Source organism: Miniopterus schreibersii, assembly GCF_964146895.1.
Source record: "Miniopterus schreibersii genome assembly, chromosome: 7".
Classification (NCBI taxonomy): Eukaryota; Metazoa; Chordata; class Mammalia; order Chiroptera; family Miniopteridae; genus Miniopterus; species Miniopterus schreibersii.
Window position 1 is genome coordinate 66,496,490 of NC_138108.1, and position 144,179 is coordinate 66,640,668.

Sequence of the window (144,179 nt, forward strand, 5' to 3'; positions counted from 1 at the left end):
TCTGTGAAGAATTTTTGTGAGTTGATTTGTGCCAAACTGTTGGCAATCGGCCCGAAGCCAGGCCCTCAGCTGGTTGAGATCCTGCTCGGGAGAATGGCAGTCTTGCTCCTTGCTTTACACATTACGATCAAAGGCAGGAGATGTAAGTGGGTTACATGAAATCCAGTGGTCATAGATCAGGGAGGTGGGAGAAAGCAAAGCCGGGAAACCTCAGGGATTGAATAAAAAATAAAAGATAGACACAGACTCCTTTTACATAGGTGGGGCACGGGATAGTTAACAGTCAACAGGTAACAAGATAACAAAAACAATGAGAAGATTCCTGGCCTCTGCCCTGGTGCATTGAGGGCCTGAAAAACGGGAAATTACTTTGTTTTGCAAAGGCATGCGTTAATCTGGTAAATTATCTCAGGCGCAAAAGACAATGGACGGGCTTAGTTAAAGTGAAAAATTAACCTTTGTTAGGGAAAAACACTGCCTCAGGAAATGGCTATCAACCATTAACTACGTATGTTTGAAAAGTTTTAATTTCAGACCATCCTTTGTGGATATTTTAGGTCTCTTGAGTTTGCAAGGCCGCCACACAGGCCTTCCCTGAGCTTTTCAGGTTTAGTATGCGGCCCCTTTTTGTCCACAAAGGCAATGAGTGATCCCTGGCTGTGATGGCATTCAAGAATGCAGGTCCTCAGCCTGGATGGGCTGGAACCTGTGGCATATATTCAGCCCTAAATGAAGTTATCCTTAAAAAAACCCATGGCCATTTCCTGAAGCTCATGCTTCCCGAGGCAACGCCACATTTGGCCAGTAGATAGCACTCAAGATATTTCAATAAATGGAGAGAAGGAATCTCGGAGCGAGATTGTTACTCTGTCAGGGAAGCATTAGGCAAGTTCATTTTAGATCAGTGGAGGGGTGCAATTGATGCCCCCGGATGCTTAGAAATTGGGATTTTTGTACCAAACCCCGGCAGCCTCTTCATGTAAATTTGTAGTTTATCAGGGAAGGAAAATTAGCCCCGCTTGTTTCCTAATACAATTATTATTTGGAGGCAAGAAACGTGTCACTCATTTGACACAGTTGAATTAAAACATAGAAGCAGCACTTAAATGGTAATGTTGCGGTTCAGAGGCCACAAAGTGGGACATGCCAGTTGCATTTTACAAAGAGACTCAAAATGCTACATCTTGTAGTGCTCATCCATGCTACTTAAAAGCACAGTTCAAAAGCCACATTTTTTTTTTTTAGAGAGAGAGGAAGGGAGAGGAAGAGAGAGAGACACATCAATGATGAGAGAGTCATTGATCAGCTGCCTCTTGCACACCCCACACTGGGGATCGAGCCCACAACCCGGGCATGTGCCCTGACCGGGAATCGAACTGTGACGGCTTGGTTCCTGGGTTGACACTCAACCACTGAACAGCACCTGGCAGGGCAAAAAAGCCACATGTTTAATGCAGCGTTTAACTAAGAACCTGGCTGTAAACAAAAATGAGTCATAATTGCTTGAAGCTGGTGGAGCGTGCCTTGGAGAGGTTAAACCTACAATGTGTTTAGCTGCTACTGTGTTGTCATAAGTGATGGCTTTGGTGGTGCCTGAGGAGTAACTCCAGTCCCTTCAGAGGTAGGACGGGGTAAAGCGAGCGGCTCCGGAGATTTCGAACCATGGTCCTATTGTCGCCACCCCAGTTCATCTGACACAGCACATCCTAAGGTGCTATCCATCCAGCAGATACAGAAAGCTGGAGTGTGAGAAGTTAGAAGGTGAGAGTCATTCAAATATCTTTCAAAGAGAAATTGGAGGTAACTGAGCGAGGAGAGACCACGTCAAGGGAAAAAGGCATCTGAAAAAGAATCAGTGAAAAAAATGACAGAAACAACTTCAAATTCCTTCTGGAGAAAATTGGTGGTCAGGCTCTTTAAAAAGCCAGCTCCTAGGAGGATAGGTTTTCATTCCCTGCCCTGGAGGGCCCAACCTCAAGCTTTAGCAGCTGCTGCTCCCAGCCCACTTGAATGGATTTCCATACTCGGGATGGCTGACCCAGGATCCTGCTCAAAAATTTCTTCATTTAGCCTCCAATTGCCTGAAATGACTTTCAACCTTTGGATTTCCTATTCGTGTGAGCCATTAAGTGCCTTTCTGTTGTAGTTGTTTCACTTATTTCAGTTGTGTTTGGACACCTGCAAGAGAAGAGCCCTATTAATATGCAGGAGAGGTGAGGGGGCCATTCCAGTCGCTTTTCATCCCAGATCTGTCTTTTTCATCCCAGATCGCTGTCTTCCCTCTTCCAGGAAGCCTAAGCACTCTCAGATTAGAAAATTTCCATCTGATTAGCGAAGATAAGGTTCTGTAAATGTGTTTTTCCTTCCCTGTCCCTTTAAAAAAAAAAAATCTTTATTGACTTCAGAGAGAGGAAGAAAGAGAGATAGAAACATCAATGATGAGAGAGTCGTCATTGATCAGCTGCCTCCTGCATGCCCCCAACTGGGGATCGAGCCCGCAACCCGGCCATGTGCCCTAGGCTGGGAATCGAACAGCCATCTCCTGGATCCTAGGTCAATGCTCAACTGCAGAGCCACACCCGACTGGCCCCTGTCTCTTTCTTAATCACTGTGGATCAGCCAGTCGGCACCCCCCAGCTCTAACCTACCCCGCAGTAAGCCTAGCAAAGTCAAAAGAGCCACTGACTCTGGGGTCTTGTCTTCTTCTGCCACTGCCTGGCTGCATGACCTTGGGAACATCGCTTTCCCTCTCTGGGCCTCAGCTGTTTCGTCTGCACACTGAGGGGGTAAGAAGATGTCTCAGTTCTACTCATCTGTGACTCTGTTCTCCTGCCTTGTCTCCATGTATGAAGCAACATCCAAAGCTGGTCAAATGATTTCCTAGTGATGACACTCATCAAATGTTATGTACAAGTAGAAAAGGTGATTAGTTAGTCAAATACGGATAATGCATGGATCACATGGAAAGAGAATGGCAGGTTTATGAAATCAGTCTGATGTTCTTGGTAGAGATGTAACATGAGCACGCAGAGAAAAGCTCTCAACTGCCTTGCCAACCTTGAGTCACGCCCTCATCACAGGACTCCCTGGGAACCCCAGGCTCCCTCTCTCTCCCTCCCTCTAGCCCCTCCTCTTGCCTGTTGACAGTGGCATCAACCACTAGCACACTCCCGGTAGCACCTTCTGACATCACGTGAAAAGATGGTGAAGAGACTGTGCTGTGGCCACCAAAGGCAGAGAAGAGATTTCACTACCAAAAAAGTCCTTTGGTTTGTCTTTGAACTTGGAGCAACGGGTGAGTTTATGTGATAAAATTTATAAATCCCCCAATCATATCTACAAAGAAAATGTCCAGTTCTCTCCTGAAAAGTCCTATAGGGTTAAGAATGTAAACAGGTTCTAAGGATATTCTGTTAAAGCCTCAGTGCATTGCAAATGTGGGCCCACAGTTCTGTAGCGGAAGGAAAGAAGGAAGGGGGGAGGGAGGGAGGAGGGAGGGAAGAAGACAATGTTTCCGGGAGAGCAGTGTTTCTCAACCAGAGCTGTACAGTGAAATCTCCTGGGGGGGAAATCCATGCTCAAGGCCCCTTTTAGAGATGATAAAGTCCCCCGTGATTCTACATGCAATCAGGCTGAGAGCCGATGTTATACAGCATCATTTTTATTAAACAGTGACTCAAGAATATTCAATTACTCGACAAGTGTGGCAACTCAAGAGGATTTTAGTAGTTAAGCAATGCTGCCAAAAAGCCCACCAGCTTCTCATTACAGAGGTCTAAGAGGTCCAAAATCCCCCTGAGAATCCCCCTGTCCTTGGGTAAGTACTGCCATGTCCTTGAGTGCCCAACCCCACTTCTCTGAGGCTGCACAGTAGCCCTGTGCCATGTAATTCTTCTCTTTCACCCGTCTAAAATTACGACCGGACCAATGCTTCAGGCTCAGCACCGTCAAACCTCTTTTCCTGATAATAAGATAGACTCTGGGGCTTTTAGCATCCATAGATCATTCCCACAACTCTTATTAGCGAAAGGCTCATTCATTCACTACATCAAACCTTTTATAACTGCTGGCCAGTTGAAAAATACCCAAGGCATAGTGATGAATTGAAAAGAGCACTGCTCTGAGAAACCGAAGGCCTTGAATCAAGTTTCAGATTAGCCCACGCCTCTCCCGTTGACCTGGAGCAAGTCCCATAACCTTTATCGCTCCCTGTCCTTAAATGCAAAGTGAGAAATTGCTTAATGTCTAACATCCACCCTGACTCTGAAATGTTAGGTTCCTATCCACATTCTGGAAATGATGTGGTGAACAGTTCAGGGTGAGGAAGTAATACAGAGAAGCACAGGAAAAAGCTAACAATCCAGATGACCAAAGTTGAAAGATTTGCTCTCAAAACATTGAAGATATTTATATAAGTTGCCTTCTTTATTATTATTTTTTTAATCCTCACTGGAGGATATTTTTTCCATTGCTTTTCAGAAAGCGTGGAAGGCAGAGAGAGAGAAACATCGATTCGAGAGAGATGATTGGTTGCCTCCTGCATGGGGATTGGGCCTACAACCGAGGTAGGTGCCCTTGGCCAGAATCCAACCCTCTGGATCCTTCAGTCTGAGGGCCAATGCTCTAACCACTGAGCAACCCAGCTAGGGCAAATCTGCCTTCTTAAAAGACTACAGTGGAATCATATGGTAGTGAAATTTGGTAGGTTCCCCTTTCTGTTACTCGTCTATATGAAAAGACCATTTTCCACTCACCTCACACTGCAAAAATCACCTTTGCAAAATTAAAAGGCAAAAATCTGATTTTCTAGTTAATTGCCTCTAAGAGAGAAAATGATGTTTTTTATTTTTTTAAAACTTTTTATTTTTTATTGTTGACAGTATTACAGATGTCCCCCTTTGCCCCCTTCCACCCAGCCCCTGCCCCACTCCAGGCCTTCACCACACTATGGTCTATTGTCCATGGGCTATGCATATATGCATATAAGTTCCGATGTTTAAAAAATATTCTAATATGCGAGGAATGATTTAAAACATTCTGATCCAATTCACTGTTCATTTATAATAGCTTTGCACCCATGTCTCTCTCTCCATTTCTTTCTTTCCAGCTACCATGACTCTCTATCCCACCTGATGTATGGCTTTTTTACTCCAAAAAGTTTTAAAACTTTTTATTTCCTGTAGATCAAGCTAAGCTGTTTAGTTGGCATTCCCAGATCCCTAGAATCTAGCCCATAACCTACCTTTCCTCTCACTTTTTCCTTACCACACTTCCTCCAGCCAGTCTGGTCCACTCAGTGTCCACCCCTCAATATGTCATATGACATCCCGCCACTGTGTCTTTGCTTGTTGTTCCTGCCACATGGAGTGGCTTTCTCCATCCTCTCCCACGTTTGCTGCATGTTGCGAGGTTAGACTGCATGTTCTGAAGGACAGAGTTAATGTATGAAATGCTTCTATTTATCCTTCTGCCTATCTTTCCCCCTTCCTCTCTCTTTCCCTTCCTCCCTTCTTTCCACTTTCCCATAGTATGCACACCAAAATTTAAGGAGTACAGGAAATTTTCAGTAGTCACCTAATAAAAAAATAGAGTAATACCAGATTTTAGTCAATGGCATCCTTCGTGCTTCTCACTTACACAGCCTGATCAATGGCAAGTTTTCTTGTGTCCCTTGGTTTTTTAGCTTGGAATTCAACACCCTTCAGTACATTCCTTTGTGAACATACTTAGTATTACTAGGACACACATCCAAGTTTAGGTTCCACTTTAAAATTTATGTGTAAGTTTCCCCTATGTGCAGAAAATGGTCTAAGAAATACAAATTTAAAAAAAACAAAACACAAAACCACAATGAAGCATTCCAGTCATTACATCACTTATTTATTCCAATCGTGTGTTAAGTCATGCACTTCTCATGCGGTGTTAGTGATTACGGAACTGGAAAGTACTGGAAGGACCACACCGTTTGGTTTCATACAGGAGTCGGCTGAGGCTCAGCCATAGAGGACACTGAGTCCAAATGAAGCACTGCACCTTGCAAAGCTGTCCGCCCTCCTTCCTCTCCAAAACGGGGATCCTCTGGGTCTGCCAAACCCTTCCACATGAAGCCCTTCTGTTTCCCAGATTGTCTGTAAATAAAATACACCCCTATCCAGAGACCTAAAATTGGACAAGATGATCAACCTATACTGAGCTCTTCCAATTTTTGAAATTATTTTAGTTATGCTTCTAGGATAGAATAACTTTCTGGAAGTGGGATCTAAACACTGGTAAAGAGAGAATTTTTGTGGAGGTGAGGGGTAGCTATAGGAGGTGTTATAGATTTAGAGATGCAAATAGTGATTTTGTTTGTTTTTAAGAGTCTGCGGCAAGGAATGAGAGTCTGAAGACAAGCAGAGGAGGGGTAACGCTGGTGCATCCTCTGCAATAAGACCCCAGAACCCCTCACTCAGGCTCGGCAAGGGGTTGGGAAGGACACATGGCCCTGGATGGCCGCTCTCCCTCCATGCGGAGAATGAAGTTGTATTAGAGACTCCACCTGCAGCCTCAGAACAAAACCTCTGGAAGTCGCACAGGGATCCCAGAACCCTCTGGAATAACCTCCCTCCCCAAATCCACACTCTTGGGGCGCCCAGCGAAGGGAAGGGCGCCCTGCCCCACCCATCCGTCCTCCTGCCCTGGGACCTAGGACCTGGGGCTGCTCTGCTTCGGACGTGTCCCTGGCTGCGTGCAAAGTCCCCTCTCGTTGCTGTGTTGGGGTGGCTCACAGCAAGAAGGGCAGAAGGAAACTTTTCTTTTTCTCCTGAAATTCCAATCCAAACTTCACAATGTGTTGTGTTTTAGTTTTTAAAGGCCGGAAACCAAGAGGGGCCCCACTCCCTGGCCTCGACACGTCCTCCCTGGGTGGCGGCACATAGCGTCGCCTGGCTCAGGCCGCGGGGCAGCCGCCTGGGGACTCGGCCCGGAGCCCGACCCGACGCCCGGAGCCCGACCCGACGCCCTGGGCCTCAGCGGTCCCATCGGTCCCACAAAGGGGCTGGCGGGCGGCGCCTAACTGCTCGAGGAGCGCAGCGTGTGGGGTCCGCGGACCCGCCGCCCTTTCACTTGCCACTCGCGTCCGGCTCGGGCCGGGGCAGGATTTCTTCGAAGGGGAGTTGTTAGCCCGGGGCCGAGGCCGCCAGCGGCCGCCGCGGGCTCCCGCGCCCCTCCCCGGGGCTCCCCCTCCTTACACTGCCCCCCCTCGAAGGGCACGGGGTCCCCGCAGCGCAGCTCCGGGGGTCTCCGGGACACCCAGCTGTCCCCCAGTTCTCAAACCGGAGTAAGCCAGGACGCTACCCCCAGCTCGCTCCTCGCCGCCCCGCCTCCGCCCCCTCCGCGTCCCTCCGGGTTCCCACCGTTCCCACTTCCACAGCCCCTTCCAGCCGCGCCAAGAACACCTGCGCCCCTGCTCGGGGTTCTCCGGGCTCGGGCCGCCCACGGCCGGCGCTCTCCGGGCGTCCGGGCTCCAGCCCCGCCTCCCCCGGCCCCAGCCCCTCCGGCTCGCAGCCCCCGCGCCCCGCCCCGCCCAGGGCCAGCCGCCGCTCCCTCCCCGCCCCCCAAACTCCCCAGGTGCCCCCCAGGCGCAGTCCTCCCCGCGCCGCGCGAGGAGACCGCCCCGCTCCCGCCTCCCCAGCAACACGAGAGCGAGTCGGCAGGAGGGCGCCCGCCCGGCCCCGCCAGCGACCGGCCCTCCGCGGGCAGGGGCGCAGAGGCACCGAGCCTCGCGGGTCTCTCGGACCCGCAGCCGCGCGGCGAGACCGGATCGCCGAGCAGCCTCACGCGGGAACCGGCACCCACGCGTCCGAGACGCGCCTCCAGCCCGCGGACGCCCCAGGCGCTCGCCGAGACCCCGCGACGCCGGAGTCCTGAGCGCGGCCAAGCCCCGCGCCTCGTGCCTGACCTCGAGCGGCCCCCGCGCTCCTCCCGGACCCCCTCTAACGAGGGCGCACGGGGCCGGCGCCCCCTCCCCGCCCGCGCGGCGCTCGGATTCCGGGAGCGCAGCGCCGCGCCGCGCGGTGTCCCCGGCGCCCTCCGCCCTGCGCCCCGAGGTGGAGATGCGCGAGAGGCCGGCGAGCGCGCGCCGCTCCTGAGACGCGCCGACCGGCACCATGCGCCTGCGGCCGCTGCCCCTCGTCGTGGTCCCGGGCCTGCTGCAGCTGGTGAGTGCGCGGCCCCCGGCGCCCCGCGCGCTCGGGCGGGAAAACGCGGCCGCGGCCGGTTCGGAGGCAGAGCCGCGGGGCGGCGCGGCGGAGGGAGCTGGGTCGCCTGGGGAGTTGGAGGGGAGCTGGGGGCCGCGGAAGGAGGCACCGCGGGCAGCGAGGGGCTCGCGAGGGCCGGGGGGGCCGGGGGGGCCGGGGTGCGGTAGGCAGCAAGTGGCCGGGAAGGTGTGAGGGGCGACGGGGTGCACTGAGACGCGGCCCGGCGGGGGCGAGAGTAGAGGAGCGCGGGGGGCGGGCTGGAAGACCTGCCTCAGCCCAGAGTTTGAGGGGCTTGGTGGGTTTATTTTCCTCGTGGTGTTGTGCCCGGACGCCCGCAGACACTTCTTCCAAACCACTGCGTCGCGCATCCCCCTTTGCAGGGCGCGTTAGTGGTGACTTGCGGGAGGGGGGGGGCTCAGCTAAGAGACCGATTTGGGGGGCAGACCGGGTTTCTCGGCCTTGTCGCCCTGCTGGGGTCGGGGATGGGGCTCTCCGCCCGCGGCGGCGCGGGCTGTAACTTTCCCGCCCGACTCCACGCGGGGCCCCTCTGAGCAGTGCCAGGTCCCGAAGACCCCTCCGCGGGGTCCGCGCGGCTGGGGCGCTGGAGGGAGCGCGTCGGAGGGGTCGGGGTCGCCCGAGGCTCCCGGCGGCTGGTGGCCCTGACCCGTTTCCCCTCGCTTGCCCGCGGGCGCCCTGCTCTCCTTCCGAAGTAGACCTGTGTGCTGCGTGTCTAGCTAGTTGATCTCCTGTAAGGGAGATTCCCGAGTAGGACCTGCGAGAAGACAACTTTGGCTCAGCCGCGTCCGTGATGGGTTCCTCCTGTTTGTTGGCACCGGTCTGGACGGGGTGCGCCAAGGGGGCCTCCTCCAGGCGCCGCGGGGGCTTTGGCCTGGTGGGGAAGCTTCCCAGTTCTCTGGGCTGTGGAAACAAGGTTAAGGAACCCAAGCACCGAGAGAATGATGTTCTCTCCCCCTTCCTTCCTTCCTTCCTTCCTTCCTTCCTTCCTTCCTTCCTTCCTTCCTTCCTTCCTTCCTTCCTTCCTTCCCCCTCCCTCTCTCCCTCCCCCTCTTTCTTTCTGTTAGTTTTGCTCTAGAGGGGAAGATGGACTAACTTCTGAAAGTTTCTTTATGGCATGCATGATACTGTAGAGGCGGAGATACTTTGCAAGTTTCCAGGGTGGAAGGGACTCCAAAAGGCATCAGGGAAGTGGGGAGGTCTCTGCAAGGAAGGGCTGGGCCACTCTTGCTACAACCGAGACTGGTTTCACCTGCTCAGTTTTAACTAAGAAACTCTTCATTGGCATCAAGAAATGGAGCGATGCTCCAGAGTGTCCTTGAGTGAACCAGCACATACAGGCTGTATGCAACACTGCATGTTAAAATAAATTTTACACTCAAGTCAAGCATTATGCAAGCAACATACATGCCACGTGAGTCTTTAGTATCACTCGCTTTTTAACATGTTTACTCTGGATTCCAATAAAAGGCGATATAACAGAGCAGTGTTTGTATGGTGTGTGTAAATAAAACTCTAAAAGCCTGGGGAAATCAGGTACTTAGGTAGGGCCTTCAGAATATCTTCATGACTCCCTTAGTTCATTAACTTAATTTTGCATTTAGTGATCACAAGCTGTGTGCCTGTTCCACTGTGTTAGACAAAGATGAGGAGATATATTTCAGCATGCATTGGGAAAAAGTTCTATCAGATATTGCAAATATTAGATTTTTTTTTCTCACACCACTGTAGTCAATAGGGAATAGGAACTACATCCTGAAGGTATTGCATACCCTCCTTAAGAGCTGGATTCTAATATTACAGCTAGGATTGATTGATTAGTTTTTAAGGAAGCTTAGGTCAAATTCTAATCCGTTTTGGATTGTGCTTGGGTTGTAATGTTTTTTCTCCTGGAGCACTTTATCATGGTAAGTGAGGTGGGGAGCTGCAGCTGGGTGATAAGCACACAATCCTTACACTGCCATCCTTCTGGACAATAAAAGGCTGTTTACATTCTCCACATTCTTTAGAGCTGTTTCCAGCCTTATTAACAGCAGGGGGTTAGGATCTGAAAGGAAAACGGAGATGCTGGGCAGGGTAGGTCTAAATGAAAACAGCCCCCAACCCCACCGTGTGCCCCACCCCAGCAAGTGTCAAAAAGAAGAGGTCGTACTTTGACCCTTTGGATGTCCCTTTATTGTACCTTTTCCAGCTGATCCCGAACTTCTTTGCTAAATCCCAACAGCAAATGGATAAAATGTTGTCTAGATTTTAAAACTAGTTTTTTAATTCTCTAAGAACCATATATGTACTTAGAAGATCTGCCCTTGCCGGGAGGGAGCAGAAGCGAGATTGGGTTATTGTTGGAATTGGATTTTACTTTTCTATCCGTACTGCCAGCCTGAAGAATATACCTTTTTAAAAGCTAAATATTTTTAATGAGTAGTGGGTTCATTTGGGGATATTGAAATTTAATTTTAAGAAAATTGCCCATTTCACATGAAAGCAGCCTTATTTGGGAGTTGGGCCCAAATAAGTTACTAACCCTATAATGCTGGTACAAAAGCTATAATGTTTTTACTTATTTTTGTGATATTTCAAATAAAAAAACCCAATAAACTGAATTGATAAATTTTGCAGGTAGCCTATGATATATGTGTGTATGTTACCTGTCTGCCCAATGTTCCTAGCCCGGGTCCAGTGTTTTAATAGAGGCTGCTATACCTAATTAATAGGATTACTAGGCATTTACAAAATTTAAATCTCAATCCTGAATGTATTATTTTCTTTAAAATTTTTATTCAGCAACATATTTTTTATAAAAATGTGAACAGCCCATTATTCCTTTTCTGCCATCTAATGAGGAGAAAATTAGCATTTGAAATTAAAATTAAAATAAATTGAGTGTTACTTCATGACATGGTCCAAGGTAAAGACTTCACCAATGACAGCTTCTTACAGATTTGCATAATTCATAACTCATAATAAGTGTGATTTTTGCCTTTAAGTAAAATGCAGATTGTAAAGATTAAATTTGAATGTAAATGGATGATTAGCTTGACTTTCAGATAAAATTAGCAGTGATTTAAAAAATAAGTTTGTTATACAATTCTACTTGTTTTTCCATGATATAATAATGAATTTATACAGTAAAATATAAATTAAAAGTAATATAAGTTAGAAAATGTCTAGATTTCCATAAAATCAGAACACTTACAAGCAATGTGTTAAAATTCTAAGTTCATTCTCGCTATATAGTATCGTCCAACATAAATGTAAGGATATTTTTGTTTATCTTAACAAATTAATAATTTTAATATTTGTGTAGTGTGATATTTATAACGTATACATATTGCCAATTCTGTACAAGAAGTGATAGATACCTCATGACTGTCTTTCATTCAAAAATCACAATTTCTCTCATACAATTTTGATCAATAAACATCAAATCAGTATTTCCCAGTGTAGCATCAATAGTCATCTGTTGGCCAGATGACAGTTCGAAGGGGAGAAAACATCCTATCATGGTTACAACTTAGAGTTGCCTGGGCTTTAAAATGAACTCCTCCTTAAAAACATCATTATCCTAGACATTTTTAAAAATGAGAATTAGGATTAGACAGTTAAATCTTCTATTCCAGCGATTCACCACCCAGGATATATTGTGTTCCCTTGGCCTATTCTGTGATTATGTTACCTGGTTCAGTTTTAAATACCTCCCACACAGGAAACAGACTCCTCATGAGAACTTATTTTATAGCTTAACTAAATTTCCAAATGGAAAAGAAAAGCTTTCTTAATCTTTGTTCTGTATTTTTTTTCTTAATTATTTTTATTGTTTCTGATTAGTGGTCAAAATGCTAAAGAAGGCAGAAGGCTTTTTTGAAAAAACCTTTTAGAGGTTTTACATTGTCAGCTTAAAATGTGTAGCTCTTGCAAATCGAATGAATTAAGAAATGTTGATTTTATAATATGTTGCCCACCTTTTATCTATGGAAGAGCTAATCAATACATTTTTAATGATTTAGTCATTTAGTAGTAGCAATCAAAGATGAAGATAAGTGTGTCACAGGTTTGTGATTTTGTAAAAGCTGTAAGACTGTCTTTCTGTTTACATATTCTGCAGACTTCTGTACCTGAAGCTTTGCTGGGTAAGATTTGAAAAAATAATTATAGCTGCACAGTCAAGTGCCTACAGTTAGGGCTGTGTCAGCGTTTCTGTAAAGAATCTCATTTCTATCTTAGCCATAAGCATTATTGCCAGTTAGAAGCTGGCATTTAATATCTTGATTTGAGAGTCAATTATTTTAAAGCTGCTTTAAAAAATTGGTCCAAATGATTTTGGGCACTCATCCATGGGAGGCCACTCTCTAGGTGTTATTATAATACACAAAATGATGATTTAATAAAGTAATTTCTATGTTTTTCTTGCATAGTGGTTATAATGTAAATTGAAATATGTTTAAATTATTTTAAATAATCTTTTCCATTTAACCTTTTTATTGCACCAGTGTAAGATTTTGTAACACTATTTTATCATGAATATTTTAATTGTGCCAAATGCAGATGCCCCAGTCAGTGTTTTTATGAGTCTTTATTATTAAGATTCTATTTGAACTTTTTATTTCTTGTGATATGACCAATGGTGGCGATGACAACTCCATTCTTAGTTCATTATCCTGCTCAATAAAAAGGATCTAAAGCAATTCACAGTATAGAGTTTCGTGTTATAGAACGTATTCTAAGATATGATTGAAAATTTCCTTTTTATGGTACTTTTAATTTATGAAAATCTAGATAAAAACCTTCAAATAACCGGTTTATTATGCTGTAGGGTTAGTATATAATAAGGAATTCTAATTCTTTAACTACCCTTAAAAATGAAAGTTTAGTTATTCAAATCCAAAAGCTGTAGGATATATTTTCCTTTTTCCTAGGCAGATTACTCAAGAAATTAAAATAGTTTTCTTTAAATTGCCATTCTTGTAAATTTTCCCTTTCTTAGATTTATGGACCTATGGAAAGAGAAGTGGGGCGTTTTAAAAACTAAAACTGCAATGATAATAATAATGCTGTCTTGGATTTGCATATGCTTATGTGTTTTCAAGTTATTTCACAGTTTTCACATTCTTTTCTCCTATAAATCTACAAGATAGAGAAGGCCATTTCACATGTTTCCAGGTGTGTATTGGAAAGAACAATGCACGTAGTGTCAAAAGGCCTGGGTTCTTCTCTAGCTGGTGTGGCTCAGTTGGTTGGAGCAGCCTCCCGTAAGCAGAAAGCTCTCGGGTTCGATTCCCCGTCGGGGCACATACCTGGGTTGCATGTTTAATCCTTGGTTGGTGCGTGTGCAGGAGGCAACCAATAAATGTTTCACTCTCACATCGGTGTTTCTCTCTCTGTCTCTGTCACTCCCCCTCCCCCTCTCTTCCTCCCCTTCCTTCCCTCTCTCTTTAAAATCAATGAAAGCATGTTCTGGGGTGAGGATTTTTTTAAAAAGGCTTGGGTTCTACTTCTAAGTAAATTGCAAATTCAACCAATGGTTACTGACTGTTTTGACCCAGACCTGACACTGAGACTATCTATAGCAAACACTGAGGACAGAGCAGTAAACAGAATAGAACTGGTTCGAGAGTGTGTATGTGTGTGTGGGCACGTGGGTGTGTACGTGTGTTGGGCAGGTCATTTAACAACCCTGGACCCCTCATCTGTAAAATTAAGTCATTAATGATAAAGCGGGTAAAAAATGATTCCTTACTTTTTAGTTCTTTCTTAAAAATACATAGTAACAGCGTTTCTGAATTTTTCTTTTTATTAATTGCATCTTAAGTTACTGTAAAATTTAATGTCTCATATACAAACATAATTGTTTTAAATATAAATTTTACATGGACTTTATGCTGTTAACCACATCACAAATGATATGTATGTTTAGAAGTAAATTTAAAACATTGCAAAACTGCTTAACGATTCCACTGAGTATGTAAAATGAAAATTTAGTGAAACTAGGCAAAGGGAATTGACGAACTCTTATTTAACATATAATCAACATAATCAATAAAATTTTATTAAAATGGTGCATTTTAAATTGTAAACTACTAACGTTTAGTCATTGTTTTAATTGAAATAAAAAATAGATTGACTCTCAGTTAAATTCTGATTATTAAAATATGGAACATTACAGTTTAATACAGTACTTCAACCAAAAAACTAGTATGTGACTTTTGTATGCTTCAGTTGAATCCAGCTTATTTAAATCAGGAATACCTATAAACTAACTCCAACGCTTCCAGGAATTCAGACACAAATGATACAAAATTTTTTTAAAGAAAACCAAGAACTGGCGTGTGAGAACTATGAAAGATAAAGAAAATCATTAATGGTCTTAACATGAGGAAATGAGCCAACTGAAACAGCCTGACTACTCCTGGGGTGCAGTCCTGCTGTACTTTAAACAACATAAACATCTTTAAAAATGAACCTTGACTGTGATATTTCTGTTTTTGGCCAAATAAAGTGATTCAAAGATCATAAAAACACGTGTAAATCTCTTCATGCAGGAATATGTACGATTGTGACTTCCAAGCATTGTCATAAATACTGACCATTTTAAAAATCTCATCGGTTTTACCTTAAGTTACATAGCATGTATATTTATTCAGTCAAAACAGTAGGTAACTAAAGAAATAGACTAGTTTCTTTGAAGGGAGACACCACGTGGGTAATTTACATGGTTGTTAAAAGCCACGTGATTTCCACTCGATAATTCCTTCCCACCGTTGTGTGTGCGGCTTCATCAGTGAAAGTAGTTGAGTGTGAGGATCTGTGTATTTTGAGAGGATCATGGATACAGGAGAATAAGAACTCCCCACAACCATTTAACATTCCATAGTAATGTCATTTGGATGAATAAAGGTTTGCATTTGGATAATCCAAACAAGACATTTGGGATCAGTACAAGGACTATGGTCACAGAAATGAGAAGGGAGGTGACGTTTTCAAAGGCGTGCTTTCCATAGTCGTGAATTTGCCTGTTGCTCCCATGTTGATGGCTCCCAGATTTGTACCGCGGCTCCTACCCTGTTGCGCAGGCTCCAAGGCCATACTGCCATAGCTTTATGTTCATTTTTACTCGGGTGTTTTACTGCCAACTCACACTCAACACGTCCAGAGCTCCTCACGTCTCTCCTGAACAAGTGCTTCCGACATTCCCGGATTCAGATCTTAAAGTCATTACCTCCTCCTTTTTAATCTGGCGTCTTTGTGTTCAGACAAGAGACTTGGTATAAACCACTACGTGGCTTACAAGATTCTTTCACCTATGTGATCTTATGATTCATCTACATATCGGCTCTGAAAGGTAAACAAGAGTTTACCTTTTACAGATGAAGAAACAAAGGCATTGAAGGTTTCAGAGATGGACCACAAATTGCCCATCCAGTGCATCCCTTAGGTCATGACAGCCTCCATTTGCAGCAGAAGGTTATGAGAGCCATCATTGACATCCAGGATGATGGGCTTGAGGGACATTTCCAAGAAGTGTCCTCATTTCTAAGAAATGTCCCATCCGCTCAGCAACCACGCTGAGGTAGAACCCTCAATTCATTCATTTTACGAACATTTTAAACAAGTTTGTCATAAAATCACACAAGTTAAACGGAACAAACAGATTCTTGGGCCGTGTGTCTTAATTAGGAGTTCTGTTTAGAATTTAGCCTCACAGAGGGTGAAGCCGAGTGCGCCAGCTGCTTTGCAGCTGGAGGGTTAAGTTGATGTCGGTTGAGTAATGTGGTTCCACTTTGGATGAGCAGAGGATTTGAGAGTTGCTCTGATTTCTCAAGATCTCAGTCTGCACCACTTCAGATTAAAACATGAACAAGAAGAGAGAAAGGCCCTAACTTCTGATAGGGGCCACTTAATGCTTGTTTTCTAATGGACGGGTAGGAATATGTGGTGGGGGGAGGCCGTCTACTACTGCAGGTGCTCACAGCTAATAGCACACTTGTTCTTGCTCTCCCCCTCCCTTTCTTACGTTTTATGAAAAGGTGTATTTTATTATAAAGGTAGCATACGGCAGTGGATGTTATGGGCTCTCTACTCAAATCCATTTGGATCACTTTTTAGCATTTCTATGCTCCCTTTTTGGTTTTCCTTGTACCTCTAGGTGCCTGTAATTTCCTTCAGAGGATGTCGTCTGGTGTTGGATGCTCCCTGCCGGAGGGCACTCAGACCCAGCCTGCTGCTTCCTCCCCTCCAGGGCAACGCCTGACAAATGACTGCAGGGGGCCAGGCGGTGAAAAGCCCCGCTCCTTTGCCCTGAGGTTTACCTAGTGCTCTGCGGGGTCCTGGGGGAGGAGGCCGGCGCTGCCCTCAAGGGGACTCGGCCTGAATCACACACTTCCGCGGCCTCCTCCCTTCCCCTGGCCTACTGCCCCGCCCCCTTGGCAGACTTCTTCCCCAGTGGTTCATTCTAAATTATTGGCGCTCAAACACCAGTCTGGGAGACTGCTTCTGGGGAATGCAACTTAAGATTTTTGTTTAATTTTTTTTTTTAATATTCAGAAATGTTTAAAATAGAGGTTCTCTCCCCTGCCTGCTTTCTGTCATCTCAAGTAAGAGATATTCACTGTTAATAATTTAATGTGTATCTTTCCAGAAATTATTGCTAGGTATGCTTTTATCATCATTTTTGTATCAGCATAACATAATCTATAACGTATTTTTAATGCAGTAATATATTGTGGCCATTTTAATACAATATAGAACAATTTACATCTTTGAGACTCAGTATTTCACAGCATTGATGAGCCGTATGCATTTGATCAGTCCCTTATTAATTTTTTGTTTCAAATTTTTTAATACAATTATGAGTGTATCTATAAAATGAATTCCTAGAATTGAAAATACTGATTCAATGCTGGGAATATACATTATGAATTTGGATAAATATAAATGTTCCCTTGAGTGACTCTGAGAGGACCACTTACAGCGTATGTGCATATCCATAACCTTTTCTGGATAGTGTATTTTTTTAATTTTGCCAATCTGTTAGAGGAAAACACCTCATTGTTTTTAAAGTGTGCCATATGTTACTTATTAGGAAGGTGAAGTGTGTTTTCATATTTAATAACAATTTGTGTTTCTTACTTTGTGGTTTTCCTTTTTAAATAATTTCCTGTTTTTCAGTTCCTTTTTTTTTTACAGCCTTTAAACTTTTAATTACATTTTTATATTACTCATGCACACATCATCTTATTATTCCTGGATATTTTATGTATTATAGCATTGTTGTGGATACCTTTTCTATGCCTGACATTTACAAATTGTCTTATGCTGGAATATGAAGAAAGCTATTTATTTTAGTATATTTATGTTTGTATCAGTTCTGTTTCTGAACTGGATTATTAGTTTTAATACTTTTTTAATTGGATTCTCCTGGTTTTTATGTATAGACAATCATATTATCTGTAACTAATTTTACATTTGCTCTTTGTATTGAACTTTTATGACTCTTAAAATTTATTCTCCTTGTGTTCTGGGTAGAACCTTCAGAATGTTGTTTACTAACACTATGAAAGTGGGTATATTTTTCATAATTCCAACTTTAAACTTTACTAAGTATGATGTTTGCTTTTAGTTTCTAGTAAATAATAATCTATCAAGTTAAGAATGTACTTTTTCCATATTAGAATAAATCTGTGTTGGTCATAGAGGATGATTTCAGATACATTTTTATCATTCCTCAAAATGATCTTATATTTTTAAAATGTTAACCTGTTTATGTTTCTTATTTATGAATAGGTTTCCTAAAATTAAGCTGCTTAAACAAAGTTAAACTTTCTGTATTTTAATACATTGATACATGTATCTTTTTGTTAGTATTTTAGTGAGGAACACTGATTCTACATTCATAAGTAAAATATAACAAAGTGAAACATGCATCGGGATTATTCTAGTATAATTAGAAAATAATCTCTTTTCCCCTTCAATTCTGGAAGAAATTAAAATAATTAAGAATTGTTTTTCCCTTGGAAGTTTGTTGGGAATCATTTTAATTCGTTTGAGTCTTTTTCTTTCAGGCAAGGAGATCTTTTATAAACATTTCCTTTCCTGTATGGGTACTTTATCCATTCAGATTTTTTTCTTCAACCCTTATTGAATCCCTTTCATTAATTTTAAAAGAAAATTATGCACTTTTTGTGTATCTTCAAATTTATTTAGCATAAATTTACATGTACTATTTTCTTAATTTAAAAAATTTGCTCCATTCCTGTGAATTAAATTCCCCATATGCACCCCCCCCAAGTTTGTATTAATTGCTTTGGGGCAGTGCTAGCGAAGGGACTGCCTCCATTCTCTCCCTAGGTCTCGCAGTGTGAACAGAAGCGTCCTGCGACAGATTCCGTAGTCGGTTCACTGACCGGTCTGACCCAAGTGAAGCCTGGGTTAGGGGTGAGCCTCAGCCCTCTTTCTGCTCAGGGGAGGACCGTGCAGCCCCCTGGCAGCCGCCCTGGTTAGGGCTGTGGGCAAGGCACTCCCATCTCCTCTGGTGCCTGCCTCGGTGGGAGGGGGGTGCCCTGTGGGGAATGAGCCCTGGCTTACTGCTTAGGTGCTGCTTCCCTTTGCCTTTGTTTGGTTACAGGCTGCAGAGCACACTTGGCTTTTTCATCATCTGTGTCGCTCTTCTTTCTTTCTTCTAGAGGTTCTCAGATTTTTTCAACTCCTGGCATTCATTCTGGTTTGCACATTCCTAGCTCATTTCATTGGAAGTTTGGGAAGCAGGCAAGGTAAATATATTCATTCAGCTTTCCTCTTTGCAACTGGAACTCTTTTAGTCATTTTTGGCTCATCTTTCTTTATCCCCTACAATATCCATTCAGTCACAAAATCCTATGAAATTTCCTTCCAAATCCCTCTGTAGGCTGTCTCTTCCCTCCGCCTGCAGCCATTTCATCGCCACAGCCGCCGCGTGGCGGGTCTGCTGCATTCCAACACGAGCCTTCCGAACTCATTGCCCACGTCACAGAGTCACCTTCCTTAAATTCTCTTTTGACCTACTGTGCCACTCCACTATTAATGAGATTGCGATTCCTTTTTTCTTAACACACTGAGTCTAAATTCCTCTTTCTGGTTTTCTAGCTTTGAATCCCGCATCCACTGCTCATCACATTCTCTTAGCTGCAGCCAGGTCTTTATTCATAATACTCCACGAATACCTCACAGTACAGGGGAAGCATGGGTTTTGATGTCAGACTGACTCCATGCTTTTATCTCTAGCATCTTGGTCAAGCCAATAAATCTCCATTTCAGTTTCTTTCCTCAGAAAATAATGGTAATTATAGCTATCTCATAGGGTTATGATGATTATATATAAATATGTAAAATGCCTAGTACCTAGCATTAGCTTAACAAAGGTCAGTTTTTATTTCCACCTGCAACAGCTTAAGTTCTTTGTGTGCAAGCAACAGAATTTGACTGATGAATTTAGGCAGGAAAGAAATTTATGAAAACAGAGCAGCTTACAAAAGAGGTTGGAGAATCAGGCATATCAGACGTCCAGGTATCAGGAAAATATCAATTAGCCAAGATGATGGGTAAATACCAACTTGTTTTTGTTTCTTTGTTTTTTAATTTAAGATGTCATGTTCTGATGGAGAGAGCCTGGTTGGCCTTGGTCATGTCTTGGCTTGAGAAGGGTGGGACACTTTGGTGAACAGTTCTTCACATCCTGGGAAAGCAACACTGTGTGCTCCAATTAGAGAAATTTTGATCAAAGCTCTCACTCGAGGAAGGACTCTGTTAGAGAAAGAGACCCAAACACCTACAGAGAAGACTCCTTCTGGGTCTTTATATTAATCAGCATGGTCTTTCACTCATAAGTAGACACAGACAACCAAAGATCATCAGACATTTAAGAGGACTCATTAGCAAAAAAAGACAGTGAGTAACTGACGGAACCTACCGTGGAGTGAACAAGTAATACAAGGGACAGATTTCAAAGATCCCTAATTAGTATTCTCAGAGTCAAGAGGATATTGCATCCTGAAAATAAGAGCAGGCTCCATCCTGAGAAAGAGCAACGGTTGACGAGAAAGAATTCTTAGAAATGAAATATATGACTGACAACATTAAAAAGTCAGGGAGAAAATTGCAAAGACAGGACTAACGCCCATGCTGAGCCATGGACCGAAATGACTCATCACAGAGCCAAAACTCCAAAACGGGAACTTTGAGAGAACAGTGGAGGGACACAGAGGATTAATCTAGAAAATCCAGTGAGGAGCCCCAGAAACAGATAACAGGCTACGAGGGGAGGGAACGTAATCAAAGAAACGGTGTTGAATAGGCTGATTAAAAAGCAAACAGAATTCTGGTGAAATTTCTGAACTCAGAAGAAAAAAATAGAAAATACTAAGACTTTTCAGAGAAACAAAATAGATTACTGACCAAACACACGTTTCACTCACCACACTGGGCGTTGGAAGCAATGGAGTGATGCCTTCAGTGTCCTGGGAGGGGAGGGGTATTGAACTGACAGCCAAATTATCAATCAAGTGTGAAGGAAAAAGGAGGAAGGAGAAGAGAAAGAATCAGAAAATAATTCATGGTGTTTGGAGCATGCGAGCGTCTAGGGGGAGTTCCCACTGACTCCACAGGGAGAACTCCTCAGAGCGGCACTTCAGCAAAGCAAGAGTGAATTTAGAGCCAGGGGCTGGTGTGGGGTACAGTGGTGTCTGAGGGTGACACAGCAGGAAGGTCCCTTAGCCTCTGACCCTGCGAAGGTGTGGGCTTTCGTTTCCTTCTCTGTGGTCCAGTTGCACTGTGGCTCTACAGGGAATTCTATTTAAATCATTTCAGGTTTATAAATGCTGCTTTTTAGTTTGCTGTGTTTGAAATGTATTTCTACGCCAAGCATGAATGATGTATATATAGGTGAAGAACAGAGTGTAACTATAATAAATATTAGCGACCTAAAATAAAATAATATAAAAATAAAAGGAAGTAAAGGGAATACAAATAATATAAAAATAAAAGGAAGTAAAGGGAATACAAAAGGTGAGGGCAGTCGAGCATGCCAGTTTTCTTATCTTTCATAGTAAGAAGCTAAGAGAGACTGTCTAATGTTAATAAATTAAGAAATAGACTTAAAGGCTTAAAAGCGACCAAATAATGGAAGAATTAAAAATGATAACAGCCAACAAAAATTCAGTATGTAAATTTAATTATTTAGTGTGTTCTTTTGTTTCTTCTATTGTTTAAGTAGATTAGAAAAATAAATTTAAAATTAACATCTGGAAAAAGCATTTTGACCTTAAAATGTGATTTCATATTTGTTTGCTTCTTGTTCTGTAGTGTTTTTGACAAGTATTATTTCTATGTGAATTTCAAAATAAAGAAGTTCTCCTTAGCAGGGAGAGCTGCCCGGCCTGGTAAAAACCTGCTCATGGGGCCGTGAGTCCCCCCTCACTGGAAATGATGCATGTGCTCATGGCATGGACTGGGGTGGCAGCTTTATGGTGTATACTTACCTTTAAACTCATCATGTCGTGAACATTAAAAATTTACAGCTTTTTGTGTGTCAATCGTGCATCAATAAAGTGGTTAAAAACGGGTAAGCAGAGGTGATCTGTTGAGTCATGCTGGAGAGCAGTTTCTCAGCCTCTGTGCTATTGAATTGGGTCAAATAATTACTTGAGGAGGGCAGGGGGGAAGGAAGGAGGCTGTGTCCCGTGCATTGTAAGATGTTCAGCAGCACCCCTGGCCTCTACCCACTAGATGCCAGTAGCACACTCTCCCAATTGTGCCAACCAAAAATATCTCCAGACGTTGACAAATGTCCCCTGGGGAGCAAACACACCCCAGCTGAGAACCACCGCTATAGAGGATTCTTGGGTGTGAGAAGCTGAACGAGTGACCTCTTTGGTCTCTTCCAATTAAATGCTTTGTCTCTGAGCTGTTGGGAAGGGGTCAGCATTTTGCATAGACCCAGTTTCCTTCTTAATACTTTTTTTCCATCTCAGGCAAGTTTCCTTCGGTTCCATTCAATTCAGCCAACATATTTGACTGCCAACTCTGGTAGGCACTGTGCCCGGTGCACACATCTCTATTTGACAAATTTTCCTTTTTAAGGTAAATGAGTGATGGGTCATCCTCTTACTATCCCTCACGGATGGAGATTTCCCTCTCTAATAGATATTTGCACACTTCATTTTGCCTCAGGTACAGATCTTCCCAGTTGTTAGGGCTGGCTCACAGAGTTTTCGTAAAGCCTTTCAATTTCCGTATTTTAAAATACAGTAATGAGAAAATACTTTGTGGAAGATAGCAAATAAAACAGAAAATGACAATTACAAATAATAGTTGGTTAACAAAAATGTGAGCTAAATCACACTTGATGTGCATATTTGTTGCAATTAAAATATAGTGGGATTATGTTCGTCAAAGAGTTTATCACGACCCCAGGTTATATTATGGATATTAAAACTGGAGAGCAGCACTTTCGAGTGGGAAATCTGATCCAGTGTCTTTCCTCTGAGATGTTTAAAAGTAGCTTAAAACTCTTAAGTTCACTCTTAGGAACTAGAATGCATTTTCTTTTTATTGGAAAATTGTAGTTGTTGAAGTTTGCTGAAATGTAAACCATGCGTTACTCTGTTTTTACAAATGGTATGAACCACTTTCTTCTACATGGGAATGCATTTTTAATTAAGGTTCTCCTTTAAGACAATTCTCCTTTTTAAAAAGTATATTTATGAAAGTATACAGTGAGAGTTGCATCTTCTCCCCCAGGGATAAACATGGTAATAAAAAAAGTAACGGAATATCTCCTTGTGTCAAAATTTAAAATCTATTTTCATGAAATTATTGCTATGCGTAAATAATGACCTTACTTATTGGGATAAAGTGAGAGCCACAGCGGACTGTACCTGGGCTGTCACTGTCCTTTCATGTCATGGAAGGTGAGCCTCGGCATAAGCTCCTGTAGCTGTCCGAGAGTGTTGGTGACACGTTGGGCAGGTCAGTGCATTCTTGCTCCTGCCTTTAGACAGAGATACATGCATCACACAAATAACACTCTCCTACTTTTCCCACCACATCGAAAGTGGTATCTCTTCATTGGTAGGAGGATGTCTTTTCTCTACCTTGAAAATTATAGACCTACATTATGCTGTCTGTCTGTGTATAAATGCCTAAACAAGCCAGTATTTATGGATAGACTCTCAGCTTTCATCAAAGACTAATGAAAGAAATGGCCTTAGAAAAACATTTTTTGGTAACATTATTTTTTTACCTGAAGAGGATTATGACTTTAATATTATCTACAGATGCATATTTTAGCTTTTAATAATCTACTTCTGTGTATTTTGCTGACACTAATTAATATATACACATTTTCCCTTCCCAGTGAGATCTAGGTATCTTGACAGCAAGGAACTCATATTGCTTTTATATCATGCATCACATTGTTTCTCTAAATTTGCCATGACTCACAATAATACATACATTTTGTAGTGTGATTCAATTACACATATAAACCTGTTTACCTATATGTGCATCTAAAACAAATGTTTCACAAAAATATATCTACCTTTAATACTGTAAATATATTCTGGTGTTTTCTATTTTGTAATCTATTCTGGTCCATTTCATTAAAAAAAAAAATACACAAAAAATAAAACCAAAAAACATGCTATTATAACCACTAATGAGCCATAACCCATGGTTTGAAAGAAACTAGTTAAAAAATAATCTGTAAAGTATTAGCAAAACATGTGCAAAGATACTTGGTGGATAACCACATGGCTAAAGGGAATGTAGTAGTAGGATTAGAACTCAGGGCCTGCAATGCAACGGATCTGAATTTAGGTTTAAGCTCCACCAATCATTGGCTCTGTTGCCCTGAATGAGTTATTCAACTTCTTTAAGCCTCAATGTCTTCATACTGAAAATGGTGAAAATAATAGTACCTACCTATTGATAGAAGAGATCATGCATGTGAAAGTATTTACCACAATGCAAAGCATATAATAAATACTTAGTAAATGCTAAATTCTAAAAATAAAGAAAAATCTATCCGAAGAAATGAAAACCAGACTTGAGAGGAAAATTAAAAGTAATTTGGCTTTGGACACGGTTACAACATATTGCGGGGGGTGGGCAGTAGGTCAAGTCGAGCTTTCACAGGCTATCTGAGTAAGCATAAATTTCACGGGCTGGGAAGATATTAAAATGAGTTGCCAAGGTAGATGCTTTTCTGTTGAGTTACAGACGAGAACAGCATCCAACTTATTTAATGTGGCTTAAATATGATTTTTAGAAAGAGGTAACGGGGGTAAAACACCATAATATTTTTGAGATTTCTCTAAGTCTTATGATATTATGGAAGTTTGACAAACAAATCAGGAATGAATATCTGGGACCATATGCCTCCTGATTCTGTACCCCGATAGCTGAATCAAGGCCTGACACCTGTAGACTAAATGTAGAGCTAATTTAAATAGCACAGGCATCTGACATTTTGACCTGAATTATGGCCACTGCCTACTCTGATATCTGGTGTAACACTTATATTTATATTTTCATTCATTTCTTCATTCAAAGGTTAAATGTCTACTGTAGGCATGACATTTTGCTAAGCTTTTCCTTAGAATGTGCTTCCAGGGAACAAAAATATTTTTTCCTGATACAGCACATAATCTTATTTAAAGAACGAGAGTTTCAACTCAGTGGTGGTTTTTTGTTTTTTTTTTTACTTTCCTACCAGGAAGAGCAGAGCTAATTTACAGCTCAACTGCAACAAAACCCTGTACTAAACCCAATTTTCTTGATGTTTTATCTCCCATTATATAGTTCTTGACAATGTATATTCTTTTACAAATGGTTCTATTATATATGGCTTATATCACGTACCTTGGAAATACTTTTAGAAAGTATATGGGCTTAACTTTCTTTGCAAGGTGTTTTACCATTGCTGCCCTGATGTGCCTGAAATTTGATGGAGTCATTTCAATTCTGTGGGTATGAATTTCCTCTAAAAATTTCCTTCTGAAAATTGAGGTGGTTTGACTCAGTGATTTCCAAATGCTGGTCCATGGGCTACAGCCACACTGAGAGTGTTTTCAGAGCCTTCAGGCACGTTACATCAGTGTGTCTGGGCTGGGGCCAAAGTACCAGGTGATGCTTCTGCCAGCACACGAGGTGATACTGAGGCCGGCCAGATTTGGGAAAGCCTAGACCAGATGGTCTCTTACACGTCCCTTGGATTTATGAAGGTATGACGCTGTCAGAGCCTTGGCCTCTGGTGGGTGGAATATAAGGCAGTCCCGAGGGAAAGAGCTGCAGGCACACTGATCACACTGCCAGTGACACAGGAAGGAGAATGACTCAGGTCACAAGGGTTTTCCCAGCTTTTGCAGATTTCCCTCCAGAGGTGTGTTAAGTGCGCCTCTCCGGGTTCCTGCACATGCAGGTCTCACCTTTATTGTAGCATTTATCTCATGGCATTGTAATTGTGGGTGCACATCTTTTATATATTCCACTTAAGTCAGGTGAAATCTATGGACACAGAAAATGTGGATGTCAGTCTCTACAACACCACAGCCAGCCACGCAGTAGGCATTTAATAAATGCTCAAATGAATGAATGAATGAATGAATGAATGAGCTATTGAAAGAAATCACTCAGTAACACCCCTCCCCTTCAGTGGCTGTGCTTCAAAGCCAATAGGAAACTACCTGTGACACATTACAAGGAAGAAGCTTGGGGTATATTGAACCTAAACCCTTAGTCTGTAATTCAGTGTCCCTGACCTCCTTCAAAGTGTGCCTGAAACCCTTTTGTTTTGGATCTCTGGATTTCTGTAGGAAAAACCCTTAACTTTTCTAATTCTTGACAGTGTCATCATAAGGATCCTTTGGGACAAGGCTTCTACACCTAGGTTAAAGCATCCCACTAAAATAAACAGCCTGCCCTGATTCTCTTAAGACTGAGTCTGTTGTGTTCTATTAAGACAAGGAAAATATATTTACCTTAGCCGAGGAATTAGTTGTTCAGTCTTTAGAAGTAAATACAGATAGCCATAAATAAAATTTCACATTCACTCACAAACATCCACTTTATAACGCTTTAGAATCTCTTCCTATCATTATTATTGACTCATGTATTTCTTTTTTTTATCTTTGTTGTTGAAAGTATTACAAGATTCATGTATTTCTAGTGCAATATGGCATGCCGTTGTTCTTTTCAACATATTGATAGTCGTATAATTACAGAAATAAGTAATTAATATAGGAAAAATGTATTTCCAAAGTTTAGAGTCAATTGTTTAAAAGAAAAATACCATGAAAATAAGGATTTAAACATTTAACAATTTTAAATTTATTATCAAGATTCATGATCTGGTTTTCAATACTGATATTTTAATCTCAGTACTTTATGTATTTATTTTTTGTAAAGTAATTGGTTTAATTTGCTGTCATTGATATACTAAGAGCACTTTGTTACTATAGCTTAATTTACTGTCTTTTCAAATTATAATCAGCATGCATCAGATTTTTATTTAGTGTTAATTAAGGTGATTATTTCATCATTGAGATTTTTTTTAAATGTCAAAATCCTGATATGGTTTTAACAGTCATCACTTTCCCTATCAATAAGCATTGTAACTTTTTTTGTGACAGTGAGATATACCCAAACTCTCCCACCTTATGTATAAGTAAATGTAATATAATGGTGCACATAGTAGGTGCGCCCTGACCTGAGGAGCCATGCAGGGCTCTGTACAGAATGGTTCTCATTATACTAAATAAGCATATCTAAAGCAGACAAGGGAGCAGACCTTCTTTCAGTTGAAGAGTTTTATCAGCAAACATTATGATAGAAGTGGAACGCAGGCCACATGCTCCCTCCTATGTGATAAAGACGTCCTGTCTTTGTCCACGGCATCCCCACATGGGCTCTCAGGGAAGGTACTTATATTTTCATCCAGGAACAACTTTTTTTCTGGATTTTGAACAATGAAAATATTAGGGTATAATAAGCCCTTCTTCTACGGCATTTAAATGAGTAGACCAAAATTGACATGCTTAATTTTGACCAAGTAATTAAGCAAATTTCTTCTATAATATTTGGTTTGATTTGTTTGTCTTTGGATTTATATTGGAAAGATGTAGAACCAAAGCAACTGTATCCAAGTTGTTATGAATTGAAATGCCTGCAGTGGGAGAAGAGCATTTTATTAGGTCGTGCCGTGGGCAAAAGCTGTCATCCTTGCCATCTTTGAGTGTGATTAATGAGAGATTTGAAGATTTTTTATTAAGAATTCTGAGATGCTGAAGGCTCCTGGATAAAGTGTGAATCATGGAGAGAGATGGCATTAGTGGCGTGGAATCTCTTCCTTGGGTGGTGTAACAAAGCGGCTCGTGGCCTCCTCTTATCCCAAGTTGCCCTTGATGATATAACAGTGTAGTTCGAGGCTCTCATTTCCTGATGTGTCAGGAATAGGCTAGAGTGCTACAAAAGACGCAGAAATCATGATTTTTGTCCCCACACCTTCTCTCTTCTCCTCTCACATTCGCTTAGACCTGAATCTGCTTAATAAACTTTCCAACAGAAACTCCACCTCAGCTCTTCCTTGGGGACCCATGTGGTCCTGGCTGCTTCCCAGTTCCCTATAGATCATAGTTCTTTACCCAGGCAGGAAATTCTCTAAGTTACAGGTGGTCTGACCCTTACGCGACTCTGAATTTTAACAAGCCTAATCTAGACTTTCCACCTTCATCACCCTGTTCTCTGAAGTGTGACATTGTTTTTTATGTTTAGCTCTACTCCCATGCCACCCTGTTTGAACACCTACAAGCACTTTAAATGGTGAGCTTCAGACACCTGGCTTTTAGTTTTCTCAATCTCAGAGCTGCTAGGTTTCTCTATAGCTGAACCTGCCACCCTTCTTTTTTATCTTCAGATAATACTTACATTTGAATGTCTACCATGAAATACATTTTGCTTTAGATATGTACTTCAATCAGATATTCTTATATCTCCAAGTGGCCAGAAAACCACTCTCCCAACTTTATGTTAGTGAACTTTAAGGATGCAGGAAGATGTACTTGGATACTTTAGCCCAACCCTCCTTTCTCTGCTTCAGACGGACGGCACAGGAAACTCCCTTAGATTTTCAACATGCTCTCTCAGAATAGCACTCATTTCTGTGCCACAGAACATGCGTTTGCTTCTTGCTAAAAACCAACAGGAGGCACAGCAGATGTATTAGTAAGTCACAGAAATTTCAGAACCACAGAGAAATACAGCTAAATACCATTGAAAGGCTATAACGCATAAATGTGGCCAGGGTGTGCCATGACCCCTGACTACTGAGGAGCTGGCTAAGAGACGGGGGGTCAAGGTTGCCCCATTGCTAGAGCAATGGACAGCCATAGGTGATTGCTGAGGTCAGGTAATACAGATCAGAGGGAAAATGTTCGGAGTCGGGGTTAGCCACGGGCAGCTGGAGGACCTTTTAGAGACTGCTCTGGTAAACGGGTTAGTTGAGGTTGAGCAGAGCACAGACAGGGAAGACTGGAATGGCCTGGATAGGCTCAAATGGAGGGAAGGTCGGGGTGAATTGCGCCAGTAGGTCAGGCATGAGGAGAAAGGCTTTGGACCTGTATGGATCTCTGAGCTTCAGACAGAGCCGGCTCCAGCACCCTAAAATCCCCTTAGGGTGGATGTGACCCCGGCAGCAGTAGAATCAGCTAGAGGCTTGTGTGTGCAGTCTGGTCGAGTCCGGTGGCTGCTCTTGTCCTAGATATCTGGCAAAAGGAGCTTGGACCTTTGTCCTGAGCTTGGCTCCTGCAAAGAATTGAAATTATTCTTCTACCAGCATTTGATTTTTGAAAGATGATCCACATCTGCTCTGACTGAGAACTCTGCCAGCTGGTCCACTCATTCCATGAGTGTGGTATATTAATCTAAGAAAGTAGTTCTCAGCCTTCAGTGTGTAGCCACCAGGGAAGACTGCTAGAGGTGAACATTCTTGGGCTGCTGTCCAGGAGACAGGTACCATGAGTTTTAGGTGGGGGCCAGGAGTCTGTATTTTTTAAAATATGTTTTACTGATTTCTAGAGAGAGGAAGGAAGAGTGGGGGAGAGAGAGGGAGAGAGAGAGAGGGAGAAACATTGATGTGAGAGAGAAACATTGATTGGTTGCCTCCAGTATACCAGGCATTGAACCCACAACCTGGGTATGTGCCCTGGTCTGGAATTGAACTGGTGACCTTTCGAGGCATGGGATGACACTCAACCAACTGAGCCACACCGGTCAGGGCAGGAGCCTGTATTTTAAGCAGCCTGTAAACGGCTTCGAATGCAGGTTTTAGAGACAAGTTACGAAACAGTAGCTTAAAGGGAGCTGGTTCTACTTTGTTTTGTAAAATATTCCACTAAGGACATTATGGGTTTCAATGGCAGGCCATTACTTCAGGATCTTGATAGCATATCCCTCCGAAGCTGGGGTCCTTTGTGCAGCGGCTGAGATACAGTTCCCGTGTGCTACATATCACTTGTCAGGGTTTCACCATTGGTCACCATGTTTCTAACAGACAGTTCTTCCTGTTTCAAGGGTCAAGCTGAGTGATCTCTAAACTAAGTGAATACTGAGTATGTGGACAGACTCAGAAAATGCATCGGGAAAGAAGGAGAATGTTTTGTGGATGAGTTTAGAATTGCCCTCTAGTAGTTGGGGCGCGGGTAGCCCATTTATCTTACTGCTGTTGTCACCTAGATATATGGGTATTTGTCCAATGTAGGGCCAGGTTTCTTAATTTTCCCAGTTATCTTTGAGAATGAACGAATTATAGATGAGTTTTAACTTTTTGGCTTGGGGGAAAAGTCTTAGAATAAGTTATGAATTTTGAAGCCTTTTTCAGAATAATGGTTAATTTAAACACTTTGTATAAGAATAGCAGCCCATCCTAACCGGAAGCCATTGGAAAGGGAGTCCTGGGAAACATAGACTGGTCAAGGTGACACATTACAAAGCCATGCTGCCATGAATCAGCTTCCAGGGGTCTCACTACTCACCTGAGGATAACTTGATAGAGCTGCATTGCTGGAAATGCAGAGCTGAAGACCATGGACTGCATGGTGAACCCAGCCAGTACAGAAATTCTGTCAAGCCCACAGAGTAAAAAGGCTGGTCTTGGCTCTGTTTGTATTTCATTCAAGTATTGAGAACCCTATATGTGTGCAGAGTCTGGCCCATCATAGGCACTGAACTCAATACTGAGATATAGGAATGAAAAAGATATAGTACAGGCAATTTTATTAAATACATCAATATGTATTACAAAAAAAATAGTAGCATTGGAGTGTATGGCAGACACTGTTGTCTAGCTGTCACTATCACCATCCACAATGTCTTTGTCCTTTGTAAAACTCTAGCACAGGGTGGCTTATAAGACACAAGTATGGTCAATGTCATGCAAGTGAAAATTTGTCGAGTGCTACTTCCAGGCAACCTTCTGCTTTTTTGATTAAAATAAGATAACTGTGGCTGCAATGTCTTTTGTCCTTTGGCACTTTGCCCCTTTTCCACCTTTCCACCTGGATTATAGACGTGTAGCGAGGGAGTGCAGCAGCCATTCTGTGAACATGAGGCAGCAAGCATGGGCGGAGAGCTCCACCTTGAGGGTGGCAGAGAGGAATGGTGGCAGAGTGTCTGTGCCTGCCTAGCCTGCCTGCCTCAGGGCCTCTTCTTGAGCCCCTGCCTGTGTAACCACTGTGGTAAACTTCTGTTATTTGAATCCACATGCTGTCCTAACTGATACAGGATACTGAAACATTTTGTGAGATGCAGCACCTTAATAAAAACACTCACTATCAAAGATAGTTGTGGATCATTATAAATGGGACACTCTGGTTTAAATAAGTGAAGAAACAGAAAAGAAAGAAAAATGTCCTTGAATCGGAGTTACAAGGAGCTTCACGTGGCAGCCTGTTGCTCCCCAGCACGCATGCCCATAAGTTGCTTTGTAAGTTGAAGTGGTGGTCACAAAATGTCTCAGGGCCTAAGATGGGGAGTTTTGTATCTGTTGAGGTGGCCAGAAGAAACACTTTAATGGAAATAAATGTATTGTCATGTAAGAACTAGACTAGCTTTCACTCTCTCAGAATGGGAGATGAGAATGAAATGTTTTGGAACCACTTCTGAGTGAACTTTTTAAGGTGTTCTTGGTGAGGTACTATTGGTGTAAGTGTCGTCTGATAACTTCAGAATGCTGTAGGCTCGGGAAAACAGTCAGGGAAATAGGTCTAGAAGGCCACGGTCTCTAGGTAGACTCTAAGTATGAGTCTTTAAATTTTGAAAGCTGAAATTTGCAAATGTAAGCATTTGACTTAACAAACTCAGGATGCTTATAGTGAAGCAGGGCATATTTCAGCCTGGAGGCTTCCACGAGGAGTTCACAGGCTGGATCAGGCAAAGACATGAGGCAGGCACAGAAAAAGTGTTGTGTAGGGAATTGTGGCTTTGGGGCAGGAAATAGAACTTGAGAATTGAATTCTTGTTAACCAGCTATGTGACTCTGAGCAAGTCACAATATCACGAAACTTCAGTATTCCTCCCTGTGAATAAACCTCAGTGTTCTTACCTGTAAATGTTATATGAACTTTAAAGTTATGCTCATACTTAAAATTCTATGATTCTTTAGTAATTTCACAAGAAGAGAGGAATATGGTCTTTTGGGTCAGAGCAGATTTTAAGCAGTGGCCTCCTAGGACCTTGGATAGCTCCTCAATAATATTTAATATTATAGCTAGAACCCAGGTGATAATATTTAAAATTAGTGACAACTTCTTCAAGAGAGTTTCAGTCATATTCAATTATAATTTTTCATTTTTCTGGAGTTCTTTAAGAGTTTTTACCTCTTTTATAAAATTTAGCCTGCGGATTTAGGAGAGGATAGGAATTTCTCTAAAAACTTGAGTTTGTTTGAGAGTCTAACAGAAATACTGTCCCTTCTCTCATCACACAGCTTGGTGAAAGCCACATTGTAACAATGATATTCCTTGTGAGAGGTCATGAGTGTATGTGTCAGTCAGGGCTCACCTAGACAAGCAGAACCACTAGGAGATTACATAGCTAGATGATAGATAGATAGATGATGATAGATGATAGATAGATAGATGATAGATAGATAGATAGATAGATAGATAGATGGATGATAGATAGATGATAGTTGATAGCTAGACAAACATAAACATATATATGATGCAAACATACAGTAAGTCTTCACTTAATGTTATCCATAGGTTCTTGGAACTGTGGTGAAACAATATAAAATAAAACTGATTTTACCACAGGCTAATTGTTATAAACAAAAGTTAGGTTCCTGTGGCATCTCATCAACATTATGTAAAGTACTCAACATAATTCTTGTAAGCTGCTAGTTTCCTTTCCCAGGTAGCCTTGTATTGTGGTGGATTTAAACTCATGTTCAGCTTTTTCTATTACAGTCATACTGCTTATAGACTGTCACACTTCCACAAAATAAAAAAGAAGACTGTGGTACTTCACTTCGCTTAATGTGAGAGTTTAGTTATTAAATGAGTGGGTCACATGCCTGCTGAGTGTTTCCTCATTTGTTCATTGATCCAAATTTAAGGTTGTAAGTTAACATTTGACTGGTTTGCCAGCCTAACTAGTGCCTTTAACTCTCTCTGTCAAACATAGTCATTAATCCTGTGGAACAATGAGCATTTGAGGCCATTTGATACTCTCTGAGTGCTTTCTGAGCCCAAGAGTTGCTGTTATCAAGTCAAGTTTGCTTTTGTAACCAACTTATCCATGCTGCCTTTAATTGTTATTTTGATATCTTAATTTCATTATTGTTGTGACTTGATAAAAATTGATTCTGAAGAGAAAGACATTTTCATTTATAAAAATTCAGTTAAATGTCTTAGAGAAATTAAACAAAGTCTAATTATTTTTCTTAAATCTCTGGAAAATTAGGTATGGGCAAGGCAACTGGCAAGAAAAGGCAAAAAAGTTTTCTAAACCTCTAGGCAGATTCTGCACCCAGATCACTTTGGAAGTGTGTTCATTTTGGGGCTACTTAAAGAAATTGACACTGGAAATGTTAGAGAAAGTGTGGTTTTTGTAAGAAATATGACAATATTTCATCAGTGGCCCCGTTGTTAGAGAAAAGGTCTCTTGGCCTTCCATTGAAAGATTGGCATATTTTTATGTTTTGATCAAAAAAAAAAAATTTATATTAGAAATCCCAGCTAGTGCATTAAAACAAGAAAAAGAAATAAATTGTGCCACTATTAGAAAGAAAGGAATAAAATGGTCCTTATGCACAGATGATGTGATGGTATAACTAGAAAATTCCAAAGAATCAACAGCAGTGGCAAAAGCTCTTGGAAACAATGAGTGAGTATAGCAAGGTCAAAGCTGGGCGATGTGAGTAAAAGAAGTAAATTAATATTATAACCCAAGGCTTAAAGTAAATATCTGTGAGTCCTTAGTGATGTAAATTACTGAATAAGGAGTGGGGAGAATAAATAAGTCCAAGTGCAGGGGAATTCCTGCTGATTTCTGTGCCTGCAAGGAGGCAGTGAGCACCTGTTCCTTAAATTTGGGCTATGCATAGGGACCTCTGTCCAAACAGAAATGGACGGAAAGGGTAAAAAATTAACCTGTAGTGGAAAAACCTCACAAGCACTATCTCAGGCAGATGACAAGTTAAAATTGACAGTGATGTCATATTGATAGTATATTTCCTTAATATATTGGAATGAAAATGGCACTTTACCTCTGTAGTCTTCCTCCTAAAAACACCATCTAATCATGAGAAAAACATCAAATAAATCCCAATGGAGAAACAGTCCACAAAATCCCTCAAAATTCCTAAGGTCACCAGAAACAAAGAAGTCTGAGAAATTGTCACAGCCAAGAGGCGCCTGAAGAGACATGACTAAATGGCCTGTGTATCCTGGATGGGATCCTGGAACAGATAAAGGACATTAGGGAAAAACAAAGGAAACCTGAGGAAAGTATGGGCTTTTGTCAACAATGACATCTCAATATTGGTTTATTAATTACAACAGATATACCATATTTTTAAAAAATATATACCTTTATTGATTTCAGAAAGAGGATAGGAGAGGGATAGAGAGGGATAGAAGCATCAATGATGAGAGGGTCATTGATCGGCTGCCTCCTGCACGCCCCCAACTGGGGATGGAGCCCGCAACCCGGGCCTGTGCCCTGACCGGGAACCAAACCTCCATCATCCTGGATGATAGGTTGTTGCTCAACCACTGAGCCATGCCGGCCAGGCCAAATATACCATATTTATGTAAGATGTTAAATAGGGGAAATCAGGAATGGGGTAAATGGGGACCCTGTACTATCTTCACAATTTTCTGTAAATTTCAAGCTGATCCAAAGTAAAACGTTTATTTGAAAATGTTTAAGGTGTGTGTGGTGGATAATGTACACGTCTCGGGTAGAGATGTCTCTTTTGAAGTGGCCTAGTGCCAGGCCTAATCTCATCGGATAAGAGGCCTTCTCCCCCAACCTCTGCGATTAATTCAGGGTGGGGGATGCCACTAGATGTCGTGTTCTCTCATCCAGTCCCCACCACCACCTCACAGGGTACTGTTTGTCTTCAGATCTATGAATAAGGAGTCCTATGTGAGAAAAAATGGGCTTGTCAGAATTTTATACAGTAAATAAGATTTGAGTAGGAAAGATTCGAGTGGACTTTTTCTCTTTACATTTTTTAATCACACTGCTAGATACAGGAGGCCTTTAAAACCATGTCGTTCTCTAGAATTAAATTCTTCTTTATTGCTGTGTTCTCAAAATTTACTTTTAAGCCCTTCAGGCCTCCTTTTCATAATTTAACCTATCTTTGAAGCCAAACTGAAAGTAATTTAGGTATCTCAAATGTTCCTAAAGTTATCTCCCCACAATCTCAGTGATGCCTGTTACTCAATTTGGTATTTCATATTTAGTGTTGAGTATTAAATTTAATATTTAGTATTACAGTTTAAATTCAGTATTCCTCACAGCCTTTCAAATCAGAAATGAAGATAACCCTAGAAAGAAAAATATAGTAAAATTAACTTGAAACGTCTAAACAGAACTATGAGAGGGTAAACAAATACTTTAACCATAAAAGTTAATGCAGTTGTTAAAATTCATCGTGAAAACTGCCACTATTTTATCTGGTGGCCAAGAAAAACAAGGAAATATGATTAAATTATATGTCTCCAGTGAAGAGGAAACATAACAATTTCTCAGAGAGGCAAAACTTTCCCTTGTTCCAGATTCTGAAAGAATTTGTTATTTAGGGTATTTCAAGATGGTAAAATAAAAGAATTGTTCTCAATAGTTTCATAGCCAATATAGAAATAAAATTTATACCATTGTTGCTCATAAAATCTAGCTAAAATATTAAAGCCATAATAATAAAAGGCAATTCAATGCACATAGTTATCAGAGATGGTATTGTAATGTGGTCCCTGTATGTTGTAGTATACTCCAAATTCTAATTCCCTTTGAGAATGTGTTAGAGCCATTGCTCCTGAAATTATCTTCCTAAAGATTATCCTTCCCTATTCTGGTTTCCATGAATAGCTGGATCTCAGGGAGAGTATGTGATGGATGCTACGCATTGATTCCTTACACAAATATTTCTTTTCAAGTACCTTCTACGTCCCAAGATATCCTGGTTCATTTGACAAACAGGTACCTGCTCTTGTGAGTATATGTCTATGAGAGAGACAGAAGATAAGATAAACCATCAGGGGGCTTTCAGACAACAAAAGGTGCAAAAATCCAAGGTAATGAGAAATAGAGAGGTTGGGGTGAGGGTGTGGGTTGAGCAGGAGAGCAAAGTTTCATAGAGGGCGGTAAGAAAAGGCCTACCTGATGTGACCTTTGAGCTGAGACCAGAGTGGAATGAAGAAGCCAGACATGAGAATAACTGAGGAAAGATCGTCTGTGCTCAGGTAGAATAAAAGATGCGACGATGCCCATTTATTTCCTGTTTTAGTTGTTAACAGGTTAAATGACAGTAACGTTGAAATAATAAGATATAAATTTTAAAGGAAGGACGCTAAGGCCTGTCCTGGTATTACTCCACTTGACATTATCTGTTTCAGGAAGAAGCCTTTTGCTCCGCTGATTATAGTGGTATCATTACAGTGCAGCTTTTGAAAAGTAGACTTAACATTTTTCTTGGATTATTTTTCATAAGACGAGAAAGGTTATATGGGGAACAGGCTTGCTTCTTCCAAAAGAAATTGGATTGAGAGACATAAATTTACTATTTACTAAAAATGTTAAGGCTAAGAATAATATTAAATGCAGTATTGAAGAAACCTAGTAAATCAATGGGCCTACCATTGTAAAATATAAAATGTACTATAATTTTATCAGACTTTTAATTTATCTACACTTGCAGGGAATCATCTTTGAACTGAAGAGTAAAATGACCTGGCCGGTTTGCTCAGTGGTTAAAGCGTTGGCCCTTGGGCTGAAGGGTCCCAGGTTTGATTCGTGCCAAGAGCATGTACCTCGATTGCAGGCTCGATCCCGGCCCCAGTGCGGGGGGGGGGGGGGGGGGGGCAGCCAATCTATGTGTGTGTCTCTCTCTCTCTCTCTCTCCCCCTCCCTCCCCCCCCTTCCACTCTCTCTCTGAAAAGCAATGGAAAAAATATCAAGTGAGGATTAAAAAATAAAAATAAAATGAGTGAAATCATCTGTGAATGGCCAATGGGAGGGTTTCGATGTTAGCAGAAAGAAGTATTTAAGGAGGTCTCCTTGCCTTATCTAGCAAGAGGCTTAGGAGGGCCCTAGGTTTTGAAGCATGTTTCTTAGAACTAGAAATATTTTTGTTATTACTCTAGGATTATGTCACACACTGTTGTAAATATATGCCCAAACTTACCACACTGTTGTAAATATATACCCAAACTTACCACAGTGGGTTTATTTTATACTTTTTAAACTATAAAAGCAATTGTTAGAAAATATTTAATAAAATAAACTCACCATTTAACTTATTTCAGTGCAATTAAGAAACTCTTGGTTAGTTTCTTCTGTATGCTTCTTAAATGAACTAAAAAATGTTTTTTCTTTGTAATTACTTTTATCATGCTCAGGTCACAGAATATTCTCACGCAGTCAGACTTGCCAGGTCCTTCAGCCAGAGATCTGTCCTGGTGCCATACAGTGTGAGAAGCCACAACATAGTCCATGGCAATAGAAACCAACACTATTACTGATCATTTGCAAGGAGGGCTTCAGCACTTCTGCTCTCCTCTAGCCTGTAATATTTAGATTTTTAAAAACTGTCTGAAGTTGCTGGGGCTGTGCATACATCTCCCTTTCCTTTTAATTTAATTTTTGAAGTTATTGTCTAGTAGATTTGTCAATATCCACTTGTCTGTAAGGTCTTCAAAGGGCAAGGATTGTGTCTTATTCAAACTACATAGTTTTGTGTCCCTAAAACTACATAGCTTGTGCCCTTGTAGCAGTGCTCAGTAAATGTTTGCAGATGAATGACTGCGCAGATGGGTGAGACTCCACACTGCCCTACTCGTTTGTAGCTCTCCTTGCTGGGCGAGATTCTTGATGTTAGTCATAGCTACACTATCTACATAGATTTTTTTCTTATTTCATGAGCTTCTTTTATATCCAAAAATGATGAATTATTTAATTCTTCATTTGCTTATGTCACTGCAATATTTGGACTATCTATTAATGTTTAGAATAAATTATTTGCATGTTTCAAGATTTTTTTTTTACTCCACGAGAGACATTAAAAGCAGAACACCCAAGGACTTTCACAGTCACAAGATGCTTCTTTTGAACACAGTAAATGGCGAACTGCAAAAAGGAACATTCTTTTTGAAAAAGAATTACTGAGGAGACCTATATTTTGGATGTAACAAAAGATCGCATTATTATTTTCCTCCTGGAGGAGCCTCACGTCACCCTGAATATCACTGTGTGTATCACTTGTGTGCTCTCTGTTTAAGACCAAGGGAAAACCTGTTTGAACTGAAATGCTTGCTAATCACTGAAATGCCGCCGTTCCTGTGCCTTCCCGAGAGGCGCAGGTAGTGGACACCTCGGTTCCTGGTGTCAGCCTCACTTCTAAGCAGCAGCTTCTGAAATGAAAAACAAAACCAGTCCTTTACAGAAGCAGCACGCTCCCTGCTACTCGCTCCATTTAGATACCAGAAACCATCGGCACTGCTCTTAAATTCAGCTGCTAGAAGAATGGTTGTTCATTTAAACTCATCCCTTATGAGGAGCATAACTTAGACTGTGGTTTTTCCATAAAAGAAATATTTCATGTCAGGGAATTTATTATTTTATCCCAACATTATGACCGTGCTCTTAACTATTTGTGATTTAAAATGATCAGTTTTCTTCTGTTTGTACTTCAAGCAGTTGTCATCAAACTCTTGAATGTTCTTGCTGTTTTATTTTTTAAAATAACAATTCTGCTTGGGATAAAGAGGCAGATGAATGATAAAATGCAGTAAACCTCTAATTCTTGAACTTGTGTTAAATTTTGTGTTTTCTTAAGATTTTATTCTTTGAGTATTTTATATGTTCAGTATTCATGATTAGAAAATTTAAAAACACATTAGTAATATAGGAAAACTATGAAAGTGATTTAATAAATGTAAAGGAATATGTAAGATAATATCATTAATAATAACTTTACTAATCAAACCTGAAAATTTAGCACTGGATAAACTAAGTCCAATAAGAAATTACAGGTCCAATAAAAGTAATAAATTGTAGTCTTTTGGTAAAAGAAGCAGAAGTGGAAGCAAGAATGCAAAACCACTTTTCTTTTATTCCATTATTATGTAACCTCAGAATAGTCCTTAAGCTTGCTCATCACAGTGAATATCTTTTTTAAAAAATGCCATTCTTAGTGCTCTGTTTTGTATATCGTTTGCAGTCACATACCGTCTTTGATTTCTAAAAGCAAGCCCAATAGTAAGTAAAAGTTTCTATTTCCACTGTTTAGATATGGCAGTTTTTTCTTCCTCTCATAATCCATAATTTTCCACAGTATATTTGTGCGTGTGTGTGTGTGTGTGTGTGTGTTTAAATCTCCAATGCTGGCATTTTCCATTTCTGGACCTTTCCTATCCATTTCAGTATCGAGCCTTTCTAGCCAATAGCGTACGTTTTGCTCACCTTTTTGTTATTCGTACTGTCCTTCTCGACCACAGATTGGACCGGGATGGCGACACAGCCCAGAAGGTGGCCTCGCTGGGCCGGAGACTGCCTCGTTGCAGTGCTGGCCAGTAGAGGGTGTAAGCGACACTCAGCTAAGCTCCGTGGCTGCTATCGCATGCTCCGTGGGCAGCATCCCCGTACGCCTTTGGAGAATGGGCCCAAAGCACCAACTGAGTGCAACCAGACAACCATGAGAGGAGGAGGAGCAGCTGTGTGCTGTGGTCTTCCTCACCTCCTGCTCTCAGGACTAGCAGCACTACCACCAGAACTTCAGGCTCTGTGGATGGTGATTTTGACCATCTCTTTGTGGACTGGACCACCAGCCCTGTTGTCCCATGTGAGTGGGATGCCTGAGCCGTCACCAGGTGGAGTTAGGATCCTTCGGTCATTGTGTAATTATGAAGTATATCAAATTTAATAAGTGAAACATTAGAGATACAGTTAAAGCACTTTCCGGTCCTTCCCCAACCCCATAATTCAGTTCCCTTCTTTCCCACCCAGAGAGGTAAAAGCTACCCTGGAATTGTAGAGCGGCTTTGCCTGGCATACTACACACTTAAGCACATGTGAAGAAATTTATTATAATATGTAGGACTACTGTCTTTTTAAAAACTACGTAAATCATATCACACAATGAGCATCCATTTGCGGCTGTTTAACCCAACTTACACTGCCAAGATTTTTCCGTTTTGAAACATGTATTTCATTTTGTCTGCTATAGTGTGTACCACTAGATAAATATACCAGTTTGTTTATCCATTCTCTTCTTGGTGCACTGTCAGATTTCTCTGATTTTTTCTGTCATTACAAAGGATTAGATAATTAAACTTCCTTGTATAAGACTTCAAATCCGTAAGAAAAATTTACAAAGAATCCATTTAAAAAAAAAAGTACACAAAAGTGGGAAACTCAATGGCCAATACACATTTGAAAGCATGCTCAACCTCACAAAAAGATCCTGTTCCATATCCATCTAAATGTTGGGAGAGCCCGGCCGGACGTGGCTCAGCAGTTGAGCTTCGACCTAGGATCCAGGCGATCGGGGTTCGATTCCTGGTCAGAGCACATGCCCGGGTTGCGGGCTGCAGCCGATCAATGACTCTCTCATCATTGATGTTTCTGTCTCTCTCTCTCCCTCTCCTTTCCTCTCTCTGAAATCGATAAAGATATATATTTTTTAAAATGTTGGGAGAATTTAGGTAGGTTGACACTCCAGGCACCCCTGGTGAGAGTGTAAATTGGTACAAAGCTTTAGATATCAATTGGTTAGTATCCAGCGCAAACCCTATGGCCTCCTTGGTCCTGTTCAGCCCTGTTTTAGGGAATGACTCTTCACTCTACTTCTCTTTTCTAGCATAAGACAAGAATTATCATTCATTCCATTTTCCCAGCAAACTGGGTGCCTGACAAGCCCGGCTACAGTTGCAACAGAACAAGAGCAGGGCAGTCTGAGAGTGTTTTCTGTTAGTCTTTGGAGCAGCGGGAGCAGAGGTGTGGGTGAAAATAAGGTTCCTATTGTCATCATTGCAGCAGCTGCCACTTTTTCTATAGCTTTGTTAGCCACACAGGGAAAGGGGACAGCTGGATGCGCATTTCTACACTTGTACCCTAAGGGCTGCCTGGCTGAAAGGTGTGGACTCTTTAGGAACACACGACCACTAATGATCCACTGCATGTGGGCAGGGAGATGGGAAGAACCGTCGGGAAGGAGCGGTCTGCACTCAGAGATCCCCACCCAGCCAGGGAAGAAGTGGTGAGGCTGGAGCCAGGAAGAGCTCTTCTTTTCACCCAGTGGAAGAAGCCAGATCTTAAGGAAAGAGTGTATCCAAGAGAAAGTGACTGGGAAGCATGTTCAAGATGCGCTGTAAAACAAGAGAGGCTCCAGAAGGGGAAGGAGGTCTGGACGCCTGAAGGAGGGACGTCTAAGGAAGATGACAGCAAGGAGTAGCAGACTAAGGGCATCAGTAACTGTAGGGAGGACCAGATGGACACCTAGCCAAGGCCGAAACATTGAGCTCATCAAAGAAAAGGTTAGTCCAAGAGGTGGTTTTGGACAATGGTACAACAGCCTGTTTATACAAGCCTCTAAATACTAATATGAAATAGCAGGACCAGTACCAAAAATGACAATAAATTAATTTGTTTCTTCTCTCCTAACTTCTGAAAAAGCTGTTTTGTTCTGTTCTTTTATTTTTTTACTTTTCTTTTTTATGACAGAAAAGAGATCCATTATTAAGCCAATCATCAATTCAAAGATTATTGGTACTAGTTAGAGGAATAAACTTGTGCCTATTCTATTTATGGAGACAAAATCTTTTTTTTTTTTTTTTTTCTTAAAAAAAAAAAGAAGTACATTCTAATAGTCACAATAAATCCATAATTTATACCTACTGAAAACATGTACTTTTTCTTATGGCCATGTAACTCTTCTAATAATGTCCATAAGGAGAGTAGACTATATAAAGACATGGTAAAAAATAAAATAACAGGATACCTTCAGTCATTTTTAAAAAAAATATATCTTTATTGATTTCAGAGAGAGAGAAAGGGAGAGGGAGAGAGGGATAGAAACATCGATGATGAGAGAGTCGTCATTGATCATCTGCCTCCTGCATGCCCCCAACTGGGGATCGAGCCCAAAACCCGGGCAAGTGCCCTGACTGGGAATCAAACCACCATCTCCTGGATCCTTGGTCGATGCTCAACAGCTGAGCCACGCCTGGCCAGGTCAGTCATATTTTATAACAGTTCCATTGAGATCTAAATCACAAACCATAAAATCATAAAATTCATCCTTTCAAAGTGTACAGTTCAGTGGGTTTTAGGATAGTCACAGAGTTTTGCAACCATCACTACTATATAATTTTGGAACATTTCATCACCCAAAATGAAATGCCATACTCATTAATAATCACGCTCTATCTTCTCCCTCCCTTCCAGCTTTAGACAACCCTAATTTACTTCTCATACAAATTTGCTTATTCTGCATATTTTATACAAATGGAATCATATAATATGTGGTCATTTGTGTGTGACAGGCTTCTTTCACTTAGCATAATGTTTTCAAGATTCATCAGTGTTGTAGCAGATATTAGTACTTCATCAATTTTTATGACTGAATAATATTCCATTGTACTGATATACCACATTTTGTGTATCCAATCATCAGTTGGTGGACATTAATTTTAGTCTTTTTCAACTAGAAGATTCTACCTAGATGACCATGACTTCAAAGAGATACTTCGTCAAGTATGTAAATTCATTTCTCCTTGCTTTGGCAAATCTTATTTAGTTGATGCAGATTCACTCTCTTTGCCACAAACAATCAAAACAACTACTTCGACATTATCATAAATCTATTGGAATACATCTGTGAATGCTTTCTTTTGGCCAGTTTTTTGGAATGTGAGTTACAAATATTTACCAAAAGTAAAAGTGCTACAAATAGAAATGATCTCACTAAATTATATCAATATACATGGATTTAGAAGTGAAAAATGCATGAAAAAAATATTGTTGCTGTTTGAATTTACCATATCCAAGAGCAAGCAATATTGGGTATTTTTAATCACCACCATACCTCTATGGTGATTAATCCATTATGTTCAAGCTCAGTTCCTAGGCCTTCTGGAAACCTTTGGAACCTGAGCTTCAGAAACACTCTGCTGACATTGCAAAACTTGAGTCTGGATATAAATTACGTCACTATTTCTTTGTATATGGGTTCATCGAATAACTTTGACTTGCTCTGGGCCCAACAGCAAAGGCAGATGCCTGCTTGCTAGAGCTGGATAGAGTTTCAGCCAGGTGGGAGGTTCGCTCTGTTCTCCCAGGTGTCTTGTACACACTCCTTCAGTGGATGTCACATTCAGACATCATGGGATCCACTGTTAGCAGATACTCATGGTGTGTCTGGGAACCGTAGGAAGAAGTCTTTAATTTCATCTTCTCTGATTCTATAATTACACCAGAGTTTTTTTGTTGTTGTTTTTATCTTTATTGTTGAAAGTATTATTTCTTCCTCACTGGTCTCTTCCACCAAATCCACTCCACCCCCACGCCTTATACCAACATCTGTGTCCATAGGTTATGCATATAAGCATATAAGTTCTTGATTAATCTCTTTTATATGAATATTCAGCAAAAATATTAGTGAGAAAATTTCTGTCAAAAATACATGCTGATACTTTCCCATAAGATCCAAATTTATCTTTTAATTATCAAAAGCAGCCACTGTTTTATTCAGTACGCTCTACTTAAAAGCCCTTAGTTCATCCCAAGGTTCCTCAGTATTTTAATTTATGTAAGTTCCAGAAAAAATCTGCACCTCTTTCAGGGCTCCAGCCCCTCATTACAACTAAGTGACCAAAGTCAGAGTCAAGTGTCACATTCGAGGTATCACATCTGAAGTTGTCGAGAAGAAATTTAAAAATTTGAATTCTGTGCCCAAGATTCATTTTTTCTGGGATTAATACCTTGGTAAGGAACTGGTTCAATTCGAGCCAAATATTGTGTTGATCTCTTTCCTTTGGAATGTTGACAGTTAACTAGGAAACTGGGTGAATGATGGCGTGGGATCGACTTTGCAAGCCCACTAAATACTCAACAATATGCTAGATTCTGTAGAAGGTGTCATGAAATAGCAATAGTGCATTTTACCATGGTAACATCCTCCCTGTTGATGCCCAAACAGTGCAATACAGGGCTTTCTCTGCTTTGGGGACCCTCTACTTCTGTCCTGCGTCTAGTTAGTTATGTAAGGGCAAGAAGGAAATAGAAATCAATGTATTTCATATCTGATCATTTTTAGCAGCAATCCAGAATGGAATTAGATATAACCACTATGGAGAGTACATAATACACTCAGTACCTTGCTTTCAAGTTAATTTTTGCTACTTTTATTGCTTTAATCTAGACTTTTTTCTAGTTAAATTAGGATATTTGTGTCTAAGTTATTTCATTTTGGCGCTCAGAGTAACTCATGAGTGGTACTATTTCTGGAGATAGAGAAATTAGTTAAATGACAAGAGGTGCCAACCCCAGTTGAGAAATCAGGTTGTTTATCTCTTTCCAGAAATTACTGGGATTTGGATCATACAATTTTAGAACTTCATTATATTAGAAATATGAAAACAAAAGCGGGGGATGATTTCCTGTTTTTCTAGCATTCTGAAAAATAAAGAGAAAGTAAGCAAAGGTAGCTGTCAGGACTGGCCAAACATTTCCCCATGACCATTTCTGAACTCACCAGTTCTCATCACTGTCTAAGTGGCTGAATGAGTGTGTGCAAGATTGTGCAGATCATCAAGTTCTTGGGCCAAAGGTGTCCGTGGCTCTGCCAACATTATGTTGGCCAGAGACGATAACTGCTTCTGAACAGCACGCTCTGTGGACCGACGCCCCCTGCCAGCTTCACTTGCTCCCACCCTCAGCAAAGCTGGGACATCAGCAGCCTTCTCGGAGAATCAGGCCAAATAGTCAAACAAAGGTGTTTTCCTTCCCTTTCTCAGATCTGTTAAGTAGATTTCTGTTCTGTTATATTTTAAAATAAGCATTTTCTCCAGAAGTTGACACTGCACATATTACTTGCCAGGAAAATGTGAAGGGGGAGGCTGGAAGCAAGGGGATTGTCCCAGCATGGCTCTCCTCTTTAAGGCTCTATTTCAGAGTTTCTTTTTCCTCCCACCCAACCCCCACTCACATCTCTACTTAAAAACAGGAGGAATCAGTGCCCTTTCCAACATTGCTTCAGCAGAATTTCCATCGTGGCCTCATGCACATCACTTTGAATCTATTACGCAGCTTTCCTTTCCCCCTCAAGCCCCATTGTGAACTAATTCTTACTGTGATCTATAAAGCAAGCAAGAGACTTTAGACTTTATCATGTAATAGGAATTAAAATCTGGGCGATAAAAGTTATTACACATGAGTGAGTTTGTCTCTCCAAATCAAGGAAATAAATTAGGTTCCCCGCTTTGTAGCATATGGTATCCTCAGAATTGCCTTCATATAATTATAATTCTGTTTATTAAAAGGAATTATGTAACAATATGGTTGATTTATTCTGATGTGACTGGCTTGGGAACTTAATTGGACTATGTAATATACCAGAGATAAAATTAAATTAATTAGCAGTTTCGTTTCAGGATGACTAGAACCCTCTATCACACTTTGGTAATCTTCTGAAAAGGTGTGCAAGCAAATAAGCGAAGTTCAAGAACAGCTGGACATCTCCGTGGCATATTGAGAGAGGAAACAAAACACAGAGCCCCTCCAGCCAGAAAGCTGAAAGCATCCTTTACCTCATGCTCTTCACTCTTTGTTCCAAAAGACAGACTTTGCCAGGCTTCTGCAGACCTAGGACCCGCTCTTCCTGTGGAAACCGGGACACAGTCGCTGAACTCTGCTCAGGTCCTGACTCGCCTCACCCCTTTCAGCGTTGCAGTCACCATCTCTTGCTGGTCAGGTCCTTTTGCAGTCGGGGGAGACGTGAGTGTGAGCGTGAGTGTGAGCCCAGCCTGGGCCAGTTTGCCTGGTTCTTTTCTGTGGGCGTAGAACACAGTGCAAATGGCACCATTTCACACAAGAGGACTAGTGAACAGTCACGGATGGATTAGGGCAGAATTCCCACGGCTATTACAAAACAGCTCAATCTGTATGTCCAACTAATTCTAGGATCAAGAACTGTGTCTTCCCATCTGCTCTCTACCTGTTCTCCCTTCTTCTGTTTTTGTTTTTTTGTTTCTACTTTTCATTCTAATCCATTCTGTTCAGTGCCAATACAATACATAGTTTGTTTTGTTGTGTTATTTTATACATACGTACAGATCCTGTTTCATTCCCAAAAAGGGCCTGAGGCAGCTTCACTTCTGCTGGGTTTATCTTGCCCTGGGCCTTGGATCGTATGTCATTTTCATACTTGAGGGCAGATGGCTTTCCATCAACTGAACTGCAGAGAAAAATCACCCTTCCCACCTGGCATCCAGGTCCCACTGTAACCTGACTTCTCCGTGTTCCCCTGGCCTTGCCGAGCACGATCCCACTGTGGGGACCCTGTGTTTCAGGCGCTTGGGACCTCTTGCCATTTCCTCCCTCACTATTCCCTTTCCTCTCTTTGATCCCTCCATATATGTGTTCATCCCATATTCTATTTCCAAATAGCTCCTCACCACATTTCATTGCCGTTTCCCTTATGAAGCCTTTCTGATCATCACAGCCAGTAATCATTTCTTCCTCCTCTGAATGTGTGTGCCTGTGTGTAAAATGTTGTCGTCATATGTTGTAGGTGTATTTGCCAACTGGTTTCATTTACAGAAGGGCCGTGTCCTTCCTTCTCTCTGCAGTGTCTCCTAGTACAGCCGTCTAACATGAAATCTTAAATGGAATTCTATGATTATTTGTTGCATGAATGAAAGCACATTATTATTATTGTGGTGGAAATTGTGGTTATTATTGTTGTTATTTTTATCATTGATACAGTGCTGCAAGTTTCTGCCCCTGGGGCAATAAAACATTGCTCATGGAAACAGTAATTGCAGTTTTATTTACCATCCTGCATCCAATGGGGACTTGAACACATTGTTTTAAGAACTTTTTTCATTGAAAAAAATGGACCCTGTATCCCAGGAGTTCATTAATTACTAGTGCTATGATGTCTTTCAGGGCTTGCTGACTTCATTCTGACTACTGTCTGGTGAACCTGGGAGTTAGGAGCACACAAGGTCTCTGAGGATGTGTTATAGGTCGTCCATCCCCAAAGCAGCTGATGAGAGACAAAATTCCCAGCTCACCTGACTCTGCCCCCTTTGAGGCTGCGCACACGTGGCAGGAGCGATAACACATCTCCTGAAAACAGGACTACCGAGCAGAGCTAGGGGAGCAGATTCAGACAGTCCCCTCGGCTGCGACTCTTTGTTTCAGTGTAGTTAGATCAGAGTAGCCTGCAGTGCATTGAACTTGGGTGTTTTGATTTCCTTTGTTGTAAGAACAAAATTGTAAAAGGGAGAATAGAACAGAGGTGTTTCTGTAATGAATACTGAAGTTATCGAGGAAATCTATATTGGACAAAAGACCCATTTATCAGTGCCATGGCAGTCCTTTGAATAACCACAGTGCTTTCTTCTCTTAGTCTTTTATCCCATGGACCTAAGTAATAGGTATATCTTGAAAGACTAGATAAAGATTTTTGTACACACAGAGAGGGCATGAAAATATGTTTTCCAACATAAAATTAGAAGTGGTAATTACCACTTGGGGGTAAGTCCACTAAGTGTAATACATTATTTCAAGTGTTTTCCTTCATTATTTAAGTTAATTACAAGAACAGCCCCATTGGTTACGTATCATTCCAATTTTACAGATAAAAAAAGTAAGTTTTAAAAAGTAATAAAGTCGCATTTGGCACCCAAAACCTAATTCAAACTCTGCTCTCTTTCCACTGCACTGGGCCGTGCCTGCATTTGAGAATGAAGATGTTCTGTTCAACAAGACAATAGGACAGCTCCGCTGTGTGGATTATTGAGTTGTTAACCACAACCAGAGGCTGGCGTTGTCTTCCACAGGACGGCACACTGCATAATGATTCAGAGAAGTGCTTCACTTATTAGTTGCTTGAAAATCATTTAAGTATTTTACAGATGCTGATACCCGCAATTTCCAGGGCTAGAGGGAGCACCCAGTTCTGACTAATCCAAATACACTGCTCTTGACTTGAGAGAGAATGACCCAGAGAGGCTGAGACATTCCAGAGACAGATCTACTCCGAAGTACCTATTAAAATGTGGGGGGATTGGAGACATGGAAAAGTGAGAAATGAGGACGCCATAATAGAATCTAAATCTTCCTATAAAAATCAACCTTAACCTTCAGCTCTTTTCCTAGTCACAGAATTACAGGGCACTACTGAGCTTTTAAGTCATAAAAACCAGCATCTCCAAGTTCAGGCACCCATTGTCATGGATTTTCAGACTAGCACCACATCTATGTTTAAATACGGTTTATTACCTGACACGACTCCCTTTCCCACCTGACCTTAAATTACTGACTTCCCTAAGATTTTATTCTTGGCCTTCTCACTTGGTGAAATTTTCATCACCAAACCAAAAGCACAGGTGATGACCTGGACTTGGGACTGGCATTTGAAGTAGAGGGCAGAGCAGCCTTGTAGGACTGACCCCTTAACCTTTGGTATGTATCTGGGTAGATACTATAATAATAGGACACCCAGCTGGTGCCCGAGCATTGCTTGTTGGTGGCAGTTAAGCAGCCCCACACACATTGAAATTGGATGCTCAGAACTTTTACTCCCCTTCTAAAATATATGCTGGGGAGCAGAGAATAAACTCCTTTTACCTTTGTAGTGCCAGTGCTAAGAACATGATAGGTGATTAAGCTTTTATTGAATTGAATATCCCCAGGCTGAGTCCTGCTTCTTAATAACTTCCATGCATTCTAGACTTAACCTTTACAACTAGCCAAAATGTTCCATTCTTCTTTTACCTGACATTTCTTCTAATATTTACAAACAACATTCCTATTTCCCCCGAAATCTTCTCTCTTCTTGATGTATAACTGCAAGTCCTTCCACTATTTCTGAATCTGTGTTCAGGACACTTCCAGATCCTGGTGACCATCTTCTGGAGACAGCTCATTATGCAATGTCCATTTTAGAACCAAGTAGGAATGTCAGATGTGATCTGAGCTGCATGGGCACAGTAACCTCCTTTGATGGCCCCGTATGATCTGCTCTTATAATGTAGCTGGAAGTCGAGAGAGCTTTCTTAGTGGTCCTGTTCCCTTGTTGGCTTAATGGTAGTGAGAGGACAGTTAACATACAGATATATTTTTACATGAAATGGAAGTTTCTGCAGAAATGGAAGTTTCTGCAGAATTTTTTTCAAGTTTTAAGTGCAAGACTTCGCATTTCTCTCTATTAATTTCAACTCTTTCCTTCTTGCCTTTCAAGATCTTTTTTGATTCTTGGTTCTGTAATCTGACATGTTAATATAATGTCTCCCAGTTTTGAGTCACCTGCAGATTTGATAAGTGGTTTCCGTCTTGATTTATACAGAAATAAAACACCTAGATGTTCATTCAACCCCTACTTAAAGTCAGTGGGCCTTCAGTGTGTGAAGAGAGCACCCTGGTGTCTTCCTCTTACAAGGACACCAGTCCTATCAGATTAGAGCCCCACTCTTATGACCTCACTTAACCTTAATTACCTCTTTAAAGGCTCTCTGTTCAAATGCAGCCAGATTAGAGGTGAAGCTTCAACGTATGAATTTAGGGGGAACACAATGCAATCCATAACAGAGATATTAAGAAACTTACCCCAGGTCATGTACCCAGGAAGTATGGAAGCCAGGTTTGGAACCCAGGCAACCTGAACCTAGGACTAAATGCCTCCAACTATTATTTTATATTTTCACTCACTTAGATTTCTGTAGTAACACCTGTCTCTGTCCTCCAGAAACCTTAGCAGGGCATACACAAATTAGAAGTAAATACAATGGTTGTGCAGAAGTTTATAATTTATTTTAGGTGAAGTAATATGAAAACATGTTTCATATATTCAAGCAATCAAATTTGGGTTTTGGTGCTATGGTAGAGGGGTGTGTGTGTGTGTGCGCGCGTGTGTGTGTGCACGCTTGTTTTTTAAAATTTATACAAATTAAGCAATTTAGTTCAGTATGGATTGAATATATTTAATCTCTAGGAATCCTAAGGAAAGTATAGCAGTATAATAATAGTTCAGTTTAATCATACAATTTCTATATCTTGGTTAATAATCTAGGGGGAAATATAGCAACGTTAGGTTAATTAAACTCTATGTGGCCATATCTTGGGAGATTCTGAAGAGAAAAAGTCAGTATGCAAATACTTAAACAGTATCAAGATACAGTAGGGAGATTGTAGCACAGATAAGCTCATACATCCATGAAAGAAGAATGTAAATGGAGATAATGTGAATGACAGTAAATGATAGAAGTAGGCATCCTGGAATAATGATAATACATCTTACCTGTGCCTGTGAAAACTCTTTACACTCAGTAAATGGGTTTTAAATGCAGGAAAACAAAAAAGCAGAGAGCCAGCCAGTGTGGCTCAACAGTTGAGTGTCGACCTATGATCCAGGAGATTGAGGTTCAATTCCCGGTCAGGGCACATGCCCAGGTTTCAGGGTCGATCCCCAGCAGGGGGCGAGCAGGAGGCAGCCCATCAATGGCTCTCTCATCACTGATGTTTCTGTCTCTCTCCTTTTTACTTCCTCTCTCTGAGATCAATAAAAATATGTTAAAAAAAAAAACAAAAACCACAGAGGTGCTGTCACAGAAAGCCCTGATCATTAAAGCTGAAAAATACAATTCATGTTGGAAGACTATTTTGAAATACAAGGAACAACTATATACATAGGTTGGTGGGACAAGAATGGGATAAACTCAAGAATAGAAAGCAGTGCATCTACGATGCCAAATAGTACGTAACATAAGCATAGCTAACATTCTTTTGCCCCAAACTTACATTAAAATGATCTGTGAAAAAGAGTTTGTGTTCATGAACTTTACCTAAAATAGTCACAATTTAGCATCTATAAATGAATTATTTGCCTTCAAGTCAATGAACATTTACTCAGTCATATTCATATCATATAAGAAACCACGGCTTTCTGGATTCACCGCCTTTTTCCTTCCTCCCCCAAGGACCCCATATCTATTGGGACATCGTAAAATAGGGTAAAATCTAAGTTCAGAAGATGGGTAGGTATGTGAGTTTGTCTTATCTATTTGAGGGTGCAGAGTCCATTAAACACAAAGCATGAGATGAAAAGCTTAAAAGTCAGTCACAAAATATTTGTAGTGCATCATTTCAAATACCTGCACATTTAAAAACTTGCAGAGGTTTAAAACAGTAAGATTAAAATATTCCAGTAATTAGCTAGCCTCTCAACTCTTTTGTTATGGCTAGACATAATCCATGTTTATGTCTGAGACTACATTTTCAAAGGAAATACAAATTATATTTTAATCATGCCATGCCTTAGCTCATCTTTTTCACTGTTCCCATTTGTTAACACAAAATCGGTGAGTTTTCCATGATTTGGAGCACCAGAAAAAGGGAAGGCTCAGTAATAGAATCAGTGGCAGTCACACCAACTGCTGTTCCCTCGTTGTGTTATGAGAGCCTAGTTCCAAAGAGAGCATGTAGCGTTATGCCTGCTGCAGAATATGCAGTCTGTTGCTGTTTGCTTAATTAATTATAATATTCCTCTTTTTGAGCCACAAACTAATTTGGACAAGAAACACACACATGACCAATTATAGGTGGTGGAGTTCTGCCATTTCACCAAATTACTCTAGTGCTGAAGGAGTCATATATTATGAGCTACTCAATGTTTCTCCCTGGAGAGGCTATGCTCTTCTTAAAAGTAAAAATAACAATAAATAGTATAAGTCCAACCCCAGCCGGTGTCTCAGTTGGTTGGAGCATTGTCCCGTACACCAAAATGTTGCAGGTTCGATTCCTGGTCAGGGCACACACCTAGGTTGCAGGCTTGATCCTGGTAGGGGTGCATTCGGAAGGCAACCGATCGATGTTTCTCTCTCACATTGATGTTCTCTCTCTCTCCCTCCCTCTTCTTTCCTTTCTCTCAAATCAATAACCATCCATGAGTGACTATAAAAAAATAAATAAGTACATAATAAATAAGGGGAAAATGGCTAGGATAAAAGGAACAGGCTTCCAACAGAGAGTAATGATCTGCTGAGCTCTGCCCCACAGAGCCATATAGAATGTTACATGCACTGTTTGTAAATACACACGCACATGCACACACATGCACACGCACCAGCCTGTTCAAGAGCAGTGGTTTGGTGAAGTTAAGTTTGACATGAGTTCATTTCTTGCTGTAGTTTTGTCACATACTGCAAACTCTGAAGTCACGGCTTAGATTGGTGGAAAACAATCATGTTAGGTAGAATGCAATACTCCCTGAAGTTGATAAAAAATTTTATCTACCTAAAGTTGTTCCGGATAAAATATTAGCAAACCATGACATGAATGGCTTAGGCGTACTGGCGAAATCATCCGGGGGCTCAGAGAGCGTAAATAAAGCCAATGACAGAGAATGTACTGGGAGGAAGGGCATCTGAGGCTAGACTGACAAGTACCTTAGACTGTCTCAGCTCAGTGACACTCCAGCTTTAGGACGGAACAGTTGTGAGGCTTGCACGAGAGTTGTGGTTTCTCTTAGTCTTCAAGTATCACCTCTGACAACTGAAAATAATGATAGTCAATGTGAGGCAGTACTATGAGTTCAGCCTGAGAGGGGCAGAGTAAATGTTAGTTTCCCTTTAAGACCTAAGACCTAAGGGCCCTTTTTTTTAAAAAAAAAAAAAAAAAAAAATGTTTTTATTGATTTAAGAGACTGGAAGGGAGAGGGAGAGATAGGAGCATCAATGATGAGAGAGTCATTGATCAGCTGCCTCCTGCACGCCCCCTACTGAGGATCGAGCCCGCAACCCGGGCATGTGCCCTGACCGGGAATCAAACCCTGACCTTCTCGTTCATAGGTTCACCCTCAACCACTGAACCACACCGGCTGGGCACCTAAGGGCGTTTTAGATGCCTTCGCCTAGGAAAAGGCCTGATTCAATGTTTTCCATGGAGACACAGCTAGGAAAGCAGGATACTAAGAAAAATCAAGCCTGCGCCCAAACAGTTGGCTTAGCACTCACTTGGAGAAGAGTGACCTACGGCTTTATCATTGAAAACGAGATTTCAGGGACGGATTTGAACCAAATGACTTGGTTTCTCCTCAAATGCTAGATATCCTGCTAATTACATTTCACCATGGTTTCTCCACCCATTTTTCAGTATTTATCGTGTCAAGTGAATTTTCTTTTTTTCATTGCTTCCTTCTGGAACTAAGTCTTCTGCCACTGATGGTCGTTGCTTTTCAAGGCTTCATTAAATCCACTTGGATTAAAGCTTCGAGCCTGGGGACACACTGTTTGTTTATGTTGCTTGACTGCACTTCCATGTGAAAGCCTTCCATGAGTGTCAGCAGTGCTCTTCTGGAAAAGAAAATATCTCATCTCAAGCAGCTCTTGTCTCTGCTTGCCCTACTGATAGATATAAAATAATGAGGTGCTTAACCTTTTCATTTTTGTTCACCCAGAAAATAAGTCATCAAGGACACAGGAGGCAATAGATAGTAGCTTTATTTTATTGTATTCCTTCTTCCCCGTGTCATTTATATTTTGGGCATCTAACTGATAAGGAGAGAACCTCTGGTGGAAAATCTGAACTCAGATCTGATGTAAGGTTTCCTACTATTCTTTTGCTTTTTTCCTCCTATACCACTCTTGACTACGCTCTGCCTGTGCTGAGAAGCTGGAGAGGCCTGGAGTTGCAGAAGCTAAAGAACCTCAAAAGAAGGTGGAAGGAACTCATGTTTTTGAGCAACAGTCAAATTCTAGGCATTTTACTCACTTTGTTTTATTCTTACAAGTCCAGCCAAAATTCCTTGAGCCAGTGATCACACCGTGGCCATCCATCCATCAGCACATCCTGCCAGCACCACTTTCTAACTATATTCAGAATATAAACACTCCACAGCATCTCAGCCTCGGTGTAGTCCAGGCCTTCTTCATTGCTCCACTGGCTCATTACAGAATCTCTTCACTATCGGAATGATCTCTCCTCCCAAGTCTCCCTATAGCCTGTACTCAACACTGTAGCCCTCAGGATCCTCAGAATGGCTTTCCTTCTCTCTGGTCACTCAGAGGAGATGCTGGCCTGGATGCCTTCCCAGATTACTGGGTGAGTCCCCCGCTGCCTGCGAATCCACTGTGGCCTGACCTGCACCGCCCTCCTGCTCTCATCGCCACCACTTTTCTACTCTGACCATACATGCCTCCTTGATGTTCCCATCCCTGAGCCTAGCTTACTTCCTTGTGCATCAGGGCCTTTGTACTTGCTGTTTTCTAGGCCTATAATTATCTTTTCCCAAAATATCTGTAAAACTTAGTTTCTCGTTTCCTGCAAGTGTGTACCCAAATGGGGCCTTACCAGGGACACCTTCATTGGCCGCCTCATATAAAAAGCAGTTCTTTGTTCCTTTCTATCTCTTTGCACTGCTGTCTTCTTAACTACACATATTGTCTTTGGAAGATATTTGCTTATTGATGCCTCGTCTGCTTCCACTAGTGTATAGATTTCAGGAGTGATGCACCAACAGATGAGATTGAGTCTCTGGGAGAAATTAAGTTATCCATAGTGTAAGTCAGCAGCTAGGCCACACCTTCAGTCTGGCTGTCTCTGCAGCCTGCGCCCTGCTCTCTGCTAAATCAAGCAGCTGATTTTGAAGCAAAAATAGCCATGCTCCATCCATTGCTATTGTGGGTCTGCACACTCAATAAAGACAGAATGTTCAAAGCACCGTGCCCTTTCGTATCTACCTGCTGCATCTAAATCCTGCAGACTTGCAGGTGTTCTCCACTTGCTGACAAGCTTACTCAGGCCTGGAGAATTTTAAGCCTTTGTTACTCTTAAATTTGCAGGAGAGAGAAGAAAGGTAAGACAGCAAGACAGAGCCTAAGATGGGATCCCTTAACTTCCCAGAATTTGTGTTACCTCTCTAGCTATTCAACATACTTTGTTCACTAGCTTTTTCTACACACATTCTATTTCTCCCGTTGTAATGCTTCCTTTGAGATAAAATGACCCTCCTGCCTGCAGTATTACTGCAAAACACTACCTCCAAATTCCCGTAGTCCAGCCTTTCTAGGGTTGCCAGGAGGGTCTTTGTAAAACGTAAACCTTATTTTTTTTTTACTCCATTTTGAAAAACAAAAACTGCTATAACATAACAACCATGTGATTCCTTGACTTAGCCTACTAGCACCTGAGCCCTTTCTAAGTGCATTCCTGTGTGCCGCCCAACCGTCTTCTCAGCCTTCCCCACTCTGGCAGCCTTTAATTTCACATACAGAAGTATTTAGTAATGCCTGCCATATGTCATTAACTTTCACATTTACATACTTTTTCTTACTCCTGATACTAACATACTACCTTCTCTGCCCTATTTCTGCCTGTTATGCATTTCTGATTGTCATTTAATATCTAGCATCTATTGAGAGCCCACTATGTGTCAGGCATTGTTCGAGGTGCTCTTTATATCGGTTACTGCTCTCAGCAGCCCTACTCCTCAGCATTTTTATCCATATTTTACAGATAAAGGAGTTGAAACTAAGAGAGCCCAGGATCTCATGACCAGACAATGGGAGCACAGGGATCCGAGCCACATTTCTTGCCACAGTGCCAGTGCATCTAATCGTCCCGCAGTGCTGGGCACCACGCATCTGGCCCTGATCATATCATATGACTATACCTCCCCCCGAGAGCTGCAAGCCCCTCACTAACAGAGCATCTTGTTTTCCTTTGTAGCTACAGTGACTCAGTGACCTGGGTCGTCAATTTTGCAGTTATATAAATAGGATTAATTGTCTGTGAAAAAGACCATGACTGGGAATTACACCCTCACACCCACAGTCTTGAGCAGTCAGCTCCCACTCTTGACCATGTGGCCGTGCCCCTCACCATCCGTCCAAAGCTGTCTGAGGAGTGCCCACGCTTCACTGAATTTTGTTCATTCAGTTTATGGTAGCCACAGGCGTGTGAACACAGTGGTCCGTAGCACCCGTGTTTTGTGCGGTCCGCCGGCGAGGAAGTTTGCGGGCCTGCTTGTTTTCTGTTCGGGAGGATTTTGTTTGTGCATGAAGCTGAGGTTCGCTGTCATTGCCTGTGCTCTTCAGTCAACAGGAAACTGCTCTGCCTTGTCCTTCCCCTGGTGGAAACGACCTCTGCTGGTTTCCCCGTATGGCCTTCTTATTTAAAAACTTTTATTACACTAAAAATACATGCTTCGTGTAATCCCCCCCAGATTCAGTAGACTTATTTTTGGACTGGATTGGATAATTTGAAAGTTCATATGGAAAAATAAATGCAGGACTTCTCAAGCATATAAAAGGAAGAAAGAATAATGAAGCAGTACAGGTGGCACCAGACATTCAATTTACCTTAAAGCTATTGTAATAAAAAGTGCTATTTGCACAAGAAAAAGCAAATAGAACAGTGGGATAGAATCAATCAAGAAGCATATATAAAAAAGGTGGGAAATTGCTGTATGATCATGAGAGCGTTTCCATTCCATAGGAGAGAGCTTATTTAATAGATTATATTGGCATGATTTGGCTACCAAAACAAAAACTACTTTGAATTTTAATAATAGACTTAAGCATTTAAAGTTTTAAATGTAGAAGGAATAATAACATTCCTAAATGTAGAGGAAATAATAACACCGTAGATTTACATTTTTTGATTTGTTACAACACTTATTACCTTTGTCATTTAAAAGTACAGAATTTATTTTAAAAGTAATATTTACACATTATGTATTACTATTCCTAACATTAAAACAATTCAGACACTTTAAAAGTGAATACTGCGGGACTCCTTTCTTCCCCCAGTACCTCAGTTTATAGTTTCTCCTCTTTGTTATTTTTACGTGCATGTATATATACACATGCACACAGATACATATATGGTGTTTTTACCGTAACGGGAATGACACCCTATTATTTTGCAAACTCTGCAGTGGTTTTTTACATTAAACATATCATTGTGGACAACCTTCCACAGAAATATATATTGATGAATCTCATCCTTTGCAGAGGCTAAACAGTATTTCATTATATGACTCGACATCAATTTAAGTAATCCTTTATTCATAAGGGATGTCTTTATATATTTTTACAAGTCAAGTCATAAGAAGGGTCAAAAGTGAAAAGTCAGACTGCCTCCTACTGTATTTCCAATATTTCCCCCCAGGAATGAATACATAAAACATTTTTGCAATGTAGTTCTTCTGGGCTTACCATTACAATTTAAGGTACATTTTCCTCTTTTGTGTGTGTGTGTGTGTGTGTGTCTGTGTGTGTTTCAACTTTAGAGAGTAGTTATTGGCTCTGATATGGACACTGCGATCTAATGAGTTTCTACCATGCCTCCCTCCCCTCTAGTTCCCTTCGTCTGCTATCCTGTGACTGATTATGTATTCCATGTTTAGTGTATAGGTTAATGCAAAGCTTTTAACCTAAATTTGAGAGGCATCAATGAGGTTATGCTCTTATAAATATTTACTACAGAACCAAGTTAACCTATTGGATTTTGAGACAAAGAAATACAATATTAACACACTGATTTCCAGCCACTCAGAGGACACTGCTCCAAGCATGAAGGTCCGGTGGTTTTCTTTTAATTAATTTTGAGTTTCCTTCTCTTAAGTCACTTTAGCTGCTACTCTTATGGTTCATGATGTGCCCTTTTGAAATTATTTCTTTTTTGTTTGATCTGCTGGAGAGTAATGTTTTTGGAGAACTTATGACAGTGATAAACTTCCTATGAATTTGTATGATTGAAAATGTTACACAAAATTATAGTTTAAATATGGAATTCTAAGTTCCTAGTCATTATCCTAGCCAGGTTTTTTTGACAGTCTTTGTACCTTTGAGGTTTAGTGTCCATTGTTGCTGCTGAAAAATCTGCTGTTAATCATATCCTCCTTCCTTTATAGGAGACCCATTTTGTTTCTCTTTCTGCAGATTTTTCATGTTGTCTTGACAGAAATGTCAACAGAGCCTGTCTAAGCATGGATCTTTTTCCACCTACCTCACATAGCCTTAATGAGATCTTCAGTGTGAAGGATCTCCTATTTCTTCAGGCTGGAATATTTTTATTCTTTTTTTTTTAATTTTTATTCTCCCTCTTCCCTGTCTTCTTCTCTTGCAACTTTTTTTAGTCAACTACTGAAACTCTTATACCCATTCTCCATATTTTTAAACTTTCTCTTTTATTTCTTGTGTCTTGTTGTTTTGAGTTCTTGGAAATTTCTTTGCTTGAGCCTCCCAATCAACAACTTGGTTTTTTAACGCTATTGTAACATGTGGTCCATTGAATTTTCTATTTCCAGAATCATATTTTAATTTCCAAAAATTCTTTCTTGTTTGATAAGTGCAACAGCCTAATTTCTCTAAGGATAATAGGATTTTTTGGGTCATTTTGGGTCCATTTTGTTTCCTTGTGCTTTGCTTCTGTTAATCTTGTGCTGCCTGTTCATATTTGTGAATTGTATAGGTTGACCTAAGGTGCCATTCTTGCCGTCAGTATTGTTGCAAGTTCTTCAGGTGATTCGCAGGTGGGGTATAGGCCTAGGAGTGTCTCTGCTGAATAATAGGGCAGATATATGATTATGTACATGCCTCTTCCCTTTGTCTTCTTTCATCTAATAATATGCCCTGTAGATATTTTTCTTATCAGTATAGAAAAAGCTCCTCCTTTATTAGAGCTTCATAGCACAGGTATCCCCTGCTTTTTCAAAGTTCATGTTACACCACTTCGCTTTTATAAGACCTACATCAGTACTAGTTTTCACTTACCAATCCAAAGAGAACTTTTCACTTTTACAAAAAAGACAAAAAGTTAAAATAGCGTTGAACATTTGTTTTGCATGAACCCATACAGAAGCAGTGCGCACCCCAAGCAGCAAGAATGGCGCCCCCAAGCCCCTTTCCGGAGAACTACACTCAGAATCAAGCACCATAGCTTTGAACTGTGTCTGTGAGCATCTGGGCTTTATCTCGATTTATTTTGTGCACCTGTTAGCAGGATGCATCCTAAGATAATTGCTCCTTCACTTTATGCCATTTCAGTTTAAGACAGTTTTCATAGAAACACTCTACCTTTGAATTGTGAGGGAACCTATATTCCATTGTGTGGATGTACCATAATTATTTATTTCCTTATTGATTTGAAACACCTGAGTGTTTTCAAATATTAGAGCAAGGAATCCTTTCCTCTAATGCTGTAATAAATAATCTTATCCATCATTTTCTACATGTCCAGTTATACCCACAAGATAAGTCCTCTGAAGACTGAATGCTGGCTAAAAAGTTAAATGTATTTTTAATTTTGATAAATATTGACGAATTGCCCTTCAACTTACACATGATAAAATAGCTCCAGAAAGGTGAGGTGACTTGATTGTAGATATGTAGCAAGCTTATGCCAGTATAAGGAATAGAACATTGCCCTGTGACATTCAGTCCAGTATTTCTTCCACTGCTTTCACTTCTTTCGCTATGTTCTGTGAGCAGGGGCCATAGCGACGCCAGGCAATTTGGTGGTATCTTGGATAATCCGGATCACCAGGGACTATTCAGGATATCAGGAATCAGAGTCTGGAAAAGAAATACCTACCTCCCATTCCCCATGCCCTCATCGAAAAAATAAAAGGAGATATATATATACGAAGACAATGCAGCAATGATTTGAAGATAATGCAAAGCAAAATAAAAATGAAGTTAGCACTGGGCCAGAAAGTTTAAGGAAATTTTGGAGAGAAACAGCAGGAGAGGAAAAACTACAGCCAGAAACACTGGAGATTTAGAGTTGAATTTGATTTTCAAATTCGATTTGAAAGCAGTTCTTCCCAGGATAGCTTCCAAAGAAACTCCAAGTACAGGGTCAATTAAGAAAAAGCCAGGAGGAGATCACCAGGCAGACGTCAAGATTTTTAAGTTAAGACTTCAATTTAGAATAGCCAGTTTAGCTGCTTCCCTGGCTTTTCCCTCGCCAATACAGAGAAGCGCGGGAAGTTTGGGCCCTTATGTTGTTCTGTCGTCTATAAATCGTGGCTGATGAGATTGAGGGGGTTCTGGTGAGTGTACTGACCTGAGAGAAACAGAGCTTTAGGTCACCCTAGACCTCCATTTCCGAGAGCGAGGGGAGACCTAAAGGGAGCCGCTCTGGCAACAAATAGCAGCAGGAACACCCTCTACCCCCAGAAGAAGGTCCTTCTTCCTTGATGGCTGTGGGATCCCCAGCCTCCTGTCTGCTCCAAGCCAGCGTGCCCTGCCTGCAAGCCTGCCTGTCACCATGTCCGAGCACTGTCACAGATGTGTTCTGCCCTCCAGTCCAGAAGAGAAAGTGTTTGGTGAGCCAGCCTGCGCCAGGGATGTGTCACTTTGTTACAACTCATGCAGCTATGCACATAAAATTCGTGCAAAATATACATCATAACAACGCCCCAAGCAATTCGAAGTGGCAGTCAGGATTGAGAAACCCTGTTCTAAACAACTGAACCGAATAGTTGCATATGTCTAGTGTAAAATAACCTCTGCTCTTTTAAAATTGAGTTTCGAGTGACAAATGGAATTCTAAACCTACTTAACAGGCAACAGCTTTTGTGCCACGAGAGCTATCGGCTTATAGTTGATTATAACAAATATACAGGACCTCGAATAAAAACCAAAGTGACTGTAGTGCGCCTACTATGAAATAGATTCTTTTCAGCATGTTTAGATGAATTTCCAGAGTTGATAAAACATCAACATCTCCTTCACTGATTTAAAAAAACCTGTATTTTGCTTCAAACTTTACTTCCAGGTATTTATTTTCTTTTACTTCCAGGTTTTATATCTCCTTTTTGTCATTGGAATTTCACTATGATCTGTCCACTCATGGAATTGTTTTACTCATCCTATTTGGAATGGTATTTGTAGATTAATGTCATTCATCAGTTCTGGAATATTCTCAGATATTGCCTCCTCACATATTTCTTCTCCATTTTCTCTCTTCTTTCCTTCTGTAATTTTAATTAGACATATGCTAGAACTTTTCATTTGCTTCATATTTTTTAACTTTTTAAAACATGTTCCCATCTTCTCATCTCTCTATGCTGAAATTTTCTCCAGATCTCTTTCTGTCACCAAATGGCTCTTTTGCCTTTTTCTTCCCAAAAATATTTTCTGTTTTTAGAGTTTCTATTTGATTCTTTTACAAATGTATATGACCATTCTTGGTAATTCCTTGTTTTTTAGTTTTATTCCAATAGTTTTTTTAAGCTGTTCACACACAACTATTCTACATTCTATGTCGGACAGTTCCAGTCTCTATGGTCCTTAAGGATCTAAATCTGCCCCTTGTCATTTTCTGTGACTCTCACTCCTGGAGCTTGCCTTCTCTTGAGCTTGGTGGTCTCTGATAACAACCTTTTTGTTTGTTCTTCATCTATAAGGACCCTGAAGGGATGCTTCCCTTAGGAGAGTGTTTGGATTTGCTTCTGTTGTGAACTAACAGTCTGCACCAACCTGGGACTATTTGGTCTAAGAATCACACTTCAACACAGGATTCTCAGGCTCAGCTCACCTGTTGTTGCTGGCCCACAGTTCAATATCTAACTTACTGCACTACTATAGGCATAAGACCTCAAGACAACCCTGTTCTTCCCCTTTACCCCCAGTCCTGAGCAGCTCATGGTTGAGTTTTTATGATCATCAGAAAGCATGTCCTAACTCGGATCTTCTATACATTAAGAGGGTTCCTCACAGAAACACTGGTCCACCATATTGCTGGAAGCAGTTATCTTTTTTATTCTTTTAAGGAGAGAACCCACTCTTTTTTTTTTTTACCCCACAACCTAGGTATGTGCCCTGACCAGGAATCCAACCCACCACCTTTTGGTGTACAGGACAATGCTCCAGGCAACCAAGCCACACTGGCCAGGGCTGCAGGCAGTTATCTTTATGAAATGTTCTGGGACAATGAGTGATTGTATCAAAAGTCAGTGAGCATAGGACAAAAGAAATTGTTTGATGAATTAGGATAAACTGTAATCAGCTGTATATCATATTAATATAGTGAAATTAAGTTTCTTTCTGATCTCTTTTGTATTAGCCCAACATCTCTTTTCTTAACAACTCTAATTAATTCCTAAATTAATTTGCGTAGCCACAATGTTTTATGGATTTTCATTAAAAGTGTGAGAAAAAAATGTGCTAATAAGCCTTTTACTTTGCAACTAACTTGACTGGCTCTGTTGCACATATGTAAAGCTTTCTCCAATTTTCTGTGTTTCTCTGGGTAAAGGAGTCACAGAGCAAATGCATGAACAATTTGGGAAAAAAAAAAAGTATCAGCACCTGTCTACCTACCTACCTATCTGTGTATATTGCATATGTGTATGCCTTTAGATGTTATAATAGTTGCCATGAAGTAAAGTTGTTTTAGGACATGGTTTAATTTCTTTTAGGTTCTAGACTTTTGTTCTTGTGCTATCTTGCATAATTGTATTGAAACGAATTAGGTAATTTGATGGGAAGACATAGTGAAAGTAAAGAAATTCAAATGACTTAACACCATTATGTCAGAGGTGGATCTAGTCCTTCAGTACCTCACCACTTACTTTTATCAGGTTATTAGCAGCAACGTGCTTTATTTCCGATTTGTGGGAAAGTAAACACAGCCTACTCCCTGCCTCTGTGTTTAGAAGAGTCCAGCACTCACCTTGCATATCATCTTCAAAAAGTCTTCAAGACTCTTCCTGACATGCTGGGACCAGGGGAGTCTTATATTTATGTGAGAAGGGTTACTTAATTTCTAGGGCTTCAGTAAAATCCATGAAGGTCAGCAAAGTGAGCTCATATCCAACATCAAGTGGGGTTCATGACAAGCATGTAATAAATAGTTGAATGAGTAAAAAAAAAAAAGAATGAATGAATCTTTTAAAATAAGGAGCCAATAATACAAAACAATCATACAACTACTGATCTAATGGGGAGATTTTTTTTTTTATATTTAGCATGCACCAAAACCATCACATACATACACATACAGCAAGACAGAAGCCGAAGAGAAAATAAATTTATTTTATTTTATTGCAAATTCTGAGGCCAGAAATAGTTTAAGTGAGTGATTTATTACATTTGGACATACATTCAAACTCTTACACTTTTATAACAACAAGAAAAGAAAAAAAAAGAAGTTATCACTGATTTTCTGGCCAGTTTTGCTCCACTAATTGTATTTTTTAACATAATTTGAGAGTGGTGCACTGAATAAGAATGTACCAAAAGAAACTAAAATTTATCTTGTGAGGCGATAAGAATCAGTGTCGGGGGATTGTTTGGTAATTCACACTGAAAGCAGAAAGCTTCGATAAGAAACACATTGGATTCCCCTGCTGGCTGCATTGGATCTGTGTGAAACAAGGGGCTGAGAAGGATCCCCTGGGCCCACGGTGTCTCAGTCCTATTGTCTGGGCCCGTGGGCCAGTCACAAAACATGCATCATGATAGCATTTCTCCCGGGATCCTGGACAGATGGAGATTGCGCTTGCACCAATTTTGCAATATTTTTTAAAAAGGTTTCTATAATTGGATTTGAGTGTAGTTAAAGCCAGTCTTTAGAAAGCGTTTTCTATTTCTTGTGTTTTCCTTTCCCATTCATTTTGTGTTCCTCATTGAAATCAGGAGATAAATACTAAGCACACCCGATAACCCAACACCATGCTGCAAAGCTGTGAGGGAAATTTACTCGGTTTTTCTTTCATCTCCCTTCCTTTGAAGGCTTCTAAAGATGGCCAAAGAAGAAAATAAACTGTTAACTCCCAATGTTTAAGTGTCCCATTTCAGACTTGTTCGGGTCAGCAATACAGCCGAGAAAATTCAGCACGCTCTCCTGCAACTCTGAGGCCTCCAGTTAAAGGAGGACCCCGGTCAGATGGGCAGCAGTCAAGGGCCCAGGCCTGGCTCTAACGTAGAACTAGCTGGCAGGGTGGGAGCAGATCCCCAAGGCCTCCCAGTCCACTCCACAACCACCTATTTAAGGCCTGGATGCATTTGGATAATTTATTTACTTTTTTTTTCCATTCAGAGCATTTTCATGAACAACCAACATTTAAAATTGTCTCAAGGCAATCACTAATGGTATACTTAACTGACAAAGGAAGAATTGGAGGGAATTTATCACAGAATATTTATTAGGGTAGTCTCTGGTTGTTCCTTTTTCAATAGTGCTGGCTGAGTACCTGCTGTGTTGGTAGGCCATGCAGGAAGATACACTTAGACACATCTGCAGTGGTTGAACTTGATCTGGGGATAAATCACAGACAGCATGCTGCTGCAGATTTGGGGAAAATTAAAACTACACTCAAAGGCTGCTGAATGTCTCAAGGAGTGTATGGGGTGGGGATGGGGAGGGAGGTGTAAAGTCATGGTGAATTATATTTTGGCTGTATGGAGTACAGTGGAATTGTCAGAGAGGCGTCTGCCCAAAGAGTAGGGAACTCCAGAGTCCAGTGCCCGCTGGCCTAAGAAGACGAGCAGTTCAGACCGTATGACAGAAATCCCCAGTTTGGCTCATCAAGCCAGCAACTTGTTTCATTCTACACTCACTTAATATTCTGATTATAAATTGGCTTCTCAGTTAAGTCTATCCATTAGGGAGATACTCTTCTACTCATGTGACATGCATGCCTCTATCCAGTAAGTTGTAGCTGTCATTGTAAATTAATTAATGTAATGGCATTCTGCAATGTGTGCGTGCGTGCGTGCATACACACACACACACACACACACACCCTGCGCACACGTGCACATCAGTTCCATGGTCTCAGGTAATGTGTATCCATTCCTAAGAAATAATTCTACCCAGCATACATTGTTCAAAGCCAGGTTCCCCACCTACCAACCTGTGGATTTGGAACCTGACATTAGTGAATGCCTCAAGGTGACCTGATTGAGATCATTAGCAGCCGGCCATCTGCCCTCTTCTAGTGACATCCTGAGCTCACTAAATGCTTTTAAATCAAGCTAAAACATAAACCAAATGCTACAAACCATGCAAGACCAGCAGAGGATATACATTTCATTTCTAGCTTCAGTCACCTAGGAAACTCTATCTTTGAACAAAACGTAGAGGTTCATTAGGCAAAGGGCCTTTGTGAATGGGAACCCAAAGGCCAAGTTATAAGCCAGATGCAGGGGACAAGCACAGCCTGGGCAGGCAGGAGCTGCTGGGAAATAGTGGGAGATAGGGTGGGAAGGTGGTTTGGGCGATCGTTGGGAGCCGGAACTGCTCAAATGAGGTGTTTGGATCATATTGAGGAGGGACTATGGAACAATTGAAGGGTTTGAGTAAAAGAATTTGTGCTGGAAGAGCTATTCTACGATTCAGTTGACAAGATGGATTCTACTGAGGTGCAGTTTAGAGGCAAATAGACAAGTTTGGACAGATGGGAAGCTATTGCGATGAGATAGCTATGTCCTCAGGTAGGATGGAGCTGGATAGAGGATTGAAGGGAAAGTATAAGTTCTAGCAAAGGTGTGAAGGCAATTTCTACTGAAATGTCCGTTAATTAGTCAGCCTCCTTTCTCTGGCTAAGATTTTTAAATAGAATTATGCCAGCTGTAGGACAGCACTGTGCCATATCAAAGTCAAAAGGAACATCTTACCTCATTTCAATAAGCGAACTGGCTCTAGGAAGATGGCAGTAAGATGAATGTTAACTAAGGAGCCAGGGACAGAAATGCTAAATGGCCCAAGGGAGGTCAGGCAGAAGCTGAGGAAGGGAGGTGGCAGATGGCTACTGGATAGTGTAGGGCCTGGTGGTTTCCATGAGCTAGAGTCTGAGAATGAGCGAATGAAGCTGTGTTAGTGAGAGTAATCGGCCTGAGGCATAGACACAGAGGTCGTAGTGAGGGGCATCTCAGGGAGGAATTGTAAGTGTGGGGCTGGTAATAAACTATAACAGCTTATAGTAAAACTTATCTCATAGAGTCTGAGGTGGAGTTAGGATGCCAGGTAACTTGAACTAACCACTAACCACTCTGCTGGGGTCTTAAGGTCAGCTGCATATTGGAACTCGTGTACATTGCTGTTGGGCATGTAAAATGGTTCATTTGCTCTGGAAAAGCTCGGTGGTTCCTAAGAGAGCTAAACACAGAATTACCATATGATCCAGCAATTCCACTTCTAGGTATGGAAAAACAAGAAAATTGAAAAGAATCGAAAACGGGGATTCAAACACATACTTGTACACTAATGTTGGTGAAGAATTTATTTACAATAGCCAAAGGTGGAAATAACCCAACAGTCCATCAGTAGATGAATGGTACATACGTACAATTAAGTGTTATTCAGCCATGAAAAGGAATGAAATTCTTATATATGTTATACATGGATGAATCTTGAAAACATTATGCTAAGTAAAATAAGCCAGGAACTAAAGGGCAAATAGTGTATGAACCCACTTAATATAAAATATCCAGCCTAGTTCTATAAAATATTTATACATTTTGTTTATAAAATACAGGATAGGGCAAAAGGAGGTTTACAGTTGTTTGTATGGAAAATAATACAATAATTTAAAAATAATAAGACAGGAATAAACTCTGTGTTTCTCATACAACTGTAGACCTACTTTTGCCCCACCCCATGTATAACCTTCATGGAGCCAGAAGTAGGTTAACAGGGCCTTGGGGTGAATGGGGAGCTACTGCTTAATGGTTACAGAGTTTCCGTTCGGGGTGATGAAAGTTCTGGAAAAAGATAGTAGTGATGGTTGCAGAACAACATGAATGTACTTAATGCTGTTGAATTCTACCCTTAAAAGTTATTAAAATGGTAAGTTTTATGTATATTTTGCCACAATTTAAAAATAGTTTTAAGAAAGAGAGGCTGCAAAGACTGCTTGTAGGGTTAAGAGAACGAGAGAAAATGCAGGTGAGCCTGCGAGTTCCTGAGGCCCTCTGTCTCCCCCTCGGGGATGCCGGGCCCCCAGCCGCTCCTGTTGCCCTGCGAGGGTGGCCAGGCCGCTGTGCGACCTCGTTCCCCTCAACCGGAGCTGCCAGCCCACGTCCCTGCAGCCCCCAGAGACTCCAGAGGCAGCCCTGGGGGTCTGAAGAGCTCCATCGTTGACTGGAGTGAGCTCCACTGCCCATCCTGCTGCTAGAATACACGCAGGGACCGGGGGAATATGGGAAGTTCTGCTTTCAGCAGCTTCGTGGTTGCTAGAGCACCAGAGAACACAGCTTTTGCTGTCATAATCTGTCTAAATTTAAAAGCTCAATTGTTTTTGTTTCAGATTGGCCTGTGTGTGCGTGGACACGGCCTCGGTTTGTGGGCAGAGAGTATATTTTGTCAACACGGGGAGAATGAATCAGAGTTTTTTGTTATCTGAACCAGCCCTCGTTTTCAGTCTTGATTTGATAAATGCTCTCCAGCCTTTGAGTCAAGGAGAGGTTGGAATCCCACCACTTAATTGTATGTTTTCCAGTTCACGGTAGTGGTTAACTTTTCTATAACTTGTCTCCTTAATTCAGAACAGCATTCAAAGAATAACAAGCCCTCTACCTCACCTTTGTTTGGGCTTATTTCTAGACCGCTGTGTGGAGTATTCAGGACTAAAAAACATTTATGGTCTTTCCAGAATTTTCAGTAAGTTTGTGAAGGGGGATAATTGTCTCAAATTTTGTTAGCGATTTTCAGCCCAATTGTTCGAAGGAGGATTTAATATTTTTTCAGTGAATGCAGCATTAATTTGCATATTAAATTGCATTACATCTGCCTCCATTAAGGAAATTATTTTTAGATTTGGGCAATCAATATAGTCTTTTGCAATATTAAAATCCTGATGCAAGAAACAATGCTGGTGCAATTGTGCATTCAGATACTTTCCGAAACATCTTAATTCGTCTGTGCTCATTCTTTGCTCAAGTCTGGGTTCTTGGCTTTGGTGATAGTTGCGAAGTTGTTTGTGTGCACAAGGACGGCTGGGGAAAACAGCAGCTGTTTTTGTTGTGTGTTTTTGCAGATAGGCATTCCTTGTGGTCCTATGCCAGAAAAAGACTGGAATTCTCTGATTTAAACAGGTTTATTAAATGCCCTGTGTATTAGGCTAAATGCAATTGTGGCCGAGACAGGCACAGCGCCACGCATGAGGCTCCGCCGGAAGACAGCCTGGCACCTTGGGACAGCCAGAGTTGTGACTGCAGTCACAAATCATCCCAGTCAAGAAGAAACGGAGGGAGTATGTGTAGTAATCAGCTTGGCTGCCCAGGGAGCCTTCTGACAAGGTCAGATTTTAAAAGGGCAGACGCAAGTCTTATTAAATTAGCTGATATGAGACTCAGAGACCGGGGGCGGGGGGGAGACGTTGCCTGACAGCATTCAAAAGGATCTCAGCAGGCTGGAATGATAGGCCAAATCCACAAAGAAGAAAGTTAAAAGGGATCATTTTGTCTGGTACTTGGATATAAAAAGAACACCACCACCACAGAGTGGAGGGCATATGATTATCAGGTATGGAACAGTTTTAGTTGAAATAAACTGAAGTTGCCTGGCTGTCATGGCTCAGTGGTTTAGCATTGACCTATGAACCAGGAGGTCACAATTCTATTCCCGGTCAGGGCACATGCCCCGGTTGCAGGGTCATCCCCAGTAGGGGGCGCTGCAGGAAGGAGCCGATCAATGACTCTGTCATCATTGATGTTTCTCTCTCTCTCTCTCTTTCCCTTCCTCTCTCTGAAATCAACAAAAAAATATTTTTTAAAAGAAAAGAAAGAGAGAAACTGAAGTTGTGAGTCATCAGTATGGAGAAAGCTTTCTGGATGTGCATAAGCTTTCCAGAATGCTTACGGAAGCCCAGACTGTATTAATAGACTGTGGCATTTAGTAAAAGAAAAATGATAGCATAAAACATTTGCAGGCAATATACCCAGATAGATGTCAAGCACATGCTCTTTTGGGTTGGATGACTGTTTTTGAGATCCCATTTCCAGCTCATTATGTAGGAAAATCTCTTTAGGAGTGATTTAGTATAAAAATATCAAATGTACATTACACTTTGTTAACTTGAACTATGAATGTTCAACCTTCCACAGAGTTTTTGGTGTAGGATGAAGCCTTTTTCTTTGAGGGTGGAACTGACCTTCAGTCAGAACACTCTGGAATGGCCGTCTCTGTGGTTCCTGACTGGCCGCCATTCTCATTGGTGAGATGTGTGTTCTGATTGGTTATAACAATATTTGGAATATCATCCCAGGGGTTATGGGTCGCCTGACTGGACTTTTTCATTTTTTCATTTGAATAAACCCCACCCTTAATGAATTATCTAAGATTACTAGCTTCTTTTTTTTTAACGAAGCAAGTACTTGAAGGTATCTTCCAATCAATCGAAATCTTTCTAGAATTTCTACAGTTTTCTCCTTTTACAATTTTCTTGCTCTTACTTGTTTCAATAGCATTATTTTAAGACTTATCTGCAACAAGTTTCTCCAACCATTCAACTTAATTTTCATATAAATGATAACTTTCTTTTCTCATATTTCATCAGCTTATGTAATATTTTATTAAATATTCATGTAATATTTTATTAAATTATGTAATATTTTATTATAACTAGCAGAAACAGGATGGGAACAAACAGCTGTCTCACATACAGCTCAGGAGACGTGGTGGGTACTAGAGAAGAGCCCACTAGCGGTGAGCAGTCGGTGTACAGTGAAATAGGATGTAATCAGAGTGAAGTCACCAGGATGGTTATGAGAATTGAAAGGTGGCTTATGATTGAAGCAAGCAGAGCCATTTAGTCTAAAAAGGGGTTGAGTCAATGATATGATTGTCTTAAGCAGTTGAAAGGTTTATTATATGGAAGACTCTCTAGGACGAGAGGGGGAGAGAGAGAGAGAGAGAGAGAGAGAGAGAGAGAGAGAGAGAGAGAGAGAGAGAGAGAGAAAGAGGGACAGAGATCATAGGCCTTTGAGTAAAGTTATAGAAAGACAAATTTCACCTCATACCAGTATGAGTTTTAATAAATAATTTAAAGATGACATGGGCTCTCTTAGCAATGATGGTGGAGAGCAAATGCAGGATATTTTGGGGAATTCAATTAGAGTAATGGTAACTTCTCTAATTGGAATGGAAATGTGGGGAAAAAGTAATTGAGGAAAGTCTAATAGCATAGGCATTCCTTGGTTTTCTTATTAGGAGACAAGACACAATAGCTGCATTACAAGTAGTTTTTAACTTTAGATAGTTGTCACATTTTGAGGAACATAATTTGAACCCCAGTATATCTTTGCTCCATTCCATAATAGAGTTTTACTCTACTTCATGGCCAGTGTGCACCTATAAATTCCCAATTTATATCCAAATTAATCAGAGTTCCTCATTAAGTGATTTAACCCATTTGGACCCTCTAAGATGAAAGGCAGATCTTCAGTGGGTACTGGTACTGTAGTACTGGTTGTTAATAGTCTGCATCTGTTCTGATTGGTGGACACTGACCAACTTCCATTCTGATTGGTTAGTGCCTGTGCTGAATCAGTTATTAGATCTCTTTAAATATCACCGCATTAGAATCCCCTGATGAGCACAATTTACAAGAAATGCTCAGGCTCCATGTCTCCTTCATTCTGATATAAATGGTCTGAGGTGGTACCAGCTTTCTAGGCCAGTGTTTCTCAAACTCTCTGTATGAATGACCAGTTGTTGCTCTTGCTGATTGTTTTAAGTTCCAAACTGATATTTTTGTGAAATGAAAATCACATGATTGGATATTGCTGCAATGTCAGATTGTTATAAAAGTTTCTAAACAGAAGTATTTACCTTGGACTAGTGACAGTTTGTGGATCATACTTTAAGGAGGACTGATCCTGACACAAACCCAGAGTAATGAACCACAGGTTCAGAGAGCCTGGGTTGTCTGTCAGTCATTGCCTTCCATGTAATTTCTTACATAGCTACTTGTATTTTGCATGTTCATAGCCTGATGACATTTTTTGTAGTCAGGACCATTTATAGTAAAGAATTGGCTCACATGATTATGGATGCCAGAAAGGCCCAAGATCTGCAGGGTGAGTCAGCAGGCTTAAGACCCAATATTTCAATTCAAGTTCGAAGGCCGAAAAAAAGTCAGTATTTTAGTCCAAAGGCTGTCAAGCAGGAAGAATTCTCACTTACTAAGGGGAAGGTCAGCCTTTTTCTTCTATTCAGGCCTTCAACTGATTAAATAAGGCCCACTCACATTGGGGAGTGCAATCTGCTTTACTCAGCCTACTGATTTAAATGCTAACCTCATCCAAAAGCACTATCACAGAATCACCCAGAATAATGTATGACCAAAGATCCGAGTCCCCCTTGCCCAGTCAGGTTGACCATAAAATTAACCACACCATGACACATAGGAAAGTGCTAGGCCTTTATCAAATCTGCTTTATCATAGGCATTATCTAAGGCTCCTGAAAGACACAAGGTGACACAGATCCAGGTTTTGGCCTCAATAGTTTCATATCAGGTGTGTACAAGGGGAATGTTGCTAGTGTGCATTCAAACCGTTGCAATGCAATTTAGTAAGTGATGTAATAAAGTCATATCCAGGGTAGTATTGTAGGAGAAGCCTATAGCTCTCAAGGGTTCCATAAGTTTAGAATGAAGTCTAAAGATTATATATATATATATATTAAAAGTTCCCCTAACCCACCTCATTAAATGATAAGTAGGAATAATAGAAACATAATAGATTCCCATTTCGTACATGTTTCTCAATTGGGAGGTCATTTGCCACACTTTCTTAAATAATAGCTGCATCACCACGCTAAGCACCCTTTACCATGAACATAAAGAATCACTGTCATTTGTGTTGCATTATATTGGCCCAATTCACATTTAGTCACATCATGTCCCAAACATTGGAACTGAAGTAGAATCCTTGAGACCCCAGTAAAACATAGGTAAAAGCTTTTCTTCCTTAAAACGGTGTGGTTAGAACAGATCACTGGGTTCTACAGATCACTTATACTCCTACTGGGCTGCTAGATAAAGACTCCAGTATCCATCTTTCAGTTGTACTCAAGTAGCTGGAAGCAGTTTGCCGTGGCACCTCTGCCTTTAAAAGGCACTAGGGACTTATTATTTTAATCCTTATGCAGCCTGATTTATCCCTTCAAACATCTGTCAGCTGTGCTTTGTCTTGAAATTGGTACTGATGCTACTGCTGATTTTTCAACAGCAGCTGGAGACACTCATTAGTTAGACTCTCAGAGGGTATGTAGGGCTGTAATATTTTTTTTTACTAATGATCTCTGAAGCATTAAATATTATGCATCCCATATCTACAGGAAATCTTGAATTTTTATTTCCCTGCTTCAAGGTTTGAAGAATTAGGTTTTACTCAATTAGCTAAATTATTAACAACCCAGTCCCTGAGTCCTAGAGATATAAAAGTAAAATGGACATTAAGTTCCTGGATTATATAGTTGATTTAACACAGGGGAGAGAACACAGCCCATCCTCCAGCAGATATAAATAAGAGCTGAAGCACAATTTTTCTTAAATGATTTCCAAATTAGTTTGTCAATAGAACATCCTTGGTTTAGCTCTCATTAAGCTTAATTGAGCTCTCCTTTGCTTTACCTCCTTCTGTATTCAGAACAGAGGCGAGGTTCTTTTGCCCTCCTAAACTTCTCTTATCTTCCCTTCCTTTGGCTATTGTTAAAGCTCTTTATTTGTGTGCTCAAAGATTTACAGATCATTCACTTGTGTTCTTAACACCTGGAGACTTACTTCTCACCTATAGACAAAGGCAGCAGGGTTTTACTCTGTATTTGTAAAGCATTTAATATTCTCCGTCAAAGAAGTCGTCTGCCCCTTCGGCTTCATTGTTACTGTGCTTCCATTATTAATTTTTTTCCTCAGGTTAATTTATCCAGGTTATTTGAGGGTGACGGTTGTGGAGTAGGAAAGCAACTCATCTGTAATTCTCCTGGTGGGGTTGCTGTGGGTAGGAGCCGTGAGGTGATAGGACGCTATGGGCCAACTTTATAATTTTACTCAAGTCAGGAGCTGCGTCTGGAATATATTAAAAGATAAGAAACGGTCTCTAGAAAATGATGAAGTAGCCTCAACGTTGCAGAGGATTCTCCCAGCATTCCTCCACACTGGCCTTACCCTAAACCAGAGTAACAAACTGTGCCCCTCTGCCCCTCTGCCCCTCCCCTCCCCTCCCCTCCCCTCCCCTCCCCTCCCCTCCCCTCCCCCAGGCAGTCTGCAGGAACCCCTCCCTCCAAAAGCAAGCTCTGTGCATGCCCGTGTGCGGCTCACACAGAAGTGGAATGCTGTCTGGTGGGCTTCCCCAAATGCCATAAGACAGGTTTTGTAAGAAGGCCCGAGCCCAGGGAAGGAGAGGTTCCGTAGCATATGGATGACACTGCTTTCCAATGGATACTATAGGCCACGAGCTCTTCGAAGGAAGGCTGCCTGTCATTCGTCTCTGGAATACTGAAAAGCAGCATCACATAATGGGAAAGACATAGAGTTTAAAGTTAGACAACCAGAGTCAAAAGCCCAGGTTCTGATCTCTCCAAGCCTTAGTTTCCTCATCTGTGCAATGCAGGTAATACCCCTCCATCAAGCACATAATAAACCGTCAGTGAATGCTCCTCCTTAATAACCTTTCTCCTACAGTGACTTGTGTATAGTTAATTGGAGCTCAAAAATTACTGGGGCTCCTCCCCAGGTCCTGTTTTTATTTCCCCTTGCTGTCTTCCTCTATCCTATCCTATTTTTATTCCTATTTCCCTTCTTAAAACCCTTCCTGTTTTCCTTAGTTTGCCCTTTTTTTCCCTTTGTCACACATTTATACCTTAAGTCTGAGAATTGTGCTCAGTTCTGCCAACTGCCAGGCATTCCCTAGGCTGGTTGATGCTCTTTCAGACTAATGATATCATTGACCTTTATCCTGAAACAAGGAATTACCCACCCCACCCACTTCCCACCTACTTGGGTCAGCAGATTGCGTACCCTCCAGGAATTAGATCAAGGGTTTCCTTCATCAGATCCTCCCAACTGCCTTGCTTCCTGTTTGATTGCTCTTGTTTCTCTCTCTCTCTCTCTCTCTCTCTCTCACACACACACACACACACACACACACACACACACACACACACACGGTATTATCATGAATAGTTTTGAGCCTGTTTACCATATTTACAATTCTTCCTGCCTGCCTTTGTCGCCCTTCTTAAAAACCCAGTCCTCTACGTCTCTTTCAAATCGCCTCCATTCCAGTGCAAGGTAACTCTTGCTTGAGGCTCCAGGGAATGAGAACAGATGTGAAATTCTCCTGCAGTTCGATGATATCCGTGCCACTGTGGTTCAACCACCGATATGAACCAACAGATAATTACTGTTTAAAATTAGTATTTTAATGAACCATTCTTAGCAAATGTAAGTGAAATCTCCCAGGCATTCAAGAAACGAGCAGGAGGGAGGACATTAACTAAGACGTCCGACAGACGGATGGTCAGCAGGTGCTGGTCTGATGCAGTTGGCTGTTCCAGTTTTTATGTGCTGCACAAGGCAGGGAATAGTCCGTATTTAAAGGTGAACAGAAATGCCTAAAGAGTGTTCAAAAACAAAATTCCACTGAGTAAATTTGAAGACCTAATTGGCTTTATTTAATGATTCATGAATCCGGCAGCATCCCATCTTAGCAAATAGAAAGGAGCTCTGAGCAGCTGCACAAAATGGAAGGACTTTTATAAACAGAAGGGGGGCAGAAAAAAAGGGAGCTTCTAGCAAAGAGTGGATTATTTCAGGCAAGGTCGCTGCCTTCCTTTGGGGAAAGTCAAGAGTGTTAGATGGGCCAGGACAGAAACCCAGGTACAGAAAATCACCGGGGCAGGAAGCCCCAGATGCCTAGGAAGGGGCAAAATTGGGAAAACAAGAACTTTGTCCCAGGGTAACCTATCCTCCCCCAGCATATCACTGGTCATGCGGTTTAGACCCTCTGGGCATTTCTTCCCTAAAGATAACATCTAGGCCTCAGTTGTATGAAAGCTCCAGGCCCAGAAAAGCAGCAGAACCAGACAAGTGGCACCTGTGGCTGTCTCAGGACCACATACATTGACTAATAACCCCCTACTCTGGCACCAACCTATCAGTGGAGATCATGACCCCAAAAGAGCACAACTGGAAAGCTGGTGAATATTCTTTTGAGACACTCCCCTGAGACCTCCCCTAAGATTTCCACCTGCAAGAAAGAGATAAATGCGCTCAGGACAAAGGATCCAGTGCACGCTCCCCACCAGGGGAGCAATCCATCACCATCTCCATTCCTCTTCTCCCCTCCGAGGGGACCTCAGGAGACTTGCAGCCAGGGGAGCAATGGGCAGCAGCAGCTCATCCAGGGCTTATCCCCTAAACCTGCCTCCAAGATTCTCGAAACAGCCCAGCCTAGGCCCTCCTGTTACTTCTTCCATGCACCTTCCTTGTTTCACCGTCCTAAATATATTTTTGCTGCCATCCTAGACCCAGTACCCTTTGACTCAATGCTGTGTAGCCCTTCCCTTTGGATATCCCCGTCCCCCACCCCCTTTTCCTAAAATAAATTCAATTTTTCTTTATTCACCATCTGAGATGGCTATTTAGCCTGCCCACACACCACTGACCGTAACCTTTCAGAGGGTCTATCAGGCAGATTACCTCACTAGTGCTGACCAGGTAATTCCAGATTGACTAGTTAGTCACGCTCCTGGGAGAAGCTGAAACTGCAATTAAGTCTTGGTTTGCTGATACGGGGCTTAGCACAAGTGACTCCATTTTGGGCAGGTTGCTTCTTATTTCACGAGAGCAATGTCAAATTCTAATCAACCGTAAATCTGAGGCTTCAATCCAAGAACCTCACATTAAATATCAACACAAAATATAGGAAAATAAACTCCTCATTTAAACTTAATGTCAAGGTTCTCCTTTTCCCTTTCAGAAATGTATGGCATCATTAAATATTTATGTGGCCTGATACCCAGCAGTAATTGTTAGCAATATCATAAACTTTTTCAGCAAAATAGAAATGTTAGAAAGCAGATGTTAGTAGGTGAAATTGTCAAGGTTTATTTTTTAAATGTTTAGAGTGCTAAATATGTATTTTGGTAAGGGCTTGGTTGTTATACAACCTATTCAATTAAAAGAAAGCCATAGATTATGTTAAAAGTGGTTTGAATGCTGGATTAAAATGGACTATTAGATGCATCCCTGTAGGGCAATAAAAGGAGCTAGGCTCTGTTTATTTTCCAAGGCTCACTTGCTTGGGGAACTTGGATTAGTTGCTTAAACTCTCTGTGCCCTGGTCTCTCATCCTCAAAATGAGGTTATTACCATTTGCCTTACATGGCTTACTGAGAAATAGGGAAACAGAATTTGGTGGTGTTCTCAAACTGCACGGGCGAGCACAAGGACATATCCAGCACATATATGAAAGTGCTGCGTCATTACAGAGAATGTGCATTGAGGAGACCTACCACATAGTAGCACACTAGCCTCAATTTATGCTTTAATATATTTTGGATTAAAAGTTGCTATTAGCAAAAAAAAATAAACATGAACGTATTTCCATAGCTGGTGTTTTGCACTCCAGCAAGAGACTGGCTGGGATCAGGGAGGATACTTGCCCACTGAAAACTCTGACTCAGTCAAATCCGTGAAGAAAATGCCCCCTCTTGTTAGCATCTATCCTTCTCAAGAACTGGGCACGGTTAAGATCTGCGGCCACTTTCACCCCACCTGAGATCCTGAGCTCTATTCATCGCTTCTCACTGCTGTTTTAAGGCCACCTCCCATCCCAGGAGCTTGCTGCTGCTCTGTCACAGAGGGGAATGTCTTGCCCTCTCTTCCCCTGCTCTGTTAACAATGATTCTTTTTAATGGGCTATTGACAAGGTATCAGCTGGCAACCCAGGCTGTATTGCTTCACTGCTTTCTGTTTCCACAGCTCCACCCTGGGCCTTGATTGGATAAGGGAAAGCCCTCTCCATTGCTCTTCTCTCTCAGGGCTATAGGGCAGCCCTGGCATTTAAGTAGACACCTTTGCCCACAAAAGATTAAATTTGTACTTTATTGATAATTGCAAAATGGGTTCTCATCCATTTCAGTGTTCTCTGCTTATAGTTGAAACTTGGTCACATACTGTTAATTTGGGATATTGCTTTGTATTGTGTATATATATGTGTGTGCGTGTTTATGTACATACCTATTCATACACATTTTCAATAAGTTTCTGTTCATTGTAATGCATAGTTAGTAACCTCATGTCCCAGATATTATGCTAGCATCATATAAAAATCTGTTAAACATTTTATTGTGTACTGTCCAGGTATTGAAGTAGTTTGATTTCCAAAATTCTTTGCCCTTCTCAATTTCGCCAGGCACTAGAAGACTTAATGATTCTACTTTGATTGCCTGAATGCATTGACCTTGGTCGAGGCGTATTTTAGTTCCAGAATTTTACTTGGGAGTACTTATTACACCTGCTTACTGTTAACTATTTTTGAAATATAGAAATGCAGTAAATATAAGGGATAAATTATCAGTGAACTTTCTGCCCAGTTCATGAGTATTTTAGAATATTCTTCTATTTTCAATTCATTTTTAATATAGCATATTTGAAATAATACCTTATATATAATTTTGTGGCTATTTTAACCTAATGTTAGAGAAGTAAACATTCCCCATGTTACTGAAATCCATATCATTTTTAAATGCTGGCTAATAAGCCTTTAAATAAGTGTATCAAAATCACTTAATTTTCTTAAATTTTAGGGATTTAAGTTGTTTGCAGTTTATTATGGTATAAATAACACTGTAATGAACATCGTTGTGCATATATCACTGCAGATATTTTGAAAACCATTTTAAAGGCTAGTACTTCAGAAGTGCAATTATTACATAAAAAGGAACCAATAATTTTAAGGCTTTTTGCGCATATCATAAATTGTTTTCCAGAAATGCTGTAGTAATTTATATTGCCATAACAAAGTGGGGAAAATGTCCTTTCCGAAGTAGATATTCTCATTCTGAAAAAAATATTTGTTATTTTAATGCATTTTATGTTTGCTAATTTGTTAGTCACAAAAGGACCTATTCTTTAATTTGTATTCTTTTGGTTAGCAATAAGGTTGAACTTTTTATTGGATGTTAATATTACTCATTTATATCTTCTCTAAAGAGAATTACTTTAGCAATTTATTATTTTTATTTTATTTTTCTTCAATACATGATTTTTTTTAAATTAGAAAAGTAATGTAGGTTTAATGTAGAAAATGAAACAGAGATGAAAACAAAGAAGCAGCTGATAAAAGCACTAAGACTCCATTATCCTGAGACAACTAGTTAATGTTGTGGTATATGTCCTGCCAATAATGAACATGTATCTAAACTTTTTTTTTACAAAAGTGTATCTCTTTTCCTCACTTAACATATATTAAATGCTCTTTTTAATATTATTTTAATTAATTAACAAATAAAATACATTTTAATGCTTTCATTAAAGGGATATGCTGTATAACTTTTGCTGTTATGAATGCTGTAATTAACATGCTTGTACATAGATTGTGTGCATCATTGAAATTGTTAATCAACTTTTAGGAGGTATAATTTACATATAATAGAATTAAATTGTTTGAAGAATACAGTCCCAAGAGTTTTTACAAATGTATACACATGTGTAACCACCACCACAGTCAAGGTATAGAACTTTTCCATCACCTTGGAAACTTCTCTCAAGTCCCTTTGTTGACAAAAGCAACCCTTGGTCAAAGGCAACCATTGACCTGCCTATGGATTAGTTTTGCCTGTTCTAGAATTTCGTATCAGTGGACTCATACAGTATATATTGACTCTTATTTTCTCTGTCAGTAGCTTGTTCCTTTTTATGCTGAGTAGAATTCCATTGTATGAAGGTATCTATTTATATGACTGTATAGAGAACTGCACTTTTATCTAATAGGTTTATTGTTTTTAATTTTTCATTTGATTATCCATTATTTAATTACCCATATTTGATTGTCCATTATTTGAACATTTTAGTTTGGGGCTGTTATGAATAAAGCTACTATAAATATTTATATAAGATTCATATATAAATATTTATATAAGATTCATTTCTCATGGATAAATACAAAGGAGTAAAACTGTTGAGTCTTAGTGTCGATTTATTTTTAATTTTATATGAAACTGCCAGATTGTTTTTCAAAATGGCCTTTTCTTTTTACTTTCCCACCAGAAATGGACAAGAGTTTTAGTTAATCTACATCTCTGCCACCATTGATACTTCAGTTTTTTTAATTTTAGCTGTTCTGGTGAGTATGTAGTGCTATCTCATGCGGGTTTCATTTTAATGTTACTGATATGACTAATGTGATGGAACATTTTACTTTTTAAAATATATATATATATTATTGATTTCAGAGAGAGGAAGGGAGAGGGAGAGATAGAAACATCAATGATAAGACTCTTTGATCGACTGCCTTCTGCATGCCCTCTGCTGGGGATCGAGCTGGAAACCCGGGCATGTGCCCTGACAGGGAATCAAATCTCGATCTCCTGGATCCTAGATCGATGCTCAAGCACTGAGCCATGCCAACCGGGCTGGAGCATTTTATGAGTAAATTGGCCATTTGTCTATCTTTAGTGCAATGTATCTTCTTTTGCAACTATTTTTCCTATTTTTAAAAATTGGATTGTTTTTCTTATTGTTGAGTTCAATGACTTTTTTTTTTACTATATTCTGGATATAAACCCTTTGTAAGATAAATGTATTGTGAATATGTTTTCCCAGACTGTGGCTTGTCTTACATTTTCTTAACAGAAAAAAGAGCAGACATTGTTAATTCTAGTGACATACCATTTTATCAATATTTTTATGGTTTCCATTTTTTATATCCTATCTAAGAAACCTTTGTTATACCAAGGTTTTGCAGATTATTTACTTTTTTTTCTAGAAGTCTTATAGTTTCAACATTTACATTTAGTTCTAAGATCCATTAGATTTGACTATTGTGTTTGGTGTAAGAGGTTCGCTTTTTCCATGTGTATATCCAGATATTTCAGCACTATTTGTTGAAAAGACGATTCTTTCCCCATTTAATTACTTTGCCACTTTGGTTGAAAATCAATTGACCATATATATGTGGGTTTATTTCTGGGCTCTCTAGTCTTTCCATTGCTCCATTTTTCTTTCCATATGTCAATAATTTGGGGCATTATTTTGTTTTACGGTAAATTCCTAAACACTGACGATTGGGTTTGAGGTTGCCACAGTTTTTAAGGATATTGATTCATGTGCTTAAATTTCTCTCTAAAAATATTGCATCTTTTGTTTTTCAAAGGACTTTCCCACCCTCGACATTGGTAGTTTCACTTTTAAAAATCTGTGCCAACTTTTGGAACACATGTGTCATTATTTTTAAATGGATATTTATTTATCACAATATTCATTGGCTATTTGTATGACTTGTCGTGTGAATTACATGTGTTTATCCTTTATGTGTTTCCATTGTGATTTTTACCTCTTTTCTTACTATGTAAAATCTCTTTATATGATAAGGATATGAAGATTTTTTTTAAACCATATTTATTCCAAATAGAATATCAGTTTGTGTTAGCATTTTAACTTTATTAGTCAGGTTTCTGATATCAGAGATATTTAGTATTTATTATTTTATTTCTAACTGGACTTTAAAATCACATTTTCATGTTCTACAAAAAATCCTGTTAGGATTTTTAGATCAAATTACATGAAATACATACATTTTTTAAGGCAGACAGGATATCTTCACGCTATCCATTCTTCTCAGTCCTAGTACATGGTATGTCCCCATTTAGTGTAGGCTTCCTTTGTTTCTCTGGGTAGAGTCCTGTAAATTTATTCATAGAAGTCTTAGACATTTCTTGTTAAGACCAGTTCTACATATGTTAAACTCTGCGTTGCTACCATGAACCGCATCTTTTTTCAAATTACATTATACCATTATTAATATTTTTTTATGGGTTACGGAAATTTGTTCTGTAACCGTATGCAAGCCACAAGTCTGAAATCAATGTGTTGGCCAGAGAAACTTCTGAGGGAAGATGTTTCCTTGCCTTTCAGCTTCTGGTAACCCCAAGGGTTCCTTGGCTGGTGGCAGCATAATTCCAGTTCTGCCGTCATCTTCAGAGACTGTGTCCGTGTGTCTGTCCTCACATGGTGCTCCACCCATGTGCCCTTTCTTTTCTTCCTACAAAGACCTCAGTCATGTTGGATTAGGACTCACCCTACTGACCTCATCTTAACTTGATTACATCCGCAAAGACTCTGTTTCCAAACAAGGTCACATTTGCAGCTACTGAGGGTTAGGATTTCAACATTTGGGGGTCAGGGGGCGACACCATTCAACCCCTAACACTATCACAGGAGCAGGCTTTACTCCTGAGGGGCAGTCATCGAGGTTAGAAACCCCTGCCTCTCAGCAGCTCACAGGCTGCCTGCCCTGGCCTCCTCCTCAGACCGAGGGAAAATCACTACAGGCCTCAGCTGGCTTTTGTGGGACAGCCCTACAGATACACCAGAACAGCTCCCCTGGCTCACCGCTTACAGGTGATCACACTTTTCATTTTTAAAACATCAAGACTTGGCCACGATTAAGAATCTGTAAGTTATATGGCAACCACATGCCGTCAGCAGCAAAAGGGTTCTTGCCCCCCCCCCCAAGATAGAAATCAAGAGAAGAGGCAACACAGATTCAAAAGCAGAGGTTCACTGCAAACAAGGAGGAGGGAAAGGAGGAAGGGAGGGAGCTCGATGCACCCAGGGAGCCAGGGAGAGAGCAGGGCCCCGGGCTCTGCCCGCACAGGGCTGGCTCCGCCCGTGGGCGCGGAGCGGGCCGCTAGCTTTCCCTTTTCCCACGGGCTGGCAGAGCCCAGCTCCCTGGGGGAGCCTGAAGACAGGCTCAACTTACCCGGGAGAGGCTTGAGCAGTAGCCGGGGAGCATTCCCATTCATTCAGGAGCGGCTCAGCCTGCCCCTGCACCACCCCTGCGCAGCAGACCCCCCAGAGGCGCACATCGTAAAGGGAGGCCACAGGGCTTGTGAGTCTGAAATACCCTGTTTCAGATTCTCACCGTCCCAGAAGGAAATTCCTGATTTCCACAATGATGCAGATGGTGCCAGGGCATCTGAGTTGAGCTTTATCCGACATACCTTACATTTTTAACCTGCCCCAAGGCCACTAACAGAGAAGCTCCCACACCTATGTGGCAGTGAGTTCTCCCCTGCAGGGACAAGCTTGGTGAGGAAGTGGCGAGCGGCGTTTCTGTTCTTCAGCCGTGGTTTAATTCACCGGGGTGGGTAGGACAGGTGGCCGCTCCTAAGCGTTCAACTATGTTGAGAGACAAAGCGTGGGAAGCACAAGTACCCCACGGGGCAAACCATGAAAGCAAACCGGGCAAAGCCCCTGGAAAGGAGGTGGTAAGGAAAGAGGCCAGCAGGGGCTTACATGCTGTTAAGCATTAATTCCTTGTTGTGAAACGTATTTTAAAAAGAGAATATGCATGACATGGAAATATGCATTTCCACTGACATGCACTGTGTAAGAAGGAAAAAATGTTTAATTTATTTGAGAAAGGCTTCCTTGAGGTTTTGACAGCTGGCTTAAGAAACCAGGCCTCTTCTAAGTGTTGTCTCCTCTGTTATCTTCTGCCACTGGTGAGATTCCTTTATAAATATTACAAACCTCCGAGTATTCTGAGGCACGCACTTTTTAGAATTAGGTCATTTCAAGATGAGAAGTGAGGCATATCTAAAGATCAAATAAGCTATCTGTAAAAATGATGTATGTTGAGAGTATTTTAAATAAATAAAAAACAATACTTAAGAATTCCACCTGCCTTCCGTTGGCCTAGCTTAACAGTGCATGCCCAATCATGTTCTTCTCTTAGGTGGCCATTCAGAATTCACATTTAAGAATTCCAGTCAGGGCAAAGGGTGCCCTGTTAAGACTGAAGACGATTAGAAATTCTTAGGCAGAGCAAAACAGAGAGATGGTAACTTAGCATCGGAGGACAGTTATTAAAGCCTGTCTTATACATATCTCAAATATCATTGACATATGTAAATTGGCCAAAACTCTGTAGTGGCTGTTGAGCCAGCATTGGTTCCTTGCTGACATGAACCCAACCTTAGCATCTTGTGGAAGTCACAGCAGCAGTTTGGGCTTAGGTGATTGTGTTCAGGGAAGCCCATGGATTATGTCTGGGCTTTTCAAGAACCTGCCTCAGCAAGATCGTGAAATCCTAGAGGCAGGTTTTAGGCAGACACCAGGGCTTTGTGTGGGATCCATAAATCAGAATGACTTAGGGTTGAACTATCCAGGCTGAGACTGCAGGTCACTACACACAGACAGTCTCACCTACAGGACAACGTTCTGATTATCTCTATATCACCCGCACTTTGTAGCTACTACTCTGTCACCTCATAGCTACTACTTTATCATCTCACAGAGTTACACATGCTCTCCATGTTTCAACTATTGACTGCATGAAAAAAAAACCACACCTACCCTTAAGACTGAACAGGAGGTATTGGTGAAGCCTGTGAACTTAAGGCTGAGAACTAAGGTTCAAGGCCATGTAAAAACTTCTGCAGGCCCTAGTCTCTAATTTGGAGACTCCACCCTAAAGTATAATAAGCATAGTATTTTGTACTCACATCCCATAATAATATTTTGTCTGTTAAAAAAGCTTTTAATTATTTTTAAATTAAGTTAATGGTCATATTACCCAAGCCAATGTATAGATTTAATGCAGTCCTCATAAAAATCCCAGTAGCATTTTTTAAAGAAATAGAATGAAAAAATCATCAGATTTGTGTGGACCCACAAAAGACCCTAAATAGCCAAAGCAATCCTGAGGAAAAATTACAAAGCTGGAGGTGTTATACTACCTGACTTCAAATTATACTACAGAGTTACAATAATCAAAATAGTATGGTATTGGCAGAAAAACACACAGACCAATGAAACAGAATTGAGAGCCCAGAAATAAACCCACATGTATATGGGCAAATAATTTTTGACAAAGGAGCCAAAAACATACAATGGAGAAAAGAAGGCCTCTTTAATAAGTGGTGCTGGGAAAATTGGAAAGCCCATGTGAAAGAATGAAACTAGACTGCTATTTGTAACCATACACAAAATATAATCAAAATGGATCAATAATTTTTATAACTTTCACTTTAAGAATAATTATCATATGGAGTTGACAGAATATATATTATCGTTGAAGCTGTATGATGGATACATGAACATTCATTACACTGTTCTTTCTTTTGTGCATGTGTTAAAATTTCTATAATAAGGAGTTAAAACTTAAAAAATTAAATCCATTACTATACTATGGTTAAACATGTAACAGTAAGAAACTGTTTGAATAAAAGAATCATCCATAAAATGGAATTTTATGCAAACATTTGTGGAATTATAAGTTTCTGAGTGGTGGGACTATGTGTGGTTTTAATGGGTTTCTTCTTTGAATAAGTAATAACATGTTTTACTCTTGTAATAAGTAAAAACCAAATAAAGGTTATTTTGGCTGTATCTACAAAGAATGTCACACATCATGGAGGAATACTTACTCAATGTCCAGCAAAAAGAATCAGTAAGGAAATTGTTAATAAGTATGTTCTCTACTTTATATTTTTAAAATAATAATTATAAAGGAAAAAATGAAAACTATACTCGAAATGTGATATAGCAGCAGCCATTTTATTTCATCTTAAGATGTTGTGAATCCAAAATTTGGGCAGGGCTTAGTGGCTGATTCTCTTGCTCCTAGTAGCATTCACTGGGGTCACTTAGAGGTGCTCACCTGTCACTTGACTTGTCTGCAGGGTCCAAGGTGGCTTTACTCACACACCAGGGGCCTTGGAGGGGATGGCCAGGAATTTGGACTCAGCTGGGCTCCTGCTCGTGCTTGTAATTTCAGGGCCTCTACACGTGGTCTCTTCTAGTAGAGTAATTCAGCTTCCTACCAAGTTGCTTGTGTTCCAAGAGTGACTACATTAGAGAGATATAACTTGGTCCCAACAGTGAAGGAAAGCTTCCCTGACGCTGAAAGCCTAGGGAGCTTGGGGAAGAGGGAGCATTTAGGCAGAGAGCAGTGTTTGCTTTTAGAACAAAGGTAGACTCAGGAAAATTATCCATAGCTGTCACACATTCTGATAAAAGTGTCGATTAATACGAGTCAGTCATGTTCATCTGTGCGTGATAGACACTGGCACTGTCACTGTCACTGTCACCTTCAGATGCTGAGTAATCACATCTCGACTCTGCTCCCGTGTTTTCATCTGTGCTCAACAGACTACAGAGATACTAGAAAGGGCATTCAACGGGGAATGTGAAGACCTCAGTTCTAGAGTTTTTTCTTAGTTTTAAGGGCCTCCGTTTCTTAACCTGTATAATTCTGCAGCTGGAGTATATTCCCCTTATGAAAACGCAACAGATATTTATTAAACAATTCCTACAAGTGAGACGCTCAGCTTGATGCCCAGATGACCTGACCCCTGCCTACTTCTCCAACATCACCTTGTGCCCTTTGCCTCCCCGCTCACCGCCTTCACATAACTCTTGGGATTCACTGAGCTCTCCCTGTCCCTGGGGGCCCTTCACAGGCTGCCCTTCTGTCTGCAACACTCCTGCAGGGTCCCTATAGCGAGCTCTGGCTGATCCTCTTCACATGATCTTAAATGCCACCCCCTTATGCCACGCAGTCTGAAGTGACCCACCTATTCCCTGGTGCATCTCCTATGGGTTTTCCTCCCTGCACTCCCCGCAGTTTGTATTTATTTTGTAAATGAGTTTGTTTGCAGATTTTTTGTCGGTCCACTCCACTAGACATTGCACCCCATAAATTGGGAGCTGTGACTGTCTTACTCACTGTTGCATCTCATTGCCCAGGCCAGTGCTGGAAAGCAGAAGTGCCCCCAAAATATGTGTGGAATAGATGTTATAAGAGACTCACAGTGACTCGCAGTCTAGTGAGAGGAGGTAAAATGAGGCGGAGTATGAATGTGTCTTAAGAGAACCATGAGCAAAGTTCTCTGATGGTTTTCAAGAGGAATTTAAAGGTCACAGAAGGCTTCTGCCCAGGAGCAAGTGGAGTGCACACTGGAAAGGAAGAAGGCGCCATAGCCAGGACCTTGCTCGCCATTTGAGGAGCCTGAATTTTATTTTCCGTGCAACGACTCAATACGCTGACAAGTTAGAGCAGGGGAGGGACATGGCCTGGCTGTATAAAGGTCACTCTGGATGCCGTGTGGACAGCACTTGAAAGACCACGATTAGACAGAAGAGGTTCTGAAGGTGCCCGGGAGGGAGGTCGCATTGTTGATGGAGCAGACAATGCAGCCGAGAGGGAAATTTAAAATAGATTTGGGAATAGAATATAGGAATTGGTGATGAATTGGATGTGCCAGGGTGAAAACAAGGCTGGGCTCAAGAATTACTCAAGGTTCCGGACTGAGTTACTGGTGGATGGAGACACGCTAGACGGGAAAGATTAGGTGGTAAAGGGGGGGAGTATATCTGTAAGAGGGAAATCCGAAAGGAAATAAGCACAAATGACCCTGTTATCGCCTGAGGGATGGACATTGTCGAGGATGAGTCTACGCTTCAAGCTTCTCAGTCTCTGGAGAACCCGTGTGCTCTGAACATCATAGTTGCTCAGTAAACACCAAAGTAAACCAGTTAATTAGCAGGTTGATTCATCCTTAATACTTATTTGTACATAAAGACCTGGCGCATCACTGATTGCTCCCCTTCTTAGTAGCACATTGGGGAGATGTCCACCGGTTTCTGAGTACTCTGGCTGATCTACTCGATTGGCAGGCATGTCTACAAGGCCAAGTGCAGTTCAGTACGAAATGGAGCATTTACCTGTGATTTAGGTCCACAGTACTTTTAGACTGAAAAACGCAGGTCTCCCCACAAACATTGTAACTCGTCTGAATAACTCCTTTCTCAGTCCCGCTCTTTGACACGGACACCCCTGGAAAAGCGCACTCTCTCGTTTTGTCGTTTCAGAGGATGCTGTGCTAATTCTTCCCTGGACCCCCGAGAACAGACTTCCCAGTAATCCTCTCTCTCTCCCTGTTTAAATAGGATAAGCCACAGCATCCCTTTTCCAGGCCCTTCCTGGGTCTGACCTCAGCCAAGCCCAGGGCCCTTCTCTTCTGGATTCCAGAGGTTGGGAGTATGCTCGAGTCACCAAGGGCCAGAGTGGCTGGGACTCCATCAGGAATTGTTTATTCCTTTTTTTAATCATGACTTTTTCTCCAGGTTTCCTAGAACAACCAGTCAGTTAAACTTCATGCATGTGATCCCCAATAATTTTTTAAAATATTTTATGATGATTTGGGTACAGGCCAGGAATGATTTTGCAATACATAAAATTTCAGGAGAAAATTTAACCAAGTCGTTCAGTTAATATTGAAATGATACTTCATGGGGGAGGATTACACTTTTTCAGCAACATACGTTTACTAAACATGTCTACTTCATGTTAAACATTGTGCTGGGCTTGGTGATATAGCAAATAAGAAAATGTCCCTATCTTTAAGGAGTTCAGCCTCATGAAAAAAAGACCAACCAGGTCAGTGCTATTATAGGAGCCTAATGGTGAGAGCCCAAAAGGTGGGGAGTGGCCAAGTCCATCACATTGTCCAGGACACTTTATGGAGGAGATGCTGCCCTGAACTATTTTGAGGCTGATATGACTACAGCAGTCATCTATTAACTCTAATTTGAAGTTTCATGTTTAAAATTCTATTGCTCTCATTCCTGAAGTGTATAATGTTATACCTTTGAACTCATATAAAATTGTGCCTTAATAAATGGCATTGGTGTCTCTTGTATACCATATGGAGGTTCTACAAAAGCCTGCTTTAACGGGGAAAAGGTTTCCTTGCTCAGTGTGAAAACACTGCTCTAGGTAATAGGAAGCTATTTAAAAGCTCGCAATCAGATCTTGGGCCAGATGCCTAATGTGTGTGGCTTGACAGGAAATGTTTGTAAGAGAGAGCCTGGCCACCGCCTGTGGTTCTGAATCATCTCTAATCCCAGGACAGTCCCGTTTGACCTTTCCCAGGACTTCCGTGCCAGGTGTAAAGAGAGGTATGGAAGGTTGGGGGGAAGGCTACTAGGAGATCGCCAGAGACACAGAAGAGACTGATTTGGAACTTGTTTGCAAATGATTGCAGACACCAAGAAAGAAGCCACAACTGATGTAAGCCAAGTATCAGGTGACCGAAATAGAGCTCCCAGAGTGTGTAGCTACTGTGCCAGTTGTCAGCAAAGCACAAAAGTCCATGGGGTTGTACAGACAGAATGCCATCCCAGTAGAGATCGTATGAGAAGTGTTTCAGTCAGTTAAGTTATAGCAAAGCGCCTGCCTTCTTGGGCGCCCAGTTTTTAAAAATTTCCATTCTCATTTTTAACTGCTACTTACACTATCATCGAACAATTATATCGTGTTTTTAAAAAGTGCAAAACTGGTGTTGTGTACTTTCATGGTTCAGTTCAAGTGCACCTGTCTGCTAGGAAGCTAGACCTGTAGACCTTGAACTCCAGGTAAAGTCTAGGGTAAGGTGCAGATCTGTGAGTTAATGTCAGCTTAGGGTGGATGATGCCATGGGAATGATTGCCCCTGAGAGTAATAGAATTCGGTCATGTTTATAACACTCTGTAAATTAATTCTCCTAATAATTATAACAATGTTTCCAAACATTATTTTTCAATGTTTCAATTTAAGTTTCATTATTCTCCTATCAAATTATTATTACAGTACTTATCACTCAGTTCCATTCTCCCAACTTATAACTCCTCATTTCCCATCTCCACTATTTTTACCACTCGATTCCTTTATCAACGACATTTTACTTAAGATTTAAAACATTTCCTAAAGTGGCCTACGAGTAAAGCCTAAGGAAATAAAAAGGTGTGGATGGTCTAGGATATTACGCAGTGCCAGTCAGATTGATGTATTCCGTTTTAATTGGGCACTGACTGTGAATCAAGTTCTGTGACAGGTTCTGGAGACTTAAAGGTGAGCAAGACATACTAGCTGTCATCAAGGAGTTTACAAAAGGAAGAGTCAAGTAAAAACGAATTAATAATAAGTAGAGCCTGGCCGGGCATGGCTCAGAGGTTGAGCATCGACCTAGGATCCAGGCGATCGGGGTTCGATTCCAGGTCAGGGCACATGCCCGGGTTGTGGGCTCGATCCCCAGCAGGGGGCGTGCAGGAGGCAGCCGATCAGTGACTCTCTCATCATTGATGTTTCTCTCTCTCTCTCTCCTTTCCTCTCTCTGAAATCAATAAATATATTTTTAAATAATAATAAGTAGAATGATCTAAACTTTCACAGTTTACTCCAGGAGCAACATGGAGACTCTTAACCCTAAATCGGAACCTGTGATTAATTCACCATCAGGCATCCCTATGCTAGGTTCTGTGGACAATCTAAGAAAGCAAGAAGCATCACTGAGTCATAAAAATAAGATATTCGCGCATGAACATAATCATTAGATCAAAAGGCAGTGAATCAGAGTTCTCCAGAAGTGCAGGGCCAGTAGGAAAGGTAGGTCATAGGTACATAGATAGATGATAGATAGATGATAGTTAGATGATAGATGATAGATTAGATAGATAGATGATAGATAGATAGATAGATAGATAGATAGATAGATAGATAGATAGATGATAGATAGATAGATAGATAGATAGATGATAGATAGATAGATGATAGATAGATAGATGATAGATAGATAGATGATTGATAGATAGATGATAGATAGATAGATAGATAGATAGATAGATAGATGATAGATAGATAGATGATAGATAGATAGATGATAGATAGATGATAGATAGATAGATGATGATAGATAGATAGATAGATAGATAGATGATAGATAGATAGATAGATAGATAGATAGATAGATAGATAGATAGATAGATAGATGATAGATAGATATAGATAGATGTCCAAAGAGCTGTATTTCAGGAATTGTCTCTTGAAGTTGTGGGTCTGATAAGCCCAAGATGCATAGGGCAGACCCTGAAACTCTCCAGCAGGCGTTGATGCTGTAGTCTTGAGGCAGAATTTCTTCTCCAGGGAAACCTCAATTTTGCTTTTAAAACCTTTCAGCTGAGCGAATGAGCCCACCCATAACATTAAGAGTATCTCGTTCACTTAGAGTCAAACTGATTATCTGGAGAAAAGCACCAAAGGTGTGTGTGACTGGACAGCTTTGCCTAAAGGCATCCAGGTGTATGACCCAGGTGGATCCAACAACCATCTCAGCAGGACCGGGGAATGAGACGCCGTTACCTAGAAAAGCTGTGTGAGGGCACTCTTGTTGAATTGTGGTGAATTAATTACACAGGATGTTAACAAGGTTTTAAGAATTTTGTACCAGAAATGTTGCCAGCCTGGCCTGGAAAGCACAGAGGGACAAAATAAAGAATGACTCTGAAGACCGAGCCCGAGATGCAAAGACCAAACCCCCATGGGCTGCGAGGATGGGGCTGCCTCCGCGCTGGCCCAGAGCACAGGGGTCTTGCTCCTGCCCAGCACGGTCCGAGATCCTTCTGACTTGGCCTTAGGTGACAAAAGATGGAACAGTTAAGCGTCCTTTCAAGACTATAGGAAACTGATCCTGATTGATTCTAGATTTTATTCCTAGCAAAATTTTTTCTTATAGAGTATTTGAGCTATTATTCAACTGAATATTATGTTTTCCTTATAAATAATTAAAGATGCTATATAAAATATGTGTTATTTGTATCACAGAGGAGAAAATACGAATAAATATTAATATATTAACAGTTGTTACCAGACTTTAATTTTCCTCAGTTTTCTTAGATTCATTTTCCAGAATAAACTTTTCACTTTCTAATGAGGAAAAAATTTATGTTTAAGGTAAATGTGGTATATTATTTATATTATATTGATTGAGGATTTGGTTTTTGTTTCATTTTGTTTTTGGTATCAGGTCGATTAGAGTGTTAGTGTGGAAAGAGCAGTGACTTGATGCAAAAGACCTGATTTCTAGATTTATTGCTATCTCTCAAGACTTGGACCTTGGACAAGCCCCTTAACCTCTCTAAGGCTATTTCCTGCTCTACACACCTCTCAGAGGGGGTGTAAGACTCAACCAAGATTACTTATGAAGATGCTATAATTCTCAGAATGCACACCAAGAATGGTTATTGCAAAAATAATTTTAACACGATTATTAGATTCTTATACAAAAGTACTATGCATTTGTGTTTCTTATTAAGTGGGTATTTTATAGTATGGAAACTGTCACTGGTGTTACAAAACATATTTATATTGGGTCATAATAAAGCGGTACATCTATGTAGGATCCTATAAAAATCCCCAATAGACTGTGAATGTGAATATTTACATTTAGGTGAAATATACTATGTATCTAAAACAGTTTGAAAAATTATTTTGAATCAATAAATGTCATGTTTGATAAAAGAATATAACCAATAGATGCTGACATTTGAACTAAAAAAAAAATAAAAAATTCAACCTATTGTAGATGTTAACCACATCTACAAAACACCTTCTCAGCAACACCCAGATTAGTGTTTGAATAACTGAGCCAAGTTGGCACCTAAAAGTAACCATCGCAAGCAGTATATGTTAATTGCCAGATTAATGGTACCTGAAGATTGAACTATCAAATGGGTTTGATGGTAAATACACAGGGGACTTCTCCTAAACCCTGGCTCCTGTCCCTCTTCACGATGCCCCCCCCCCAATATTTCCTTGTCCGGCATTGGAACTCTGCCTAAACTCAAGTAGAAATACAGTGTCTGGCACTTCTGCTCCTCATTGACGGCTCTTCTCTCTATTGCTTCTTCCTTTTTAAATGCCAACTTGTAAATGTCAAGGCGCAGACTCACATTGTCTCTCCCAGGCCATCATATTTGAGAAGTATTTGTGTGTCCTGTCACGTGAAGCTCTTGTCACCCATTGAACACTTGAATGGGGTTTATAAGGACACCTGGGTGAAAACAGGGGCACTTACCATGCTAGGTCATTTATTCCTTAACAGCAAAAGGACTGTTTCTATCTGTTTGATTATCCAAAAAAATACTTTGTTTGACTTTCAAAACTTGCATTAAACGCGACTGCAGTCGACTCCGTTTTACTCAGGAGGCATGGCCGTATTGTAATATTTACAATATTATGATATTATAGCAGCCCCCTGCTACAAGGCACCTTTAACATTTGTGTTTAGCTTTTCATAATTCGTTGAAGAGCCCCTTTTATTCAGCTTGCTAACACAAATGAAATCAAAGGTTTCTTTCACACCATTTCCCTTAAATGTTTATAGAAATTATGGCATGTACACCCAAACGTGTGTTTGTACACATGATATTTCTGTGTCAGAACGTGTGTGTGTACTATTTTTTTGCATAGGTTGTGTCATTGATTTTCCAGATTACTGTCATCAAGATAAAATAAGAATTTCCATATTTAACCTTAGCAATAAAACTACTGCCAAGCATTGCAGTCTAGCTTTTTGGCTCTCACTGCTGACTTCTGTCTTCACATTTATGTTTCCTGTATCAATTTAGAAAATTGTAAAGGGTAGCTATTAAAAGATATCTGGAAGGTAAATGAATTTGCTGCTCTCAGCAGAAAGGATGTCCGCTGTTTAACTTTCCTCTCCTAAGCAATCATTTGTTTTTCAACTTGCAAAATGAATTTTGAAACAATGCCACATTATGCCACAAAATATTAATAGGTGCAATTAATGCATTGATATATGTTTGAGTCTGTCATCCTTCACGAGTCCCTTTATGCCATTCTTCTTTTAATCTGCTGTGACAGTTCTGTAATGGAGCCCCAGAAATATGAGTCTAGGGCAAGCCATACTACTAATCATCAATACAGCATTGTATGTTGTCCAGTAGATGCATGTTCCTGTTTTGTCAGCAGGGATGCTATTCTGTAAAATTTCTACCCAGAGAAAATGCTTTCCAAGATTTGTTTACAAGAAAAATATTTAAGGGGATGCTGACTTTGATCATGACAGGGTTTCGTGTGTTTTGCTTTCTTTTTTTCTGTTGAGCAGGTTGTCATTTTAGTTTTAACTACAGAATACAGGACAAAATTGTTAAAGCAATCCAATTATACAAGCTATCTATGTGCAGCAAATATTAGGCTTTAGACCACCTTTCATTATTGGTTCCCTAATTCCTCAGCTATAATGGGATCTGTAAGCCACCTCTAAATTTCATAACTAGAGTGGTCTCTTTCGGGGCTCTTGGCTTAAACTAATATCCCCAGTGAAATAATTAATGGCTAGTTATACAGATTCCATCATGAACAACGTTATAAACAGATCTCTTAAACAAACCAGTTATCCTTCCAAACTGGCACTTACCAATAATTGTCACTCTGAAAGAATATTAGTAAATGCTTCCAGGATTTCCTAGAGGGGCATGCCAACTGCTTTTAAAAAATATTTGTAGAGATCTGTATAATTTATCTCTTGTAGCATATGCCAGTCTTGTTAGCAAGGAAAAGCCAACTCTCCCAGCTTGGTACAAAACTACACGTTTGGAGCATTCAGCTTATTTTGCCTGACCCTGGGAAGTCATAGTTTTCTTTGAAGAATAAAGGACTGCATATTTGGGTATACTGTAAATAGGTAAGGGGACGGCCTTCCTTGTTAGTGGTAGGTGATCTATTCAATTGATACATTGTTTGTTATATATTATGGCAAGTGTCTCATGGAAAACCAGGATAGGCTGTAAGTAGGTTATAATCACTGTAAACACAAAACAGCTGAAAACATTCACTTGAGGTATAGCTGCCTCTTCAATGCTATGATCACAGAAAAATGTTAGGTTGTTTTGTTTTACCTTTCATTTACAACATTCATCAGTTCTTATGAAACTCATAGACATTGACCAGATTCATTGTCTACTAGCATATTTTAACACACCTGTAAACATAAAGACAAGTCTACATTATTTCAGAATGTAGTTGTTTATTCAGAACATACTTTATTATCAAGAAGCATTCATATATATTGCATTAACTATATAGAACTATAGAAAAGGTTATACCGTAACTGCGGCAAAGGTCTAACTGTTCCAGAACCCAAGATTAGATAGTATACATTTTCAAAAGCTCTTAGGAGGTCTAAGGGTGACAGACAAGCCTGCCAAGGTGCCACCTCCAAGCACTGCACCTCTGAGCCAGGACTAAGTACTGACTGAACATTGGAGCCGATTATGGCTAAGAGGAGTGGCCGTGTACTTTCAGTTACTAGATAAGTAAATTCTGAGGATCTGCTGTAGAGCATGGCGACTATAATTGATAATATGGAATTGTATAATTGAAATTTGCTAAGAACCCTTTCCTAAGTGTTCTCAGAAAAATAAAAAAATAACTATGTGAGGTGATAGATGTGTTAATTATCTTGATGGTGGGAATCCTTTCAGGGTGTGAATGTATAGCACAGCATCACATTGTACACTGCAAATACATATATTACAATTTTATTTGTCAATTAATCTCAATAAAGCTGGCAAAAAGAAAAGAAAAAAATTAGCCTTTCTCTAGAAAAAATATAACTATTGTCTTATAATGTTATCACACTCTCATTAGTAATTATAAACAAATCGATAAACAATTTGGAACAAGAGAAAAGGAATATAAATACCAAGATTGATTTGTTTTCTTGTCACGAATTCATTCATTATCAACTATCAACTTGTAAATCTTGGATTTTATTTCTCTCATCAGAATAAAGATATTAATAATTCAATTCTGTTTACTTCCTGCACTGTTGCCTCCCTTGATTAGGACCAGTGCTCCCTGCTTTCTGTTATACTGGTATCTGTTATATATATTAAATTTAGCCACTGGGGGATGAGCCAACAAGTTCTTTTCTACAATAAGAGACTTCCACTTTTTCTCCCAGTCCAACAATTTGCAAGTGCGACGTGGGCGTACAGTAGCATTTATATGACTGCAGATACAGGCTAAAATCAGTGAAGCTTACTGATCAGCAGGAACTTACTCCTGCAAAACAAAATCATATTTTTGTGGAAATATTTCTAAACTGTTCTAGGGCTCCTTCTTTCTTAAACAAGGCGTGTTCAAGTCGAAGAGCTGTATTTAGAGGCAGTGAGCTTAAAGTGCAAACCTGACCGAAGAGGTCCAGGCCTCTCCTACTCCCGGAGCCATGAGAGTGAAGGGTCAATGGGTGTTAAATAAACACCGATCAGAATTGTTAAACACTGGCCTGGCACAGCTAGGCTGGGGTGATATCTCTTCCATTGGTGTTTGTTCAAATAGGAAAAACACCACCTGTTAGGACTGGTATAGGACAGAGCTGGCTGGGTTGACAATGGTATAGTGTATATTGAATGAAATCTGAACCCCAGAAGTTCAGAGCTTTAAATGCCCTTAACTTCCTTCCTATTAGCCACTGGCTGTAGAGAAAGCTCTCCTCTCTCGAACCCCCATCTCTCCTACCCCACAGTTTAGGGCCCAGCTCCTCCTGCAACTATAGGAAAGAAGCACAGCTATCACAATGATGGACATATAGTGAAGGGTTTTATCATAATTGTGGCAAAGGTCTGACTGTCCCAGATCCCAAGAAAAACCAAGTAGCATCCGTGGTCTTGTAGCACCCAGAGCGCTAGGATGCAGAACACTCCTTTGTGAGGCTTTCTTTCGTCAGCTCCATTCCCCTTGGCAAACAGGTTGGCCTGCGAAGAAAGCCCCATCCAAAGGTTGTATAGAATCAAATACTTACTAGGTGTGTAAAATCAAGTACAATGGACTGGCTCCAAAACTGAGAAAAGGGGCATTTGGATCTGATACAGTCAGGAAGTAATTCCAACTCTATGTAAGAATTTACAGAATAAGCTGCTCTTTATTAGCTACCAATTATCAAAATGGCCCCGATTTTTAAGAAATTAATATTAAATAAAAATAGCAATAATAGTAATATTGATGGTGACAGACACATTTATCACACGTAATATTGCCAGATTAATTTATAAGTAGTGTAGGATTTCCTAAGTAACAAATAAAATGAGGTTATTTGAGATCATTCAGTGATGTAGTAAAGAGTTATAAAGTGGAGTGTCTGAGGGTTCCTGACTTTTTTTAACCAATCCTAAATTAAGTGCTACTGAATTTAATGTCAACTAAACTAAGCTGATGATAACAAAAATGTACAAGCATTGTGAGAATTCTGAAAGCCAACTTTAAAAGCCAGAAGATTTAGATGAACATCAACAGCGATGTCATGCTGCCAGGGTGCCATTGAGATGAAGTGACAAAGATGACACCTCTGTGTCCTTCCTCATCGACTCAAACTGGAGGACATTCTGCAAGGTCCCTAACGAGAATTCCTCAAAACGCTCAAGGCCGTCAAACACAGAGAGAGACTGAGAGACTGTTGCAGCCAAGACAAGCCTCAGGACTCATGAGGACCAAATGTAATGTGGGACCCTGGATGGGATTTTGGAACAGATGAAGGACAGTGAGATAAAAATAAGAAAATCTAAGTAAGGAGTGGACTTTAGTTAACAATAGTGTATCAAGATTCACTCGTTAGTTGGGACAAATGTATTAAACGTAAGATATTGACAGTATAGGAAACTTGGATGCAGGGCGTATGGTAACTACTACACAGCTTTTCTGTAAACTAAAATTATTCTAAAATAAAACAGTGACTGAAAACTACATAACAGATAGGGTTGAGAAAGGATCTTCTGATACAGCATTTGCAGAGGAAGATGCTTTTCAGTTTATAAATTATTTCCATAATTTGTGACAGTTCTCACATCTGCTACTATAAAACCCATTGCAGTTTCTCTGACTCTTGGGGAAAAATGCATTTAATTATCAGTGAAATTCAACTCCAGCTTGTTATGATGAATGATTTGAACCTGTCAGCTTTTCCCCTCCTAAAAACAAAAGGACTGAAATGAAATACAGTCTTCTTCCTCTTTTCCGTCCCTCCCACCTGCTCCGTTTAATTGATGAAGGTTTGAGCTTTTATTAATCTTTTTTAGCTCTTCTGTAAGATGCAGAAAAAGCTAATATGATATCATTGTATCTAGCTAATGCGTGTGCTTGGTGAAATTGATACACCCTGCCAAAACATAAATCACTTAAGCTTTGATAAATGTGTTGAAATCAGGAATGTTCAAACAGATAAAGCACAGCAATTCCTCTTTTTCTCCCTTTTTGAAACCGAATTTTGTGTTTGCGGTTAAATGTTTTCTGCATTATTATTGTAATATGGTGGGACAAAGAAAGCAGTGACACTGATATTAGCACAGAGAGCCTCAGCAGGTACAGAAGTAACCAGTGGGGTGCAGGCATGTGTTTTGTAGCAAACATCTAACAGCCTTGGATGGAGTGGTTTGCCAACAGGCTCAGAGCCTGCAGCCCTCCCCCAGCTGGTTGTGTCATAGAAATTGTTGAAGAATTGAGGGCAACTGCCAGATGCCCTGTACGTTCAGCTCCCTTTGCTGACTAATCTGGTAAGTTGGAAACTAGCGCATTTTGTTGGCCAAGAGAGCTCACCTGCGCCTGCGATCCGGCTAGGCCTCAGATGCCAGTGAGGCTGGAAACAGGAGGAAACGTGATGGATGCTCTGGGGTTGAGAAGGTTGATTTCTCCTCGGTCATTCATGTTATGATATGGCACTGAACAATTTTTTCGATTAACCATCATCAGTTATTTGGAGGCCTGAGAATTCATAAAACCTTTTGAAGATAATTCTTAAATAGGAGACGTGGCACTATCCATTGGACCATGCAAGAGCCATCAGTCATCGAATGCCTTGGCCAGAGATCGGGCTCCGTAATTTCCATGCGTTCTTTAGTTGGTCCTTACAGTCAACCAGCAAAGTACATACAGGTGAAAAAATGGGTTTGTGTCAAACACTTAAGAGAGGGGTGATGAGATGAGTCACCAGGCACCAAGTCTTATGCTTTATCTACCAGGCTGCTTTCGTATCAGGAGTGTGTGGCTGAGTGGGGGCCAGGATGGTGACATCCCACTCCAGTCATCCCTGATCAGGTCTTTGGAGGTTAAGCATGAGCCTTGCAGCCTTAGATCATAGGAGGGGGTGCCCTCTCAACAGTGATGCACAAATTTTAAGAAAAGATTCCAGGGGGAAGGCTGAGCAAGTTGTGCCAAAGGGAGAGGGAGTTGGGAGGAGGTGCAATTGTCAGCTTTTTAAGACAACTAGAGATATATTTACCCTTTTAATTATACATCATTATCTGATAGCTTTTTGAGATTTGGGTCTAGATATGGAAATCGGTGTTTGTGAGAACGCCCATATGTTTTAAAGTAATTAATAGATGGAGTTATATACAGCTTTTTCTCCACTTGTTTAATGTTGTTGTCAAAGCAAGTGAGAAATGTGATGGTCTAGGGGAAAGAAAGAAATTAAAATGTATATACACACATTGCATCTAAGGATCTGTCAGTGAGTGTTTTCACTGGAACAGAGAACAGTTATAGATCTGAGCTATTAGTTAAATTGTATTATTTTTTTTATAAAGGCCAACCTTAAAATCAAGGACTTTTTGATCAGGTTTGAACCTGAAAAGTATTGTGTTAGAATTTATTTTTTAGAAGTCAAATTCCATTTTAAATTCTCCTATGGAGAATCTTTTTTGAAGAGTCAAGGAGCTCTTCTAAAAGAAAATAATCACATCTAATTTAACTGTTTGATAAACTTGGGTATTTTTCACACTTCTGTTTCTTAGAGTAGCATATGTTTGGGTCAAGTTGTTATAAATGACTACAAAGAAAATCTTCAGGATTTTTTAGCAGTCTCAGTAAGTGGCCATTTTTTATTATTATTCTGATCATTGAATAGTCTCAGAACCACCACAGAAGTCCTAGAGAGAAGAGAAGGACCCCATAATGTCTGTCTCCTAACGGGGTCTATCATGTATTCCAAAAATGTACCAATGCCAGTTAACTTAAGACTCTTCATGACTGAGGATTTACTTGTCCTTGGGACAAGTGGTGGGTTCGATCACTAGGGATAATGATAGGTTCAATGTTCATAGGTTTTCCATAACAGAAAAGTAAGGAGAAAATTTGGCAATGCGCTCAAGTCAAGGAAAATGATTCAGGCAGAAAAAAATCAGGAAAATGTGTAACTTTTAAGAAGAAACAACAAAACCAGCATGTTGATGCTGGTAGCAAAGATATTGCTGTCATACTTGTGAGTGAAAAAATATTTAATCAGCAGAATGTGTGTAAAGGTAAGAATTGAGATTTTTTTTTTTTTTTTAACTCAAGCTAAAAGGGGGAAATGTCCAAAAGGATTTTCCCTAAGAAAGAGAGAGAGTAAGGCAGGAGTGAGGGAAGAGGTTAGAAGGTTGGAAGTCAAGTTCTTACGCACCCATGGTTCTCAACAAGTGGGACATGTGCCTGCCACCACTGGCCAAGCAAGGCAGAGCTCATGCAATACTGGAGACAGGCGAAAAATAGATAATAGTTGCTGGGTAACAAGAGTCATAATCACAGAGAAGGGAAATTGGACCTTGACCTTCAAGGGGTTTCTTAACTGCCCGTGTGTCCTTGGATCTCTCTGGAGAGAGGCAAGGACACATCAGGGGGACCAGGCTGCCTTCGTTCTCAGGAAATTCAAGCCCTAACGAGCAGTACTGACCCCACAGGCCACTACCTATGGATTTGAATGGGGTTTGTGTACGTCACAATTAAGAGTATTCAAAATGGGAAAGCTGCTTACGGTATCAGAAACACCCAGCATGTTTTGAGCCCGATCCCTCTCTTCCTAATGCACATGCCAACCTTTCCACACCAGGAGAGGCAAAATATCAGCTCAGGATGTGTAAGCCCCTAAGAAGAGGAAGACAGATGTAGGTTCTCAGAATAGTAAGAATGTACATCCTATCAATTTTCCCTTCTGCCAAACCTCAGTAGTTTAAGTGAAGAGAAAATAGTCTTAAAAAATACTAGACATGAGGAAGCAAAGTCTTCAGGAAATTAATCAAAGGAGTGAAAATATAAACTCCCAAAGCAAAAAATAAAGCCCATTTAAGCGCTCGGATTCCTACTCTCCCGTGATCTTGGGGACCAGGTATAGGAACACACTTTTTTCTTTGTTTAGAACTCAAATTCTAAACTGAATTTGAACTGCTAAACTATCGTGAACTTGTAAATGATAGCCTTGTGTTATTCAACTCCACCATGTAGTCGAGTACAATATTTATAATCCAGGCTGTATTTATTTTTTTTTTCAAAAACAGATTGAAAGCAATAATTTTTGTAATAATCTGAGGCTAGTTTCACAGGTGCTTTGCCAGGTCTGAAGGGGTTGGGGAAACAGTACGTCAACACAGCCTCGCTTCTTTCGTGTGCATTTCATCACGCTGACAGTGTTCCCAAGAATCATTACCAGCGTGGTTTGTGCCGTTAGAGATAAGCGGCTCTCTGTGCTTCCACGAGAAACCTCTATTTTCCGGACTTTATAACTCATTTATAAATATTCACTCCAGGCAACAGTTTCATATATTACAATTCTGTGCCTCAAAATCTGTATTGACTTTACATGGTTTTTAGAAGTCACAGGGACTCTTACATGACCACAAAAAGAATAAAAAGAAAAGCCAAACCCAGGTAAAGTGCTGTGTTTTATGACTTGAACCAAAATACTGTGGCATCTATTACCCATCTGTACATAATTCTCTTAGCAATTCTCTCAGAGTGTAGCTCAGTTGTAATAAAATGTATTGCGTTGTAGACAGTCTATTAATAAATTCAAAGTATACATCTCTAATTTATCTGTTTCTATAAAGACAGCTAAATTTGAAATCATAGTTTAGTTTTCAACTGAAACTTTTGGAGAACATCCTGTTATTAGCCACGCTCCTTTTTTGTTACAGAGTTTGAGATGGAATTATAAACGAAAGCTATGAGATTATATGACGTACGTACCTCTTTGGATATAATAAGATCCTTAATATTTCTAAGTAGATTTAAGACATCAATATCTTATATTCAGATCTTTTCTAGCTCCTTGAGAGAAACCTTCAGCATTCTAGATTTGCCTTCTACCTGAAAGAAAAGACATCACAAGTTTAATGTTTTTATTAAATAAGAGACCAAAATATGCTACTTACCCGCATCTGGAAAGATAGAATTGCAAAACATCAGGAAAATTACATCAACCCGTTAAAATGAACCACTCTCTTCTCAAACTCACCATTTTAATTGTACTCGCAGACTTTGCATCGCTTAAGTTGAATGCTCGCCTTGCTCACTGCTGAGCCAGCCGTGTGTGTGAAATGCCACTTAGCAAGAATCGAAATTACGTTGCAAGAACCTCCCTTGTGTTTTGGCTTTACAGCATGTGTGCGCGCAAAGCCTAACCTAAAATGTATTTCTCTCTTCTCTTCACAGTTGTTTTGTGACAGTAAAACGGTGGTGCGCGCCACAGAGGGGCTGGATTGGGAAGACAAAGACGCTCCGGGGACATTGGTCGGGAATGTGGTCCACTCGAGGATCATCAGTCCCCTGCGCCTGTTTGTTAAACAGTCTCCAGTCCCAAAGCCCGGACACTTGGCCTATGCAGACAGCATGGAAAACTTCTGGGACTGGCTGGCCAACATCACGGAGGTTCAGGAGCCCCTGGCAAGAACTAAACGGAGGCCAATAGTAAAAACGGGGAAATTTAAGAAAATGTTTGGATGGGGCGACTTCCATTCCAACATTAAAACTGTTAAACTCAACCTCCTGATCACAGGGAAAATCGTTGACCACGGAAATGGAACCTTCAGCGTTTATTTCCGACATAATTCCACAGGCCTGGGTAACGTTTCGGTGAGCTTGGTACCCCCCTCCAAAGTGGTGGAGTTTGAAGTTTCCCCGCAGTCTTCCTTGGAGACCAAGGAATCCAAATCTTTCAACTGTCGCATCGAGTATGAAAAAACAGATCGGGCGAAGAAGACCGCCCTGTGCAACTTTGACCCGTCGAAGATCTGCTACCAGGAGCAGACTCAGAGTCATGTGTCTTGGTTGTGCTCCAAGCCCTTCAAGGTCATTTGCATTTACATTGCCTTTTACAGTGTTGACTACAAACTCGTGCAAAAGGTCTGTCCTGACTACAACTACCACAGCGAGACTCCCTACTTATCTTCTGGCTGAACCTTTCCGCAGTGACAGAAATGAGGGAGGGATATGGATTTAATGAGAATGACCGCGAACCAAGCCCAGCTCTTCCTGGTAAAGGATCCCATGTGTGTTTCTGGCACTGAACCTTAGTTCCCTAATAGGTTTACAAATTTTTTTTTTTATAAAAAGGAAAAGGAAAGGAAACATCTTCAAATGTGAAGTGTGTTTGTTTCGATCATAAGTACCTTAACCTAAAGAGTCAAACTGTTTATGAAGCCATCGCTTTCACATAGGATGGCGAAGCCCTTGGAATATGGTTGTTTCTCTACAAGAAGCTTCAACGGTAGCAACATGTAGCAAGACAGAGTCGAGTTATGCATGTGACGAACATTGCTCTTGAAGTGAGCCCGCCTTGAACTGTACTTTGGAAGGTTACCTTTAAAATAGATTCAGTAAAGTAACTGAAAAGATTGTATTTGATAGATGAATTGCACTTCTGACATCGGATTTTTATTTTATTTTATTGCTGTGTTTTCCCCTACATCTGGGCTGTTACAGATAGGAGAGATGAAGAGGTGAAATTTGTTTTGAAAAACTCGTGTGTGAAGTTACAGTGTCACAGTGGAACTAAATACGTTATTATCTGAGCTAGAGTTGAGCGAATGTGGTTTGAACACTTAGCCCTCTGTTGGTCACCGTCCTTATAATGCTCATCTGAGTGGTAATATTGGTGTATTGGGAAAGCAAATCTGGATATATTACAAGTCAGTTCAACAGTAATGAAGATCATGATGTTTTTAGATTCTTTGGCCAAATTCGGTGCTGTGAGAGATTGTCAAAATGTCATAAATCTGTATTCACCCTATAACCTATAACCTCATTCTACTCATTTGGTAGTATGATTTTTATATAGGTGTGTCGAACAACTCTGCAAGGGAGAGAAAGGGATTGTCTCTTAGACTAGATTAGGATAAAAATTGGAAGTGGAGGGAGGAAATTCCAGGATTATGGATTCATTATTTCTAGCTCCCAGGTCAAGTTTTCTTTGCTTTATTAATTATTTGAGCAAAGGATCAAATTCTACGTGGAAACAGAGTATATTTAAACATTAGCAATTATTAGTAAGTACTGATAACCAAGATACCTGACTCACCAGGCTTTTGAAATTATTTACAAATTAATGTTTCTTCGCAGTCGGTGTTCTTCGCATCTTCTCTGCGGGGTGGACAGTCAGCCTGGATGGTAGAACCGGCTGATCTTGGAATGAGCACAGAATGGGGGTGACCAGTTAAAAGGTTTCTAGAATTCATAAGACTTATGGAATGGTTACCCTTTTTCACATGTTAACTTTTAGATGTTAACTTCTCCTCCCCCCTTCTTATCTGTAAAATATCAATTAAAATAAAACATTAGATTGAGGACTGAAGGAAAACCAGTCCCAACCAATAAAATGCTCTCGGCACACTACTGAAAAAGCCCGCGGCTCCGTTCTTTATTTGGCATCTCCATTCCTTTCCTTTCCCTGCTACCTGCACAGTGTTTGATTTTTGTCTTTTGTAAAAATCGTACTAGGGTTAGTGTGTGGTAGTACAGGCTTGAAATTTTTGCTCTGAGTCTATCAGATGCTTTTGTAATTTTGTGGTTGGTGTGAAATATTTTGAGACATCTTTTTATTTTCATCTAGAAACAAGATTAAAATACTATTTATTGTAAAATATGTGGGAACCATATATGTATATATACTTAGAATTTTCTGTGTACAGAGAAAGTATGTGTACACATTTCTATGTAAATAAAAAGAATTTGCTAAATCTGTCACATGACTTGGGGGTATTTTTTTAAGACTGTTATTTTTTTCCTCACAAGCAGTCATTGTGTGTGAGGGTGTGCTTGTGTATGTCTGTGTGTGAGCATGTGCATGTGTGTACATGTGTGTATATGTGTGTGACTGTGTATGTATAACATCAACTGAGCATTAAGATACTCCATATTTACGTATTAAACAGAGCAGCTCGACTGTGGAGATTATAAAGCAGAGTGAAAGGGTAATTCATATAAAGCACTTGGCACATAGCCCGGCATCTAGTACGAACTTCTTAACTGTGAGTTGACATGATAATTATTATGATTATTACAACATGAAATGAGATGTAAAGCTATCTGATGTTCACAAGTTGAGTGATTTAAACATTATATTCATACAAAGAGAAAACAGTCAGTTTACATGAGTCTCAGATTTCAGCAGGGTTTAAAAATTAAAAAAAGTTGTCCTAGGCATATTTTTAAATTGGAGTAGAACATATGCCACATATATTTTTAAGTCATAACTTGATTTCAAAGCCTACATAACTGTCAGCAATGGCGCTTGGCACAATATAAATCAGATTCCATTTCAACATGCAAACGCACACATTTCTCCAGAACCATCTTTGCCTGTGAGTACTTCAGTGGGAGAAAAAGATATTCAAGAATATTGATGTCAATTTTACACCCAATCACAAATTGTTCAAATTAAAAGGAACAGATCCTTTAAAAGTGAAAATTAAACTAATAGATTACACACGTGAAATGAATATAATGTCATATGTCAATATACTTCAAAATTTTTTCAAAAGTTAAAAACACCACTAGCAGAAATTTAATCCTCAGGGTCTTTCCAGGCCGGCTGTTTACTAGAAAACACTCTAGTTTGAAGACCTTTTCACCCCTCAGCAGAAATAATCTTTTACTCTTCACCACACAGAATGAGAAAAGAGACCATATTTCTATGACTAAGTCCAATGTGATAACACCAGCCACACACACTGTCAAATCTATAGAAGGGAAATGAGAGAAAGAACCTGTGGACAGCATGCAGCAAAGCAAGAATCAGTAAAAAAAGAAACAATTTCCTCTTTCTTTGTGGTACTTGGAATTTCATCACATTCTCATAATCCATAATAACAGCAACAATGAGTGTGGTGGTCAGATATGGCCACTCATCAGAGCACCTGACACATACTGCATTATAGTCTTCAATCTTTATTCTGAAACACTTTTCTTCTTTACTTTATATGACTCAGGTGCTACATGCTATGTTTTAGACATGATTGCTACATTTCAAATATTCCACATCAGGCTAAATCTGTCTCCATTCAAGATATGGTTCTGCTGGGTTGCAGCTCCCACTGTGACTATCCAAAATGTGGTCGGCAGATCAGCAGCATGACCTGTAGGCTTGATGCAGCCGATCAATGACTCTCTCATCATTGATGTTTCTATCTCTTTCTCCCTCTCCCTTCCTCTCTCTGAAATCAATAAAAACATATTAAAAAACAAAAATTTAACACTAAAGAAAAATAAAGCCAGGATAGCACCATTATACTCAAAGATAAGAGTCTTAGGTATTATAGGTATGACTGGCTAAGAATTAACAGTAGAATACCACATAGAATACTACATTTGGCAGAATTTTCAAGTGGTTGTAACACCTGAGAATGTATTTTCCTAGAAATAGGTAAATTGTATGGAATGTCTTAATTCCCTAAAGGGCTGATTCTACCACATAAAGAATCTTAAATTAATTAATTGGTCTATAGAATAGTTTTACTGCATTTTTACTTGCAGTAAAACTATAGTTAACCCCAAGTTCATTAATCAGGACTTTCAATGAATGGAAATTTATTGTCTCCAATTGTAAGAGACAAATCGTGGGGAAATAAGCTCACGTTAGAGATTTCTTTCTTCATAAAAATCTTGTAGACAGTATTCAAGGGTAATTTCATATTCTCCTCTATCTCCTGCCTGATACTGTGATGTCTGGACCCTGGGAACATCCCACCCTCCTTCATCCTCAATCTTCTCTTTTCTTCGTCCATCTCAGCCTCCCTGTACGTAGTATGTAATCTATTCTCCAAAAGGTTGGGTTAACCTCATTGTGTCCTCCATAGCACCTGGCAGAGTGTTTGCTGTGTAGGAGGTACTGGTTCAATATCTGACACTTGGTTTTTAAAAAATCTCCAGTGCAATACAGTGACTATTCAAGACCCCACTCTAGCCACGTAATGTAAGCTCTGTCTTGCACCATTTCCAACATAAACACGTTGCTCCAGCCGAACACAATGCCCTTTGAATGCCAGCTCCCAGAACCACAGAAACTTAAAAGCTGGAAACAATTTTAGAAATCATCTAGAGTAAGTTTTGTTTAGCACATAAAAGGGGCCTGATGAGATTTAACAGCCTGGTGATTCTTATTGTTTTCCTGCCGGGGTAAAGCCATTCTTTCTCTTCTTTGTTCTTCCAAATCATCGATGTTCCATATTTGTGATAGAACTGTCAGCTGTCCATCCAGAACAGACCCTACTCTTCCTCCCATTGCAATGGAAAGGTCAATTACGTGGCCGGCTAGCAAGATTGCATGCCCCTGTCTCATGCAGTGAGGTGTGGCCTTGTTGCTGAGCTACAATAAATGGAAAGTGAGAGGAGAGGATATGTATGCTTCCAGGACTCATATATATAGACACATTTATAGACATATAAAAGTGCCCTCATGCTTCCCTGTGCTCGTCCCCTTTGGCTGTCTTAGAGAGATGCCCCGAGGGACCTGAGATGCTGCACAGTGCAGGAGGCAAAGCAACTGCCCACCTGAGTGTCTTTCCAACCATGGAAGAGAGCTGCCCTGCTAACCAAAAGTCTGCTCTGGACTGCTACCTGAGAAATAAGCAAACACAGTCTCTCAATCACTGAATACTAGGGTGGATTTGTTACTGCACCTCCATATGACCTAACTAACACAAACTTTGCATGAAGCCTTCCCTATCTACGTTCTAGCCCACTCCGGTCTCCATCTTTTTGAATTGTTTCTTTCAGTCAATGTTAGGCGTTGCAGTAATAATTTCATATGCACAACTTTTAGCTTGCCTCAGTTTTTACACTTCTTCATGTGTTCTATCATCGAAAAAAGTAAGTTCACAAAAGCTAGAGATCGCATTTTATACTTTTTTGAATTTCCCACAATACCCAGATAAAGCTATTGCCTTTTAAGTAATATATTCATGATGGTAAGTTACGTTAGAAGGTTTCATAGTCATTTACTTAAAAACATTTGTTTTACAAATGACCCATATAGAATAGAGGTGGAGAACTCTTAAAAGACAATAAAACAGCAATTTCAGAATAATGTTAATTCTGCTTCACCTACAAAGACAGGGGAGAAGCAGATAGGTCTTCTTTTCTATCTTTATTATTTTGTTAGTAATACACTTAAATGGAATCATAATTCCAAAGGCACCAACATGGAAGACCTCCCTCCCGCCGCTCTTCTACAGCCACTCTGCTTCCCTCTCCAGAGGAGAACCATAGTATGACTTTCCTATGTATCCTGGCAGAGATACATTAATATATTTTGAAGTGATTTAAATGATTAAAAATGTTTTCTTCAGTTTTCCAGGATGCTCCCATTTGTCTGTATTCTGGTTAGTTGAAACCTTCTGATGCATCCATTGGTTACTGTGTCCTTTTTAATTTAATAAATGATTTTCTAATGCCAAAAATTTTTAATTACTACCCATAGTCCCATCACTGATAAATTTAACATATCCTTATATTTTTCTTCTCATCTTTATCCCAATATATGGCTAGGTGTGTATAGATTCATATATGTATGTATATATTTTCTTCATGTAGTTGCAATTATACACAGTATAGTAATGTAATAAATATGCCATTATATCTTATGAATAAAAAAGTTGACTGGAATTGAAAGACACTAAGAACATTTCCTAAGCAAGTCATGTGAGAAATAGTGTGTGTCTCAGTTTGAACTCAAAAATGGAATACCCAAAGGATTATGTGAGTAATGGGACTCCCTCCGCCTTCTTTCTTTTTGTCATTTACTCTATGAAAAAATAGGCCTGGTTGAATTATTCTAGTCCCTGAAATATAAAACAATTTTGCAGAATTTTGTGGGTCAAAGCAGAAACTACAAATCTTAATTGAGAAGAGTGAGCTCAGATTCTACTCCCAAAAGAATCTGAGAAGCCAATGCTCTCTCAGAATCCCTATGGTATCTAAGTAGCAAATGGAACCGATCATTGTCAAAATCCCACTCCACTTACATACTGAAAGAATGATTCATATCATAATACTATAGAAGTGAAAGAGTGTTTACAGGGAAAGAAAGCTAATGTTTATTGATGTCTACTATGGATCTGAGGCCATCCTACCAGAAATAAAGGTCACCAGATAGGCTGGGCATCCTGAAGGAGAAGTACATGTCCTCACTTGTTTGACTTTAGGCTTTGCCATATTGCTTGCTTTGGCCTCTTTGCAGTTGTTTGTGGCCACAATAAAAGCTGACAGATACAGTGAGGCACCCATACATGAGAGCAGCTGGAAGCCATTGCTACCTTAGGCTTAAGAAATAAAGGAAAAAATAGTACACGGAGAGCCAGTGAGAGCTGGAGCAGTGGAGAAAGGGCTGCTTAGCCTAGTGGGAGCTGTCTTTAAGGGAATGTAGCTGCTGCTCAAAGAAGAGCAGAAGAGCCCGGCGTGGCTCAGCAGTTGAGCGTTGACCTAGGATCCAGGCGATCAGGGTTCGATTCCCGGTCAGGGCACATGCCCAGGTTGCGGGCTCGATCAGTGACTCTCTCATCATTGATGTTTCTATCTCTCTCTCTCTCTCTCTCCCTCTTCTTTCCTCTCTCTGAAATCAATAAAGATATATATATATATAAAAAAAAAGAGCAGAAGAAAGAAATGAATATCCAGATTGCTCTTCTCTTGCCCTCATTTATTGCCAAACCAACCAGAAGTCAATCAACAAGTTGATCCAAGAAAATGAATCCACAGAGCTCAGCCTCCCAAAGCATGATAGCAACACAGTGGCAGACACCAGCCACTAACCGAAATGACCATGAATGAATAGAGAGTGGGAAGGGCAGATGTAGAATGACCCCCTAAAATTGCTCAGATCTTTTTATGTTACGTGCAACCAAGAGTGAAGATAAATTTGACTTACAAGAAGAATTCATGAGAGAAACATAATGATTTGAGATAAATCTCTCAATAGAAAAGAATATAGAAACCATATGTTGCTAGTAGGCAATAAGCTACTTTATTGAGGGCAAAATACTTGATGGGAACAGGAATTACATTTTGTTATGCAGATTCCACAGTACCTAGCATTGTTCCACATAATTTATGCTACCTACATACTTGATTAGGACAATGGCAATGATGATAGGTTTGCTTTTCTTCCAGCATCAATTTAGATAGTTGAATTTCTATTTTCCTGATTATACAATGTAGAAAAAATTTGTACTATAGCACTCAAAGATTTTAGGTAAAGAAAAACAGAGAGTGTTATTTTGCAAAAGACAACCCTGAGTTGTGGGATTCTACAATGATTTATTCTGCGACGTCATGGGAAAATAAATGCCCTTTCCAACTGACTGAGACTCTTTTCATTTGTCAACTATTGATCCCCTCCCACAACCTCTCTTCTTAGCTCCATGATTCTTCTAGAGATTAAACCAATGAAGCCCAGTCCCATTTATTTCTTCCTACTTTTTGCTGTGGTATCACCATCGATAATATCAGAGCAGCCAACCACTCATCTTCAGTTAGCAGCACAGTGGCAAACACTAGCTGAAGGGAAGCTTTTAGAGGTTGTCTAGGCCTTTCCTTTCAGGGCCCAATAATATAAATTAAACCTTAAAAGTAACTTCAGACTGCATATTTTAAAAATTATTTCCTTTAAATTGTATATGCATCTATAACTGTAGTGCCCCTTTGTTTGCATCCCAAGGAGAGAGCAAAAAGGAAAATCATAATAGTTATCAGCCTGTTGTATGTTAAGTAAGAGATGGGCAAGTTACAACAGGGAGACTAAAGGGAATGGACCAAGTTTAAGGTCAAAGAAAAATCTCCATGACTCCCAAATGCCATGCTCCCAATAATTTAATTTTAGAGTCTACTGATAATGTTCCCCTTACTTTTAATTCCTCAAATCTTGCTGAAGAGCTTTTTCTTCCTAAAGATTTGTACTTATTGTTTCTAATTTGTTAATTCCTACTTCCTATTTCTGAACTATTGTGCAGAGATGTTCATCTCCATGTCCTTCCATTAAAATGACATGGTTCTGAACCTGCCAGGGACCCAGACTCCTCCACAAACACTTAGAAATATCCAAACACTAGCTTATATTGTGGAAGTAAGCAGCCAAAAGAAAACATGTGTCTGTCTAAATAATTGCTGTTGATTATGTTAGATAGATCAGTGATTTTGTCATTTGAGGGATGTCATCATTTGAATTATACTGACTTTCATTTTATATTGGAAGCTACATGATTAAAAAAAAAAAAAAAAAAAAAAAGGCCTTGTCTCAGCTTCTTTTCTAGTCTATAAAATATTAATAACAGGTTGTCTGCCCTTAATGGTGCTTGACCAATATTATTAAAGGTACCAGTAGATCAGTCTATTTATTTATTTATTTATTTATTTATTTACTTATTTATGCTCCATCTTGTCCAAGAAATTATGTAAGGTGTCTTGTAGGAATAAAATTTTAAAAAATACAAACTACTATAAATCAAGGATGGCAAATGACTGTTATGCTACATGAAACTTTATGGTTTGGTATGGAGGTCCAGAAGATGGTGTTGAAAAGGCTTTGCAGCCTACTTGGCTGCTCACTAAGAATGAGTGTCATAATTAATTTGCAAGGTCTGCCAGGAGCTGGGAAGGGAAAAATAGTAGAGATGCCATCCTAGTTTTTTAACATAAAAAACAACAACAAAACAACAACAACAAGAAATGACGTTTTAAGTGAAAATGTAACTGAATAATCATGTACTGGAAAATGTTTTCCAAATATGACACGAAGGCAGAAACCATAAAACATAAGACTGATAAATTTGATAATTAAATTTTTAAATATTAAAACAGACCACACGAAGAAAGATAAAAGTAATGAAGGCAATACCTATTAAATAAGGTGTTCATACCCTTTAAGTCTAAAGACCTCTTTTAGGTCAATAATCAAAATAAAGTCTTCAGCCCTGGCCTGGTGTCTCTGTCGGAGCATCGTCCAGTACACCAAAAAAGGTTGTGGTTTGGATTCCTGGTCAGGGCACATACCTAGGTTGTGGGTTCGATCCGGCTGAGGTGGGTATAGGAGGCAACTGATTGATGTTTCTCTCTCATATCAATGTTTCTCTCTCTCTCACTCCCTATTTAAATGGGAGAACATTTAAATATAAATATAAATATTATAATTAAATATAATTATACATAATTATAATTAAATATAGACTGAGAACATTAGCTCAGCTGCACCTAATAAGCACCCAAATTAGAATAGTTTAAGCAAATAGAAGTTTTACTGTTTTCATGTAAAATAAATCTGGAAGTAAGCTGTCTGGTGTGATTTTGCCCCACGAACCAGCTCTCCCTGCAGGTGGCTCTCACCTCCTTACCTCACTGTGAAAAGGCCTGCAGCAATGTGGTCCTATATCAGGCAGGAGGAAGAGGAAGGGCATAGGTCAAAAGCCAAAACAAACAAGCTGGCTTATCTACCATTTTAAAGGGCTTTCCCCAACATCCCTCCATATGTCTCATTAGCTAGAACTGCTGCGACATATGGCTGACCATAGCTGCAAGAGAAGCTGAGAAATACAGCTGTTGATGTTGCTATTGTTGCAATTCAACTTAGCATATGACGGCCCTGAATAAAATTGAAGTTATTTCACTAAAAAAAAAAAAAAAAAAAAAAAAAGGAGAATGGAGAATGGACATTGGGAAAGCCAGTTACAGTATCTGCCATGCCCATGAACCTGCAATTAAAAAGAAGGAAAAGGAAGGAGGGAAGAGAGGGAGGGAAGGAGGGAGGGAGGGAGGGAGGGAGGGAGGGAGGGAGGGAGGGAGGGAGGGAGGGAGGGAGGGAGGGAAGGAAGATAAATGGCTAATATGTGAAAACAGTTTTCATTCTCAGCATTAACCAAGTTAACACAAATTGGGATACTCTTTTTCACCTAAAAATCAGAAAAAAATTTTAAAGGTTTTTGTGGGGTTTTTTAAAATATCCAAGACAAAATGTGTGCAGGAAAGCAAACTTTCTCATAGTGTGCCTTTCTCAAAGGCAATGTCTCCAAAAGCCTTTCGGTTTTGCCTATTAATTGACCCCACTATTGCTATACTGAGGAGCCAGTCTTAGATGAGCACAAAAATTGGGTGCTAAAGAATATTCACTGGAGTATTGGTATTAATATGGAAATATTAAAAACAACTGAAATTTTCAGATAGGACTCTGGTTAAGAACATTGAGGTGCATATGTGAGATAGAATTTTGCACAATCACATAAAATGATAATGTAAAAGAAAACCCTTTTGAAACAAGTCAATAAAGGGCAGATTAACAATAGTTAACAGAAGTTATTTTTAATTCATTCCAGCATATAAAATAGTGAACTTTGGGATCCTCAACATTTTATTCCATAATGCATGTTTGGAATAGTTCGAACCTGAAAATCATTCTAAGAAAGAAGAAACACAACAGCCATCCTTCCCCAAACAAACTCTCCATCAAGCACCTATAGACGGCCCAGCTTTCAACGAGGCTACTTTCCGATGTACACCACAAAGCAAACTATTTCCAAAAGGTCTGCCAAGGAAAATACATAAAGTAATTTTGCAATAAAGCATTATTATTTACTGAGGACATTTACCAAAATAACAACTTTAGTTAAGAAATAAGCTGTTACTTTTTTTTGGCAAAAATCAGAAAAAAGTTGTTTGTTCAGGTCTTTTCTAACTCAATATAATAAAATTCTATCAGCTGCAAATAAAAGAATGATGATCTTTCTGTTCACTGTAGTGAGGGATGGGGGAAAAGAGGGCAAGATGCGATTAACTCACTCACAAATGATATACGTGTATAAGAAGAGGGTGGAGAAAACATTTTAAAACACATCCTCATGTTACCCAACTAGAAGTTTTAACTCTTTCATCCCCAAACTTTCCCAATTGACTTTCACGTACAGCTTGTCTGAGTATCCATACAGAGGGTTCCATGATGAGTTAGCATCTTAGTCTAAGCACAGGTCAATAAAACTACCAATTATCAAATATCATTTTTACTTGATTTTCTTATGAAATGGTAATAACGTGGCAGAATAACTGTGTCTAGAGACCATGTGCTTCTTAATAGATGTTGCCTTGAGGTGCAACCTTAGTTACATGATACATGGACAAAGTACAATGTGGATGCAATGATAAATAATGGGTACATAATTTTTATAAGCAAAGTGCTCTCCTTTTTTTTTTTAAATATATATCTTTATTGATTTCAGAGAGAGGAAGCTCCAGAGAGAGAGTAACATCAATGATGAGAGAGAGTCATTGATCGGCTGCCTCCTGTACATTCCACATTGGGGATCGAGCCCGCAACCCAGGCATGTGCTGTGACCCAGAATCAAACAGCAATCTCCTTGACCCTAGGTCGATGCTCAACCACTGAGCCACACTGGCCGGGCAAAGTGCTGTCCTTTGGACAGGCTGTCAGCTTATGCAACCCATGACCTTGTCTTCATCGTTCTAGTTCATCATTCTTCCCTAGCCCTTAGCAAAGTGCCTGATCCCTGGTGCATTCAATAGCGTGTTTAATTCAATTGGGAATAAGAGGCTACCTTCTGGGACCATGTATTTGGGGCCATCATTGTAGAATAAGTGAAGTCCATCTTTCAAAATGGCTCTTTAAAAGTTTAGGTGATGTATCTATCAGTCAGTATCCCAGCAGGAAACAGAAAACCATCCTGAAAAAGTATTTTGAAGTAAATTTCATGAAGAGACGATTGGCAGACATGTTGCAAGAGTAGAGGCACTACCAAAGGACATTGAGGCACCCTGGGAAGGCATCAGTGGGACATAAACCCCACTGCTTTTAGGCCTGAAGAAGAAGGGAAGGAAACAGTGTTACAAAAATTCCGTGAACAGGAACTACTGCAGATATCTTTGGGATTTTGATGGGGATTGCATTAAATCTGTATATTGCTTTGGGTAATATGGGCATTTTAACTATATTGTTTTTCTGATCCATAAACACAAAATACTTTTCCATTATATTGTGTTTTTTTTCAATCTCTTTTAATAATACTTTATTATTTTCAGTATCTAGGTCCTTCACACCCTTTGTTAAGTTTATTCCTAGGTATTTTAATCTTTTAGTTGCAATTGCAAAAGGAATTGGTGTGTGGGTTTGGGTTTTTATTTGTTCGGTTTTTTTCATTTCTTTTTCTGAAATTTTATTTTTACTGTACAGTAAGGCAATGGGTTTTTGTACATTGATTTTGTTTCCTGCAACTTTGCTGTATTTGTTTATTGTTTCTAATAGTTTTCTGGAGGAGTCTTTAGGGTTTTCTATATACAGAATCATGTCATCTGCAAATAGTGACACTTTGCTTCTTCCTTCCCAATTTGGACACCTTTCATTTCTTCCTCTTGCCTGATTGCTCTGGCCAGGACTTCCAGAACTATGTTGAGTAAGAGAGGTGAGAGTGGGCAGCCTTGTCTTGTTCCTGATCTTAGAGGAAAAGCTTTTAGTTTTTCACCACTGAGTATGATATTAGCTCAGGGTTTGTCACATATGGCCTTTATTATGTTGAGGTACTTTCCTTCTGTACCCATTTCATTGAGTGTTTTCATCATAAATGACCTTGTATCTTATCAAATGTTTTTTCCGCATCTATTGATAAGATATGATTTTTATCTTTTTCTTTGTTAGTGTGCTGTATTACATTGATCCATTTGCATATGTTGAACCAGCCTTGTGCCCCTGGAATGAACCCCACCTGACTGTGATGCATTATTTTTTAATGTACTCTTCTGTTTGATCTGCTAGTGTTTTGTTTAGGATTTTTCCATCTGTATTCATCAGGGATATTGGTCTGTAGTTTTCTTTTTCTATCTTGCCAGGCTTTGGTGTCAGGGTTCTGTTGGCTTCATAAAATATGTTAGGAAGTGTTGCTTCTTCTTCAGTTTTTTGGACCGTTTGAGAAGGATGGGTAATAAATCTTTGAATGTTTGGTAGAATTCACTGGTGAAGCCACCTGGTCCTGGGCTTTTATTTTGGGCACATTTTTGATGGTTGTTTCAATTTTCTCTCTGTTGATCAATCTATTTAGATTTTCCAGTTGTTCATGATTCAGTCTAAGAAGGTCATATATTTCTTCTAGCTTATTGAATTTGGTGGCATATAGTGTTCCATAGTATTCTAGTATGATCCTTTGTATTTTTGTGGTGTGTGTGGTAACTTCTCTTCTTTCATTTCTGATTTTGTTTATTTGTGTCTTTTCTCTTTTTCCCTTGGTGAGTCTATCCAGGGGTTTGTCAATTTTATTAATCTTTTCAAAGAACCAGCTCTTTGTTGCATCAATATTTTTTATATGTTCTTTTTAGTCTCCATTTCATTCAAGTCTGTTCTAATTTTTATTGTTTCCTTTCTTCTGCTGACTTTGGGTTGCTTTTGTTCTTCTTTTAGTTCTTTATGATGTGATGTTAGGTTGTCTCCTTGGGATTTCTCTTATTTCTTGAGATAGGCCTGTAATGATATCAACTTCCCTCTTATTACTGCTTTCACTGCATCCCAGAAGTTTTGGTATGTTGTATTGTCATTCTCATTTGTCTCTTTATCTCTTTTGATCTCACTTTTTATTTCTTCTTTGACCCAGTCGTTTTTGAGTAGTATGGTTTTTAATCTCTGCATATTTGTGGGTGTTTTTTTTAAAAAAAAAAAACTTAAATCAGTGTATCTCTAAAATTATGCTGCACTAGAAAGCAAACTTCTCATTCCTCAGTTTCTCTAGATCAGGAATCAGAAAGTTTTTCTCTTAAAGGGCAAGGTAATAAATACATTTAGCTTTTCAGGCCAAAGGTTCTCAGTCACAACTACTCAATTCCATTGCATTGCTAAAGCAGCCTCAATCCAATAAAACTACTTCCAAAAGCAGGCTGGGGACCAGATTTGGCCCTTGGGCTGTGGTTTGGCCAACTTCTGCTGCAGATGAAATCCCTCATATTTGTTACTAATCCTGGGGTATAGTTACCCACAAATCACTAGCTCTGCCAAAAGACACACATGCAATCAATATTTTAATACACTGGACTCAACAGAATTTGAGCAGAAACCAACTTGATCTTTCTCAATGCCCTCCAGCCTGTTCAATGAACTAAGTTATCTTTTCTGTCCCCTGGATGAAATCTTGGGCTGATCTCACAGCTTTTTTAGTCTCTCTCAGATTTAAAAAAAAAAAAAAAAAAAGTTTCTGCATACCTTGAGATAGCAAACAGTCCACTACAATATTTTAATCATAAGCTCCATTCCCTGTACACATTCCCCCTTTCCTTCAGGGCCATTCTCCTTCCTGAAGCCTCTGGTGATTACAGCCTGTACCACCCCTCTGGCCCTGACCCTACTCCAGTTTCAGTGTAGTCTATGGGCTGTGTATTAAATTTGTTAACATATACTGACACATGGCTTCATGCTTTTATATCTTTCCTAGTTATTAATAAGTTCTAAATATCATAGCCCCCAGACTGAGGAATCTCCCTCACCTCCCCATATCCTGTCTCTCAGAAAATCTCATTGGTTTAACTCTGAAACCATCCTAACTTCTCCCTTTCTGCTAATTATGCCATGGTACAACCACCACCCACTTCTGTCATTCTTTCTCCCTCGATTGTCCCCTTGAATTTATTCTTCGCCCTACAGAAAGATTAATCTTTCACTTCATAATGTGAATCTGATCCTCCCTCCACACCAACCCAGTCTTTGCTCCCCAAACTCCCTTTAAACTTTTACTGACTTGCCATTTGCTCTTAGAATTAAGACACAACTCCGTATGACTTAAAAGACAACATCGGCTGGATAGAACCCTCCCAACATTCCCAGGCCCACTTGGCCTTGAGACAGGGTATGTGGCAGAGCAGCTGCAGTCAATAAAAGACACAGGAGCTGTCACAGAGAAGGAAGACCCCACCCCACTGGATTTATGGCTTAAAACCCGCAGAGATCAACTCAATCCAACATGGCAATAAATTTCAGGCAACCTCTAGCTTCATATATGCTCATTGTAATACATTAGCATGCTAAATGACACACCCTGCACGAACACAATCTGAAACAGAAAGCCCATAGAAGGTGACAAAATGGCCAACAGAGCTCCTCTGAGAAACCTCCACCCCCTTCTCGGGAAGATCCTGAATATTCCTCCCCCACATTGAATTCCCTCCCCACCCCATTAAATGAACCTCAATAAAGGAAGCAAATTCCCCAAACGGGGGCTGCTCTGTCTGTGGAGTAGCCAATTCTCAATCTCACTGCTTCACTAGTAAACTCATTTCCACTTTAAACTCTATGCTGGTTCACATTTGAATCATTTCCTGAGCAAAGCCAAGACCCCACAGCGGGTCTCGGATCCTCGGGTCCTGCCCCCTAAATACCTGCATCAGTCCAACCCCCCCACATTCACACCCTTTCAGCCGCACTGGTCATCATTTAATTTCTTACACTCATCTCTCCTTCCCACCAGAGGTCCTTCACATGTTGCTACATCTGTCTGCACACTCCTTCCCCTGCACTTCCCTTCACTAACTCGTTTTAAACCTTCCGATCACAATTCAATTGTCACCTCCCCCTATTATTTGAGAAATACATTATGTACAAAAATAACACATTAACCATGTGTGTTTGCCATTTCATGTACTGCTATTTTCACTTAATTGTATTAGACAAGGTATTTTCATACATAAGTAACCAAAATTCCAAATCAGATTGGCTTAAACCATCAAAGACATTTTTTGATTCATAAGATAGAAAATTCCAAAAGTAGAGCTTTCTCTCTACTGTTCCAGCTCCTTTCTCTGCAGTTCTGTCCCCTCTGCTCTTCACACGGATGGGCTTTGTTCTCAGGCTGGTTTCATTGTTTGTAGCAGTAAAAAAAGCCATTTCAGTTTCAGGCTTTGCACCCTTGTGCCATTCCATCTGGAAGGAAATTGAGAGAAGACTTCTCTCTAAATCAGTGAACAGAAACCCTTAGTTTCATTCTCCTGGCCCCACTTAGGGGAGATGCCACTTCCTAGTGACAAAGTGCGAGTGCTGATCTCTTAAACCAGCGAGAGCCCCTGGAGGGGTCAGTAAGGGTGGGGTCTGTTCTCTCCTCACTCCACAGCTGCTTCACTAAGGGAAGAGCTGATTTTCTAAATGAAAGATCAGCTTACTTTGGAAAAATAAGCAGAGACCTGGGTGCCTGGAAAGCGACCTACTGCATACTACAATAATAAACTGAACATTTCGCCACCTCATTTCATCATGTGCTAAAACATTACATTTAAAATCATCACAGTCATTGTGGCATTATGTTCCAGTTCATAAATCCCATGAATATAGCAGTCTGATTTTATTAGTTACACCAGAAAGTTATTTCCAATAACTTGAAATATTATTTTTAATATTTTTAAAATAATATTATTTTGAAATATTATTATTTCAATGATTATTCTCCCTTCTTTCCTTTGCCAAGTTTCATCTTTCTCTTCACTCTGTACACTTTATCTATTATAAGTGGCTGTCATAAATAATACTAAGATAAACATTTTTGTGCATAAGTATTTTCTACCTCTCTGATTATTTCCTAAGAATAAATTTATAATGATAGAATTAATGGGCCAGAGGCCACTATTTTTGAAATATAAATTGTCCTTCAGAAAGATTGTATCAAGTTGCACAAGTAGACCCTCAGCGTGCATGACTAAGCTGGTTTCTTGACATTCTTGTTAATTAACACAAGCCCCCCTCTTCTCTCGCAGGTATCAAGTTTTCTGTCACCTCCATGCCTTTCTTTCTACTGTATACTCAGCCTGGAAACTCTGCTCCCCTCCCTTTCCAACACTCATGACCATGTCTTGAAAATATTTCCTTACCCATCTCTGCCAGCTCCTATTTGTCCTATGTTTCTATCATATCATACTCTGGCATCTCACCAATAATCCATTGCAATCAGTTGTCCATTGGTTTGTTCATCTTTTAAACTAGGCAGTGAATTATTTGAGGAAAAGGACTGTTCATTTTTATTAACATTCAACCCTGTGACCTTACTACTTAGCACTGTCTGAAATGCAGGATACACTCAGAACTGTGTTTTAAATGACAGAGTCATAGAAGCCGACCACCCTCATAGCATGATCCACAGATGATGCATGAATCCCCACAGCTTTGTAGTTCAGTTCAGCCTGGTTCTGTCACAGATCTGGAGCAGAGTTTCTCTAGAGACTACCACAGGGCTTGGCCAGTTATGAGAGGCCACCAGCCAACTCTTCAGGTATTGTTGTTACCTTTGGGCACTAAAAGTAGCAAGAGATCATCAGATTGGGGAGATGAGGACTTGGGGTTTGCTGAGCTCTAAACCAGGTGTTGCAATCTCTTTCCTCTAAGACCTGTTCACACCCAGCAATTTGCTGGGCACATGTTTTGTTATTCAAGGAGAGGGGGGAATTTGAATGTAAGAAGAGCCGGGTGTAGATGAAAAAAGGCCTGAGACAGGAGCTAAGAAACTAGGAGTAGAAGGCTATCACTTTCCAATAAGCTACATTTGAGTCTCTGTGACAAGCCATAAGGGCCAGAAACAGACAGGGCTGCTTTAGTTAGTGTGTTTGTTTGCTTGTTTGTTGGTTACTGATGGGAGTATTGCAGAGACATCAGGGCATGGATGAGAGCCAGAGGGGATGGGCCGCTGCACCCTGAGCTCAAGCCGGCCTTGCAGCTGAGTGGTGGAAAGAGGCAGAGAAGTGAGTGTGAGGTGCTTACCCTGTGGCTGCAGGGAGCTCACTGGGCAGCTCTGACTCCTGAAAACTAAGTTGTTATCCACTCTATAGCAGTCGTAACAGTGAGGTCTTGGCAAGTGGCTATGTAGGCAATGAAGTGGACTATGGAGAAGGAACTAGAGAGGATAAGTGGGGCAAATACCTTCTGCCAAATAGAGCTGACAACACACCTGAGAACCCCCTTTAATGACGCCCTTCCAGAAATACACAGGGAGCTTTCTCCTTTCCTTCCCCTTTATTGGGTACAAGCTTTTGTCCAGGGTACCCAGTGGGGCTGGAGGTGTGATGGGAAAAAGCCAATGTGTCCAAAGTCAAATTTTCAGCTGCTCTGGGAAGGAGATTAAGCAAATAAGTAAACACAGTGGGAATAAAGATAAGGAAGTTACAATTGAAGAAAGTAGAGTGCTAATAAACCTTATAAAAGCACACCATGCTTTTATTACACTTCACTTTACTGCTCTTTGTAGATAATGCATATTTTACAAAGTGAAGGTAAGACCCTCCACTAGCAAAGATTATCAGATGATGGTTAGCATTCTTTATCAATAAATATTTTTAAATTAAGATATGTACATTGTTTTTTCTAGACATAATGTTGTTGCACACTTAATAGACTACAGTGCAGTATAAACAGAACTTTTATATCTAGGGGGAAACAAAAAAAATGTGTTACTCACCTCACTGCAGTATTTGCATTACTACAGAGGTCTGGAACCCAACCAGCAGTATCTCCAAGAAGTGCTTATAGTGCTGAACTGAACTGGTTTGTAACAGATAAGTAAATATGATAGATGATAAATGATTTATAGATAAATGATAGATAGGTGATAGATAGGTAAAGAGATGCCGGTGTGTATGTGTGCATCCATACATAGATTTCCTAGCGCTGCCCTACAAGAGGCTCGAGAAGCCACAGCACTCTGAAGGCCAGATCTTGATTCCTTCAGATCATTCATTCTTCATTAAAAGAAACCAGGGCCTCTTGAAGAAATGGTTCTCACCAGGTCTGGGGCAAGAAAAACTACATAATGAGGCTAAACCTTTTGTGTCAGAAAGAAATGAAATGCTCAAGAATGATGACAACATCGGAAAGGCACACAAATCAGTTTAAAGGGGCTCCCACTACCAAGGCCCGGGACAATTTGGGTATCAAAATAATTATTGTAGCATATTGCACCACCTTGGGTAAAACAGGAAGCTTTGAGTGCATGCTGATACCAATGAATAAGTGGAGACGGGACGTTCCACCTAAAACAGATTGCCAATGAATGAATCTAGAAGGGGTGATGGAGTTAGGACATCACCATTTGGCACCACCCGGCTCAACCACTGTGGCAAACAGGCAGCAGGTAGACGGAGCTACTCTCTCTCTTTCCTTGGTGAGGTTTGTTTTTCTCTTCACTGTGTTCACTTTATCATTCTGGGTATTTTCTTGTCGGTATCCCATCTTTTCCACGCCTCACGGTTATTTTTCAGACCCCGAATCTGACCTCTTCTCAGCTTGGTTGAACCGGACCTGCCTTGAAGCTATGCCACCTTTTCCCGTCACCCCCGTCGCGTCCGTCACGTGTCTGGCTGACCTCCCCCCCCCCCCCCCCCCGCCATAGCCCAAATCTATTGCTCTCACACAGGGGCAAAAATGGATTAATTTCTGCATCATGATAGAGGGACAATGGATATGGTTTTCCCTTCTTTTTTCCCCCAACAGCTCATCATACCTGCCCCCATTTAATCTGAAATACGTTTCTAGTAATATAATCACAGTATTGGCTACCGTTCAGCACTCTCCCGGTCCCTTCATAATGAAAATAATACAAAAGTTACCTAATACCTCATCCTTTATACAGAATGTGCTCGGCGCCTGTTAGAAAGATGAGTGAACATGCGGGGAAGCAGCATCTGGCTCAGTTTGTTCCCCTCCCTTCCCTTCGTCTCAGTGATTTTCCTCTCTTATCCCTCACCAAAGGAATTATTATTTTGGTTATAAGATGAAGCAGTGGCCCAAAGATCTGGATTGTAGCTGAGTTCTACCAACCAAATTCTGTGATCTTAAGTGACCAACTTAATCATTCGAGCCTTAGTTTCTTTACTGGAAAAAGAAAGGAGGGGGCCAACCTAAGAGCCTCTTAGATCCTTTTTTATTTCTGAGTCCATGAGTCTATGATTTGAGCTTTACATATCAGAGTGTTCCTGAGCATGGCCCTCAAATCCTTCTCCTCTCTACTGAAGCTAAGTGATTTCATCAAGTCTTGGTTTTCTATACCAACACCCTGATAACTCCGGATTTTCTATCTCTAGCCCAATCTCTCCTCTCCTCCCGCCATGGGCTTCCCATCGCCAATGGCCCACTTGCCGTCTTCACTTGGCTGCTCAGCAGACATTACAAACATACTGTGTAGAGGCGAATTCTTCATCTCTGTCCCCTCTCCTTCCCCAGTCTTTCCCATCCTTGTGAATGGCACAGCCATTGCCTAGTTTCTCAGATGAAAAAATTGAATAAGCTTCATTGACCCCTCTCCTTCTTTTACTCTCCACATCCAATTTAACAGTAATTCCTATATGCTTTTCCTTCAAAAACATATGTAATCAGATGACTTTTTAGCACTTCCCCACAGCCATGACTACCCCCAGCTACCATTCTCTCTCCCATGAATTAGTACCATAGCTTTTCTTGTTCCCTAATTTGTCTCCAAAGAGCTTTCAAGTGCTTTCAGAAAACTGAAATTTAAGCATACCATTCCCATGTTGAATATCCTCCAGCAGTGTGCCCACCTACTCAGGAAATAATACCAAGCCCCTACTATGATCTGAAGGCCTCACCAGCCCCAGCGCTTGCCTACCTGTCAAATTTCATCTTCCATTTCCTCAGCAGCAGTCATTCCTGCTTCTGTATATTCTTTATACACACTGGGAAGAGACTGGCTAGCTGCTCTCCAACCCTGAATCCTCCCCCTCCTGGACATAGTTGGTTGCATTTCCTACCCTCCCGGGCTGTCAGGGGTGGCATGAAACTGAGTTCTAGCCAATGGAATAAGAAAATAAGTGACACATGCCATTTCCACACCTAGCAGTAGACGCCTCCCACAGGGTGCAGTTCCCTCCTCTGCCAGTGGGAGCAGAGGACTCGGGGCCCTAGAGGGCGGTGGAGCCGCTGGCGACCAGGGTCCCGGTCCCTGAAACTACACGGGGAAGCAAATCCGCTCAACCCGCACTTGCCTCTGCCATAAGTAAGAAATGAGCTTCTTTTGCAACAGGCCACTGAGTTTCTGCTGTGGGAGTGGGTAACATTTGTTAAAACATTTAACCTCCCCCAACTATAGCATGAACCAAACTTCTTCCTAAGTCACTTCCTTCCTCTGCTCAAAAGCTTTTCTCTGTGTTCATATGGCCTGTTTCATTAGGTCTCTGCTCAAATGTCACCTCCTCAAAGACGCCTTCTCTGATTACTCATCTAAACTAAACTAGCCACTTTCATCCCTATTTGTCCCCTAACCTTACACTGATTTTTTTCAAAGTACTTATTGTTACCTAATGCTATTATACATTTCATTATTATTTGTTTTTTTGTTTCTTTCACACTAAAATATAAAGTCCATAAGGACAGGACCAGCTGTTTCTTTTTTCATTGCATATTTTGTACTCGATCAGTGCCCAGGACACAGTAGGAGCTTTATCAATACTGAATGAGTGAATGCGTTTTAGCTGCTCTTTAGCAGTGTGGTGCTGTTTCAGCTTCTGCTGTCCCCACAAATCCCATTTCCTCTCTCACGCCTCATGTTCAGGTACACAGCAGCACCTGTCTCGTCACTCTCCACTTAAGTTTTTGCTTTCCTTATCTTAGCTCCAGAGGAGGCAGCAGGCCTCCTGAAAGGTGATATTCTGTGATGGCTTTAAAAGTTGAGAGAAGTAGAAAAACAAAGGCAAACTCCAACACTGAGAATCTCAGGCAGCCTTGGAGCCTGGTGGTGAGGGGTAAGAACACAGCAGCCCCCAGGGACCTGGACTGAGACTGCCCCCCAAGCAGGTGCCCCCCAGTTGTTTTCAGGCAGAACTTTCCAGTCCTCCACTTCTCTCTGGCCCTTGGCAGCTTTTCGGCCTGGACACCTTTGGAAAGAATGCTGGTGTACAGTAGTCCTCCTTCTTCTTTCAGGATACATTCCAAGACCCCCCAGTGGATGCCTGAAACTGCAGATCAAACCAAACTCTAAATATACTATGTATTTTCCTATACATACGTATCTTTGATAAAGTTTAATCCACAAATTAGGCACAGTAAGAGGTTAACAACAATATTTAATAGTAAAATAAAACAATTATAACAATGCACTGTAATAAAAGTTATGTGAATGTGGTCTCTCTCTCTCAAAATATCTTGTGGCCCTGTACTCGCCCTTCCTGTGATGATGTGAGGTGATACGATGCCCACGTGTGTTTATATTTTGAGGTGTGACAGAAAACCGAGCATGAATTTCTTTTCCTTCACCATTTCACAGGTGGAAGATTCATTTTTGCCATAGATCTGGGCAACCTCAGCCTATGATGTTCTTCTTTTCTTATTAAGTAAAGAGCTTTCACCTTTTCACTTAAAGGAAGTACTTTTATGGTTCTCCTTGGCATATCCAAATAGACAGCATCATTACTCTTGCACTTTGGAGCCATTATTAAGAAAATATGGGTTCACTCAGCAACAATCCCCACTGGTTTTTACAGCCAGAAGTTGTGGCACCTCTCTTCCTGGCACTGGAACCCTGGGTTTGGGGGCCTAGTGTGGGGCTGGGTCCCTTGCTCCACAGGGGGGACCTTGGCACTGAGATATCCTTCCCCACTTCTATGTGACACATGTGTATGGGACCAGCCCGTTCTGTGTCTCTGCCCCTCTTCCCAGCCTGGATGTGGCTGCTTCTTTAATTCCCTAGTTGTAGGACTTCATTCAGCCAGATTTCAGGGGGTTCTGAATGATAGTAGGTTCGTTGTAATCTTGATGTGGTTGTGGGAGGAGGTGAGCACCCCATTTACCTCCGCCGCCGCCTTGACTGGAAGTCTGACCTTGTGTACGTGTGTTTTATAAAGTACATCACTAACAATGAATGGAGAGAGAAATTTCCAGGCACAAAAGGGAGAAAAAACCTTCCAAGCAAAGAGAAGGGCAAAGTGCACATACTGCTTAAGGACCCGTTATATTGGTTCTGTATTTTAGAACCACCTAAGATGGGAGCCTGTCTGTGTGCCTGTGTGTGTGCGTGTCCACACATACACATATGCACTGTGGTCCTACTTAAGATCAATGAAGTCAGTATGTTTGAAAAGATCCCAAGTCTATTCTACACATTACTTAGTAACCCAGGTGATTCCAGTGCAAGCGGTGCAGGGGCTGCCCATCTTAATCACAGCTCAGTGAGCGGTAATAACGGGGCGGGCATTTCGCCTACAGGTGGGAAAGGGTCAGCGGCAGTGCAGGTGTTTGAGAGAAGAGGAAGCCGCAAGCTAACTTGCGTAGAGAGAGCCCTGACTCAGCAGAGCTCATCGGGGACTTCAGGGGGCCTCTGACTTCCAATCAGCCCAGCAGAGAAAAAGCAGTAACCAATACTGCAAAGAGAAAGGACAGAATTCATAGAATTTTAAGCATTTTCAGAAAAAGAAAGGTACTGCTTTTTTCCAGAATTTCTATTTTCCAAGTGGTTCCTAAATGCTTTTAATATGGAGGGCAATAACTCTGACTTTTTTAAATAGTGCACAGCCAATTACCAGATGTACCAGCGCTACAAGCATTTAATGCCTACATAAAACATGGGGCTATAATGAAGATAATTGAAAGTATGACTTTCATCAATATTTAATTAGCATTTGGTGCTAACTCATTATTTCGGTACAATTAATTTGACAACTTACTCTGTGTCCTGAGCAGATTTCAATCCAGAGGGCTGTTTTATTGACAAGAAATGTGTAACATGGCACAGGCCCCTGCCCACAGGAAACAGTATGAAACATGGGGAGATGATTGACAGTTTAATCTAGTTCTGAAGAGCGAAGCCTAATATATTAAAACCAAATTACCATGTTTACTTGGCAAGGCAAATCCAGTACTAATAAAATCTTGTCCTTACTCAAGAGCCAGAGATGGGGCCCCACTGTTTCAGCACCAGTTGCGGGGTGTTAGCTGCTGCACTGATTTGGGGGAAACATTCCGAGTCTGCGCAGATTATTGGTCACCTGCGACAGAAAAATTGAACAACTCACACACCTGCGCGATCTAAGAAGCTCAATGAATTAGCCTGCGGAAGGCAAGGGACTCTGCAGGGAGGAGAGTGAAGTGCATAAGGCCAGGGTTTTATGCCAGCTGTGGGAGTGCAAAATTACAAAAACAAAACCTTTTCTCCAACCTTCTAAGTTCCATCTGGGCTAGTAATCAAATTTAACAGAGACCGATTAACAGGAGAAAATGTCCAAAGTTTATTATAGCAATGAACATGCAGGGGTGCCGTAAGAGTGAGGCCCACGGAGGCGGTGGGTGGTGGAGGTGACCTTGCCATTCTTGAGCTAAGGGTTGGGGACTTCAAAGGGCAGGAAGGCAATTCACAGGGAGATGGAAAAGCAAATGTTTAGTAAATAGATATTTGCTGGTCCATCTTTAACAATGGGACACGGAGAGGACTTTGAACAAATGGGCCTTGCTAGGTTCCTCCCTGCCTATCACTCACTAGTCTGTATTAAACTGCAGTTATCTATGATGGTATCTCTTCCCGGATCAGGTTCTCTATCTAAATTATTTTAGGCAGGTTTATAACTACTGGTTAGCCTCTGGGCAAGTCAGCGAACATACCCATGGCTCAGTTTATATACATGTGGAAATGGTAAATAAGTCCCATTAAGCCAGTCTCTCAGCCTATCTGTGCTAAAGGGCCAGTTTTCTGTCTTACATTTTGCTTCATTTTACTTTGTTAACTTTCAATCGGCTGTGAATGGATAGGTCCTTAATTAAAATACGATACAAAATAAAGAAAAGAAAGTACTAAGTGTCTAACACTGCTCTGGTCACTGATGTGGGGAAGTAGCAAGTAAAAACACAAACAAATTTCCTGGATCCACAAACTTTATATTCTAGTGGCAAGCGAAAAAGGTAGCTAAGTATACCCATAAAGAAACAGATGATTTGGGTAGTGATAAAAAAAGTGTGATGAAAATGAACCAGGTAATAGGTCGGAGTGATAGGGAAGGATGAGCTGCTTTTAACGAAGTGGTCCTGAAGGGGTCTTGAAGCAAGGACTTTGAAAGTTGAAGCTGGATGGCAAGAAGAGTCAGGCATCGCAAAGCCTTTAGGAAGAGTGCTCCAGGCTTCTTTACAGACTGCCGAGTACATGTCAAGAACTAATGTGGATACTAGGGTTGCAAAGGTTGATATGACACAGCATCTGCCTCTGAAAAGGTCATTTTCTAATTGGTACTGATGACTAATTGGAACATTTTAATGTAAGGGAGTCCAGGTATTTTATTGCCCTGTTGACTTGACTAATTGTTTAAAAAAATTATTAACTTATAATACCTTTATCAAGCAGCTACTACATGCCAGGTCCTCTCCTAAACAATTTTCATATATTCGTAGAAACCCTATAAGACAGGTTTGATGATGACTGTTACAATATTATTATTTTTGAACAGTTAATGAAAGGACACAGAGTAGGTAGTTCTCAAAAATCACAGTAAGTGGGAAAGGCAGAAATAAAACCCCAATAGTCTGATGCCAGACCCAGCACACTTGCCTTTTGAATTATAGTGAAACTACTCCTTACTGTATTAATAAATATAGCCTTCCTATATGGAGTTCAGAGGTTGCTATGTATAAAAAAAAAAAGCGCTCTTTTTATTTTGGAGCACTATTTTTCTATGCCAATATTCTGTTTAACTATTTTTCAAAATGAAAAGTTTTATATATATATTCCTCATTAAAATAACTTATAACATAGAATAGAAAAAAATAAAATGAAAACATATAAAATACAGCTCCAGTTTTGCTATGAGATTTATTAGGTGTACAATTACTCTCTCGACTTGCTCTAACAGTTTCTATACTCTTATTCTCAATCATTGTACTGACCTTGTTATAAATTGGTAAACACCTGTGGACCTCAGGCTTCTCTTAGGAAGAACTAATAAATTGAATAGGTTTTAAAAGAATATGAATAACAGTGAAAATAATTCCATGACTATGAGATGCTACTAGAAAAGAAGGCTGCAATAGCACTTGAATAGAGGGAGGAGACTGTGGCTTTTTTTCTTACAACTTAAGTAAGATACAATGATCTCCAATTTTGAGTCAGCCACCTGTGTGAGATATCCTGGGAGACATATGCAGGAATAATACAGTTAATTTATGTTGAGTCCTGCTATAAGCAGAAGGGGAATAAACTAAATGAACTAGCTGGTATGCTAATCAAATGTACACATATCAAAACCTTTGAAATGTTGTGTGTGTTTTTGTTTTACTGAGGTTAAATTCACATAAAATAAACTGCACATGCTTAAAGTGTACACTATGACTTAACGTATGTATAACACCCATGAAACCATCCCCTCAATCAAGATAATGAACATGCCCATCATCCCCAAAATTTCTTCATGCCCATTTTGATCGCTCCCTTGCTCCCTCCATTCCTTCTTGTCCATACCATCCCCCAACTCCGGACAACCCTGGTTCTGCTTTCACTACTATAGATTAGCATTTTCTAGCAATTTATATAATTGGGATAAAAAGTATGTATCCTTTTTAAAATCTGGCTTCTTTCACACGGCATAATTATGATGAGATTTATGAGATATATGTATATGATGTTCAAAGACAAGTCATTAGCTCCTGGGAGCTCTAACGCCATGGCACTTCTAGTCTTGATACTGTTGTAGTTAGCTAGTTATTAATACTAGGAAAGGAGCAAAGGGAAGGCCAGACATTATGTCATTTGGGAAGCTTCACCAGGAAACTGCAACTTTCACTCTCCAGGGAACCACAGGCCCATTCCCTGCAAAACACTGGGGGAAGGGATCCAACAAAGGGAAGATAGACGCATATCCAGTAAAGTTGGGGTGACATAGGGAAGGTCACATCTGTCTTGCCTGTCTGTCACATCTAGAAACAGGAATCATTGACCAGAATGGGTGTGGCCGCTGGAAGTGCACGGAAATTTGAGAGTACATAATCTCTTAAACAAAGGAGTTATCTCTCTCTTGTGCTCATGGCTCGCTCTTTGCTTCCTTGCATTTGCCCATGTTTTCTCTGTAGCCATATGGCCCTGTGGACCCACATGCAATGGACTGATGGACTGCAGCTGGGAAATACAAGTTAAGCTAGTCTGATGCTGGATTGGAATGTGCAGACATGGAATGGAAATTCTGGACACTGGCTCTGATTTTAGCTCTACTGAAGCCCCAGCTACTATTCTATGACTGGACTAAGGGAAATGGGCTTTGAAAACCCAGGGGTGTAATTCTATGGAAATAAAGCTTTCTACTATATCTCATCCTCCCACGCGAGTCTCAGAAAATTCTCTTTCTCAGGATATCACAAGAAATACACCCCCACTAGCAACTGGGGTAGAAGAGGCCTTCTCCTATGGGGATAACAGTCTGACCCTTGATCAGGCCAAGAGAGGTAATTAAGCAGAGCATCTTAGGTGCTTTCAATGGGATGCTGACCGATCGTGTGTACTGAAAAGGTGAGTGATGAAGGGATATACTGTCTAATACAACCTTGAAAGATGAACCAGCATTTACCAAGGGCATATTAAAAAAAAAAAAAATCACTCTCTTTACAGAGAAAAATGAGAAGCTCATATTGTACAGTGGAGAGCTTATGAAATTTGGATTTGGAAAGAGCTGACTTGAATGTTATCTCCAGACCTTACTGGTTGTGTGGATTGAACAAATCTCTTAATGCCTTTTGTTCTTCTGTCTGTTTCCTCATCTGTGGAATGAATAGAATAATAATAAAACTGACTTCAAAGCATGCATCGAGGATCAAATAAGGTATATAACTGATGGGAAATACCTTTAAACAATCAAACTAATTTTTTTTTTCTATTAGGTGGTCTTATAAAAGAAGTTTCCATGTTGTAGGGTATTCAAAAATTACTTGGAAAGCTTATTAAAAACACAGCATATTGGTACCCACATCTAGAGTTTCTGATTCTGGGTGCCTGGAGTGTGACTCAAGACCCTGCATTCTTCAAAAGTTCCATGACTCTAACGTAGAAGTATGGGATGGACTGAGGAAGCTCAGAGGGAAGGTGGGGTGGGGGTGGGGGAGTGGGGGGGAGAGACTAATCAAAGAATGTATGTGCCTAAATGCATAACCCACGGACACAAGCAACAGTGTGGAGAAGGCCTTGGGGGGTGGATGCAGGGTGGAGGGGGTCAGTGGGGGGAAAAAGGGAGACATCTGTAATACTTTCAACGATAAAGATAACTTTTTAAAAAGTAAAATAAATGAAAGTTCTGTGACTCTAAAGCAAGTAATCTGATGAGCCATACTTTGAGAAATGCTGCAACAGCATAGACTGTATGGAGGGAGAGCGCAACTGGATGGGCCTAAAAGATAGGCCTGAGTAAGGAAGCCGAGGTCATGCAGAAGACTAAGGGGAACTTGGGTTTACCTTGTGGGTAAAGGGGCAACACGTCAAAGGCTTTAAAGTAGGGGAGTGATGTGCTTAGTACCATATTGCAGAAAAATGCTGCTGACTGCAGAATTGAGGATCGATTTGGGGACGGGGGGGCGGGGTGAGGGTGAGAAAACTACCAGTAAGGGAGCCACTGTAAAAAACTGGAAGAATGAGGTCTGGCAATGAGATCTGGAGCTGGAGCGTCGAAGGTGAGAACAGAGAAGAGACCATGTGGGGAATGGGGAACAAGTGCTAATCAACAGATTTAAAAATAATAAAGCAGAACGCAAAATGGTGTATGTATACAGTGTGCTCTTATTCTGTTTATAAATGTGTGTGTGTATATGTACAGACACACATGCTACACAGAGAAGAAAGGAAAGGAAGCCAAATGCCAAATGCTAAGAGTGGTTATCTCTGAAAGGTAGGATATAACAGTGATTTTTAAAGATTTCTTCAATATATTTTTTCCTTCCAAAATTCCATATAATAAGCATGTCTTACTTTTACGATTATCATAAAAAGGAATATAAAAAAAGAGGGGGAAAACTTCATTATAAGAATTTCACAAGGATGACTGAGGAACAACCGAAGAATAAAATCTGTAGGACAAGCAGTCCTTTTTGAGAACTTAGAAGCAAATTCTGGCCCAGCCGGGGGTGGCTCAGTGGTTGAGCCTCAACCTATGAACCAGGAGATCAGGGTTCGATTCCCTGTCAGGGCACATGCCTGGGTTGCGGGCTCGATCCCCAGCAGGGGGCGTGCAGGAGGCAGCCGATCAATGACTCTCATCATTGATGTTCCTCTCTCTCTCTCCCCCTCCCTTTCTCTCTCTGAAGTCAATAAAAAACATATTTTTTAAAAAAGAAAAAAAGAAGCAAATTCTGGTGAATCCTTTGGCAAAATTTGTTAACTATGATGTGGCTATTTAGGCACTTATTCAGCTCCATTGTCACCTCCTATGCCTTTTAAATACAATTAACTAAGAGTTACTACCGGTTGATGGATGGCTGGAATCTTGCTTGCTTGCAAAATGGTTACAACTTAAACTATATATTTATTGCACATTCAAAGGCTGAAATGCTTTACTCTTTTTAAAATGATTTTTAGCTTTAAGGTAAAGTCAGATATTCACAAGGGAGGAAAAAATCCATAGTTTTCAGAATTGAGGGGAAAATGTGTAAGGCTTAGTAAAAATCATGCCAAGTATCGTGGTGTGGCAATATATCTAAGAAAAATCCAATTACCAAATAGTTCTCCTTAGATTAGCTCCATCGTTGATTGCAGGTGAAAAAGAATGACAAGCTTTGGGGTAACATAGCACAGAGCACTCAGGATTGCCAGATTTCCTACCTTTAATGAACTTCTGGCGAAGGTCTCATTTCTTACTGTCATTTTATGCATGAGGTCCAAAGGTTCTCTGGGCTTCCTAAAGCAGCCAGTAGTCCTGCAAATTCCTCCCAGCGCCTCTGCATTGACATCCAGTGCAAGGGAGACTCAGGAGACCTCCTAATCTTTACCTTCAAATAGAAAAGTCAGGCTGGCTTCAAATAGTTACAGGGCTAGTTACCTCCCATTGTCAACAAAGGGGGTAAATTAAAGAGGGATTTTCACTAAAAGCCAGGTTGAGCAGGGGTGTCATCGTGATGGAGGAGGCATGGGTCAGAAAGGGAGAGGGGTCATGCTCTGCTCTCATTCTAAACAAAGCAAATGACCCCAGCAAGGTTACCAAGAGAGAAAAGCCTGGTGCATCTCTGGCAAAGCTTATAAATGAGATTGCTCTAGAGGGGTAAAAATTTTAAAAAAATAACAAGTAACAGATTTCAATTTAACACTATGGGAATACCAGCTGTTTGTTGTCTACTGCCCAAGAGGTCAAAATGTCTCCCTACAGTCCTATCCAGGAAAAGCCATTCCCAAATTCAGTGCTTTCTACTTTGTAAACTGTGGACTTGTGGGGAGCCAGGGACTTTGTAGGGGCTCTCTACAATTCTAGATATACAAATAAGAACATAGGAATATAGAATTACCTGTAAAGGACAGTGGTATTGCTTCTCACCTATATTGATACACCTACTACTATTTTTGAAATTTACATCAATTTTACTGAGATTAATTCACAGTAATTTTGAACATTTGATATTTTCTCTATCATGACATGCCAAAATTATGTCAACTGTGGTGTGAGGGGCAGTGGATGCTTTTGACATTCATGGAGCCCTTCTCTGCTCATGGGGGTTTGAATGCCTGCCTTAAATAATTTGCAATTATCGATATATAATACTAAGAGTTTCTGATAATAGCTTAGAGCAGTGGTTATTAGTCTTGGCTGCGCATTCTTTTCGTGTTTTTTCCCTTTTGATTGAATTTATTGGGGTGACACTGGTTAACAAAATTATATAGGTTTCAAGTGCACAATTCCAGAACACATCATCTATATTGGCTGCACATTATTTATTTTTCTTTTTAATCCTTACCCAAGGTGCTTTTTTCATTTCTTTACAGAGAGAGTAGAAGGGAGAGAGAGAGAGAGAGACGTCAATGTGAAAGAGACACATTGATTGGTTGCCTCCTGCAAGAGGCCCCCGGTAGGGGATTGAGCCTGCAACAGAGGTACATGCCCTTGGCTGGAATTGAACCCAGGACCCTTAGTCTGCAGGCCAACGGCTCTAACCATTGAGCAAACCAGCTGGGGCATTGGCTGTACATTCTAATTACCAGGGAGCTTTCAAAAAGCCCAAAGCCCAGGTCACCCTTCAGACCCATTAAGTCAGAATCTGTGAGAAGAGATTATAGAATCAGTATGTTTAAAGCATGTGCATTTCAATTTTAATTTCTTTGAAAACTGAAAACATGTATTTGGTAAAAATTTCTACACATAAAGACGGATATACAGTAAAAAGAAGTCTCTTTCTCACCTCTTACTCCGACCCTATTACTTTTCTCAGATCCTACGACTATTACCAGCTTCTTGGGAACAATGCAGCATTATCCTAAGCATATATAAGCTTAAAAATTGATACGCTTATTGTTATTATGTGAATTATTAACAGTTATCCTCACCAAACATATGACAGTCCATACCATATGGATAGATGTAACATAAAGCCATGAGTCCACAAGTCCACAAAGAAATAAGCTGCAACCCGAACAGGATCAGTTGCTTCTAAGTTTTGCATAAGAATTCCTTTGCTATATGTTCATTAATTTTGCCATCTGTTAGCTCTCAGTGACAGACAAGCAGTAATAAACATCCAAGGTTAAGAAATACTTTGGGAGATAAACTTTAGTTTGAGAAAATTCTATCAATTAACTTAATTTTCATGCAAATGAATGCCACTGTTAGAATTTAACCTTGGAACTAGTTTGAGAGCCATTGCCTCGAATGATTCAGAGCAGTGCTTGGGTGGAGAAGACAGAAAGAGGTAAAATGGAGAAAGGATGGTTTGTCCTGGTTCTGTCCATTAAAATATCCAGCCCTTGAATGCAGCGCCTTACACGGCTCACCCTTTCTGATCAAAGAATATCCAACCCCTAGAAGAAGAGGGTGAGCCAAGCACAGAAGTCATGTCCCAAAAGTTGTCCAAGATTAATTAGAATTTGCCGTAAAATCCATGCCTTTACCTTCTCATTTCTCCGGCTATCTCTGGGTTTCCCCTGTAGTCAGGGACAGTGTCTTGTTGCCAGTGTACCCCTATTGTCTTGCAGTGGCTGGGCCTGGAAGACAACATGAATAGATTAACCCCAGCAGATGTAGTAGCAAAAGCAGCTGCTCCTTCAGCTGCTGGGAGAAGTAGGTATGAGTGCTTGGGAATGAGGCAGAAGGAGATCTGCAAAAGTCACCGAAGAAAACATTGTTCCAGGGATTTTTCAAGGAAAGAACATCGAAATCAGAAGGCCTGGCTTCAAATGTCAATGCTAGTACTATCTCTATGGCTTGCAGTTGGACAATCTTTGTGGTCTCTGAAATTTGCTTTTTGAAGCCTCAGTTTCCTTGGAGATGTCAGGTTAGTGGGAGTGTTGTGGGGTCAGTGGGAGTGTTGCGAGAAAGTGGTCACATTTAATAGGTTTAGCTATCTTGCCCCACTGTATTCTGAATAGTCCTGTTTTTATCTGGTTGGGGGGCGTGGTTCTCCGTCACATTTTATTTGAACAAAGTACTCGTGCTCTAAATTTGGTTAAAATCCACTAGATAGATCATTTCTGAGATTTCCTTCAGCGCCAACATTCCGAGATTCAATCATTTCTAGATTTAAAGGCTATGAAGTGAATATTTCAGATTCCTGAATTTTTAAATTCATTTCTTATTTGGCCTGGAAGTCAATTATTTTCTGGAAGTGCCATCTCAAATAGTATAGTAACGTTCTCACACTGACGTAGGCATAAATACATTAATAGATTTTTATTATTTCCCAGGAAAACCAATAATTCTCTTTTCTGGTCAGATTTGTATAGCAGCAAATAGGATTTACTAGGTATAAGACTGGTCCACAAAGACTTATCTCTTCCAGTAAAAATTTCCACTGAAAATCAAAATGTGGAAAATATTTTTGCTTCCCCCCAACTTCCCAGCAAGCAGAGGAGGAAGCACCGCTTTTCTGATAGTGCCAACTTTACTTCGTTTAAGATAACAAATGAGAGAGACACTATCCTAATAGGAATCAGAGGACTGAAGGATTAATTATTTTCCCTGGAGCTCACTCTTCCCACCCTGTCAGAGGGCTGGCTTTTCCTCCTGGGAGCTCTCCTACATCACCAGTAATGTCACAGCTGCAGTTGTCACTAAAATTTCAAATTCTCAGGGCCTAAGATTTAGTAAAATATAGATTCCTGAGTATATTGGGAGGAGCACTGGACTAGCATCTAGGAAAACTGAGTTCTGGTCTTGGCTTCACCATGTCACTTGCTGAATCTCAGATTTCTCATCTTGGAGATGGGAATAATGATCCATGTTCCACAAATCTCAAGGGGTCTTCATGAGACAAGTTTCATGAAGGCTTTTTACTGAATGTTAGAAGGTTGTCATCTTCTCAGGCTACTATAACTGGGTAGCTTAAACAACATACATTTACTTCTCACAGTTCTGCAGGTCTGGAGTATGGAAAGTCCAAGGTCAAGGTCTCAGCAGATTCAGTTCTTAGTAAGGGCTCTTCTCCTGACTTGTAGAAGGCCACCTTCTTGTATCCTCACACAAGCCAGAGGAAGGGGAAGAGGGAGGAAGGGGGAGAGAGAATGGAAGGGAGAGCATACTCTGGCCTTTTCTTTTTATAAGGGCACTAATCTCATCACAGGGGCTCCACCCTCATGACTTCATCTAAATCTAATTACCTCCCAAAGGTCCTACCTCCAAATACCATTTCAGTAGTGGTTAGGGCTTCAACATATGAATTGGGGAGGCACAAACACTCATTCCATAACAAAGGTGAAGCACTATAGATATGAATAAACAGCATATTGGAGAATATTAAAGCACCTTTACTGCTCTTATTACTTAAGAAATTCCAAGAGTTTTAGTAGCTCTGTGCCAGGAATGGGAATGAAGACCAAATATATGTTATTTAAAAAATCATAATATCACCGTGGCTGGTGTGTCTTGGTTGAGAATCGTCCATGCAACAAAAGGTTGCCAGTTCGATTCCCAGTCGGGCACATGCCTGGATTTCGGACTTGATCCCCAGTACAGTGTGTAGGGGGCAGCCCATCTAGGTTTCTCTCTCACATGGATGTTTCTCTCTCTGCCTCTCCTTTCTCCTCTCTCTAAAATAAAAAACAAAACATATTTTTTTAAAGATCACAATATCACACACCTAACACCTCCCTACAAAGAGAGCAAAAACCAGAGTCAAATGCACACCATCCCTTTTCCTCAGGTGTGTGTCTCCCTTAGATCTACATTAAGAGTCCAAGAGAATCAGCTCCATAAATAGACGTTCTCAACCTGGCTCTGAGAGACTTAACCCAGTGACAAAAAGTACAGGTTCTAGAGTCAGAGACATAGGTTGAATTCTGGCTCTGCCCTTTCTAGCTGATGATCTTGGGCAAGTTAATGTTTAAAACCCTCATGTTACTCATTTGAAAATGGAAATAACAGTATTACTTATCTCCTTGTATCACTATGAGGATTAAATGAAAAGTTCTAAATACAATGGCTGCCATACAGTAGCTACTCAGTAAATGGTAACTGCTATTATCATTGGTAGCAGCAGTAAAACTTTTCCAATTTAAAGATTCTTCAACTCTATCCCAACTTCGTTCCAAAAAGTAAAGTTAATAATGAAAGTTATGCTGAAATCTAAAATTGAACCCCATAATTTGCTGGAATCCACCCTAGGTTCTCCGTAACTGTTGGAGTTTGAATGACAAACTCTCCCCTACGTTTGCTAAGGAAATTTATGCCATTCCTCAGTTTGGTGATCAGTCCTGGAATCTATCTAGTAAGTTCATTAATTGCCTGTGGTAGTATCTTGCCAAATTCAATTTGCAAAGAAAATAGCTTTATAGCCATTTCTTTTCATCTTGTTTGTAATATTGCCCATTAAATAGAAGATGTACCATGCCAGAGCTTGTTCATTCAAAGCAAATTATAGGAGGTGACTAAATTGTGCATGAAGGGAGAGAGTCCCATGTTTCACCAGCAGGGCCCCAGAATCAGACATCTGCTTTTTGACAAGATGACAGATCCAAAGAATTGAAACTTGATGAATCTTAATGCTGTCTGTCATATACACAATGTTCTTCAATTATTTCTTTGTGAAAAAAAAATGACTAGTGATAATTCCTACTAGAGCATCATTTGCATATTCAAGCTCAAGTGTTTTACAGAGAAGGGAATGTTTATTTGTTGAAAGGGCAAACTCCTTCCTTCCAGATTAAAATATTTCTTTTCTACACACTGCTCCATTAGGCTTGCTATTGAAACTCAGGGAGAGATGAAATATAATTCACGAGCTGAGTCCAAATCTATTTTCTCATATCCAAAAAAAAAAGAGTGTCTCTTCCTCATGTCTTAGACTCGATTTTTCAAAGACATGCTCTGCAGCTGCCATTGTTTATAAACGAAAAATGATCTGGGTACAATTGGCCTAATCAACTCTTCATCTGAGAACATAAGTGGATGATTACACCTAGTGTTACACACACAAGCAGCTGCTGACACCAGGGTCTTTTTGAACATGCTGCTCCCAAAATAAATGCAGGTAGGTGACAGGAGACTTCAGACGCTGGGGCTCAGGGAAGCTGAGCCATTGCATCTAGTGGACCCATCCAGGGAGCCAAGAGGTGGTTCTACTGTCCAAGTGAATGAGTGTCAAGATAGTTGTCCTTAGACCACGGGCAGCTGCTGGCCAAGGTTGCCACCTCCCAAAAGGGTGGAGTTGGAAGGAACCACCCCGGCTCTGGCAGTCTGATCGGTTTCACAGTTTGATACCAGGAACCAACCAGGAGGACTTGCTGCTGCTTTGGGACTGCACATGTTCTTTCCTAATTACAAGGGGAAAACAGCAATACCCTGCAAGGTTCAAAGAAGCCGCATCACCCCCCACCGGGCCGCATGCTACTTTCAGGGCACTTCGTCTGACAGCATAAAGCCAAACCTGCCCTGGGCTGTACGAAAAGGCCAGCAAACAACAAACAAACTCGCAAGGAGTTGGGTAGCAAGCTCCCCAGAATCGCAGAAATCCCCTTGAAAACGAGGGAAACATTTCTGACAGGAACTGAAAACAGATCCTTATGGATCTGGGAAGCTTGCCCCCAGGAGGGTTATGGCCTTAAGAACAAATGTGAAGCATTAGCACAGAACAAAGCCATTTGTTCATGCGCATTTTATAGTTTCTACTGATCACTATCTTTCACACCTGCCTTTCTGTAGCTCACAATAAAAATCGCGGGATGGTGAGGAGGGTTGTTGCAGCTCCTCCAGAGCCTCAACCCTCTGCATCTCCTCCTAAATTCTACATTCTCCCTGTCTCGAGCTTTCTTCGCGTCCCGCGAGCACAACACTGGGCTGTCTACAAAGTCCACTCCGAAGCAGTGGGTGGTTCGTGAAGGACAGAAGAGGAGAGAGTATTTCCCGTAGAAAGAACCTCAGGAATCAGGCCCACAGGTTTGAACACCACCTTGTTTGTATCAGTTTCCTCCAGTGGCCTTAACAAAGTACTGCAAACGGGGTAACTTAAAACAACAGAAACCCATTGTCTTACATTTCTGGAGGCTGGAAGTCTGCAGTCAAGGTGTTGTCAGGGCCACGCTCCCTCTGAGGCCTGTAGGGAAGAACCCTTTCTTGCCTCTTCCTGCTCTGGGGGATTCCTGGGCTTCTGACAGTATAACTCCACTCTCGGCCTCCACCAGCACATGGCCTTCTTCTCTGTGTCTCTCACGAGTATGGTCTGTCTTACCTCCATTACATCTGCAGAGGCCTATTTCCAATAAGGAAACATTCACTGTGCTAGGGGTTAGGACCTCCACGTATCTTTTTGGAAGATACAATTCAGTCCAGAACACTGGCCCATAAAGAAGGAATAAAAAGCATGTAAGAGAATATAGAGGAGAGGCTACTTCTGATAGAAAAAATATCATGAGTCAGAGTCATGGGGCTTAAAACACCCTGATGTTTGCGTAGAAAAACAAACAATGCAGTGATCTGGACTCCACTCCTTACCTTCATTCCCATCAGACCCTTTCCTTCCTCTGTTGTAAGATCTATAACATGTAAGATTATTTTTTCACTGCATATAGAGAAAGATTATATTGTAATCACAACAGTGTGCCCTTAACATTTGCAAGGCTCAGGATAAGAATATAAACGGAGGCCCACATAGTATATGTCTAATTATTTCAAAGTTATATTTCATGCTACAAACTTAACTAAAATATATTCTGTTCTCCTATTTTGACAAATATAGCTTTATTGCTACAAAATTTAAAGAGAAATTGGAAAGCTATGGTTTTGATTTACAGAAAGTCAGCAAAATGTCAAAGATGATCTGCCTGGGTGTTCTGTTAAAGGTTTGGGGATGTTAGAATAAGTACTGAAATAAAGACGTACATAGTCCATAAATTATCATGTATTTATTCTATAGAATTTTTTTTCTTGCCTTAATTTCACAGTTTTAATGTAACATATCACAGTTTGGGCCATTATTTAGAACACTATCTAGACCCATGTCACATGTCTTAAGTTTTTCTTATTTTAAATATTTCAATATTGAGATGTTTACAAAGAAAACTGAAAATAGCAGTATGCTGTAAGATTTGTTCAACTATCTCTTCAAACAGGGCTCTATCTTAATCTATAATAGCCAGAAAACAGTCTTCTTAAAAATTAGTTTTAAAATTATTTGCACATATTATTTTCTTCTCCTTAACGTAATTTTTGTTTCTATCTTCTAATTAATATTCTTATATTTTGTTGACATGTCAATCTGTTTAGTAACACATACAGTTTCTTTTCTTTTGATTATGACAATACATCTTATGATTTAAATTTATGGACCTTCGTCTTAGAGAGGATTTTATGAATTTGACCCCAAAAGCAAGTGAAGTAAAAGCTAAAATAAATGAGTGGGACTATATCAAACCAAAAAGCTTCTGCACAGCAAAAGAAACTGCCAACAAAACAAAAAGGCAAACAACTAAATGGGAGAAGATATTTGCAAACAACAGCTCTGACAAGGGGTTAATATCTAAAATATATAAAGAACTCATACAACTCAACACCAAACAAATGAACAATCCAATTAAAAACTGGGCACTTTTCACAAGAAGACATACAAATGGCCAACAGATATATGAAAAGATGCTCAACTTCACTAGCTATTAGTGAAATCAAATAAAAACCACAATGAGATACCACTTCACATCTGTTGGAGTGGCTATTAACAAGACAGGTAATTGCAAGTGTTGGAGAGGTTGTGGCTAAAAAGGACCCCTCACTCACTGCTGGTGGGAATGTAAACTGGTACAACCACTATGGAAAACGTATGGGGGTTCCTCAAAAAATTAAGAATAGAGCTACCATATGACCCAGCAATCCCTCTTCTAGGCATCTACGTGAAAATTTTCAAAATATTTATTCGCAAAGATATATGCACCCTTATGTTTACTGAAGCATTATTCACAGTGGCCAAGACATAGGAACAACCCAAGTATCCCTCAAAAGATGATTGGATAAAGAAAATTACATATATATATGTGTGTGTGTGTATATATACACATATGTATATATATGTAATCTTCTTTATATATGTGTGTGTGTATATATATGTATATACACACACACATATATATAATGGAATCTTACTCAACCACAAGAAGAGATGAAATACTGCCATTTGCGACAACATGGATGGACCTTGAGAATCTCATGCTAAGTAAAATAAGTCAGACAGAAAAAGTCAAGAACCATATGACTTCACTCATGTGTGGGATGTAAGACTAAATGCAACAAATGAACAAACAAAACAAACAAACAAAAGTGCGCCGACACAGACAACAGTGTGATGGTTGCCTGAGGGAAATGGAGGTGGGTGGTGAACGGCAGACGCGGTTAAGTGCACGTTGACAGAAGGAGGGTGGACTTTGGGTGGTGGACACACAATGCAATAAACGGATCATGCATCACAGAACTGTGCACTTTAATCCTCTATAATTTTATTAACCAATGTCACCCCAATACATTTAATAATAAATACATACATACATATATATGTATATGCATGTGTGTGCATATGTAGCATTTGGATTTTTTTATACTACAAAATGTTCTTCTGTCACCACATGAAGTGTGGTGGGTTCAGTGCTAATTCTTGTGTCCCTTCTGAACCACATATTAGAACACCAAGAGAAACAAGAAAACGAATGCTGGACACTACGGGAAAAAGACACTTCATTAAGCAAAATTCTAGCGCATTCATGCCAGCAGAGAGGAAAGATTGGACTAATTAATTTATTTGCCTTTCTCTTATCTAAGTGCTCCTCAAATCCAAATCCTCCTCAAACTCCAAATTACTGTCTGGCTCCAAAGTTGGCAATGACTCAACCTTAAAAGATCCACAATCAACTACGCGTTCACGGATATGAGGTAAGAAATTTGGTGTCTCAGGGACCTGACATGTGCTCCCTCTAACAGACGGACCGGAGCAGAGCCCCTCTGGCCCAGGTGTAAGGACGACACTGCAAATAATCATCACTTCCCTGGGCTCTGTTCAGTACAGCTCACTGGCTCGCCACCATAGGGGCCTGACTGACAAAAGTGGCCATTAGAGTCACATTCGTAAAACAGACCTCTCTACATCTTATGTGCACATGCATACGTGCACACACTGGCCAGTGACTTCACACAGTCTGTATGTGTACCTTAATTAAAGTCATTTCATAATGATGATAATGATGTTAATAAGTAAAAAGGAAGAGAACCGGGCCGGTGTGGCTCAGTGGTTGAACATAGACCTTGAATCCAGGAGATCCCAGTTGGATTCCCAGTCAGGACACATGCCCAGGCTTGGTCTCCAGTAGGGGGAATGCAGATCAATGACTCTCTCTTACCACTGGTGTTTCTATCTCTCTCACTCTCCCCCTCCCTCTCTCTAAAATCAATAAAAAAAAAAGGGGGGGGGGGTGAGGGAAGCAACTAGTATTCATCAATGCATCCCTGCGCACCAAATATTGTGCTATATACCTTAAGCATATTATCTCATTTAGATGTTACTATCCTTATTTTAGGGATGAAAAATGAAGACCCAGAGAAATTGCATAACTTATACAAAGTCACAGCTGGTAAGTATTCAAATAAGATTTAGATCACAGATTAGTCTGATTATAAAGTCTGTGTTCTTACCCACTATAGTGCATAACATTTAATTAAACAGGGCGAGACAGCATCATCAATCATTACTTCATTTTTTCTCTATATTTTAATTCTCAAAATGAAAATAGTTACACAAGTAATAAAAGACAACATTGTCATGTTAAATGATGCAAGAAACACAAGACTGTATAAAGCAAAATGCTAAGGTCATCTTTTACCTTCCACCGGGACCCTTCTCCCAGTCCCAGGTGACCACGGGACGTAGCTTAGGTGTACAGACACATACATAGTTTCCTTTCACTTCGGTTAAGTAAAAACTATGTATTACTCTCTGACTGGCCTTTTATTAACATAGCAATATGTTTTGAAATAATTTTACATCTACATCTAGATTTAACATTTTTGAAATTTTTACTTATTGATTGATTTCAGAGAGACAAGAAGGGAGAGAGAGAGAAACATCAAATTTTTGTTCCACTTATTTATACATCCATTGGTTGATTCTTGTATGTGCCCTGTTTGGGGATCAAACCCACAACCTTGGCCTATTAGGACGATACTTTAACCAACTTAGCTACTGAGCCTGGACTAGATTTATCATATTTGTAATGGCCAGCATTTTAACTATCCTTCTATCAGCTGGAATTTAGACCATTTATATTTTTTGCTATTACTAAAATACTGCACTGAATAGCCTTGTACATAGATCTCAGTGTGTACACTGATTTTAAAGAGCCAATAAATAGAATTTAAGTTGCTAAGTTGCAAAGTATACTCATTTTCAGCATTTTGATAGAAATTGTCTTCCAACATTATTAGTTAAAATTTTATTTTATTTTTTGCCATAGAGATGGTTTTGTTCAAGGGAGTATATTTGGATCTCTGTAGCTAAACCACTTCAGTGGTGCCCAAAGTTTATACAAATCTGTTTAAGACTTCCAGCTTTCAGTGGATAAGTTATTTTTCCTTAAGCACTTCTCTCTGTGCAAATCTTTACTTCAACATACTAGCGTAGCTTTTTTTTCCACAAGAACAAAACCCTGAATTAATCTCAAATTCAGTTTGAATTTGGGGTCTTTGAGGCTTAGGAATGGTAATGCTAAAACCTGAATTAGTATTGCAGTTTTGAAAAAATTTTTCTTCCAGCTTTATTGAGGTATGATTGACAAACAAAAATTGTATGCATTTAGATTGTACAACATGAGTTTTTAAAGATGTACAATGTGATTACTTAATATATGTATACATTGTGAAATAATTAGCACAATCGAGTTGATTAACACATGCATCACCTCACAGTGTGTGTGTATGTGTAGTGAGAACACTTAAGATCTATCCTCTTAACAAATTTCTAGTATTTAATGCAGTATTGTTAACTATAATCACCACTCTGTATTTTACACCCTCAGAACTTACTCATCTTTTAACTGAAAGTTTATACGCTT

General features: G+C 40.4%; 1 protein-coding gene across 1 annotated transcript; it reads left to right on the plus strand.

Annotated features, from left to right (window-relative positions):
• The first annotated feature begins 7,656 nt into the window (after positions 1-7,656).
• Positions 7,657-104,249, plus strand: NXPH2 (neurexophilin 2). Its single transcript, XM_081142832.1, has 2 exons — positions 7,657-8,198; positions 101,722-104,249. The coding sequence occupies exons 1-2, from the start codon at positions 8,148-8,150 to the stop codon at positions 102,463-102,465; spliced, it is 795 nt and encodes a 264-aa protein (XP_080998958.1). The 5' UTR covers positions 7,657-8,147; the 3' UTR covers positions 102,466-104,249.
• Positions 104,250-144,179: the final 39,930 nt, after the last annotated feature.

What these genes read in the sequence shown, in the direction of transcription:
- NXPH2 (XM_081142832.1), top strand. Translation starts at nt 8,148, where the DNA reads ATGCGCCTGCGGCCGCTGCCCCTCGTCGTGGTCCCGGGCCTGCTGCAG. An exon ending in TCCCGGGCCTGCTGCAGCTG is followed by an intron (nt 8,199 to 101,721) that starts GTGAGTGCGCGG and finishes TTCTCTTCACAG; the next exon opens with TTGTTTTGTGACAGTAAAAC.